Source organism: Carya illinoinensis, chromosome 14, assembly GCF_018687715.1.
Source record: "Carya illinoinensis cultivar Pawnee chromosome 14, C.illinoinensisPawnee_v1, whole genome shotgun sequence".
NCBI lineage: Eukaryota > Viridiplantae > Streptophyta > Magnoliopsida > Fagales > Juglandaceae > Carya > Carya illinoinensis.
Window position 1 is genome coordinate 9,871,282 of NC_056765.1, and position 122,367 is coordinate 9,993,648.

A 122,367-nucleotide genomic window follows, 5' to 3' on the forward strand; every position below is an offset into this window, starting at 1 on the left:
TTTGATGAAAGTGTTTTGAATCCTTTGTTGAAAAGGAGTTTTTGTAATAAATGTTCTTTGACTCATTTAATTAAGTAATATCCATTGTTGTTCAATACTCCAAAAGATAAATGTACACATTTTTTTAAGATATTCAAATCCATCCATCATTGATAGAAAAAAGAAGCACAAGACTTCCAAGATATTCAAGTCCATCCATCTAGGAAATTTATACATAAGAATATTCAAAGTCTTAACAAATACAAAGAGCTTCCACATACATATAGACTTTCCAAGTTCACTACGTCTATTACAATATTGATATTACTAACATTTTCCTTTAAACAGAAGCCAAGTGGATATAAGTAACCAAAAAATTAAAAACCATGACAATGAAATTGTTAGTACATAGGTAGCTTTCTGCAGTTGCCTCTTGCCGTCTCGGCCTTTATTTCTAGTCGATGATTCAAGATTTGGATATCCATTGTTGCTTGGATATTGTCAGCTTTAGCTTTTAATCTATTGTTTGAGTGCAATAATCATTTGATAGCCTTTGGCATAGGATGGAATTTTAGGGTCATACTAGCAGAAATATCTACAAAGCCTACAAAAATAAATCCTCACACAAATAGTTTTGGCATCCAAAAAATTGCCGCCTCTCATTTTCCTCCATATGCACAGTTCTTTAACAAGCTTTAGAGCATTTTCACCGGATTATGCATTTTCAAAATATATTGTACTTTTTGACTATTAGATATAAAATACACTTGCAATGGATTATCTATTAACAAAATTTATAACTTTTAGCTACAGTATCGGTAAAGAAAATATCAAATTTGGTCTACACTATACCAAGAGCAAATCTTATTTTATTATTTTTTATAACACTCTCTCTCTTCTCTCTATCTACATCCACAACTTTTCATAAGTTTCTTTAAATTAAATAACAAAATGTGATAAAATAAAATAAACTAATAATTAATAATTAAAATATGATAAAATAAATTAAATTCATAATTAAAAAAATTAAATATTTTTTTAAATTATTAATTACTCATTACTATATAATAAATAAATGGATATCTAATATAGAAATTTGATCTGAATAGCTAAAGTTAAATTTATCTTATATTATTTTATTCTTATATAATAAAAAGATAGCTATTCCAATGTGAAGACTTGTATAAATGGAATAGCCAAAATCTAAATTCATCTTACATTCATCAAAATTTTCATTTACATATGCATAATCCATTAGCAATGCTCTCAGTTTCACAATAGCAAATTGGGTATTCAAATATTGACTTTCCTGAACTTGAGCTATTGTCACTAAATAACTCTCACATTGTTGTTCATATACAAAGAGAACATTTAATGTAGTTGTCGTAGCACTTCTCAAAAAAATTATTAACATAATTCACAATTTAGTGGGCTGCTCAATATTGTTTACATTTTAACTATTGTTTTTTAACCTTCGGGGAACATGCTCAGATTCCGATCAGAGGATATATCATATGTTGCACAAAATATCCCAAGTCATGATGAATTGGTGAGGGGTTTTTAATTAAACCATGGTAACTCTGAGGTGAATGAAATTTCTGTTTTATTTTATATTTTCCTAACTTCCTTCTCAACCAAGTCACTGCCCTTTTATAGTAACTTAGCAGTGTTCTGAGATCAATGACCTGGAAAGTTTCAAGGCACATAACTCTTGATAGTATTCACCCATCACTTGAAAATTTGAAATATTCCATTTTCATGGCGTTAACAATGGATTCTGTTTGTTTATGTTGACTTTTACAATAAAAATTAGGGGCTCCAGCTTTGCATATTGCACTACAAATGAAGCATGTCACATACCAGACAAGAAAAAGGAACAGTATTCTTTCAGCAGATAGACGGGAAATTTATTGGTTGACCAAAATAGATTTGTACAAGTAAGAAAGACATGCTTCACCACTAAGTTGAATAGTTTCTAGAATTCCCCAGCTTTTTACTTCATGATAATCTGAACCTAGCTGCATTCTTTACAAAAGTTTAAATTATTTGTTTCAATCACTTTTTGCACGCGCGCACACACACACATGCAGCTGATCCTCGTCGGTGGTGGCATCATATCATATGGCTGGCAGGCATGTCTTTGGGTTGAATTGTCTGCAGCAATTGAGATGCAGCACCATGGTATAAAATAAAATGCTATATGAGAATGTGCGACTAAAGTACTGAGAACAACAAGAAGTTTTTGGTGTATTTAGCTGTTAAATCTTCTCACCTAATAATAAAACAAGAAGACCCTAATGAAGCAACTGGTTGGTCTCTGATTTTCTCGTTCGTAGAATTACTCTCTACTGATTTAGACAAAGACTTTAATGAATAATTGAATATTGAAATCTGTTGTCCATAGAGTAACCCTCTGCATGATATTTACTAATCCCAATCAAGCAACCAAATCAAAGAAAGGTTAGTATGCACCAACAAGGTTGATGATCATAACAGAATGTGGTGGGACGACCAAAGAAATACATATGTTAAAGGGACAAATACAAAGAAAATAAAATAAAGGAAACTTTCCATAACTGGGCCTAATTGTTTCCAATACTATTGCAGATTAAACAACATAGTTTTATTAAAATCTACAAAGTTTCCACCACTTGAAAAAATGAAATATTAGGCAGAACTGGTTGAAAAATGCTTGTCTTTTTGGCTATTATAGTTATTTGTTTGATACTTCTTTAGATCCACAAAGTTTTGAATTGGCAAAATCAATATCCCTACATTCAAAAAAAAGTTATCACGCATCTTCACTTTATCCAGCAAACAAAAGAAAAGGGGTCCTATTCGAAACTAAAATCAGTACTCCAAGAGAAATGCTTATGCACGTATCACCAACCGAGACAAGGCAAAAATAGAATTACCAAAAGGGGCAAAGGGCCACCGGTGGTGGTTTTACCACAAAAATGTCCTCTTTTTCAAGTCCAGACAGCCAACGAAACCACCATGAAAATGCTAGCAAATGAAACCATCAAGAACATATGAAGAATAAACAAATAATGAAGAAAAGAATGTCACGATATGGTATTTCAGGGTGGGTAGAAGCTCTGCTGCCGCGAGAATGTTACTTATGGAAGCTCTGTGCTGCGAGATGGTTCTCGTGGAGGAGGGAGTCAATGTTGGCGACGAAAGCCACTCGTGGAGGAAGGAGTGGCGTTCAGCAACAGGATGGCCATTTTCTTTTGTTTTTTTTTTTTCAATTTTTGTTTATAATAATATTATGTGACATGACATGACAGTTAGGGAAAAAAAATGTAACGGCATAATAGCACAACTTTTTCAAAAATAATAAGCAGCGCTTGTATAAATCATGATTGTATCTAATATTATTCAATTAAAATTATTTTTAACGAAGTGAAACAATTTCATTTGTTGGTTATGAAATGAATTATAAAATAAGTGTAAAAGAGTTGTTATTTGGGGTTTGCTACACATCTTCAACCACACACCACCCATGTTTTAATTAATTAATTATTTATTTATTATTTTGTTTCTACTAAACTAATTTAATTTTTCTGATTATCATCCATATACTACACATTTGGTAAGAAAAAAAATAAAATAAAAGAATTAAAAAAAAAAACTATATGAGGTGTATGGTATATGAATGATAAGTAAAACTTTTCTTATTATTTTTAGGTCGATGTTGTAAAAGAGTCCGATATGATTATACTTAAAACCTATCTCGTTTGGTTACACAAGTAAGATGAAATGAGATATTTTATTGAAAGTTGAATAAAAATTTGTTATAATATAATTTTTTAATATTAGTTTTGTTTTAAAATTTGAAAAAGTTAAATTATTTATTATATTCTGTATATAAATTTAAAAAAATTATAATAATTATATGAGATAATTTGGTTTTATTTAACTAAACCAGGCCTAACTCTTTTACAAATATTTTACAACTCCATTTCACATAAAAATAATATATATCCTGTCATAAGATATTTAGTTGATATATAGCAATGCGCATATTTTTCTAATGACCAAAAAATTATAATATCATGATAAACCTAATTAGATAAGTAGCGAAGAGTGGACAGTGACAAAACTGTATAATATTTTTAAAAAGTTCATACAAGTAGATAATATGAAAAATGCTTCTTGCACACGCCGAAGGGGACACGCCGCGTACCCGTTCCTCCACGTGTATAAATAAACGCTGCGTTTCATATACATCAAAATCACTGAGGCTTTGCTGTTCCTTTCCTTCCCTTCATTGAACACTCTGCTTCTCCCTTCATATATCCACAAAAATAGAGTTGCTTCTCTCTTCAACTACCCACAAAAATAGGTTCGTCTTCTCATCTTCTTCTCGACTTCGTCTTCTCACAGACAAATTATCTACAAATAAGTCAACACTTCGGACAAAAGTGACAAGAAAAAATGTTAACGAAAAGACCATTCTCTGCAAAAGTGACGTTGAAAACCCAACAACTCACAAACTCTGAATATTCTCAAAATTAAACCACATTCAAGAGGATTATCAGAGTAAAATGACACAAAGTAGCAAATAAACTTCTTTCTATACCATAGATGTCAAATTCTTACCGGAGAAACTAAAACGTGCAAACATTTGTAGAGTGAGACAAAAAAACCTTTGAAATCATTTGCAGGCATTCAAAATATGCAAACATTCACAACCACGGAAAAATTACTCAATAAGAAATTATAGGTTTCTTTGTTCTCACTTGATTCGCACACGAGTTGATGAAAACTTTTGGTCTTTCAAGGTTCTAAATGACGGGAAATTTAGAAAGACTCGATATCCATGACGGGAAATTTAGAAAAACTCGATATCCAAATATCATTAGAATCTGAAAATTTTCTCATCAGCCAAGCGCAACTACTGCAAAGGCCATGGGGGAAAACAGAGCTGCTTCTCCCTTCATCTCCCCACGATAGCAGACTGCAAGCTTTCTCTCTGTCTCTCTCAAACGACACTCTCTCTCAGACTGCCCGTGCTCTCTCTCTCCCCAAGACGGTACTCTCTCCTTTCTCTTCTTCAACTAGTTTATTTTTATTTTGTTATGTTTTTTTTTTTTAAATAAAGTCAGCCGGTTACTCCAAAGGTACCCAACGCCGGGTACCTGTAGCAAAACTCAGATAATATTAATCGTTGCTTTTAAGTGTACCGCTCTAAATAACTACTTATTAATTTATTTTTTAAAATTTTTTACTTAATGATTAAAGAATTAATTTTAATGTATTAATATATATATATATTTTAAAAATATTTAAATACGTTCAAAAATATGAAAAAAAAAAGAAAAAAAAATAAACAAGGACATTTGTATAAAGCGGCACATCCAGATATCATTGCTAGGCGGCAGACTAGCACTACTCATAAGCTTATGGCATCAAGAAGATTTGAATAATTATATTAATTTAAAATTTACATTTGTATAAATATATTATATGGAATATTGCATAAATTATTAACTTTAAAAAACAATTTTCTGCATTTCTAGCTATGCAATATTCATACCTTCTTTTTGTTTCCTATAGTTTATGATATCACACATGAAAATACATCATGAATATTAAAAATGAATAGACAAGATCAAAAAATTGATGTAAAAAAAAAAAAATCTATTTTTTTTACTTAAAACAATACAATCTATTTATTTTTTAACCGAATGTAACAATAAAATTGTACATAAATGCTAAAACCACAAACGGGAATCCCGACAATGGTATTATAAATATATATATATATATATATATATTTTTTATTTAGTGATTAAGATAATATTTTTTAATTATATTGTGAATTTTTTTATTTTTAAAAAATATTTAAAAGTTTTAAAAATATATATAGAAAAAAAAAATTACACTGTGGGAATCCCATGTGGGACTGTAGAGTTACTCAAAATTGTAACAAGACGTATGCTAAACTCCTTCGCGAACCATTCCTTGTTAAGATTCGTGGGTCAACAAGATAATTTGGGAATTAAGTTGATCAGTGGACTGGTTCTCAAACAATGGACTGGTTGGTGGGACTTCAACCACATGAAAATAATTAAGGTGAAGATTATGGTGGATGAAGATAAGGATTACGTCATCTCACTCATGGTATGTGATGATTAGTTAAGGAGCTCTCTCAAGGTGGATTCTATCATCTTCAACATTTTAGAGAAAATCTCATCACAATTGTCAACCAACCCTTCATGTGTCGTTTTATAACTGTGCCACTTTTTATCGCTCATAAATGGATAAACTCAACTGAGTTTAAATGTTAAGATGATTTTTAAATTGATATGTAAATAGTAATATTTTATAAATTTTGATAAGGATAGATCCTAATGCTTCATAAGCATTAAATTTTAATTCCGCTCTTGTATTGAAATATATTTGAATATAAATAGGTTAATATATGAGTTTGAATGTACAGAATCGGTTGAGATGAATTTAATTTTTTTATAAAAAATTAAAAAAATAATAAATCTTATTAATAATTAATAATTAATTTGACATATTGAGGCGATCTTAACATCCAAACATAACATCTATTTATCATAATAAGATCAGATATTTAAATATTATTGTTTATTCTCAGTTTTGTTGTTGTCAGTCACATTAACTCAAGTACATTTTAATTAATTTTCTATTGAACTAATAAAATCACTTAAATTATATCACATCGGATAGTAAAATTTGAGATGATAAAATTAAAGATGCATAGTAATTAACGTGATCTGAAATGAGATCTCAGATTATAAATCAGACATATAGTATAAAATGAAATCTGTGAGTTAATGTTTATCAAATCTCTTTATTAAAGTAATATTAGTCATAAAAAAAAAGTCGGAAAAGATAAAACCATTAGTAGTTATCTTCCCGGAGTCATCGATAAAAAGACAAACGAACGTACGTACCATAGTAGAAGACTTGGGGTCAATTTAATATTACATAAAGCCTAGCTAATATTCAACGACTACAACAGTACCATTCTATAGTTTCATGATCTCCACATTTATGCCATTTTCTCCAACTTCAACATATAATTAATCCCTGTGATTTTTATTGTTCTTGTGTTTTTCTTTCTGTGATTGAACCCTAAACAGAGAGGAGAGAATATCATGGCGAAAGACAGGAATATAGCTGTGGCCTTGGACTTCTCGAAAGGAAGCAAACTTGCTCTGAAATGGGCCATTGACAATCTGCTCGATAAAGGTGACACCCTCTATGTCATTAACGTCAAGCACTCTCAAGGCGACGAGTCTCGCAATCTACTTTGGTCCACCTCCGGTTCCCGTATGTAAAAGCTCTATATTGATCTTATTCAAGAGTTTGTAGGTTTCTTTTTTGCTAATTTTTTAGATGGGAATTTACTGATTCCAATTTTTCGATCTGGGTTTTCCTGGGATTTTGGATGCAGCTCTGATTCCACTGGAGGAGTTCCGTGAACAGCAGGGGATGCAGAAGTACGAGATAGAACTTGATCCTGAAGCTCTGGGCTTGCTCGACTCTATTTCTAGGGAAAAACAGGTGTGTGTTTTCTTTTACATTTTCGTGTTATTTAGGCTAGTTTATTCTGCTTTTTACACCCTTTTATTGGTATGTTTTGTAGGTGAAAGTGGTTGGCAAAAGTTTACTGGGGCGATGCCAGAGACAAACTCTGTGGGGCAGTTGCAGATCTAAAGCTTGACTGTCTGGTCTTGGGTAGCAGAGGCCTTGGTAGCATCCAGAGGTACTCAAGTCTTTCCTGTTTAAATAGATAGTTAAAAGGACGATGAATTGATACAGATATTACTACCAATAGTAATATATTATGATCTTTTGAACTGTTTGAATATAGGGTACTCTTGGGTAGTGTGACCAGTCATGTTGTGACGAATGCGAATTGCCCTGTTTCTGTCGTCAAGGATCCCTCTGCTCATGGCTTTTGACTTGATTCAGCAAATGTGGACTTTGCGAAGTGATTGTTTGGTTTTAAAAAATGGTGCCCTATTTCTGTTTTCTCATCTCAATAAAGGGTGGTTTGTGAGCAATTTCAGAAGTTCCTGAATGTTGAATGTTTTATGCCTGCTTTTCATACCTTTGTATCAGTTATTTGTACAGGGATTCGTTTCTTCCACTTTTGCTTGTGTTTTGGTCAGTTTCAATACTCGTAAATCATTCTGTAAGAAATACCGAAAGGAGAATTTATGCATATGTTGTGCCTAAATTTTAGTATCAAATCCAAAGATGATTGTCATTCTTCTAAATTTCAAGAGCATCAGATGCGTATAAACTCCATCATGGACTTCTGTTATCCCTTAAGGCATTTGAAATTACATGTTTGGTGGATTAATCTTTGTGTAGCCGCAATTTGAGGGTCCTTTGGTGAGAGCTTTCTCCTCGTTTATGTTAAATCACCCCATAAAATATTTAACTAAATAATAGTGAAGTGTAGAAGATCTCATGCCACCGGAGGCTGGACCGGGGGAGACAAGCTGTTGGTGTACTTGAAAGGGTGAATAGCCAGTCTTAGGTTCCGTTTAGATACTAAAAGTATCTCAAATGATCTATAAATAATAGCGAGTATAGTAATGAATAGTTTGTAAATAGTAATAAAACAATATAAAAATATTTGAAAATGGTTATATTCCCAGACCCTTAGTCGAACTGTGTATAAGATTGTTGCTCCACCATAATGTGAGCTTTGACAAAAGAGGGAAAAAAAATGTAATACCAATAAATGCCCCTAAGCACATTTTTTTCTTTTTCTTGATCCTTGTATTAACTTGCTTTAAACTACTTGGTGGAGAACATATTGAACTCTTGAAGATAATAATTCTCTTAACTTTCATGCAAATATGTCCTCATAATCGGAAGTACAATAAGATGGAAGCTTGATTTATTAACACACTATTGGTGAAGCTTCTCTATTAAGCATTGGTTTGAATAGTGAATTAAAATGAAAGTTGAATTAAAATATTATTATAATATTATTTTTATTTTAGAATTTAAATAGAATTGTTTTTTTTTATATTTTATTTGAAAGTTAAAAAAAATTGAATAATTAGATAAAATGAGATGATTTCTGAAAAGAAATGAGGCCTTAATGTTATCTGAAAGTTATACGGCTGCAAATGAGCTAAGCCTCACATCATGTATCTTTTATTCTCAACTTAGATTCTAAAATTGGGATAAGAATGCATCTTAATCTCAATACATATCCATAGCCATAATGGTAAAGTCAGTATTAACAATAAAATCAATAGTTTATGGATATTAGCCAACAAGTCGTTGTAGTATAGTGGTAAGTATTCCCGCCTGTCACGCGGGTGACCCGGGTTCGTTCCCCGGCAACGGCGTTTATTTTGTTAAATTCTCTAGAACGTTTTTGCCATGCGACCTTGCCGACTTCCACGACTACTCCCTCCTTCGGCGACTTCTTCTTCTCCAGTCTCATCGTCTTGGCCTCTCAACTTTTTAAGTCTCTAACAAGCCATCGAAGTCCAGAAAGCTGGCGGTGAACCTTGGGATTGGAGGCGAGGTGAGATGCTCCTGTCACCATGGAGCACCAGAACGCGGCCACTTTGCGTGTTGTTGGGATAAACGTCTCGATGATCGGGTCCCCACCATTCGGGTGCGTGTTCATGTCGATGAAGCTGGTGGATTTGGTTCAGATCATTCTGGGAGGTATTGGCCTGTGAGAGTTTGCGTACTTTTTCGCAGCAAGCGGGCCCTTCTTGATTCTCGTCCCTTTTGGCCTTATCATTTATGCTAGCTATCGATGGTTTTATAGATCTGAACTCCTGGAGCTCAGGGGTTGGATCATTCTCTGTTGGAAGAAATGATTTCTGGTAAGCAAGTGATGGCGCTAACAAGGGTGGCCAGCTTTACAGGGTCGTCCGCCATTGGACAGTTAGTAAGAAGTAATATTATTCTTTACCATGCCATGAAATATCTGCAATTCAAGCATTTATATTGACATATGGGGAACAATTAGAGGCCCCTTTCTCCTTCTACAATCACAATTACAGGTTTAAAAAGAGCATATATATAAACATTGTTCAACCACATTAGCTGCTCTTTTTGTTTTAAAGCTATTTCGGGTATTCTTTATATTGCAGATTATCTGCCATGCTTGGGACCATGTCTCCATGAATTCCTGCATAAAGAACAGAGAAATTACTAGACTAGTAAAGTTGAGAGACACTGTAACAAGTAGGGGTGCAAATTAGGATCTTTGAAAGTATAATAACTAGCAGAAAACAAGTCTCATTTGATAAATTGATTACTGGAAAGTTTTTTGAGATAGAAGTCACTCCAACCAATAAACCAGTTTGCTGGTTTTCATTGCCAGTAATCAAAATTTCCACCACAATATGCCATGGTGCCTTCAGTCCAAGGATATACTTTAAAACAGTAATAAATATCAATCTTGCTCCTGCTGTACATATTTATCCATTTATATACCTTGAGAACGGATGGAGAACTTTCTTGCCATGGAAGACAGCCCCTAATAGTAAAGTGAACCTACAGAATGAAGATCAGCTAAAGTTTGTTAGAACTTTAGTATAGTCTGCAACCATATGTAATCTCTGCTGATTCGCAGCCAAATTTTCATTAACAACATCAATACCTTGCCACCAGTTTCCTCGAGACGCACTGTTTGAGTTGTTTCCATTTGGATCATCTTCTCCCGAATTTTGGTTCAACTAATTCAATATGACTCATATGAGCACAATTAGTTTTACATATCATTTCATTTGACTAATGAAGCCAACAATGCAGTCAGCATAGAGGTATATCAATTTTCAAGTAATCAAGACTCACTTGAGGCTATGATCCAGAGGATTGGGTACTTGGAAACTGGGAATAGATGTCTTGTCCACCGTAATAAAGTGATGAACTTAGATGACATGGTTCCACTCTTTCTTGGAAAATTGAACTCCTGTCCTTGTTGGTTCTGGTACAGCGGGCACCCCCACTACTGATAGCTATATAGATTGAGAAAAATCAAAATTTTGAGGCCATATTTTCCATGCATATATACTTTTACACTAAGGTACCAAGGATTTTGTTACAAGCATATGATTTTAGGGAAGCATAACCTAGAACTAGAAGTTCATAAACTGTTAAAATGCATCCTTATTGTTGCTTGCTTAGTAAATGAAGGTTCTAAGAAGTTTAGCTCTTCTGAATATAGGATACCGGAATTGGTAAAATTTGCACAAGGGGAAAAACTGGAAGATTACAAATATCAAGTGACAAGTTTTAGCTTATCACCTCAGAGAGAGAAAGAAAGAGAGTAAAATGAGCTTGAATGGCATTCAACTAAGCAACAGTTGCTGTAAAAGAAAATTTTCCCTCTAACAATAAAGAAGTAACAGAAAAAGAAGCTGAATAAGCCCTGATCATGAACCTGGAGTTCCTTGTTTCATGTTCCATGCTTGATTTCCTGAAGGTTGTTTTTGCCAAGATCCCATTACCTCAGTGCCCAAGGAGTTCCTCCCAACCAGCTGAACTTGCACCAATAAAGAATTTAGATATTGGCCAACAGAACCCCATCATCAAGTTCATATGATTTTCCAGTGAGAAAAATGCTTGAATTCCAAGCTCAACTTCTCCATTTCATTTGATCCTTGCTCCATAAATCCTATTTTTTCTATTACACACCTAACTTAGCTTATCTTTTAATTTCAAAAACACAAAAAGTACAGAAACGGAGAGAAAATGAAATCCATGAACTATAGCATGGAAGAAGGAAATCTGTGTATATTTCAAAGACAATCATTTTTTTTTCCATGAAGTCTCTTGATTTTTTCAAAAGTTCCTCCACCAAACATTCAAAACATATTGGAACAAGCAGGGGATGTTTGGCCCAGAATTTTCTGGAGCACACACTTAACTAAATTAGACAGATTACCATTCTGTCCATGACTTCTCAATTAAAAAATGGATTTTTTTTCTTTTCCTTTACTTTAAGAACTGTCAGTTTGACAGGTGAGAAGCAAGTATTTTCCCCGCTTTTTTCCCAGTACTAGAACATCATATCTAGTTCAACAATTATAGCAACATGAATAGAAGCTTCAACCGTTAACGGAGGTGGAAAAATGGAGGCAAAAGTTCCTGATGAAGAGGATGGTGGTGACTCCTTGGCACCAAAAAGATCAGCAGTGATTGAGGAAGGTGAACTCTCCTGCTTCTTGTCCTCCATTTCCATTATCTCTAGACTTTCCTCTCCAATCCAACCAACAAAACCACCTCCAAAAACAAGCTAAGACTTGCAGAAAGCAGAAAACATAGTGAAAACAGTTCTCCTGAAAGATCACCGTAATGCTAGATGAACATGAATCTTTAAATAATTATTCAGTTGACCAATAAAATCAGTTAAAATGTATCGGTACAAAAATTACCATTGTTTGAAAATTTAAAATCAAAGAAATAATGGTTCAGTGGGCTCCATATCTAATCCAAGTGGGATGAGAATACGTTGACACGTGTCCCCAGCAGATAATTGCAGCCCCTTCCGTCTGCTCTTCTAGGAATCACAGAACTTACACGTCCATCGCTCCTCACTCGAACCTCTGTCCAATGGGCCTTTATTTGATGTGATTTTCCTGGATATTGGCTCCAAGGCTTTTAAAAGAATTGAAAGTGAAAGAAACCCCAAATGTTTCTGTCCCCACAAGAAGATAAACAAGATAAAGGTTGTATACCCACTGTATAAATTCTTGTCCGTATTCTCAAATCCCAAAATATCAAACAAGCCTGGGATCATAGTGCATGTCACAGGCAACCAACTCCGGGAAGTGTGACTGTCTGTCTTTCTGTCTGTGATGCCATGTAACCATCCATGAGCAAGGGGAATATACTCTCATATTTGTACAACACTAGTTCACCACTAATAATAAATTAATTATTCATAGATAATCATTTGAGATATAGCGAACGAAACCTAAGCAGTCTCGAAGAGTTCTTAAAAAGAATAATTTACTTAGTTTTTTATTTTAATATAATTCAAATGAATAATTTCATATTTTTTACCTAGTTTGAAATTTTGAATTCACTTCAGTTTAATTTTAAACTGAATTTATATTTAAACATTTAACTTTTAAATTATTAAATTCAGCTCAACTTAAAATTTCTTTACACGTATAACTCATAATCTTTTCAAACTCAACACTTTTTACAAGTAGGATCTATAATTTTTTTTAAATTTTTATAAATACATCTAAATTTATTTTAATATTCAAATATATTTTAAATATATCCTATAAAACTCACTTTAATATCTTAACTCACTACCATTCTTAAAAATCAGCTCAACGTACACGGACATCACATGTGGAGGGCATAGCACTTAGACTACGTAGGGCTGAGCAAAAATCCGAAAATCCGACTCCGGTCTCGACTCCGCTCCGACTCCGACAAGTCGGAGTCAGAGTCGGAGTTTTTTCTCGAGAAAAGTCGGAGTCGGAGTCGGAGTCGGAGTCCATCCGGATCCGACTCCGACTCCGCTCCGACTCCGACTCCGACTCCGACTCCGCTAGTGTACATGTTTTGTAAAAAATATGTGTTTTTCTATATAGTAATCATATAAATATAAATATAGTAACATCATTAGTTAAATCCAATAATATACTAGCAATTAGCACTAGTTATTAGTTATAAACTTATAGTAAATAAGTTAATAAATATTATTAATTTACTATATACTAATAGACTAATAGTATTAGACTATTAGTATATAGTAAATTACTAATATATATAATAGTATACTATTAGTTGTATATATTAAATTAATTTCTTTAAGTTATTATCTATTAGTAATTTAGTACTAGTGTAGTGTTATCACATATTATTAGTTACTAATTATTACATCTAGACTATCTAGTTATAAGTTATTAGACTATAGTAAATAAGTTAATAAATATTACTATATATTAAAGACTAATAGTATTAGTAGTAGTTTATTACTAATATAATATATATATATAATAGTATACTATTAGTTAATATATATTAAATTAATATCTTCTAAGTTATTATCTATTAGTACTAGTGTAACTAGTGTTATTACATATAATTAGTTACTAGTAAATATTTGTTATAGACCATTCACTATAGTAAATAAGTTAATAAATATTACTAATTTACTATTATACCATATACTAATTTACTATTATACCATATACTAACTTACTAATAGACTAATAGTATTAGACTATTAATATATAGTAAATTACTAATATAATTCAATAGTATACTATTGAGTTACATATATATTAAATATATATCTTTAAGTTATTATCTATTAGTACTCGTGTAACTAGTGTTATGGACATATTATTAGTTACTAGTTAGTAGTTATTACATCTAGACTATCTAGTTATTAGACTATAGTAAATAAGTTAATAAATATTACTAATTTACTATATATTAATAGACCAATAGTATTAGTATTAGTGCATTACTAATATATAATATATTTATTAGTATACTATTAGTTATATGTATATTAAATTAGTATCTTTAAGTTATTATCTATCAGTACTAGTGTAACTAGTGTTATTAGATATTATTAGTTACTTTTTTTTAAAGGGATATTATTAGTTACTAATTATTACATCTAGACTATCTAGTTATTAGACCATAGTAAATAAGTTAATAAATATTACTAATTTACTATATATTAATAGACTAATAGTATTAGTATTAGTATATTACTAATATATAATATATTTATTAGTATACATTTTTACTAACTTAAATATATTTTTACTAACTTATTAATTTATTTTTACTAAATTATTAATTTGTATTTGTAACTTTTTTTTTTCCAATTTTTTAAAAGTGAAAAGTGGAAAACCCTAATGGGTTAGGCTGAAACGGCGCTGTTTCAGCCTAACCCATTAGGGTTTTCCACTTTTCATTTCCCCCCCCCCCCCCCCCCCGGATTCCCTCCCCTCCCCCTTCAGTGTTTAGTGCCTTCACAGCTTCACTGAAAGTCTAAACGTCTGAGACTCTGAATCATTTTCTTCCTCAGTGCCTCACCACTCATCTGAACCCGTGCCGTGCCGTCGCCCCTCCGACCTCCGTCACTCCTCTGAAAGCCCATTCTTTGCAAAACCGAGGTGCCTCTCTCTCTCTTTCTCTCTCTATAATTTGTATATCTTAACTATTTTTGCATTATTTTTGTTCATTTTCTTGATAGTTGTGGATATTAGGTTTGTTTGTGTGCTGGAATCGTTGGATAGTTGTGGATTTTAGGATTGTTGTGTGCTATTTATGAAAGGCCATGGGTTTTCTTCATGAGAGATGGATGGGGGTCATGGGTTTAAGTGTACAAATGGTTTAGAATTTATTGAAGTATGGAATTTGTTGGAATTTGTTGTTAGGATCTACTATGAAATACACTAAATGTTGTTAGGATCAATCTCCTTCAGTAGCCCTTGATGATCTAAAATGCTATTACTTGTTTTTTCCCATTCCTCTAGTAAGCACTAAGCAGATTCGCAGAAGCTTTTAACCCAGTAAGCACTGAGTTCGCTCGAGCTCAGTGTCGAGCGAGGGTCGAGCGGCACACTCTGCCTGAATTCGCTCGAGCGAAGTGTCGAGCGAGGGTCGAGCGGCACACTCTGCCTGAATTCACTCGAGCTCAGTGTCGAGCGAGGGTCGAGCGGCACACTCTGCCTGAATTCGCTCGAGCGAGGGTCGAGTGACACACTCTGCCTGAATTCGCTCGAGCTCAGTGTCGAGCGAGAGTCGAGCGGCACACTCTGCCTGAATTCGCTCGAGCGAAGTGTCGAGCGAGGGTCGAGCGATGCAACCACATTTATAGATTCATAGGACATTTTTTCTCATTACTACTATATAAGTATATATGTATATCATATAAGTTACTTGAGTAATCTTTACATTAGTTCATGAATTTATTTTCTTTATGTTTATCTTATTTGTTGTGCTCTACAGTTCTAGTTATTAAATAATGGATATGGAAGGCACAAACACTCCTACATCCACAGGTGCATCTTGTCCTGGCATTCCAGCCCCAGAACAACCGAATGATATTCTCATTCCAATAGTTGATGAGTCTAGCGGACCAATAGGCTCTTCAGTAGGTACTCCTAGTGCCTTTCATTCTACCCCTCGCCCTCCACCTGGTAGTAGAAATATTAAGAATAGGTCTGAGGTATGGTCCCACTTTACAAGAGTGCCCGATTGTGATCCCGAAGAGCCTATAGCTACTTGTAATCATTGTCATAGGCAATGGAAATGCCATCCCAAAAGGCAAGGCACTTCGGCCATGAAAACACACATCCAACTTTGCCCCAAAAACCGTAAGAGTAAATTGGATAAGAGTCAAACATTCTTGATCTCGGAAGCAAGAAGTGAAGGAGGGGAAGGGGAGAAGACCTTAGGGATGGCCAAATATAATGAGAAAAAAATACGAGCTGCCCTTGCTAGGATGGTGATAGTGGATGAGCTACCATTTAGATGTGTTGAGGGAGAAGGGTTTCGGGAATTTGTTAAAGCCCTTGATCCAAGGTTTCCTATTCCTTCTCGATTTACCGTAATGCGTGACTGCATGAGGGTATTCTTGAGAGAGAAGGATAGCTTGAAGAAAATGTTTTTGACCACCAAACAAAGAGTATGCCTAACCACCGACACTTGGACTTCTATCCAAAATATTAATTACATGTGTGTGACCGCTCACTTCATTGATAATAATTGGAAGTTGCATAAGCGGATCATTTCATTTGTTCGGATTAGCGACCATAAGGGGGCAACGATTGGGAGGGAGTTGGAGGAGTGTATGCTTGATTGGGGCATTGACAAAATCCTCACAATTACAATGGATAATGCTACCTCTAACGACTCTGCTATTGATTGGTTGAGAACAAGGGAAATAGGAAGTGCGGATTGTATAGCAAATCACGAGTTTATTCACATGAGGTGTACGACACACATCTTAAACCTTATTATGAGTGAAAATTTGAAAGATGTTGATGACTCAATTGTAAGGGTCCGAAATCTGATTAAGTATGTGAAGTCTTCTCCCCAAAGACTTGCCACTTTCAAGTCTTGTGTTGATAGATCAAAAGTTCAATGCTCTAGTTTTTTGACTCTTGACATGCCTACTAGATGGAATTCGACTTTTCTTATGTTGAACGTGGCTGAGAAGTATCAAAAAGCCTTCCAACTTTTGCTTGATGAAGATCCCTACTCATGAGTTTATTTGTCTGAGGATGGACATGGGAGAAAGGGTCTAGGAGCTCCTGGGCCGGATGATTGGGAGACCATAAGAAACTTTTCGAAGTTTCTTCAAATATTTTATGGTGTTACATTGCGCATTTCTGGTACACTATATGTCACATCAAATAATTATGTCCAGGAGCTTATTGCCATTCATAAACACTTGAATAATTTTTGTGACAATAGTAATCGACGTTTGAGTTCAATGGCTTTCAGAATGAAGACAAAGTATAATAAATATTGGGGTGATCTTGAAAAAATAAATCGGTTGTTGTTTATTGCTGCTATTCTTGATCCGCGGTTCAAATTGGTTACTCAAGCATATTGGTTCAAGAAAACATTGGGTGAGGCGAAGGGTGAGGAATTTGTTGCACTCCTCAAGAGGGATATGGAATATTTGTATGAGGCATATGTAGAGTTTGGTGATGGGTGCGTAACTGGTGCTAACAAAACTCAAAGCGGTGAAGCTAGTGCATCAATGGGGAGTAGTAGTACAGTTACAGACTATGATCCCTTGGATTTTTTGAGGGAGTTCCATAAAGAGCATACAACATCTTTGATGGATTGTAAGTCAGAGTTAGAGCGGTATTTGTTGGAGAATATTGAGATTCCTACGGGGAGTTTCGATATTTTAATTTGGTGGAAAGTCAACTCTACCAAGTATCCAGTTCTTGCTCTAATGGCAAGAGATATCTTGGCCATTCCTATCACCACCGTTGCATCTGAGTCAGCATTTAGCACAGGAGGCCGTGTCCTGGATCCGTTTAAGAGCTCTTTGGCTCCTAGAACTGTAGAAGCTCTCGTGTGCTCGCAAAATTGGTTGAAGTCTACTCCCATATGCTTGAGTCAAAATTATTCTGAAGCCATTGATGATGCAGAGAGTTATAAGCTAGACTCAGGTAATGTATTTAGAGATTTTTTTTAAGTTGTTATATGAGTTGATTTTAACATTTTGTAATACTAATTTCCTATACTTTAACATCTTAATGCAGAATTAGCCAATTCTATGGCCAGCATACTCCGTGAAGAGGATTGACAATCTTGTTTCTGGTATCTTATTTCAATTTTGCTTTCTTTATTTTTATAAATTTATATGATATCTATTTCTTTACTAATTTTTTTTTTTTCAGGCACAAGTTGAAAAATTACATTTTTTGGACCTTTGGTTATGTATTTTTAATTTTAGGTTGTAATTTTGGACTTTTGGTTATGTATTTTTAATTTTAAGTTTTAATTTTGGTTATGTATTTTTTAATTAACATTTTGTAATTTTGGTTATGTAATTTTAATGTGTGTATTTAGTTTTAATTTAGTTTTTAATTTTGGTTGCACATTTGAATTTAGTTTTATTTTTTATAGTGATAGATTTTGAATTTAGTTTTATTTTCTAATGTGATGATTTTGGTTAGATAAATTAGAAATCTCAAATTATATTTTTTTAAAAAAATTGATATAGAAGCCCAAATCCGATTAGAGTTGCAAATTGTAAAATTGAAATGTTAATTGTGTTAAAGAAAAAAGTCTAAAAAAATGCCAAATAAAAAAGCCCAACTCCGACTCCGCTCCGGAGCGGAGTAGGGTGTAAGCGGAGTCGGAGTCGGAGGAGGCCAAATCCGACTCCGGTTCAATCGGTGCTCAGCCCTAAGACTACGTAGAAAAGGAAAAGAAAAATATTAAAACGTGGGCGGCAGGATTCGAACCTGCGCGGGCAAAGCCCACATGATTTCTAGTCATGCCCGATAACCACTCCGGCACGCCCACCACATGTCTAATATTTGGATGTATATAGTAGATATACCATTTTTTAATATTGTATCTAGTACTACTTTTCAAAATATTGCTATTTATCAACGAGAACAACTTCAATACTTTTTATTTTTTCTTTGTAAATTTTTCTTAACATCATTAAATACAATTAAGACCACACTATATGTTTTTCTTTATCTTTAATCTTTGGAATAAACAAAATTATCAGAAATTTATCAAGTCATGGTCCTACAAATAGAGAAAAATAAGATTCTTATCATACGAAATAGAACTTATTTTGTGAGGAAATAGTTTTTCCAGTTGTTAATCTTTGACCATATTCTATCCTTTAAATTTTTGAATGTATTATATTTCGACCTTCCATCCAAAGCAAGTAGTCTCAAGTATCTTTCATAGCTTCTAACCAAAAGCTTACAATCGAATTTCATGACTATATTTAAAGGCTATGATAAAAAAGTTACGATTTTAAAAAAAATGGATCTCACTAATTATGAAAACTGTAAATTCTGTTACTTAGTGTTGGTAAATGGGAAGTCAAGTGAAAAGATACTACCAGCTAGGTAAATTAGACAAAACGATCCCCTCTCTCCGTACCTTTTTATGTTATGTGTGGAGGGTTTGAACTCCTTAATCTAATAATATAAGAAGCACGGTATCACCAAAGGTGTGATAGTGACTCAAGGGGAGTCAAAAATTAACCATGTATTGTTTGCAGATGATTATGTAATCTTTTATTTATAGATGATTATGTAATCTTCTGCAAAGCAAATCAGATTAAATGGTCCAAGCTTTAGCTCATTCTAAAGGTTTATGAGAAGGCCCCAGATGAGGTTCTAAATAGATAAAAAAAAAACATCTATTTTCTTCTTCCACAATACCAAAGGCAGCACCAGAAATAAAAACTCATTTATTTTCATTATTGCCAACATAATAAATAGATTTTCTATGCTCCTATGTTTCAATGTGATCCTTTTCGTTGAAGAAGAAGTTAAAAGTATTTTCAAGAAAGTGATTGATTTCCAATGATTGATTGGAATATATTAAAAGTAGTTGTATTTTGAAAAATATATTATGATTATTATCTTGTTATATAAAAAGTACAATTCTTTTTATAATTATATTTTAAATTGAGGCTATTTCTTTAAAGTATTATTAATGTTATAAATTATTTTATAAAGATTCTCCTAATTTAAAATAGAGTTGTAAAAAAAATTGTTATATGTATATCATTTTCTTAAAAAAAATCCCTACAAATCTATTTAAGCATACTTTTTCAGCCGAAAATTCAATGGATAACATCCAATTTTATTTATTTATATGTTTTTGGTTTTAAATAAACATTAAGAGTTTTCTTAATTATGAGAAAATTAAGGTTGTTGAGATGTTTCCAATATTTGTCCAAACAACAAACTTTATAATATTTATTGAGTATTTTGCACAAATCACTTTATTTTTTATGTTTTAAGTTTTGAAATTAAAATTTAATACATCCAACTGTCAAAAGTGGGTACATTAGATGGAAGAATAGAATAAAATATGTGACCACCAAAGTAGTAGTCTAGTTATTACAAGCTGATATTTTATAATTTCAAGATTAAAAATTCGATTCAAGACATAAATTGAAATCACTTGTGATGGTAACGTTTAATCTTTAGGCCATGCGATTGGTTTAGATAAGTTGAAAATGTTGTGAGGCTCACTTTTGGAATAATAACTATGGTTGAAACTAGACATTTCGTAACAGAGAGAAACTTCTATAGTCATGCCCAACGTTTAATCTTTAGGCCATGCGATAAGTTTTAAACCAGCTAGATACGTTGAAAATGTTGTGAGGCTCATCCTTGAAACAGTAACTATGATTCAAACGGGACATTTTGTAACAGGGAATGACTCTATAGTCATGCCCAATGAAAATTGCTACGTTGGTTGTCCCCGTCTCCTTATTTGACTAAGATAACAAAGAATAAAATGTGTGGATCTTAGTGAAAAGTTGAAAACACCACCACTTAACATTAATAATACAGCCTTGTTCCAAAAAAAAAAATCATTAATAATACAACCAACATCTATTCTTTAAAATAAAAAATATATAATAATAATAATAAAAGAAAAGAACATCCACTGTTACACAACCCAACCAGGCCCCAGCCTGACTTGCACTGTCAATGGCCAACTCCCAGATTCGTCAGTTTTCCCACCTAACACGACGTCGTTTAACCCACCCAGCTTCCCTGCACTATATATACATCTGTCCGTTTCGCGGAATCCCTCCTATCGGTTTCTCCGTTCCCTCTGCTCTCACAAGACTACCCTGTAATTCCTGTTTAACTTGCTCTTACCCACACACGCACAGAGAGAGAGAGAGAGAGGAACTTCATTTCCCTAATTCGAAAAGCTCAGTCGGAGACTTAGACAATCACCTCGATCTCAATCTCTTAGTGGATCTATCTTTCTTCCGGTATGTCCCGCCGGATCTCTGTTTAGTTTATTTTGTGTCTATTTTGTGTATTTGTATGTGGATCTGAATTTTGGGCTTGGGGGTGTGGTTTTGGTGGTTCAGAGAGATCGGGGACGAGAAGAGGGGGCTATGGCGCATAGGGTGGACCACGAGTACGACTACCTTTTCAAGATCGTCTTGATCGGCGACTCCGGGGTCGGTAAGTCCAATATTCTTTCCAGATTCACGCGCAATGAGTTCTGCTTGGAGTCCAAGTCCACCATCGGCGTCGAGTTCGCCACCAGAACTCTCCAGGCAAGCCTTCACGGCCTATTTTTTATTCTCACGGACAATTGTGGCGCTTTTCGGCTCGATCTGTGATTTTTGGTCTTTAGTTTTAATTATTCGCTAATCATTTGCTAAAGCAGTAGGAGTGTGAAATTTTTTTCAGTGATATTATTCCGTTGCTCTTGGATTCTCGCTGTAATGATGCAGAAATTGTTATTGGATTATGAGAGTTTCAAGTTTCTGGGAAGCTTTAACAAAGTTTATTTTTAAAAGGTTAGGAATTTTATTAGCAACCTAGGTGTATGTGCGTCTGAAGCCTCGAAACTTGTTTGAGGCGGGGATCGGATGCATTTTAAACTCTAGTTTGTTTTTAGAGAGGAGATGAAATGAGATAAAGTGAGACTAAAGTTGAATAAAATATTATTAGAATATATTGTTTTAATATTATTTTTGTATTGAAATTTAAAAAAGTTGAATTGTTTATTTTATTTTTTATGGGAATTTGAAAATGTTATAAGGATTGAGATGAGATGAGAGTTTTCTGAAAGTGAACAAGCCAGCATATGTTTGGGTGGCAGTTGCCATGGATGAGACCCTACGCTTAAATGCTGGCTTGTGTAATTCAAGATTGGTTTCATATTCATAATTTAGAGGGTATTTATTTTCCTCACTTTTCTGTGCAATCTAATGCAGAAAAACACCGTCTTTTTAATAACATAGGAAGGCCGTTGTTTGAAATTTATGAGATCATCTTGCTGATGTGCACTAATAAGCTGTGTTAGCCCATGTCACCTGTTTTATAGACTTGTTTCGGAAGTTCCTTTGAAAGATTTTTTTATAAGTCAATAAAGTAGCTCCTATATACTAAGTAATAACCACGATTATGTAGATAATATCTTTGTGATTAGTTATTTGCTTAACGAGTTACACAGTTTCATTAATAACGGCCAAATAGGATGTTACATGTACTTTTCGGAATGTACAGGAGACTGCAATCCTCACATGCTCTCTTTCTTTCTCCCTTTTTTTGGGAGAAAAAAATTTCTTGTTAACAGTCTTAGCTCTTTTTTCATCATATCGTGTTGAGATGGGAATTTTCTTTGTTGATATCGATTGTTGTCTGATTTTTCTCTTTTTGGTGAAAAGTTCCTCCTAAATGCTTCAAGTGGTAAACTATTCTATAAAATGGTGTGAAATTGGTGAACAAGTATTGTCCATTATATAGGCTGTTGGTTGGTTAGAGACCCTGACCCAAGTATTGAACACTTCATGTATTGGCCAATTAAACGGCTGATTAATGGGCATCAGATGACTCCTATAAGAGGTTATTTTGACGGACGAGCTATCAATGAGATTATTAATATGCGTACAGAAAATTTTGGTGATCCAGAAGAAAGTTGAACCTTTTTAACGCATCATGGGTGGTAAAACTTGTACTGGAGAAATTCCATGGGTTTCACTACTGCTTGAAGTTTTCTTCTTGCAAATTAGATAATTAGATTGATATTACTCTATATTTTTGAATAGTCATTTTATCACTACTGCATGGCGCATTTTTCTGAATTGTTCAGTTCTGACATAACACTTGTTATCTATATTCTGAGATATAGGTGGAGGGAAAAACGGTTAAGGCACAGATATGGGATACGGCAGGTCAGGAGCGATACCGTGCTATCACCAGTGCTTACTATAGAGGAGCTGTCGGGGCACTGCTTGTCTATGACATAACTAAGAGGCAAACTTTTGACAATGTCCAAAGGTGGCTTCGGGAATTGAGGGACCATGCAGATTCTAATATTGTCATCATGATGGTGGGAAATAAGTCCGACTTGAGCCATCTTAGAGCTGTTACAGAGGATGATGGTCGGGCCTTGGCTGAAAAGGAAGGCCTCTCATTTCTCGAGACGTCAGCTTTGGAAGCGACAAACATCGAGAAGGCATTCCAGACCATTTTGACGGAGATCTACCAAATCATAAGCAAAAAAGCATTGGCAGCTCAGGAAGCTGCTGCCAGTACCATTGTTCCTGGAACCACCATCAATGTTTCTGATACATCAGGGAATGCAAACAAGAAAGCTTGCTGCTCTACTTAAGGTGGCATTTGAGGGAGGGAAAACATTTGCAAGCAGACAATGCTTCTTTTTTCATTTTTCATTTATAAATTTGCCCTTTTTTTTCTCTTTTTTTCTTTTTCTATTTTTGGATGAGAGAGAGACATGTAGAGTAAATTTTCACTTCATGTAGTAATGATAAGAGAGATTGTGAACGTTGTAAACAACAGAATGGTTAGTACGTTTGGAGGGTCTGCTTCCCTTTTGCTCTATTCTTATACATTGCCTTGAATTCGAAGTTCCATTGAAATTTGGTCTGTTGGTCGATCATGACTCATTCTCCCTTTATACTTTGCGTGCTTTGGTTATTTCCTAACTCTTTAAGTTGCAATAAAAGCTTGCCTCCTTTATGTCATATCCTTACAACACAAAGCCCATCTATCTTGCCTTTCCTTTAACCACCACTGGCCCTTGCCATTTGGGGTCAAAATATGTGGTATATTCATGAATTGATTTTATTTTCTTTCAGTTCATTGTATCCAGTGGCAGTATGTCTTAAAAAGTTTAGGGAGGTCACTATCTTCCAACTGTTTTTGTAGGCTCTAATTGCACTATGTGCAGTGTTTTTGTTTGTTGTTTCTTGTCTTGGTAACGGAATGGTGAGAGTGGACTTCCCTTTTCATGTACTCCATCCAAATTCAGAGTGCATAGTGTCACTAATGTGGTGTTTGATTGACAGTAAAGCAATCTCAACGATTTGGTTGTGTCAAACTATTAATCGATTCCTTTCCAATATCTCTAGTTGTGATGGGAATCCACGTTTCCTTTCACCTTGAAAACAATAATTGCCTTTAAAAAATAGCATTTTTATTTTTTATTCTTTTAATAAATAATCCATTCCCCAGCAGTTTTCTGATCGCTAAATTTAAAAATAAAAAGTTCTTATTAATAATGCCCTAATGATTCGATGAAGCATTAAATGGGACCCTTTCAGATTCAATTTCGTTGAAAATGGGAAATGTTGGTTGGTCCTCATGATTTTTTTTTCCCTTCCCGAAGTACTCATTTCTCACCTTTTTGACCTTTCCTCTCAAGTATTTGGAGTTGGATCAAAGCAATCCAACCAGCTCAGATTCTCAAACTCTCAATGATGGACCACAAAAGATGTCGAATTTAACTCTCAAAATTGTCTCAGAAATGTTTAGAGACTGCTGGTAGAATTGAGTTCTTAGACTCAAATCATAAAGAATGGCAACAATGGCATAACTGCAACTGAAGCAGCTGTCTAATCATTTCCAGTCTTACCTTGAGAACACATTTGAAAAATCTTCTACACAACACGCATCATACAAATTACAACTCAGCAACAGATATCATTTATTGTTTTTTGCAGTGAAAATAACCGAGGGGAATAGAGGAAAGCTTAAAAGTGGCCATTTACAAGACTGAGGTGCCTACTTTCTTATTTCCAAAAAATGAAATGTGAAAGGGCCAGATTTAACAAAAACTCTTACAACCAAACAAAAAAAAAAAAAAAAAACCCTACGTTGATTAAAGAACCCTCTCTCAAAATCTGTGTGCCAACTAGAAGATTCTTCTCCCTAACCACTACTTGTGAACTTTTTGATGTTGTTTCTTCTGGTTATCGTTATTGAAAAAAGTAGAGGCACAGGAAAATTTTCTTCTTACTTTCTTTGATGCTACCTTTTTGTTTGATTGAGACCATTTGTAGTACCTCTATATAAAATCTATATCTCAAGCATAGCATCTTTAAGAATTAGATGTGAAGAAAATGTTAGATTTCCTCGCATAGATCCTGTTTGGATATTGAGCTAAGTTGAGTTATTTATGAATAGTAATAAGTTGATATGGTATAATGAGTTTTATAGGACCCACCTAAGATGAGTTTATGTATTTAGATGTTAAGATGAGTTTAAATGGATATATGGGAAGTTGAAAAAGATTGTAGGCCCCCCAAGTGTAAAGAGGTGTTGAATTGAAAAAAAATTGTTGGTCTCAAATGTAAAGAGGTTTTGAGTTGAGTGATATTTAGTGATTTAATATTTAGGTGTTTCGATGTTAGACTCAACTTAAAATTAGATTGAATTGAATTGATCTCAGTATCTTTCAAGTTCAAATGGGCCCTAAATAAATATGTTTCCTTCTCTTTTTATATCTTCTAGTATAAACAAACCATATGCTTTCTATTTATCTCTCCATCATTTTCTTTCTATTCCATCTTAGATAAACTTCTAAACACAAGGGGTTAGGAATAAAATGCTGAGAGTGATGTCAAACACAGTGGCATAACATGCTAATCAGATTAAAAACTTGAAATATATATATCTTCATCAGCAGCATCTCAAAGTTCAATTATCATAAAAGAAGCAGATGGATGATGCCTGAACTAGATCAAAACAGATCCAATTGAACTACTTGCTACACATTATTGGAAAATTATAAACTGCTAACTTGGTCAACAATGGCCTTGCCTTTTTATTTCATAACTCTCTTCCTCATAACTTAAAGGGTAAGAACTGAAGAAAGTTAAACAAGAGAGAAGGAATGTTAAATGTATAAGTTGCTATTCAATTTGCACAGTTACATGATGTATTCTGTATGTTCTTTCACAGAAATCTCTGATCTTGCAAATCAATTCACTTGAGGAAACTAGAGGTTCAGCTGTTACATGGCAAGATAACACAATTTTCCCCGCAGTTATTGCCCAAACATGTAGGTCATGAACATCCTGAACTCCTTTGATACACTTGAGGCCATTTTCTAGCTTATCAATATCAATCTCAATTGGAGTCCTCTCCATCAGTATGCCGCATATATTTCTAAGCATAGACACAGTAGTACTTAAAGCAAGAACTGCAAATATAAGAGTACAGATCAGATCAACCACTAACCAATCTGGCTTTGCCCATATGATGGCTCCAGCAATCATCACCCCTACAGACTGAATCAGATCAGTCAAGACATGCAGGTAGGCCCCTTGGACATTTATGTTTAATATTTTGGACTTTTCTGGAGAATCTGACACCAAGTGAGTCTCCTCTTCGGTTGTTGCACATAGTTCCTCCTTTTCATGATCATGATTATGATCCACGTGTCCACAGGCATGATGAGTGTGGCTGTGGTCGTGATTGTGAGCAAGCCATGCAACCATCAGACAGTTAATGATAAATCCAAATGCTGCAACCGCAAACATAAGCATCCCATTCACCTTTGCGTTTTTGTGAAGAATTCTGTCAATGGCTTCATAAATTAAAATCCCAGAGATCAACCATATAAGCTGCACAGATAGTAGGGCACCCAAAACCTCAAGACGATTGTATCCAAAAGAATGGTGAGATGTTGCCGCCCAACCTGAAGCCCATACAGCTAAAAGAGAAATGGACAATCCGGCAACATCAGAGAGCAAGTGGGCTACATCTGTGATAACTGCCAGGCTGTTGGCTTTCACACCACCAAAAATCTCTACTATTATTACTAGTATATAAAAAATGATAAGTCCACATAGTTTTACCACGGACTTTGATCGTTGTTCTGACTCCAAAGTACTATTTTCTTGTCTGGAGAAAGCACAAAGATGTTTGCGAGGTAAATTCTGTGGCAGAGAGTGGACATCAATTTTTTCAGAAACTACTGGAATCTCAATTTCCACCAGGGAATTTGTTCTCAAGATGGGCGTTTCCTCTTGCTCCATCTGCTTCAAAAAAATCTGACTGGTTAATTTTGTGAAAGAAATACATTAAACCCAAACAAATAGAGTCAATAATTTCATTAATTAGCTTCACACACTAAAAATATGTCATACTTAAGGCTACCAACCAAATGACTTCAAACAGAATCTTAAAAATGAGGAAAGGAAAAGGACCGCTAGAGATCAGCCAGTGCTTTTGAACCATGGCTGAAAACAGAATATGTTAGGCAGCTTCTAATACATGACCAGATCCAATTGATGAAGTCAGCTAAGATCAGAGGCTTGGATATGGGCGCAGAAGAAATCATGATGACAGTTTATCAACTTGTGATAAGTTGAAGACCGGAATTTGGACCATATTACCTTTTTTTATCAAGTCCAGCACAGTCTATGTAGCCCTATTGTATGTCATGCAAGTGTCCCTGTCCCAAAATCTATCCTAGAACATCAAAAGATATTATTAAAATATAAGGGTTTCTTCAAGCTTTAATCATGCTAAAAGTTGACGTAACGCTATGGGATTGGGCAAACCACAATGCAGAGTTTTGTATTTCAAAATTTCTTTACATTCTGTCATGCATACTGAGATCCTTTTCGTTATTTGACTCTATCTTTGGTCATGTACCTTTGTGATATCATATGTCAATATGCATTTTCTCACCATGATGATGTGCACCCACGTTCAACTCCTCTGGTCCTTCTAGTGGAACCTAATGCAACCTAACCAATTTTATCTTCTCCATCTAATGACTTAGTCATTAATTCATATGAGAGATCAAAAACTAAAAATGACTTGCCAGATTCTGTACTGAAGTCTGCTATCACTAACATCTTACGAATGCCTACACTTCTCATTCATCTTCTTTAGCATCACTTGTCATGCTGATATTACTGTTCAAACTCCATTCATTTCGTGAGGCCCCCAACTTTTCATACCATTGTAAATACCTCACCTTGTAAGTTGTAACTGTACATGCAATTTCCAATTAAATTTGATGACTATGTAAAAGTCACAGAATACAAAGCATTCCTCCACTCTGTCCTACTACTCTTAATACTTATATGCATAATCTACACATTCCCATTTAAAAATAATTAATCCAAAGTATAAACATAATTAAATGAAGGCAAACAATCAAGAATCCCAAAAGCTATCCAGCAAATAACATTGAAAGCTACAAAATTAGCAAGACGAATTCATCAACTAAACCTTCAAACACAAAACTGATATTTATTCGGCGTTTTTTTTTTTTTTTTTTACAAGAATGATTTCTTCACCAACAGCATGAAAACTCAAAAAAGAGGGGCCACTTGACAATTCACAGATCAAACCACCAGTCCCCCAAAATTAGCTGACAAGGATCCGTAGAAGACTCCAATTTAATTGGGATTAAATCACTAAGCTTAGATGAGTTTAGACTGCAAGAGGAAAAGCACTAAGCACTACAACATCCCATTACCGAAATATAAAGAAATACGCACCATCATGGTCCACCATGAATCTTTTGACAAACCAATACAAACATGAATCCAAAAGTATGAAATACAACGAGAATTACCAAAAAAAGGCTTAAAATTTTGGATAATTTTAAGATCATAGCAAATAATTTCTATAAAAAAAAAAAAAAAGGATCAAAGAGGTGTGATAGATGTACCTGAGAAGCAGATGAGAAGTCAGAGAAGCCTGTAAGGGGGACTCGTTTAGGAATTCGATCTCATAGATAGGTTGAGGAATAAGAAGGGTTAAGGTCTATATGAAATGATCAACAGGGAAAGAATCAAACGCGATCAACGGTCTAAGAGCAGACATAGTCACATAGAAACACAGACCGACCCCCAGAGTAGACCGTGTGGAATGTTTCGTTTTCCGCATGATTTACGCCCAAGTCGTAAAGCCTACGTATCGTGCACTTGCAGGCGTAAATGTTGGAAAGCTACGTATCAATATATATCTATCGCTTCACGCTTTCCTCGCCTACCAAGTAAGAAATTCGAACTCAACGCAACGCAAAATTCTCCCTCGTTTCAACTCACCTCAGATTCGTACGTTGGGATTAACCTGTTGGGTTGCATTCAGATGGCTCGGGAACAGAAAAGGCGTAATCTGTGAGTTTGCTCGAGTCTCACATGACAGAGGCTGTTCGCTCAACAGCCAAATCTTGTTTGCGCAACAGCCAATGTTCATTAGTTGTTCCCTCGAAGCGCGCTCACCACGCCATTCAAGGTGAAAAAAAAAAAAAAAAAAGTTTTTCTGCGTATAAATAAAATCATCTACTAATTTATATATTAATATTGATTATTTTATAATTAAAATTTAAATTAATACTATTTTTAATAAAATTTATTTTTAAACTAATCACATTAGATTAGTACAAATATTAATGCACAATTATACTTAGAACTAGATTTTTCAAAAAAATAAAAAATAAACGATACTGTTTTCCAATTCAGAAATTCTATAGGCAACCGCGCTTTATCTCCACTGCGGCTTCGTTTCCTATGTAGCACTAAATGGAAACGGCACCATTTCTTTCTTCATATCTCTTAACCGGTCCTTCTTATTTTCGATTCGTCTTACCGTACTTCAACACAATTTCTTCATCTCAAAATCAAATAAGTACATATGTTCCTTCATCTTCCCCAAGCATAGAGATACCCACTTCGTCTTTCCCAAGATTCTTACTCTCCCTCCCTCAGTTTGATGTCCCACCGAAAACGAAGAAGCCCCCTCCCTCCTTCCTCTGCCAGAGAACCTTAGTCTTCTTCTTTGTATGACGATTTTGTGAAAAAATAATATCAAAAAGTTTCACAGAGATCTGATTTTTGGAAATTTTTCCATAACTAAACGATCCCAAATTTCTTTATTTGAAATATAGTGTTCGTGCAAAAAAAAAAAATTTGAAACCCTTGAAATGTTTAGATTGTTGCTTGGGTACGAATGAACCTAGGAGATGAAGGAATAAAGAAACAAAAAGTCTGTTTTTGCAATTTTGAGTTGCATTGTCAGAAACCAAAGAGTGTATTCGTGTGTATTTTTTTGAAACCAAAGAGTGGTTGTGGTCGTCGTTGTGGGTAAGGGAAGCGGCGTTGTCGTCGTTGTGGGTAGGACCGATTTATCATCAATTTTATGTGGAGCATCAATTTAAGAGTATCGTATACCACTATCCAAACTCAGCATTGTTCTCAAAGCTCCAAATCTTTTTTTTTTCCTTCTCTTTTTCTCTGTTCTATTGTTCAGTTCAATCTTTAGAGAGATTTTTAGGAGAGATAGAATAATATGCTCCAAGCTACACAAATACTAGGTTCTTGAGCATCTGGCTTAGTTTGGAAATCTTGTTGCAACCACGTTACATTCCACAGGCTAAACCCACAAAGCAGAGGTACAGAGTTAAATAAGTTTTGATCTCTCTCTCTAGTTTCGCTCCCTGGTTTCCCTCTACAACGTCCAACCCAAAGTAGCTCTTTTGATTCGATTTCCCTCCAACGTCCAATGGCAAGGAGAGACGCATCCAGCTTCTCCCTCTCTGGTTTCGAACTAACATCAGCTTTCATTTTTCATTGATATCCCTCTCTGCTTTTTGGTCTCCCTCCTTTCTTCCGCTTTTCATTGATCTCCCTCATTTCTTCCGCTTTTCATTGATCTCCCTCATTTCTTCCGCTTTTCTTTATTTCTTTATTCTTTTTATTTTTTTTATTTTTTTTAATGTTGCCACATCAGCCGCGAGGCTGCAATGGGGATATGGGACGGTTGTCCCTAGCAAACCTCTTTCCAATTAACGTTTCCAGCTCTATTATATATATATACATATAATATTTTAACCTCCTATACACATTTTTCAGCAGTTTAAAAGTGAACAAATAGAGGCAAAATATGAACGCATATTATGAGAGATAAAAAGTCCTAGAGAGTGAGTTGAAATTATGTGGTTATAATCTCCTTTGAATTAATAAAATTTATAGAGCTCTGTAGAAGTAGACACATTGTAGAACCATGTAAATTGTATATCGTGTGATTGGTTAATCATTGCTCTTTATTTGTTTGTCATTTTTATGCGTATTTTACAACAACTAGTATCAAAAATATAGGTGTCAAATCGTGTTAACGGGTCGTATTCGTGTCGTATCAAAATATGTATATTATACTATATAGGTCAACCCTAACCCGACCAGTTAAGATTATCATGTCAAAATCTCAAACCCTAACATGACTAATTAACATAATAGGTTATGTCTTATCAACTCGTTTTGACCCATTATCAAATATTACGAAATAGATTAACAAGACACAATACGACCTGTTTCAAATTATTTATGTAAATGGATTAAATAGGCCCGAAATTAACCAGTTTGACTTGATTAAATTTAGTAGAATTTTATATAAATGTTAAAATCATAATATCTATAAAAATTATACAACTAACTATAAGTCTAAAATTACAATCCAAATAATGAAAATATTGAAATTAAAATTTTAATAATTTTACTTTTAGGTATAAGGGTATAATTGTAATTTTAACTTTCTTAACATGTCATAACGGGTTGACCTGTTATCAACCCGTTAAGCAATCGTGTCTTAATGGGTCAACCAGTTTTGATCCGAACTCGTTAAGACTAAACCCTAACACGCTATTATCATGTTGTGTTAGTGTTGGGTTAACGAATCATGTAACAAATTGTCACCCCTAATTAAAAATCAAGGTTCGAGTTTGAAAAAGAACGATAGTTGGAGACAAACTGAAAGCACCTAAAATTGAGAAATTCGATGACACTGACTTTGGATATTGGAGGATGCAAATCAAGGACTATCTTAATGAGAAGAAACTTCATCTTCCACTATTGAGAAAAAAGCCAAAGAGCATGGACGATGCTTAATGGAATCTATTGGATCAACAAGTTCTGAAGGTTATTCGATTGACTCTATCCATAATGATGGTGCACAACATTATTGAGGAGAGAACCGCGACAGCTTTGTCAGGTATGTATGAAAAGTCGTTAGCAAATAACAAAATGCCTATGATGAAAAAGTTTTTTATATGAAAATGTTAGAAGGTATGTATGTGGCCCAAAACTTGAATGACTTTAATACGATCACAAATCAATTGTCTTATGTAGAGATTGAGTTTGATGAGGAGATCAGAGTGTTGATTATGTTGGCATCGCTACCAAATTGTTGGGAGGCCATGAGGATGGCGGTGAGTAGTTCAGCTGGTAAGATGAAACTAAAATACGATGATGTGCGTAACATGATCCTTAATGAAGAAGTACGCAAAAGAGACTCTGGTGAGCTTTCTAGTTCAGGACTGGTTCTGAACGTTGACAATCAGGGTAAAAGAAATGATAGATCAAGCTTCAAGAGTAAGAGCAATAACAAAACGAGATCTGAGAAACAAATCACTTGCTGGAGTTGACATCAAGAGAGATTGCCAGAATCAGGAAAGTGTTAAGAATGACATTGTGAATGCAGTGGCAGAAGAAATACAAAATGCATTAATCCTTGCAACACACAGTCCAATCGATAATTGAATGTTGGATTCAAGGGCTTTGTTCTATAGCACCTCACATTGAAAAGATCATATAAAACTATGTTACTGGTGATTTTGGAAAAATGTACACGATTGATGGAGAGCCACTGGATGTAGTGAGAGTAGGTGATGTGCGCATCACATTTCTAAACAAGGGTGTGTGGGTTTTATAACAAGTTAGACACGTTCCAGACCTGAGGAAGAACCCTATCTCTGTAGGACAATTTGATGACAACGATTATGCAATAGTATTTTCCAGAGGAGCATAGAAGATCACTAAGGCTGCACTGGTCTTGGTGCATGGTAAGAGCTAGCTCTTTGTATTTGACATCAGGGTCCAATGATGTGCATAAAAATATAAGAGTGCAAAAAGGCAAGCTTGGTCGCGCGAATCAGATGAGGAAGCAAAATTGAGTCATTTTTGTCATTCCTTATGTAAGCTTGGGGAAGTTGACTAAGGTTGCAAGGATCGGTTCAAAACCGGATACTCCTAGTGTAGTGGGAGTAGTGAGTTGCCCAATAGATGTGCGATTGAAAGCGATGCTCATGAGAGACTGAAGTCAGGCTTGACTTTAGTGCGTCTTCTGGCTTGAAGAAGGGAGCTGTGAGCTGCAAAAGTGATAAGGCTTGGTTGGAAACAGTGGCTAGAATGTGGAGAACCAGCCTCTAAGAAGAAGATTGTTGTGTTGCATTTAAAGCCAAGTTTGTGAGCAGAAAATGTGCAACCCGTGAGTTTGCTCGACATTCACTCAACCTAACGCTTGAACGAAGCTCAACTCGTGAGTTTGCTCGAGTCTCACATGACAATGAACTCGAGTAAGACACAAATCCTAATGTTTGCTCGAGCTATGCTCGACACACTACTCGAGCCAATATTTATTGATTATTCGCTCGACACGTCATTCGAGTTAATAACGTTTTTTTTTTTGCTAATTCTGGTTTAATCTCTTGTACACGTTTTTCAACAATTTCAGAGTGAACAAAGAGAGGTAAAGTGTGAGTGCATATTGTGAGAGAAAAAAAAGTCTAGAGATAGTGAGTTGAGAATGTGTGATTGTAATCTCTTCTAAATTAATAAAATTTCTACAACTTTATGGACATAGACACGTTGCCTAATCACATAAATTGTGTATCGTGTGCTTGTTTGATCATTGCTCTTTATTTATTTGTCATCATAGATGTGTGTTTTACAATATAACTCAGTTCTCCTGATATCGTGTTTCTTGTTAATTAATAAGAAAAAAAGATTTTATATTTTTTTTATTTTAAGAAACATTGAGAATTTCAACATCATTGTCTGACTGCTTATCGGTCCCTAGACCAAAAAAAAAAAAAAAAATCTTTGGATCTTACATAAATTATAATGGACGACCGGAGTACTAATATTAGAGACGTACACGAGAACAAAGGGCAAGGACAAAGAAGAAGGAAAACTTTTTAAGAAGAATACCAAAGTGCAACAAGCAGACGAGAACGAAAGACATTAACTATGTTTTATGGATGATGCTATGTGACCGAATTTTTCGATTTTATATTTCTAAAATCTCAAATTCTTTGAATCACAAATTGAACAATAAATTAAATTTTAAAAATTCAGGAAAATGTTGTCGATTGTTATTCAAGATAGTTTTTTCTTTCTTATATATACATATATGTGTGTGTGTGTAGGGTATTACATACTTTTCAATGAGCCGGTGTGACTCAACAAAACACATTTTACCATCATTTGACATTAAATTATTACAAAATTATTTATAAATGGTAGGCCAATTCTTCTTTTAATAAATGTAATTCGACGCAATAGATCTAAATGAAATTTAAAAAAAAAAAAAAAACTTGATAGGATGAGAAGAGTTCCTTTTTTTCTTTTTTTTTTTTTGAATAGCAAATCACATCTATTCATTAAAAAAGATATATAATTTTAACTTAAATAACAAGTCAATTATAAACATTAATAACTTCTCAATATACTAATGTAGTTGATATAGCCTAATCTAAACGGCTAATTTCTAAAGACTTAAGTTTAAAAAACAACATAACTGATAGAGTTATCAAATTTCTATACTCGACTAAGCACGATGAGAAGAGTTAGAATTTAGCGATTTAGTTTATATAGTGACATAAGCCAACCCATTCGATGTTGTATTGTTATCAATCAATCAAAAACTAACACGTCACCTCCCATTAATTTTCTAATGCGTGATTAATTGAGAAATCAAATTATAAAAAATGTGAATATTTACATAATGATTGTATAATATAATATATACAATATTATATTCACATAGTGATTATAAAAAATGTCTACTAAATATAATATATATAATTGTATAATGTACGAGCGTCATGCAATCGTTTTAAAAAAGAGTATGGTTTATTATTAAAAAATTAATTTTTTTCATATAAATTATATATTTATTTATTTTTTTCAAAATAATTATATAGTGTTTGCTCATTTACGACTATAACTATCGTGTCTCAAACAGTTCTTGGGCAATATAAGTAGATATTGATAGCTTTTTCAGGAAAACATATATGCTCGCGCTCTTCTTGAGGCTTGAGTCTTCAATTCAAAGAAAGATAAATGCATTAATTGGATTCTATATATTTATTATTGTTGGTCTAAGTTTATTTAGACAACAGTAAATATTTAAAATTAATTGTTAGTATATTTTTGCTAAATGGTTTCACACTTAGCAATTAAAACTACCGGAATTAAATGTTTTGTTAGCTTTCAATTATAAAAAACCTACACCTTCAACGTACAATCGTCTAAGGCTACATTTGGTTGTTACCGTGATCTCGAGTTTAACCCATCTCAAAACCAATCATTGATAAAATTTATTACTTTTTTAACTTCTTATAAAAAAAAAAAAAAAATTAAACTCATCTCAAATTATTTCATACATTTAAACACATATCTCAATATATTTATATTCAAACATATCATCTGAAATCAGCTCAGTATCCAAATATATCTTTAATCACGATAATTAAGATGGATGAAAGATATAAGAGATAGTACAATCTCAACCATGAAATGTTAATAAATGATGAAAAATATCAATTTTTGGTAGTTGAAGGGTATAATATGTTATCATTTTCCTACCATCTCATAATGTGTTTTTAAATAATTAAAAATTATTTATTATATTTTATTTATGGACTGATAATTCAATGTCACGTTAAGAAATTATGTTGAAAGAATGATGATAAATAAAATGATAAATAAAAATTTCAATATATAATATATTATGTTTGATGGTACTAAATATTATTGCCTTATTTTGAAATATATGAAAGTTTATAAAAATTGATGAATTTTATTTATTGTGAGTTGAGTTTATCTCTTCTTGTTTTTGATTGAACGTTTGAACTTATTAAAGGTAAATCATAACATTTGTGGCGTTCTTCTTTTATAATCCAGATTCTTGAGACAAGTTTTTCAACAGGTCTAAATTTTAATATAATTTAGGTTCTTGAAATGAGTTCTTTAACAAGTCTAGATTTTTCATCTATGGACTTGATTTTGACTTTCTTAAATGAGTTTTCAAATTGATTGTGGGTTCAATACATTCCAATTTTGCGGGTTCATATCAAGGTGACGTGCACATTATACTTCCAAACAAGGGTGGGTGGGCTTTATAGTAAGTCAGACACGTTCTAGATCTGAGGAAGAACCTTATCTCTGTAGGACAGCTTGATGACAACGGTTATGCAATAATATTTTCTGGAGGAGCATGGAAGATCACTAAGGGTGCACTGGTCTTGGCATGTGGTAAGAAATCTAACTCTTTGTATTTGACATCAGGGTCTAATGATGTGCAGAAAAATATAAAAGTGTAAAAAGGCAAGCTTGGTTGCCCGAATCAGATGAGGAAGCAATAGTGAGTCATTTTTGTCGTTCCTCATATAAGCTTGGAGAAGTTGGCTAAGGTTGTAAGGATCTATTCAAAACCGGATACTCCTAGTGCAGTGGGAGTTGTGAGTTACCCAATGGATGTGTTGACTGAAGGCAATGCTCATGAGTGACTGAAGTCAGGCTCAACTTTAGTGTATCTTCTGGCTTGAAGAATTGAGTTGTGAGCTGCAAAGGTGATAAGGCTTGGTTGGAAACAATGGCTAGCATGTGGAGAACCAGTCTCCAAGAAGGAGATTATTGGGTTGCATGTGAAGCCGAGTTTGAGTAGAAAATGTGCAATCTGTGAGTTCGCTCGACATTTACTCGACCTGATTCTTGAACAAAACTGAACTCGTGAGTTAGCTCGAGTCTTGCACGATAGTGGACTCGAGTAAGACACAAATCCTAGTGTTCACACGAGCTACACTCGATACACAACTCGAGTAAATGTTCATTGGTTATTCGCTCGACATGCCGCTCAAGTGAAAAACGTATTTATTAGCCAATTCCAAATTAATCTCTTGTACACGTTTTTCAGCAGTTTCAAAGTAAACAAAGAGACGCAAAGTGTGAGTGCATAGCGTGAGAGAAAAAGTTTAAAGAGAGTAAGTTGAGATTGTGTGATTGTAATCTCTTTTAAATTAATAAAATTTTTACAATTTTGTGACATAGACACATTGTCGAACCATGTAAATTATGTGTCTTGTGCTTGTTTGATGGTTGCTCTTTATTTATTTGTCATCATTAATATGTGTTTTACAACATAACCCAATTTTTCCAATATCGTGTTTCTGGCTAATTTAAAGGAAAAAAATGATTTTTTTTTATTTATTTTTAATTTTAAGAAACATTGAGAATTTCAACGTCATTGTGTGACTGCTTGTCGGTCCCAGGTCCCAACCCCACCTCCTTGGATCTTAAATAAATTATTATGGACGACCGAGCACTAATAATGTTAGAGACGTACACAAGAATAAAGAAGAAGAAAAACTTTATAAGAAGAATTTCAAAGTGCTACAAGCAGACGAGAACAAAAGACATTAACTATGTTTTATGGATGATGCTATGTGACCGAATTTTTCGATTTTTTATTTCTAAAATCCCAAAATTTTTTAATCACAAATTGAAAAATAATTTAAATTTTAAAAATTCATGAAAATGTTATCGATTTTTATTCAAAATAGCCTTTTCTTTCTTAGATTATATGTGTGGGGAGTATTATATACTATTCAATGAGTCGGTGTGACTCAACGAAACACAATTTAATAAGAGAAATGTTATACACCATTCATTTTACCATCATCCTAGCATTAAATTATTACAAAATTATTTTTCATTCAATTATTAAATGCGAAATATGATGATGGTAAGCAAATTCTTCTTTTGGTAAATGTAATTCGACCCATTACATCTAAATGAAATTGAAATAAAAAACTTAATAGAATGACTCATTTATATCTAATAAAAAACTAAATTCTGAATGAGAAGGGTTGAATTTAGTAATTTAGTTTATACATTAACATAAGTCAACCCATTCGATTGACTGATGTTGTATTGTTATCAATTAATCAAAAACTGACACGTGACTTCCCATTAATTTTCTAATGGGTGACTTCTCAAGAAATCCAATTATAAAAAATGTAAATATTTAAAAGAGTTATGTTATGTATAGTTATTTTTATGTTTTTTTTGTACAATTTATTAATATGATTGATCAAATTAATTATTTTATATTAAAAAAAGTGATACAGTCAATTACATTAATAAAATATATAAAAATTACATAAAAATGACTATATATAAAAAATTTTATATTGAAAATTAAATTTACGAAACTTACAAATTGAGACATCAAAATTGCAAAAGTTTATATAATGGCATAAGGCAACCCATTCGATTGAATGTTGTATTGTTATCAATCAATCAAAAGCTGACACGTCATCTCCCATTAATTTTCAAATGGATGATTGACTGAGAAATCAAATTATAAAAAATGTGAATATTGAAAGAGTTATGCTATGTATAGTTATTTTTACATATTTTTTTATATATTTTATTAATATAATTGATCAAATAAATTATTTTATATTTAAAAAAGTGATACAGCTAATCATATTAATAGAGTACATAAAAAAATATAAAAGAACTTAAAATTTTTGATTCTGAAAATCAAATGTGCAAAAGTTTCAAATTGAGGCATCAATTTACATAAGCGTAAATAGTCAAACACTACTATATGTTTTATAACTGCCGGAGTTAGGATTTTAATTCTGTTGGCAATACGTAGAAGGAGGTTACAGTTGGTCTCTTATTGGCATTTATTGGTTTGAATAGTGAGTTGGGTTCAACTCGAAAGTTGAAAGTTGAATAAAATATTATTATAATATTATTTTTAATATTATTATTATTTAAAAATTTTAAAAAGTTGAATTGTTTATTATATTTTATATTGAAAATTAAAAAGTTATAATAATTAAATGAGATGAATTGAGATAAGCTAAAGTTTCGTTTAAATATTAAGAGCATCAGATCAATTGTAAATTGGTTGTTTACCTGTTAGAAGGGTATCATTATCCTAACACCAAATTCAACCTATCCAACGTATATAAAGGCAATCTAAAATTGACTTTAGGGGAATGAATTTAGTGGGTGGCTGCAGTCATTCCATTGTCACGATTTTTTGTGCTATTTGAAGCATTATTTATGTTAGATATAGTCTTAAGCGTATAAATTATATATACTTTTTTTAAAAATAATAGAATTTATCATAAAAAAATTAGTTTCTTCATGTGGTTCATATTTTTTCAACTTTTTTAATTACACATCTTAAAACTATATATAACATTATTCATTTATGTTAACAAATTAATTATATAACATATTATAATAAGATAAAAGTATTACATCATTTATATTTGAGAAATAATATTTATAATTATAGAGTGCACAAGTACCGCATAATTTATTTTAAAAAAATAAGCAAATATGAAATCTATATGAAAAAATTAGTAATTGTTTTAATGAGTAATATTACATATAATCGTAAAATATGCAAACGTCATGCAATCGCTTTAAAAAAATGTAATTTATTATTAAAAAATTAAATTTTTTTTTTCATATAAATCACATATTTATTCACTTTTTTTTAAAATAGTTACGTAACACTCACTCACAACTGAAATTATTATCTCTCCTATAGTTTTTGGGCAGTATAAGTAGATGTTGATAGCTTTGTCAGGAAAACATGTATTCTTGCGGCCTTCTTCAAGCTTGAGTCTTCAATTCAAAGAAAGATAAACGCATTAATTGGATTCTGTAATATTTATTATTGTTGGTCTAAGTATATTTTTGCTAAATGGTTGCACACTTGGCAATTAAAACTGCCGAAATTAAACGTTTTGTTAGCTTTCAATTATAAAAAACTTACACCTTCAACGTACGATAGTTTAAGGTTATGTTTGGTTGTTAAAGTGATCTCGAGTTTAATCTATCTCAAAATTAATTATTGATAAAATTTATTATTTTTTTAATTTTTTATAAAAAAAAATTAAACTCATCTCAATCTATTTCATATATTTAAATACATATCTCAATATATTTACATTTAAACACATAATATAAAATCAGCTCAATATCCAAACATAGCCTTAATCACGACAATTAAGATGGATGAAAGATATAAGAGATAGTACAATCTCAACCATGAAATGTTAATAAATGATGAAAAATATCAATTTTTGGTAGTTAAAGGGTATAACATGTTATCATTTGCCTACCATCTCATAATGTGTTATTAAATAATTAAAAATTATTTTTTATATTTTATTTATGGAATGATAATTTAATGTCACGTTAACAAATTATGTTGAGAGAATGACAATAAATAAAATGATAAATAAAAATTTCAATATATAATATATTATGTTTGATGGTACTAAATATATTTGTCTCTGATTTGGAAAAGAAAAAAATGGTGTAAATTTCAGATTTGCACAATATATGTCACAGACGAATATATTATAATGTTACCAATAAAAATATTTTCCAAAAACAACTTTCTCAAGTAATTGATATCGGTCCTATAATGTTCAAGCTGGTGAGATTCAATGCTTTTATATTACTTAAAGAGAAATGTATGTGCTTCATACCAGAATTCACAAAATTCTCTATAAAAAGACAAGGGCAGTGTTTTGAATCTTTTGTGTTTTAATGATAGCAAAGTGAAAGAATGTTGTACGGAAGAGAAATGATATTTATAATTATAGAGTGTGTAGGTGCGACACAATACTTTAAAAAAAAAAAAAGTAAATACGAGACTTATAAAAAATTATTATTTTTTAAATAGTGGAATCTATTATTTTTTAAAATGATTACGTATCACTTGCACACTCAACGACAGTATGTATTAATACTCATAATAAATTATACTATTTATACAATGTTCATTGATTTTTATTTTGTGCAAAACATAGAATCACGATTCTTAAATAATATTGTAATGACTAGTTGTGGAATAAATTTTAAAATAATTGCATGAGTGTTATTATTAAAAGAGTAATGCTACGTATAATAGTAAAGTGTGTAATTGTCATACAGTCATTTTGAAAAAGTATGTAGTTCATTATTAAAAAATTAATTTCTTTTTATGTAAGTTTCGTTTTTATTTACTTTTTTAAAATCATTATATAAAACTTATATACTTATGGTTATAACTATCATTTTTCTTACTAACCAAATAAAAGGTTATAAATATTGCTAATTTCATGAGTATGACATTTAAACTTTTTTTATCCAAAAAAAAAAAAAGACTTACATTTGGATTTAGCAATATTAAAAAGAAAAAAAATGATTTATTCAAATTCCAATAAAACCAAATCTAGAAAAACCTTTTCAATCTATACGATTTTTTCCTTCAAAAATCATAAAAATATCAAGAAAATCTTAGGTCCAAACATCCTCATAAATATCAAAACGAAGTTGATCTTTTTAGAGAAAGTTGTTCTGACTTGGACTCAGAAATTTGAGTAACATTATACGCTGTATTACTATTTTATTTATATTTTATTATATATGATATGATATATTGATAATAAAAATATATATAATAAAGAATTATTTAATAATAATAAATATATTATATATTATTTAATGAGATATAAATAAGATGGCAATACGGTGAATAGAATTTTTTGAAAAATTTATAAGCGTTTCCGCCGCATTAAAATTGCAGTCGGCTGTCTTGATACTCATCCAGTCCTCTTGGTATTGGACCTGCTCCTCGGTGCGTCTTGTCCTGTATTTTCTTTCGGAAGACGCAGACATAAAGCCAAACCCTTGCTTCCTTCCCACCTCAATTTTTTTAAACTACCTTGTATTGCAATTTGCAGCACATTGCCACATAGTAAATAACTAAGCAAAAATGATAAAGCACTCATCTTTCTATTGCACATTAACTAAAAAAGTTCAATAAACCCAAAAAAATCAGCCACATTCCTCCACCTTCTCATCTTCCAAAGCACTCCCCCCACCCACCATACCATTTTAAAAAAGAGTCCGCTCCAAATAATAAATTCAAACAAATACAAAGAGGCCGAAAGAAGAACACAAGATCGGATATAAACACAGAGAGCTCTCTTCGTTCTCTTTAAAATCTTTAGAATTTGTGGGAGTTTGGGAACGATGGACCCTGCGGTGCTGGATGACATTATCAACAGGCTATTGGAGTATCGGCAGGTGCGGGCAGGGAAGCAGGTCCAGCTCATGGAGGCCGAGATCCGCCAGCTCTGCAGTGTTTCTAGGGAGATCTTCCTCCAGCAGCCCAATCTTCTGGAGCTCGAAGCCCCCATCAAGATCTGCGGTGCGTTCTCTTTTGGTCAATATTTGCTTTTGTCTCGATCTTGAAAAAGCCTGTGAAAAAAATGTTTCTTTTATTATGGTTTCGATGATTGGTTTTATTTATTTTATTTTTTGCGGGTTGGGTTTCTTGGGATTTGGATGATGTGGGTTTTGCCTGGATGGAGCAAAATGGGTTTTTTTTAATGGCTACCAATGTGGGTGTTTGAGTTTTGCATTATGAGTAACTTCAAAGAAAGTAAGAACTGGGGTTGAGGATTTTATTTTGAACTTAGGCTTCTGAGACATGTATGGTTTGAGATTGGTCTTGGATACAGAGACTCTTTTACATTTGTGCTCTAGGTTTTGATAGAATGAGATTGACGAAGGAGAGTTTTAAAGTTGAAGAAGAAAAATGGATGTCCTGGATGATCGTAAAGTTTAAAGCAAGCTGAAGGGGGTTCCTATAGTCTGTCCAATCTGCGCCTTCAAATTTTCTTAATATAGTAATCGATAGGTGCTTACAAGTCTAACATGCATTATATAATTTATGCACTGGTGGCTATGAGATCCTTTCGAAGAAGGGAGGAAACAAATTTTGTTCATGTTGTTGGAGAACTTAGAAAAATTATAATTGCAAACAAAACCATAGTCTTTCTTTTGCTATGTGTAGTTTGGAGCGGCTCTTGATTGGAGAGGTCGAGTTAAGATTGGGTTGTGACGACTGTGGAATTTTGTAAAGTTTAGAGAACATTTGCACACTTTGAAGTGTCAGTTGAAGCCTTTTCTTCTCACTTCTACATCAATTATTGGGAAAAGTGGTTTCTTTTTTCTTTTTCTTTTTTTTTGGGGGGGGGGGGGGGGGTGCTGAATGTTCAAAGATTGTAGGCTTCTTGCCAGCGTTGTCAGATGTGAAGGATTTTCAAGAGAAATGTATATAATGGAAACTGCAACAGAAGAAGAAAGGGTGAGTTAGATGAATGTGAAGATAGAGCTTATAGCATATTTATTGCTATGTAAGAGAATCTTCTATCATCCATGAGATGATTGTGGAAGAACCAGCTCTATGTTACTAGGATGTCTAGAGAAGCCTTCACATCTATGAGGTGAAGAAGAGAAAAATGAAGGGAGATTTTTTTTGAGGATGTTCTATGCAAAGTGTTATGATCTTGTTTGGAGGTGTAGATGCAGTTATCATAAGGGTTCTTTGGAATTATGACATATTTATCCACACATAAGTGATTAAACAATGGAAAATCTATAGTTTGGTTGAAATAATTACCTAGATCTCCAATACAGCATATTAAGGTCCAAATGAGTTTTACCTGATAAGAGAAGGTCCCATTTGAGTATTGCCCAAAAATGTACTTCCTCCTTTTAAAGAAAAATGCTGTAGAAGAAAGAAAAACACCATTTGCTATGCAGGGAAGTAATTCTCAATTAAAAAAAAAATTGCTTTTTGGTAGAAGCAAAAGTTACTTTTTTTTTTTTTAATTGATAAACAAAATTTTTTTGAGCATAAAGTAGATTTGTTCCGGGTATACGGGACATATAAAAGAGCATCACCTATGCATGCTAGTTTAGCGATGCAGTGGTTGTATAATAACAAAAGCTGAATAGAAACATGCCAAGTCTCAACCTTATCTTCTAGGGGATCACATTTAAACATAATTTTTCTTTTACAGTTTTTCCTACTACATTGAAAAATGTAAAAAATTTGGTTGGTTGTTAGATTTTTTAGTTGTATGCGATGAATCAAAAAGAGGCATCTGTTTATTAATAATTTTGTTTCCTCTATATTCAATAGAGACAGTCCTTTTTCCAAATTCTTGGAGGACTAATTGAAAAATCTAGTACTTACCAAAAAAAAAAAAAAAAGAATCTAATTGACAAAAACTGTTTGTGGTACCATACATGATGCCCTAATTCTTACCGTATAAAGTGAGAAAGGCATGTGGGTTAAGTCAAACATGGTTACTATGCTTGCTAGATCCTTGGTTATGATGAAATTAAGTCTCTAGACTCTCTACAAGCTTTTTTATTTTTATTTTTTTTAATAAGGGTTGTGCTTATTGCTGACATTTTGAGATAGAGAAGTGTGACCAAATAGGAAGACAAAAAAAAAAAAAAAATTAAAACATCGGTTAAATCTGGATTTTTTGTTATTGTTATTTAGCAAAAAATCGTGGCATAAATTTTAGAAGCTGGAAGTTTGGGAAATGGCGTTCATTACTTGAGAGAATATTCCTGGTAATAATGGCATGGTGAGTTGGTGACATAGACTTCATACTTGTTTTCTGCTAAAGGGCCTTATTTGAAAGTTGAGTAGCCAGGCTATGCTAACTTATTTTTCTTAAGAGAATTAACTTTAGGATTTGGAATGCTTATTAGTATTGTATCGTCAAGGACTTCATTTGGCAGATTTATTCTTCTGTAAATATTGATTTAACTTTATCACCCATATATAAAAGTTTGTTTGTCCAAAGGGCCCTGCCTTGGGGAGGTTCCCCGACATAAATATATATATATATAATTTTGTCTATTTTTTTCATGCCTAATAGATAATATTTTACCAAAAAAAAAAAAAAAAAGAACTTAGTGACTCTTTGATTGGAGTTACCTTTTGTTGTGTCTGTGACTGGAGTTTGGATTATTTACTTGCTTGTATTTTGTTTATCACCTTTGAAGTTGAGTAGTGCTAAGCTTTGTACCTACCCAAAAAAGTGGATACTAATCTCTGTTATTTATTTATGTTTTTTACCAGGTGACATTCATGGACAATATACTGATCTTTTGAGGCTTTTTGAGTATGGGGGTTTTCCTCCCAATGCCAATTATTTATTCCTTGGAGACTACGTAGACCGTGGCAAGCAGAGTTTGGAAACAATATGCCTTTTGCTTGCTTATAAAATCAAATATCCTGAGAACTTCTTTCTTTTGAGAGGGAATCATGAATGTGCTTCAATTAATCGGATATATGGATTTTATGATGAATGTAAACGCCGGTTCAATATAAGAATTTGGAAAACTTTTACTGATTGTTTTAATTGTCTTCCTGTGGCTGCGCTCATAGACGACAAAATATTGTGCATGCATGGGGGCCTTTCCCCTGATTTAACAAATTTAGATCAAATCAGGAACTTACCTCGTCCAGCTGATGTTCCGGACTCTGGTTTGCTTTGTGATTTACTTTGGTCAGATCCTGGTAGAGATGTCAAAGGCTGGGCAATGAACGATCGTGGAGTCTCTTACACTTTTGGTGCTGATAGCCTTTCAGAATTCTTAACGAAGAATGACATGGACCTTGTTTGTCGTGCCCATCAGGTGAGTGACATTATCTTTTTTGCCCTTTTTTTTTTCCTAACGCAAACAGCTTACGAGGATGCATCTTATTCCAGGTTGTTGAGGATGGATATGAATTCTTTGCTCACAGGCAGCTTGTTACAATATTCTCTGCTCCCAATTACTGTGGTGAATTCGATAATGCTGGTGCTATGATGAGTGTTGATGAAAGCTTAATGTGTTCTTTTCAAATCCTTAAGCCAGCAGATAAAAAGCGCAAGTTCATTTGAACAGAGCCAATGAGGACTGCAGTCTGACGCTCCTTAAGCTTGCTAATGTAAGTCTCTTCCTAATTCTTAAACTTTGTTGTTACCGAAATGTCTTTGTTTTCAATTTATGTTAGTATGAAAAGCTACAACTGTGATGCATTAGCTATGGGCTCGTGATACCTTGCTTGCAGAATGCCTCTCCAATCATTCAGGAAAGAACACTTTGAAGATGAAAGGCTGGCTTTGAAGCTCCTTCAAACTTCAGTTGAACATCTAGTATCATTTTGTGTTGGAGGTATGAATTACACGTTCAAAATGTCTTGAGAAGGAACTGAATGACTTCTCATTTAGGAGCCAATTGCCTTTTAGCGTGGTGGCAAAGGCAGAATTTTCGCTTTAATCAGTTGTCAAAGCTCTCACTGAAATTGTGGTGCGAGTAAATGAATTGGGTTTTGTAAATGACTGCCTGTGTAGACAGACTATGGTCACTGATGGAAAAATGTTTGATCTGCCAACATTTTCAGTTATCGAATAGTTGCACTTGCTTTCTTCTTCTCTTCCCTGTTTTTGACACGATTATGGTCTTTGAAGATTCAATGTTCATCCATTTATCATACAAGTGATATGCTTTTAGACATAATGCAGCATGCTCTGCACCATGAGTGCCTATGAACTGTTGCCAAACCTTCTATCATTGCATTAACCTGCACTAGACAGTGTAGACACCAGAATAAATCCGCGGTTATTGTGATTTCCGGTATGTGATGATGATACTAAATTCCAAAAACTGTTGTAATGTGTATGGGAGATGTGGGGTGGGACTTTCTTCACAACCTCTGCATTGAAACCCTAAACCCGAAACAGCTTGCTTTACACGTTCAACTGCTGGTGGTTGCCATTGAAAGTATCCCCGGCGACTTATTTGCCACCATAACCAGTTGCCTTGGGAGTGAAAATTGTTGGTTATCAAGCAACTGATGTTATAAGAACCTGTGACAGCCAATGTGCAATCACTCTCATATGGACTTGTATTAGGCCCTTCCACCACCACCACCACCACCACCACCTGGTCATTAAACCTTCATTCCCTCTCTATTGCCAAGATTTGATTTTCAATCAATCTTTAAATTCTTTTCTTTCAATAACATCTCGGGGATTGGCTAAGTGTCAAGGGCTCTAGTCTTAGAAGTATTTTCTTTCCAAATCTATGGTTCAAACTCTTTTATCTATAAATAATATCTCGGGTCATGTTCTATTAATAAAAATTTAATAATTCATCGAAGAGTATTGATACTGGCCATTTTAAATTTACTACCCAAATGATCATTTTGACGTGGCACCACCAAATAGTATCACGCGATTTCTTAACAAAAGATATAAAAACATATATTCAAATTAAAATGGCGCTTGAAAATACAAAAAGATGAAGACTGAAATTCTAGATTTTCTTTATTCTTTTTGTGTTTGTGTTTTTAATTTTTTTTAATAAACCACATGGCAACCCTTCAAAAGAGTCATCTAAAAAAAGAAGTTTTACATGACCAAATATCATTATTCTTTATCCCATTCATATGATATGGGTATGTTAGACGTGTACAGGGTTTAATTGAGTAAAAAAATATGTTGCGTATATACAATCTCTAAGAGCAATCTCATCGGAATATCCAAATATAAAATTAAAGCCGCTTTTTACCTATTAGACATCAAAACCGCCTGCATTGGATTATGCAATAGCAAGTTTTGTATCTTTTAACTATAGTAATTGGAAAGAAAATATCAAATTTGGTTGCAATTGTACAATCATCAAATTCTTATTTTATTAATTTATTATAACTCTCCCTCTCTCTTCTCTCGCATGGATATATCCCAATAGCTTTAATTCCGTCTGGTGCATTCTGCCCTACCCCAGACGTAGTAGCTTTAATTCATGAGCAAAATAAATTAAATAATTAAATAATTAAATATTTTTTAATTAAAATTAAATTCATGATAAAATTAAATAAATTAAAAATATCCAAATTAAATATTTTTTAGGTTAATATTATTTTATTACTATATAATGAATAAATAAATAATCCAATGTAGAGATTTGATGTGAATGAAATAGTCAAAGTTAAATTCATATCATATTATTTTATTATTATATAAGAAAAAAGAAGTTATTCAAATGTGGAGATTTATGTGAATAGAATAGTCAATATCCAAATTCATCTTATATTCATCAAAAGTATCCTTTACATATATATAATCCAATAACAATGCTCAAAGGTTACTCTATCATTAAACAAAATCCAATAAAACCATTTGTTGAAAAAAATAGATCTTTCATGTTTAAATGATCATCCCATGAGTATTCAAACTACTTCATTAAACATTTAAATAATATAAAAAATGAAATAACTTAGTAAATTTTACATATTGCAAAAATTTTGAGCCACGTCAGATCAGTTAGTAAGATTATAAATTTAACACTTATAATAAATCATATAGTAACTTATTTAGAAATTCTATTTAATAGTCTACACAACACACCTGCTTTTATTTTCTATCTTTTTATTTTTTTTCTCAGCAAATATATGCTATAATACTATTGAATGGAAGAATTTTAATTAATTTATGTGAACAAATAATAAATACAGATTCAGAAAATACTTTAGCTACAAATAAATTATACAAAAGTAATCTCACAAACTGATGTAGTTTAATGTGGTTTTTTAGATTGAAAAGTTACTTTTATTATAAAATAAATCTAACAAATCAGATAAACTACGTTAATTTGTAAAATTATTTGTTTGTATACCTCAATATTTTGTTATTGTAGGTGAAATCTTAGAGCATTGGCACAATGCTAGTCCAAAATTTAGACTTGTGACTATTTTCCTCTGCATCGGACTAGTTATAGAACAAAGGTTTAAGACTCTAACTACAATAAGTCTTAGTCCCTCACCATACCTAACGAGCTACTGTTGGCCTTGGATAAATATATTTTATTATGAAAATTTCTACAGATACAAAAATATTACGCAGAGTAAATCTATAAACTGATGTGGTTTCATGAAGTTCGTTAGATCTACTTTATAATAAAAGTAACATTACAATCTGACATACCACATCAAATTACATCAATTTATAGGTTTATTTTTGTATAATCACTTTGTGACTATAGTATTTTACTTTTATTATTTCATCAATCAACCGCTGTCTTTTTCCCTCGTTCTTTCTCTTTCTTCAAGCCGCAAGCAACCTCGCGCTCTTCTCTCCCTCGCTCTTCTTCAACCCGCAAGCTTCCTCATTCATCTCTATTCTTTCCGTCAGTTTTCTTCTTCCCCATCTTCTTCCAAGCCAACCGGTAAGTCTCTTCCAGATCTTCTTCTCTGTGCATTTAGCTCTGAGGTTCTACTCTCCATCTTCTCTCATTTTTTGATCCGATTCTGATGTACTCCCACTTCTCTTATTTTTCTCTTCAATAAGCGATTAAACGGAGTCGTGATGGTGGTTCTGCGACTCTTGCAGTGGCTTCTCTTAGAAAAACCTAGCAACACGACTGAGCTCTGCCAAATTCATCATTCCTCTCTTAGTACGTAGCTGCTCTTCCATTTTCCCTTCTCGGATATGCACATTAAAATTCAAACTAGTTAAGATGCTCTATATTTTCTTGCAAATTAGCACACATGATTTCTTGAGTTATAATTATTAATTTTAATTTAGATTATTGGAGATTTTTCAAATTAACGTTTATCGAGTTTAAGATTTTGCATGATATATCATGAGTTGATGGATTATATGATGGAATCAGCTGTAGAAATCTTAGGCCCCATTTCCAGATAAATTTAACTTTTTTTTTTTAATGTAGAATTTGGATTTGAGATCAATGGAAACGAGCTTGATGGTGTTATTTTTTCAACCTTAATTATATGCACGAAGCTTTGACGGCAATTTTCCCTATTGAACTTTTGTTATTGTTTTGCGAAACATAATACCCTTATGGAGTTTGGGAGGGTAGTGGAGGCAAAACAACATGTGCTTAGCTAGGTATTTACCAATTATTTTTTCCCCTTTCTTGTTTTGAAATGAGGAAAGCAATGAGTTTTAGGGACTAAAGTTTGTGGAGAAAACAGAATTGTTTTGGTCCACTTGTACTTCTTTACATTTTATATGATGTTACTCCATTTAATCTTGTTGAACCTAATGTTTCAAGTTTCATATAATTATATATCTAGACATGGATTTTGATATAACAAATGAATTCAAAGAATAAAGAAATCTCAAGTTTAAGTTGTCTACACAATGGAGTCAAGCACATCAAGGAACTAAACATGAGCAAGAAGGAAACAAGTTCACATTAAACCTCATAGAGTAATGTTGTAAATCTCTTAAAAATACAAAATTAGAATTAAGGCTCAAAATTAATATTTTATCATAAAGCATTAAAATACATTTTTTACATATGTATGAATATTTTGAAAATTAAATTTGAAAATTTTGAAAGATGATTGATTGTCATATTTCACATGTGCATGACATGATTAAATGTTTGAATTTTGAAAATATTAAAAATGATTGATTGTCATCTTTCACATGTGCATGCTTTATTTAAATATTTTCAAAAGTGATTGATACTTTTTTTGACTTATGCAAAAGGTAGATGATTTTGTTTGAAAATTTTGAAAATATTAAAAATGATTGATTGTCATCTTTTAAATGTGCATGCTTTATTTGAATATTTTCAAAAGTGATTGATGCTCTTTTTGACTTAGGCAAAAGGGATTTTTTTTGGAAAATTTGAAAAATAGAGTGTACTCCTTTTGTCATATGCGATGTAAAAAGATTAGGTTTGAAATTTTTAAAAAGTGAATGATATTGTCTTTGACATGTGAATCTTTTTAAATTTGAATATGAAGTCTCATATGCCTATAAATAAATTATTTGAGAGTTCTAAATTTACAACACCAACAGCATACAACATTCATTCAAAACTTTCATTCTCTATTCTCTAAGCATTGAATCTTAACCATTGTTCATTTTGAGAGATATATTTTGTGCTGTATTATTCTTATTTCACTCATTGAGGAGTATTCTTTGATAACCTACCCACTATCAGCTCTTGTATCAGTAAAATGGTGTATATAACCCTTGTGCGTGTAGAAAATGTTCTACACAGGGAATAGTTGAATAACCATGTGTAAGGTAATTGCAAGTGTAGAGGATGTTCTACACAGATCCTTTGTAGTGGTGTTGTTCAAATGTGTAATAGGTTTCTATCTCCACCTAAATAAGGTTAAATAGTGAATTTAGGGATCCTCAAAGGGTAGCTTGAGGCGAGAACGTAGGCAGTGGGGCCGAACCTCGTTAACATACTGAGTTTGCTTCTCTCTTACTCTTACTCTTTATATTTATTACTGCTTTATATTTTATTTATATTTTATATTGTGTATTTGATTCATTCCTCCACTTCAAGTACTCCATGTGCACTAGGCACAAAAACTAGTGAATTAATAGAATTATTTGGAGGTATTTTTAATGTTTTTTTTTTTTTGTTTCTGTAGTCTCTTTAAACGAAACTAGAAGTACATGGCAGCAAGCTAGACTTTTCATTCAATATTACAAATATCAAAAGCTAGACTTCATTCAACTAGAAGAACATAGCACCAATACAAACATGAATATTATTGGCTTCTTATTCAGAAACTCACATGCTCAATATTAGCTTTCTGCATAAGGTACATGGAGTATTTGTGATGCATGCAGGTTTACACATGGACATAGAGCGAATTGAATCGGTTCAATTACAGAGGGAGATCGACATAGAGAGTTAGTGATTAAGATCAAAGAAAATTTAGGAGACATAGGGTTTCTTGTTATTCCTGGTCGACTACTTTTGAGATATGGGTTGATTGTATAGGATGTCTATTCATGATCTTTTAGCAGTTTGAATGGAATCAAGGTTGATGAAGTGGAAGAAACTTAATATTAGAGGCCCTAAACTTATACATTAAAAATGTCTAGATCTAAACCGTTTAAATGCTAGTTAATAGCTGAAAGGAATCAGAATATGCAGGTGTTTAATGATGGGGAGTTCCTTGGGAAAGTCAAGGTTAGGTTGATCTCAAGTTGGCTCTTAGCTAGACATGAACGATTTTCTGTATACAGGTCTCCCCTTTTTGGCAAAAGATTGACTTGGCCTTGTGGGTATGTTGACATCAGTTAGTCTGACGTGATTTTGCTTATATTTGTTATGGTTACCTCAGCACAGAGATCAGGAACGACTGTCACTTTTGTAATAATAGAAGGAAGGGTCATAACAGTTGCATCTGTTGGTGATTCCCGTTGCATACTTCAACCTGCTTTTGAGTGGTATTTATATGGACTGTGTTGGTATTTTGTAGATTGTATTGGTAATTTGTATGGACTGTGTTGGTATTTTTGTAGACTGTGTTGGTATTTTTGTGGATTGTTTTGGTATTTATATGGACTGTATTGGTATTTATATGGATTGTGTTGGTATTTTTATAGATTGTGTTGGTATTTATATGGATTGTATTGTTAATATATATATATATTTTTATGGAGTGTTGTTAATATTTATTCGATACTACCTCGACTTTTGGAACTTTGAAAGGTAAAACATGGACTGCCAGAATTTTTTATTTATTCAACTAATTGCGAATATTGATAGAGTAGATACATAGGTGGGTTTAGGTGTTGAGCAGAGTTGTGAATAGTAATAAAAATTAGGTAAAAAGTAAAGAATAATATTAAAAATAGGCGAAAAGTAATAATAAAGTAATGAATAGTAGTATTACAAATTCTTCAAAAAAAAAAAAAAAATAGTTGTATGACAAAGGCAAATACAAAGCATGCAGGCCTAGAAAATATATAAAGTATATTTGTAAAATATATATATAAAAAAAATTTAATATTATTATATTATTATATTATTATTTTTAGGAAGAAGGCAAACGAGCTAATTTGAGCGAGGGCTCAGAATACAAGTAAGAAGTCAAAAGCCAACTCCCGCAACCTCTAAAGGTCGTTCAAGGACGGAGCAAGCGGAGAGGAAAGATGTTCTTCCACATAGTACTGGAGCGGAACATGCAGCTACACCCACGCCACTTCGGCCGTAATCTCCGCGAGAACCTCGTCTCCAAGCTCATGAAAGATGTCGAGGGCACGTGCAGGTCAGGTCCTCTTTAATTTTCGATTTTCCTTTCTTTTTTTTTCTCGGTTTGGTACCCTAGAAAACTGGGATTCTTTTAAAACGATAATCTTAGAAAAGTAAATAGGGATATTTGAAGGATCATTTTTCTTTTAAAAAAAATGTTAAGCCACGGAATTGAAAGTTCTCTGTTGCTCCGCTTGGTTGCGGGGAACACTCATTCAAATGAGAAGCCCTATTATTCGTTTCCTCCCTTTGGCTCCAAAAAAGCGTGTAGGAAAATCATTTGAAAGCTTTTGGTTTCATTAATTTTGTTTTGCAGATTCTTTTCTCCATTACCACTTTGTTTCGATAATGCTGTATTTGATTGCAGGGAAAGCAGATGAATATGAAAATATAAGGTTAACAAAAATATATAAATAATTTACCTGCATTAATATGGGTTCAGGGATGGACTCTGTTAATTGTTGGTTTATATGTAAATGGGTTTTGGAATTGGGTTTCCTTATGGGTAAGATCCCTTATATCAATTTCGTTTAAAGCAAAAGTTTTTTGTTTTAACAGTATCATTATACAGAATCAACCTATAATTTAAAGGAAAAAAAAAAAAAACAAATGATTTGTATAGTCTCTTCTCTATTTCCGAACAAATAGACTGGATTACACCACTGAAGATTATCTTCCCTTATGCAGCGGTCGACATGGGTTTGTGGTGGCAATAACCGGTATAGAGAATGTTGGGAAAGGGTTGATTCGTGATGGGACAGGGTTTGTGACATTTCCAGTGAAGTACCAATGTGTTGTATTCAGACCATTTAAGGGAGAGATTTTAGAAGCTGTTGTTACCATGGTGAACAAGGTGTGAATCTGCAAATATGGATTACTTTTATTTATAACTTGTAAAAGGATATATCTAACTAAGTAGAATTCGCGCAGATGGGATTTTTTGCCGAAGCTGGGCCTGTTCAAATTTTTGTTTCAAACCATGTAAGTGTTACTTACCGTTATATAACATTGCTGCCTGAAAACTAGCTTTCTTTACGTTATATCCCACTTCAAATTATCTCTTTTTTAGTATCTTGTTGTCTTGTTATAAGAAAAAAAAAAAAAAAAGGTATCTTGTTGTCTTGTTGTTTTGTAGGGAGGGTTGTTGATTACCTTTCTCTTTTGTTGTATAGTCTGTGGCTATAATGGTATTTTGTTTCCTATTTCTCCCTAAACTGGCTCAAGTTTCTCCTTCAACAATCTCTTTAGACAGCTTCTATAGACTTTACTCAGTTTTCATGATTTTCTTGGATTTTTTCTCCCTCTAGATGGTTACATTCCCTGTATTCATCTTTTGAACTTAGATTGTGCCTTTTAATGAAGTTTGATCATCAGCCCAGTGATAGATGCTGGTGTTGCATGTATAGATAGATATGTCTGTGAAGTTGCAAGACAATTAAGGTTTCTCATCTTGTATAAATTCTAGTTGTTGGTTCTCAAAGCTTCTTAGTGTGTTTTCATCATTCTTGTGGGTTCACTTAAATGCTTTAATCCGTGATTATATCTGCTTTGATTGTTGCGCAAATATTACTATTCCATTCTTTGTTTTAGTTGATACCGGATGATATGGAATTCCAATCTGGAGATATGCCAAATTATACAACTTCAGATGGATCAGTAAGTCTTGGTTTTGACTTATTTTCAGAAGGAAACTTGATTGTTAATTTTCTAGTGAAGAATTGTATTCTTGACATTGAAATCTTGTTCTTCTTGCAGGTCAAGATACAGAAGGATAGTGAAGTGCGCCTGAAAATAATTGGGACTCGAGTTGATGCTACAGAAATTGTATGCCCTGTTCTATCATGTTGTTACCATTTGAAGCCTCAACTTGCTGCTGTTTTTCTAAGCAGCCGTAAAATTCAGCTGAGTTGGTTAATTTACTCAGAACTTCTCTTTCAGGGGAAGGTAAAAAAAAAAAAAAAAAACACTTAAAACGCCATTGAACTCTAGCTCAAATAATATTTTCTCTGCTACTAAAATGGAGTAGAAGGTGAGATCATGGATTCAAGATGTACTGTTTAAAAACCAACAAGAAAAGATGATGCAAAAATGTAAAGCCATACAGTGGCATGGCTAACGATTCAGTCCTTTATCAATTCATTAGTAGCAGGTTATAAAATTCTTTAAAATAATATATTATGTTGTCCTGAAACTCCAGGCCCTTGTGTTTTCTGTCTTTGGATGAATTGTTGGTTTTTGGGGATAACGGTGTAATCCTGTATGACTGGGTTTCCTGGGGGTTTCTTGGGGATAAGAGTGTAATCTGGAGAATATGTAAATGCATTTTAACCGGTTAAACCCCAGAAAATTCCATCTTAATTTCAAATCATATAAGCTGGAATTCAAAATCTCCATTCGGTGTTGAGTCTTTATTATAGAACTTTGAAGTGGATAGAGTCAATGAAATCTTAGGAGTGCAAAGACGCTTTAGAGACATTGATAGATTTTAGTGACCTTTTTGAGATAATGAATCTGAAATCCAGCTTTAATTTTTACATGTTTTCTAATATATTTTCTCTTTCTACAGTTCTGCATTGGTACCATAAAAGATGATTTCTTGGGTGTGATAAATGATCCCGCAGCGGCATAGCGAAGTTGCTAATGACATTTTCGGCGTGGAGGATGCTTTTTCCACAACAGCTTGCAAATATAATTTTTCTTCATGCTAATACACTCCTAGGACGATGATATAAATATTTGAACTGATTACTCTATACTGGACCAATTATATGGTACCATCTTTCGTAATTTGTTTTATTTCATGCATTGTATCCCTTTTTGAGATGATTGTTGGGGCTCCATCTCTCCAGATGCGTTTATCTTTCGGTTAGTAATGAAATTATCTTGACTTGAAGAGAAGAACAAGGGAAAAGGCTTTATAATGTGTCCTTCTTTCTTTTAGTAATATGATATTTTAGAGCGGTAGATGTATTTAAATCTGAAAAAAATATATTCATCATATTGGATTTATGTGTTTAAAATTTTAAACTAATGCGTCAAATATTAAGCTATAAATGCTTGGATTCAAGATGATAATTATTGGTGGGGTAAATACTAAGTTCTCCTTTATTGAGTTCTCTGTTAAATTTCAGTATGTTTTTGTTTGAAACCGAACCGTGAGGTAAAAAAATTAAACCAGTGTGTCATGTAAAAAATAAAACCGGCTTCCGTTTAGAATTTCTTATTGAACAAATGCTGAATGGATTATTAAGTTATAGCCTCATCATAATCATAACTAGGCATTCTCGCCTTTAAACAAACAGAATGTGAAGTTGTCTGACGATATTGTTCCAAAGCGAACGACGAGTAATGATGTTCGCTTACCTAATATTGGGATCATTGTTATGCTATAAATTGATATGATTTTATATAATATATTATGTAATAAAAGTAATTTTATAATTAATGTATTGCATCGATTATGTCAATTTATATATTCAATTTTTGAAGTTAAAATATTTCTCTAAAGTTAAACCCCAACACTAAGCAATTGGCAAATTGTCGCAAAAACATTACTTGACAGTATAATAATACATTCTCTGAAAATCCGTACAAAAGTTTAAACAACACAGCTCACCTGACCAAATATATCGATATTTCTATGTAGAAGTTAGATGGGAGAGTAGGAAGGAGTATTTAAGGACCTTAAAAATGTAACCTCAGTCTGGAGCAGACGACATCGTAATTCTCATGTGAATGTGATGTGGGCGCTTCACTCTCCCCACAATCTCCAATCGTCTTCCACCTCCACTCCTTTCTACTTCCCCACTCGCACTTCTTCGAGACCACCAATCTGCTCCCTCACCTTAAACCCTTCAAACCCAAAGAATACGGGCACAAACTACAACCAGTTGATACAGTCTTTATGTAAACAAGGCAGTCTCAAGCAAGCCCTCCAAGTCCTCCCTCACGAGCCCAACCCGACGCAGCATACCTACGAGCTCTTAATCCTCTCTTGCTCCCTCCAAAACTCCCTCTCCGATGGCCTTGACGTTCACCGCCACCTCCTCGATGCTGGGTTTGATCAGGACCCTTTCCTGGCCACCAAACTCATCAATATGTATTCCGAATTGGACTCAATCGATGACGCACGGGAGGTGTTTGATAAAACTCGTAAAAGAACAATATATGTTTGGAATGCTCTCTTTAGAGCGCTTACGTTGGCAGGTTATGGCCAAGAGGTCTTAGGTTTGTATCGACGGATGAATCAGATTGGGATTCCATCTGATAGGTTCACGTATACGTATGTGCTCAAAGCTTGCGTTGCTTCGGAGTGTTTGATTTCGCTTCTCCATATGGGTAAGGAGATTCACGCTCATATTCTGCGACATGGGTATGAATCGCATGTTCATGTTATGACTACTTTGGTGGATATGTACGCCAGGTTTGGGTGTGTATCCTATGCTAGTTGTGTGTTTGATTCGATGCCTGTGAGAAATGTGGTCTCATGGAGTGCTATGATTGCGTGTTATGCGAAGAATGGGAGCCCCTTTGAAGCTTTCGAACTGTTCCGTGAAATGATTCTTGAGACCCACGATTCAGTTCCAAATTCAGTGACAATGGTCAGTGTGCTTCAAGCTTGTTCAGCTCTTGCCTCATTGGAGCAAGGGAAGTTGATCCATGGTTATATACTTAGAAGGGGACTTGACTCAATCCTGCCAGTAATTAGTGCCCTTGTGACGATGTATGCAAGATGTGGTAAGCTTGAATTGGGGCAACTTGTTTTTGATCGGATGGCAAAGAGGGATGTTGTTTCCTGGAATTCTTTGATTTCAAGTTATGGGATTCATGGATTTGGGAAGAAATCAATTCAAATTTTCCAAGAGATGATTCAACAAGGACTCTCACCGAGTCACATATCATTTGTTAGTGTTTTGGGAGCATGTAGTCATGCTGGGCTTGTTGAGGAGGGGAAGATGTTGTTTGAGTCTATGGTTAAAGAACATAGGATATATCCTAGTGTGGAGCATTATGCTTGTATGGTGGACCTTCTTGGCCGTGCCAATCAATTGGATGAAGCAGCCAAGATTATTGAAGATATGCGGATTGAACCTGGACCTAAGGTTTGGGGTTCTCTTCTTGGCTCATGTAGGATTCATTGCAATGTGGAGCTTGCAGAGAGAGCAAGCAGAAGACTGTTTGAGCTTGAGCCTATGAATGCTGGGAATTATGTGCTCCTAACTGATATTTATGCTGAAGCTAACATGTGGGGTGAGGTAAAAAGAGTGAAGAAGCTCTTAGAAGCTCGGGGACTACAAAAGCTCCCTGGTCGCAGTTGGATAGAAGTTAAGAGGAAGATCTACTCGTTTACGTCTGTTGAGGAGCTTAACCCACAGATTGAACAACTCCATGCTTTGTTGCTTAAATTGTCAAATGAGATGAAGGAGCAGGGCTACGTGCCACAAACTAAAGCTGTTCTTTATGATCTTGATGCAGAGGAGAAGGAACGAATTGTATTGGGCCATAGCGAAAAGCTTGCTGTTGCCTTTGGACTCATCAATGCAAGTAAAGGGGAAACAATTCGGATTACGAAAAACTTAAGGTTATGTGAAGACTGTCATTCGGTTACCAAGTTCATTTCCAAGTTTGCGAATAGAGAGATTCTGGTTCGAGATGTGAATCGTTTTCACCATTTTAAAGATGGGATTTGTTCATGTGGAGATTATTGGTAGTTAACTTCATTTATCACAATAATTGGAAAGTGAGCATTTTCGCCAAAATATTTGAGGCTCCTCAAATGTATACGGACAAAGTTTGTTGACGATACCAAAGTTTGTATTTGACAATTATTTTACAAGCATCTTTCATTAACACTTCTATTCTTTCCCTTTTCCTTGATTAACTAGTTTATATACACTCTTGAGTATGTGTTAGAAGGCAAAAATGATCACCCATCAATGGTGAAAGATCTTTTTGACTGGGGAATCTACATCCTGAGACCACACTCCAAAGGTTTGTTTGTTGAAAGATTAAGCAAAAATTAAAAAATGTCTGAGCCCGGGTTCGAACCGGGGACCTCTAGTGTGTGAGACTAGCGTGATAACCAACTACACCACCCAGACGGTCGCTCTTTATGTATTAAATATTATCTTAATAAGAAAGAGCCACAAATTTCTACTCTTCCTTCAAACCCACAAATACGTTGCTCGTCTTCTTTGGCGGTCTAGTTTGGTTGGGGAAGGAATTGCAGGGAAACACCGAGTCCTCTCCGATTGAGAAGGGAAATTCAATATCATTCTCTGCAATCTGTCGTCTTTAAAGCTGCCATGGACGCTCGGCACGCATCCCTCGGTCGAAGAACGGTGCTGATCATTCGCCCTTCTTCATCATGCTTGTCTTTCGCTTTTAGTTTCCCGAGTTTCGTATTCTTTTCATCTGCTAATTTATCCTCTATATATATATATATATGTTTGTGTGCGTGTGGTCGTGTGTACACAGTTGGAAGAGATTCGTCAGAAGAGAGCAGCCGAAAGATTGAGCAAAACTTCTTCGGGACCAGATCTGAGCAAAGCTTCTGTTCCCACTGGTCTCTTTCTCCCTCTCTCGCTCTCAATTATATGAAGGTTTTCGTAATGTATAACTTTTTTCTTCTAATCCACAGATATTGTTGGGATGAAAAAATCAGAGAGCGCAAATCGACTCATGGAGGTAGGAACCGAGTTCTCCGTTCTCTTTTTCTTTTAGGTTTCATCATAGGGTCTCTTCATCTTTTTTTTTTTTTCCCTAAATTTCCCTCTTTCTATTTTTTTTTTTTTTTACGACATTATTTTTCCAATTTGTAGAGAATTTTGGCATTGAAAAAATTTATCGGTTTTTAAGTCTTACCTTTTGTTTGGTTTTCCGAAGATGGGGGCTTTGACAATAGAAATTTTCTTACAAAGAATTGAATATTGACAGTTTATTTCATTTTGCCAATGATGGCACTTACTGCCGGCCACCATTATATGGCGTGAAAGTTGAGCTCGTAACTTATTGATAACTGTTAAAAAAAGGTTCTGTTCTTTCATTGCATGTTGTAGGCAATCAAATGCGGCAGTTTGAAACAATTTTTCCTAAAATGGTGTTGGACTGGACGCTATGGAGAAGTTTAAATTTGGCCATATTTTGAGTACCATTTTGTATCATTTTAAGTTAAATTTTTAATACATACTAATTATCGTTGCAGACCGACGTCAGTGGTTTGGTATCTCAGCTACAAGACCTACAGAAGAAGAACGTGGAATTAGAGGAAGAGAACAAGACGTTGACTTCAAGGGTAAGGCTATATATTGGATATGTGTGTGTGGCCATATATATATATATATATATATTTCTGTATGTAATGCACAGCTGCGAAGGATTTTGATAATGAATAATGATCTGATATGTTTCTGTTTAAGCTTCAAACAAGGGAAGCTGAGAATGACATGCTACAGAAGCGTGTGACTGATCTGGTAATTGAAGGCCTTCATTATTCTTTATTTATTTATTGCATAGAAGGGTGTGTTGGTTAACATCGCTGTGTGCATTTCCACTTGTGTTTGTCATTGGTGGACACATTATACTTTGTTGGAAAAAGCATAAAATTTACTCCATTTTTTTTTTATTTTTCAGTCCACCAATTCTTTTTAATTCCTTTGGTTTGGGAAGTCATGGGAATGATCCACAATAATAATTTCTAGACAAGAAACCTAATTAGAATTTGAAAAAATGATTAGCCACGTGGCTTTGCTTTCATATGGTGAGAATCTTTTTTGTCTTCCTTTTCTAGGTGTACTACATTGTCTTTGAGTTTTAGATCTGTGCACTTTTTCCCATACATACATCATACCACCTGAAGTTTTATGTCATGAAAAAAAGTTCTAGATGTTTTGGTTCAGTTTTTCAACGTGAACAAGCTTTTTTTTTTTTCTATTCTTCTTGGCTATAAATTGCAGGAACAAAACACTGTACCATCTCTGAGAAAAGCTCTAAAGGATGTGGCGATGGAGAAAGATGCAGCAGTTGTTGCGCGGGTAAATTCCATGCACAATATATGTTCTCATTTCATATTTTTGTATTCCTTTCATTCTTCACCTAAAAAGTATCATATGTTAGTGTAGGAGGACCTTTCTGCCCAGCTTCGCATGCTCAAGAAACGGTTAAAGGATGCAGAGGAAGAACAATATCGAGTATGCTATCAGTTTTTATGTATATATTGGCATTGTCATGTTTGTTTCTTGCTTTTACCATTTCTCTTTCAATAGGCTGAGGAAGATGCTTCAGCCTTGAGAGCAGAGCTGAACTCAATACAGCAACAAGCAATTAATCCACTTGGTGGAATCAGCTCTATTGGAAATTCCCCAGATATACAAACCTTAGAAAAGGAGTTAGCTAGCTTAAAAACTGAGTTCCAGGTTAGACCGTCAGAACTGTTTATTTTTATTATCTTATCTTTCTTTTTATGAGTTTCTAATGGTGGTTCAAAACTTATAGCAAGTCTCAATATTGAGGCAGCAAGAGCAACAACGATTAGCCGAGGAGCAAGCCCGAACTTTAGCTCTCTTAGTTGAAAAGCAGGAGATGGAAGAGAAATTGACAGCTTTATCTAGAAGGGCCTCGGGTACCATTCATGAAAATTTTTGAACAGTTTTCCATTGTTCAGTCATTTTTTTTATTTCTTATCATTGACCTGTTCGTGCAATGCAGAAGAAAGCTCAGAAAAAGCAGCTCAGAAGGAGCTTTCACTGGTAAGAGAATTTCTTTGCTTGATGATCTTATTTATGGTAGTTGTGCCCATAATGATATCGACATAGGAATTTTTGACCTACTTCGTTGAAAATGTTAATTGGTTATTTGCAAAGAAAATATCTCCACTGCTGATCTTTTGGCAAGATCATAGTCCCAATAACCTGTGTGTTTTGATCGTTATGACTGAGCTGATGTTTGGCAGCTTTAGCCTGTATGAAGCACAGTATAACATAACCACTGCATTTGAACTTAATCCCACTTTTCCTAGTAGTGTCTTGCTTAATTGATTTGCTGGTGATATTTGTATCTACTTATATAAAAAAAATTGTATCATTGATTTATGCATCTAACGGGGACAGTGAGTGTTTTGGAGCTTCTGTTGTTCCATACTTTACTGCTTTGTTTTATTTATTTTTTAATATTGCAGGAAGACAAGGAGAAACTTGAGAAGCAGCTGCATGATATGGCTGTAGTGGTTGAGAGATTGGAGAGTAGTAGACAGAAGCTTCTGGTCGAGGTTAGTCTTACCCCTTCTGTTTTCCTTCATTAAAACACATTTTCCATGTGATGGCCAAAATATTTCATTATGTTTTTGTCAGATTGATTCCCAATCTTCAGAGATAGAGCGGCTGTTTGAGGAAAATTCTAATCTCTCGAGTTCTTATCAAGAGGCAATGGGCATAGCAGTGCACTGGGAGAATCAGGTACTAACAAGTGAGGGTTCTACACAATTTGGTTTGTGGAATTAGGGACGTTCTGATTGATGAATCACGTTCTAATTTCATGTAGGCATATCTTATTGAAAGATCATGGAATTTTTTCCCTTTTAGCTACAATGCATTAGTTCATTGCCTTTTTTTATGGATTAGATTGAACTGTTTTTTTTTTTAATCAGTAAACAGGAATTTATAAAAATTGCGTAGATTGAACTGTTTGTAATCAGTGTATATATTGTACTTATAAAAAAAATTATGTGTTACACTGGAGGATTTGAGTCATGAACTTGCACTTGCTGTTTTTAGTGGACCAGAAAGTGAGGCTCATATATGAAATGCATGCAGAATGTAAAACACAACACGTGGAGCCTCTAATGGTTGTCCTTTGTCATTCTTAGATAATTATGATTTTTTTTTTCATCTTGGGCTGCAAAAGCATATGGGAATTTTCTTAGGACAACAAGTTCATTATGATTCATGTGAACGCAAGTACGTTTTGGATTATAATGTCTGTCAGTGCATATTTAAAATGCATTTTAGAGGATATATTTATTTTTTTGGCCAGCCTCACATAAATCTGTGACCTGGTGTGTTGAACATAAACCATAAAGTTTGGGGAACAATACACTTATGTTTCCATATCTGATTTGATGGTACACTCAAATTCTTTGTGGAGATCTGGAGTAATAAAATGATGGATTTGGATTATTCAGTTAATAAAACTACTCAGAAATGGGGAAGGAAAATTTTTTATTGAAATCTTTGTAGACCTTTGAATTCAATGTTATATGCAAGATGGCAAAAGGTTCATTTTAGATCAATTTGCACTAAAGAAATGTTAACTATGAAGGCTTTTAAGGACTGCATAATCAATCTAGTGTCCTTCGAGAATCTATCTGCAGAATGATCAGTATTTTGATTCTTGAGTTTGTGCAATGTTTCATACTCCTTTCATTCCTTACAGCGGCTGTTACATCTTATTTGTCCATTATCTTTGTGGTAATTAGTCAACCATTGAGCTTTTAGGTTTAAACTGTTGCTAACACTAAAAAGGTATTCATGCTTTCCTATTGATCATTGGTTCTTGTATTTGCTAAGTTTGTTTAATTTATCTTTTTTTAAACTCTTTAAGTTTAATTAATTATTTTGAGAGTGGACATAATTTCTGTTGGTAATTGCTGTAGCATCGATGGTTTTCTTTGTAAAAGTTATAACCTGTCCAACACGTGACTTTGCAGGTGAAAGACTGTCTCAAGCAAAATGAAGATCTCCGTGGAACTCTAGATAAGTTGAGAACAGAACAGACTAAGGGCTTGCCTGGATCTTATAAAGATGGGGTGAACGAGACTGGTCCAGCACCTACTACTACTGAAGTTCTCTCTCTCAAGGTTAGTGGTTGATTAAAGGATACTGGGTTGCTTAATCCTTTCTGAAATGTGGATGTGAGTTAAGGTAGAGCAAGTCCAATACTAAACTTCATGAGAAAGCATTAAAACTGATCTGAGAGGGATTCCTCTTTGATTTTTGCCTCTCTGAAAATTCTTGCATGATCAGGGCTCTTGTCCTGTAATAACTTTGCAGTCTATTTGAATCCATGTTCACAGGTCCAACTTGCACACGAACAGAGCAAAGCAGAAGCACTGTCGGCGGAGGTTATGCAGCTCTCAGCCCGACTTCAACAACTCTCGCAAGCTTATAATGGTCTTGCAAGCCTGTAAGATCCCCCCCCTCCCTCTCTGTTCATCCATTCATCTGTTGTGAATTACATACGCTCCCTTGTTTAAACCAAAAAATAAATAAATAATTGCAGCTATAAACCAGTACTCCGGAACATTGAAAGCAGTCTCATCAAAATGAAGCAAGATGGTTCTGTGACCGTGCGGTGACGGCCAGATAGTGAGCACTCATGTGGTGATTTTTTTCATGAGCTCATCAAACAAGAGCATCCATGTGTAAAGGGTTTTAAATTTGTGTTTGGCATTTTTCTTTTTTCCTTTAGAAACAAAAAATGAGAGATGGCATGGCTTTCCAGAGGGATATGCATACTTGTGAGAAATTTTGTATTACAAATTTGCAATTCATATTTTTTGAAAAAGAAAAAATGTATTGGTAGAAACCACGATTACTGGCAGAAACTAGTTGCCTCATACTCTGCAGTATTACAGAATTCGAGCCTGAAAATAGTTTGATTAATTGGACAAAATTTTTAGGGCAAGTTTGGACACAACGAGAATTGTTAAAATTCTTAAAACTCTTCATAATTTATTTCCAAACATTATTTAAATATAAAATACTTTTCAATTTCAAATTTATAACTTTTTCATCTAATCATTAATCAAATACAAATTAATATAATTTTTACAAATTTCAAAATAAAACACAAAAATCATTAAAATTTTTATAAATTTCAAAATAAAAATTATATTGAAAATTATATTCAAATAATTTTTTAAATATTACAATATTTTTATTCTAGTTTTTCCTTCTTTTCTACAACTCTATAAAATATTTTTATTCAAACCATTTTATTGTTATTCACGACGTTTTGAAACATGCCCATAATATTATCTTTTTTAAAACGGGTAAACATTTTCTATCTGGCTCTAAAGGCAATTGTCCTCTCTACCAAAGAAACCAAGATCCCTTCATCTCAACCCAGAAAGGGGTGGAGCTCTCCCTCCCTCCTCCCCCTGGCTTGTCCAGCAGCTCTTGTATGGTTTATTTTTTATAAGTTTTTTTTTCCCTCGTTTTTTGTTTATAATAAGGAGAAGTGTCAATCTACTGCCTTCTAACCCTCATTGACCATCACGTGCTTGACTGCGGGCTTCCTTAGCCACCGATTTATCTCTTGGTAGAAACAGAATGCCAATTGGAGTGAAGCGTGAGCCACTCCAATTGGCATTGGTCTCACGCGTGACTCGAAACTACGCATGGGTTTTACGCACTTTCGCATCAAGGGGGCCCCTTACCACCACGCAAAATTTCCAGGGCCAACGACCTCAAATCCTTCAGACCAAACCATTCTTCTCTCTCCTAGTGTGTCACGTGGCTTCCATGCGCCACTGCTGTCCCAAGCTGTCATTTGCTGGCAAATTGATGCATCTTCAATTTGCTATCTCCCTATGTTTTTGCTTTTCCTAACCAAGAATCATGGAAAAGATGTAATGAAAATCTTTGGCAACCAGTCCAGACCAACAAAATACAGTACACAACTCTTCACTGTGATTCCTAGTCGCAAGGTTACAGTTTGTTTTGGACTGCGCCAAAACCACTTCAAGCAGCTTCCTATTGTGGGAAATGGGTGGGGATCAAATCATTGACCCTATATCTCTTTTTTTTTTTTTTCTTTTTTCTTGTGTTATATTTGTTTGTTTGGGATGAATGTTGGGGTCTCTTACCCTGATGACTACTTTATCACTATTAATTTTATCTATAATATGCTTGCTTAGAAAAAAAAAAAAAAAAAAAAAAAAAAAGGGAAAAAAAAAAGAAACATGAAATTGTGAAGTTATTTAATGGATTAACACTTGTCAAATTGATTAGCCTCTAGGTTGTACTTGTACATCAGGTGGTACGAGGGTGGCTAGGTAGGGGGATCTGAGGCACAACTATTTCCAGTCAATCAGAAGAGAATGAGGTCTTGGTGGGGAATTAGAACAATCATTTGTTTAAAGACCAAATGATTTTTATGTCAGACAACTACAGCCTGTCTAATAGTGTTAAAAACATATGCACCTGCATCAACATGGTGTTCTCAGCAATGGGTGGCATCCATTTCTCTGAAAATCATTCCTCCTAATGCTGCTTTAGTAAGATTATACCCGAAATCTTTAGAGGATTTCAACTTTTTTAAGGAATCTCTAGCTTTATAAGCATTATTGATGAAGCTTCACAGCATTTTGGCTTAACCTAGGTTAATTACTGTAGTTTCAATCATTTAAGGCTGTGTTGCATCCTAAAAGCAATTTTCTTGCATAGCTGGCCTGGCTGGCATGTAGCCATCGGTTTCCTTAAAATACATGATGGAAACCAGGTAATGAAAAAGCTTTGTACTAATATGAGAACAGGAAGAACATAAAAAGAAAAAGTTTCATGAGTTATTCTTAAAAAAAAGTCCTTAATTTATGCTAACAATGCTTGTTAGCCAAGCAATCATGTAATAATTAATGTTTTGGGAACCTTTTGAAGTGTTTATTATTGAACAACAAAGCCATAAGAAAGAAGTGTAATTGAGTTTTTGCTGCAGATCCAGTGATGAAGAGCAAAACCATATGTTTCTGCATCCCAAGCCGCAAGCACAAAGAAACCAACCATGGAGACTCAGGTAGTAGTTCTCCACAACAGAAAGCTTCCCATGACAAGCCCCGCAAAGGCAGCAAAACCAGAGAACATGCTCCTATGGCTCCAGGTAGTCACGCCGATAATGCTGGTCCTGATTCTGTCATAGCTGTTCCTGCAATGGGTGCAGGTGGTGATGGTAGTGCTCACGGCGGTGGTGTGGTTGGCGCCGGGTGATGCTACCGATAGTTTGTAGCTGTTGCCCTTCTGCTTCATTATGACTGTTGAAAATATTTGTTGTTTTTGAAAGGAGGAGATGACATGTTGGTTTTCTTTAATTACTTTCACATTTTTTTCCCTTTTTTTTGTTGTCTTTTGTTTTATTTTTTGATTGGAAAGATTTGAGGGAGTGGACTCTCTGTGGTGGATTGTGTAAGCTAGTGAAGATAGATCAAGAACCATGATTTTGTTTGATGTGTGTAACATTGTGTAATAAGAGAGGATGTGAATCTGGATTTTCAGTTAATATATACGTTTTCCCTCTTCTGTATTCTGTTGCTTTCCTTCATATGGCAGTTCATTTTCTCTTTACCTTTTCTTCATCCTGTGAAATTGCATTGAGAATGAATTATTGTAAAGAAGTCACACATAGAAGTAATCTAGCCTTAGTGGTGTACTTAGATGCAAATCCTTTAGTCTTGGCCTTTACAAAAATCTTATGGCTCCCTTAATTGTGTGGGTTGAAAAATGTTTGTATAATTCACATGCAAATAAGCATATTGATATATGAGAAATGATTTATACAGTTTTAAAATATGTAAGTTTACGCACTCCATTTGAAAAAAAGCAGATAAATGTAGAACACACTTGGAAAAACCCAATTGTTAATGGTGGATCCCACTTTTATTTCATAGGGTGTACACTCTAAAACTATATTTAGCATTAATTTTCATGCACAGACACATAAGTGACGTAAGCAATAATCACAGAAAAATGATAATTGCATCGTGAGTGTGCAAGTGCCGCATAATCATTTTTTTTAAAAAAATGAATAAATATAAAATCCATATGAAAAAAAATTAATTTTTTAATAGTAGATCCCACTGTTTTTCAAAGCACCTACACACTCCATAATTATATGTAGAAACATCAAGTACAACAGTATAACTACCTTAATAGCCCCCTTTTTTTAAATTAAAATATTTCCTAAGTTTTTTCAGTCCCCCACCCCCCCCCCCCCCCAAAAAATTATAATTCCCCCACCCCCCCCCCCCCCAAAAAAAATATAATTCCCACGTGCTTTTCAAGATTTTCTAAAATTTCTACATACATAGAAATGTCTCTCTCTCTCATTTTTTCCCATAGTTCCAAAATTTTATATAATTTCTATATTATCTTTTTTCTATGATGTGGCCCTTCAAAAATATTAAACTACGACATTTGTGAGAAATAATATACTTAATTATCTCAAAACCTTATAATTATACAATATTACACTTCTTAATATGAAATTTAAAGTGAAATAAATAAAAGAAGAATCATCTAAGGTTGATGAACTATATAAAAAATAGTTGAGAAATTTTATCCTCCAAACTTCATTGAACAAAAAAAGAATTTATTTAAGGTCTCAATTATAGTACTATACGCTTAAAAGATCACTTGATAGCGTCTATAAAGAAACAAATTGTAAATATTTCATTACAAAAAATAATAATAGATGAATTTTATTCTCCGAAACACTATTGTTAGAAATCTGAAATATATGTTTTAAAATTTTATTTCTACATGCATATAGTAAATTATCGAAATTTAATTTCTATATATAGTTATATTTTCATCTTTTTTTATAACATTAAGATTAAGATTTGTTTTATATAAATGTATCACACAATAGGAAAATTGGACCGCTCAAAAAAATTTCTGATTTTGCCACTGATGAAGTATCAACTAAAGAGTTACCTGATTACCCAACAGTAAAGAAAGGAAAATAAAAGAGAGGAATAATTACAATAGATGTTGGGCCTAATCTTAAAGCCACATATAGCCCAATTTAAAGGAGGCCCATAAGTTCCAAAGCCACCAATAGGCCCATATTAATCCAGTAGAAAAGCCCTAGGCTCCCAGCCCCCTTAACCTGTCTCTGTCTCTTATTTTTTTTTGGAAATCGAAGCCATGGCTACGGCGCAGCAAACAAAGCTCCGATGGGGAGAGCTGGAGGAGGACGACGGAGAGGACCTGGACTTCCTACTTCCGCCGCGGCAGGTTATTGGTCCCGACGAGAACGGGATCAAGAAGGTCATAGAGTACAGGTTCAATGACGACGGCAACAAGGTCAAGATCACCACCACCACCCGCACGCGCAAGCTCGCTAATGCCCGCCTTAGTAAGCGTGCCGTCGAGCGCCGGTCCTGGCCCAAGTTTGGCGACGCCGTCCACGAGGACGTCGGCAGCCGGCTCACCATGGTCTCTACCGAGGAGATCCTCCTCGAGCGCCCTCGGGCTCCTGGTTCATCTCTCTCTCTCTCTCTCTCTCTCTCTCTCTCTCTCTCTCTCTCTCTCTCTCTCTCTCTCGTACAATCACAGGCATACAACCATGCGCGCAAGCTCTCTTTTGCAAGTGGTTTAATATGTTCTAGTCTGTCTCCATTACTTGATCTGGGGTTTGATAAACTGTTTTAGAGCTTATTGGAGAAGCGTGGTATTTTTCTGTGTGGGTAGACTTGGCCTTTTTTTTTTTTTTTTTTTTTTGGTGGCGATTAGGGTTTTGGGTATTGAGAATTCTAGCTCTCTCCGTTTATCCTAAGAGAAAATTGTTAGGAAATTGCTTGGATAGAGTTTGGTTTGACAGGTTAAAGTTTCTGGGAAAGGGATTGTTAATTTTTTTTTATAAGTAGAAGGCATTGTTAATTTGAAGTTTGTAATGCAAAATTATAATAGATGTTTTAGCTAGGTTTTGTTTCTTTTGGCGGACGATATAGGTCATTTTTGGGGCCGATTATTATTTTGACTGTTGATTCACATAGTCACATGTTAAATTTATACAACATCCGATGAGTGGAGCTGGGAAATCTAATCTATTTATTGGAAAACTATCTCCCAGAAATGAAATTAGAAACCGCAATTCCCCTACTAACGTCTTGTATGTTCAAAAAATCACAGGACAAGTGAAAGATTCATCTGCTTAATAACTCAAGTTTTCTATTGTGTTTGAGTGAATTCGTGTTTTCTTTTTGGGGTTAAGATGCCTCCTTTTTCATGGGTAGGTGTAGTCAATGGGATACAACTTTTAGCATGTAGGAATTCCAGTTTTACGTACTTCCAAAGCATGATTGCTGAAATCTGGTAGAGAGAAGTATTTCGTGAGTACTTAGGGTATGAATCGTATGATAGAACAGGGGTTTGAAAGTAAAGTAGCGATTCATAGAATTAGGGTATTAATGGGCCTATTTTAATGGGTATAAGAACTGTTGTTTAGAGTGCAAAACAGCCGGCAGTACAATGAAATTGTAGGAGAGTGTGTTAGAAAAGAATGAAGAGTAATAAAGATTTGCAATCTTGCCCTGTTACTTTAAAACTTGAATTTTAATTGATACCACTCTAATTCATTCTAGTGCCTAGTACTTCGTTGGCTAGTAAGGATCCTTCTAGATTAAGCAAAGTAATTGTCTGCTTTAAATGGTCGAGAATAAAAGTGAATTGATGTAAAAGAAAAAGAGAAGGGGCGGGTACTCAAGAACCTCACATTCTGGTGTTTTTGGGGTCTGAGGATTGGGTGAAAGGGGACATGTTTCCCATCCGCACTCACTTTTCTGTAGACTGTAGGACCCAAGAGTGGACTTAAAGTGGATTTCTCCTCATTAGTTGCTCCGAGTTTTTGCTTGTACCCCTTGATTAATAAAAGGCAAAAATAAGGGAAGGAAGCACAATGTTCGAACCATGGATTTCTTTTCTCTTTCTTCAGAATTTCGGAAGTGCCTAGCTTATCAAACTCCTTAATATTTCCTCCATGGTTGTCCTCACTTGGATATGGCTCACCTCCTCTCTTGTTCTTTAGAGTGTTCAACAACGGTGCCATTTTGCTGAGAGTTAAAAGGGTTAATGATTCTTCAAAGGGTTGTGCACAAAGTGTATGTAACAAATTTAATATTGATTTCACTAATTTTTGTCTTTTTTAACAAGTAAGAAGTATACCACTTACACCAAGTATCCCATATACAAATTTAATATTGATTTCACTAGTATACCACATACACCAAGTATTTTTTTGTATGCTAAATATACACTTCCAAATGCATAGACCACTTATTTTGGACACAAACATGAGGTGTATATGAATAATTATCTTATTGTCTCAAGCAACCCGCCATAGACAAGTTATTTTTTTAACCTCTGAATTTATTTCTATTGGTACCATATTACTCATGGCTTCATTAGTTTCAAATCTACTTATATGTTGTTTTTATTCAACCCAAGTATGTGGCTAAGGGCTTTGTCATGTCTATTGACAACTTGGAAACCTTTACAGGTAGCAAACCAGAAGAACCAAAGGCTGGAGGAGACTCATTGGCTCAACTTAGTAAAGGAGGTGCTGTCCTCATGGTCTGCAGGACTTGTGGTAAGAAAGGTGACCACTGGACCTCAAGGTGCCCATACAAGGATCTTGCCCCACAGGCTGAGGGATTTGTTGATAAACCTTCTGCTGTATCGGAAGCCACAAACGCTGCTTCTGGGGCAAGCAAGGGAGCATATGTTCCTCCAGGCATGAGAGCAGGGGCAGAGAGAACCGGATCTGATATGAGACGCCGGAATGATGAAAACTCTGTTCGGGTCACCAACCTCTCAGAGGACACCCGGGAACCCGATTTGCAGGAGCTCTTCCGGCCTTTTGGTGCTGTAAGCCGAGTTTATGTTGCCATTGATCAGAAGACTGGCATGAGCAGAGGATTTGGTTTTGTTAACTTTGTGAACAGAGAAGATGCTCAGAGAGCCATCAACAAACTCAATGGTTATGGTTATGACAATTTAATCCTAAGAGTTGAATGGGCCACACCAAGAGCAAACTAGATCACCAGCCCGAACATCCCCGGCCCCTCTCTCTCTCTCTCTCTCTCTCTCTCTCTCATCAGCTTTTGATGACAATTACCTAGATTTATAATGAGACTTTTGGCAGGTCATGATTCCTTTTTCAATCTCTTTTCAGATATTTTTATGTTTGCTTGTCAAAAGGAAGAAACATTTGTGCCTTTTGGTGTTTCAAATTCATGTACAAGGTAATTGATAAGTTATTCACTTGGTCGATGGTTGTGAGACTAGCCATCCAAGATGGTGTTAATTTTTACTCTTCATTCACTGTGTATTGAATGATGTGAAATCTTATAGGATGTCATGGAAGATGAGCATCCTATTTCAAGCCAAAAGAGGGAAACTTAGAGTTATTTCTAATTCAATACAATTATTTTATTTTTTAAACTTTTTTAATTTATTTTATTGTCATAAAATCGTGATTAACCTTTATATTCCAAGGAAATAATACACATAATCCTCTCAATTTACCATCCAATTTATGATCAACCTCTCAAACTTTGAATTTCACTATTTAAGTAGGAACTAGGAAATATCGATAATGATTCTTGCACTGTTTGATTTCCAAGGAAAAAAATAAAAGAAAAAATTCTTAAAACAACGAAAAAGGGGATGGAATTTCAATGGATTAGAGTACGATTAGGTTGCACGATTATAAATACCCAAAATGCATGTTTGGTAATTTATGATGTACATTAGGAACTAATTAATAAAATTACAAAATATAAATACCCAAAAGTTAAATTTAGATTCACATTTTTATGAGTAATACTAAATACAATTATAGGGTGTGCAAGTTACACGCACTCCTTTTGAAAAAGAGTAAGATCTACTATTCAAAAATTAATTTTTTTATTTATATAAATTTCATATTTAGGGCTGGTTTAGATACTTATACCCAAATTATCTCATTTCATATAACTATTACAATTTTCACACAAAATATAATAAATAATTCAATTTTTTCAATCTCAAAACAAAATTAATATTAAAAAATTATATAATAACAATATTTTATTTAAATTTTAATAAAATATCTCATCTCATCTTAACTTTGTAACCAAATGAAACCGGGTGTGCAAGCTCCGGTCACTCTCTTTTTTGAAGAGAGGTTTACTATTAAAAAATTAGTTTTTTTTTTTATATAAATTTCATAATTATCTACTTTTTTTTAAGGGAATGCGCGAGACTTATATATTTTAGAACTACAAATATCATTTTTCATTTTTTTTTATTAAAAAATGTCTTAAACATAAATTCTTGTTCACAAATGTCATGCTTCATCAAACTAGCAAGTCACTACTCATTGGCACATTGATTAGTGTCTGTATTAATAATAATGTTATACACTATACTACCATCTCATTTGCATCTTTATGATGTTGTACATTTAACACCATTTGATGATAAATAAGTATGTAATAAATAATCATTCAATAATGATAAACGTGCCATATTTTATTTATTTAGATGCAAATAGAATGATAATATCGTATATATAATTTTTTCTGTATTAATTTGAATTTCTTAATTTTCTTTACTAAAATAATAAAAATCGTACCTTTAAAAAACTTAATTTAAAAAAAAATAAAATTGTGATTCATGTAAAAATGAAAAAGAAAATGGAAATCAACTAATTATTTTCATTTTTTTTACTAATTCGGTCATGAAAAAATATTGTCAAATGCTAGCTATCATTTTCCTGCCACGCGTCAAAATACCACGTACCCAAAGGCCAAAAGCACGACAATCATTGCCAAATCCCTTTCAGCTTTAACCTTTAAGCTGGATGGCATCATCTTCGTCTGCCAACTTTAGAAGTGTACAATCTAAACATGTCATCTCCACACCTTTTCTGTCCTTTTGATTCTTTGAATACATTTAGAGAAATACTTTTTGCAATCAGTAAATACAATCAGCGTATAATTATGGAGAAAAAATAAATTAATACGAGATCTACATAAAAAAAAAAATTATTTTTTTAATTTTTTTTATTCATGTAGGTCTTCCTGAATATAAAAAAAAATTTATAATTTTTTTTATTTATTCCGTACAGCCGACTGCACGCCGACTGCATTTATCGACTATATCTAGCAAAGCGCATTTATATCTTTTTCTAAGCTGTAGATTACATTTGCATCAATTAAAGGTATTTTATATATAAAAAAAAAGGTTTATATAAATTACATAATTTTACTGATATATCTTCATAATTTTGATTGAAAATGATATATCTTTAAATATATAAATTTCGTGTAGTCATTTTATAAAAAAAATCTATTCTTTTTTAAGGGGATCCACATTTACCTACATTTTTATAAAAATTTTATCTATTTGAGACTTGTGCATGATAATGCATTCGGGAAAAAATTAAAATAATCTAAAATCTATATAAAAAAATTGTCTTTTAATAATAGACTCTACTTATGAGTTATGAGAAGTCAAGGTTTGCACACCGTATTTAGTATTACTCATAAATATTGATAAGATTGTGTTTAACTCAATAACTCTACTATAGTATTATATTAAATTATTATTTAAATTAAAAAATAAACTTAATTATTTAAATTATATAGTAAAAATTATAAATCACGACAATATAAAATGTTATTTCTATATTATTTTTAATGTTCTGTTTGGATAATGAAGTATTAAGAGAATATTCTACTACTATTTATTATTTTATTATTATTTTTTACTTACTTTTTATTAATATTGATAGAATTTTTGTGATCATGTCCCTAACCAAACGCAGCCTAATCTCACCTTTATAATTCAATTTCAGATAATAAAAAATTAGCATCTGAACTCAAAACTGGAGCATGTTCAAAAACACTTTTTTGGACTCGTCAGGTGGTCCAAGCAAGTGAGTAACTGAAGTGAGCAATGATTTGCACGAATTCGTATCCCTCTTTGCCACCACCGATTCCTGTTTTAAACACATATTCCAAAAGCGAAGGGGCCAGATTCCCTTGGACAGTCAGTCTCTTCTCGTGGCTTCCTCCTCCTGCCTTCGTCATATGCCTCCTCCTCACTGAACCATTCGCTCTCTCTCGATCTCTCTCTCTCTCTCTCTCTCTCTCTAGAATATTTGTCGCATTGCTCTTTGCAAAAGATCAAGTTTTTAGTCTCCAAGCTTGCAATGGCTTCCATCATCGAATATGGGTGGCTGGTACTGCATTTTATAACCTTTATGTGGCGATTTGGCCAACTTTTTCTGTTTTAACTTCAGTTGTATTTGATAATTCTTGCCCTAGATTTATTTTCTTTGATGGGTATTGTTAGTTTTGGACTCGTAGTGTATAATAATAATGCAGGTCAAATCATGGGTTTGTCTTGATTCCTTGTTTTAGTAGTGTTTTGGAAATCATAGTTTTAGCCTTGCAAGATTTGCATTCTGGGTTTTCTTTTGTCGCTTTTCTTTTGTTTTCTTGTTGTTTTGGTCAAAGATTGCGACATTGGGAGCGTGGTTTATTTGATAGTTATATGTATAATGTACCTATGTGGTCAAACGGCGTTTGTAATACAATGCCTTTATTTCGGAATCGTATACACGAAGTTATTTGGACATATAAATGTAGAATCTAGAAGCTTGCATCAAGGGTTTTAGGAGGTTGAGCTTTAGGGGCTGTTGTGATGCCACGACCGGTAGACTTTTAGCTGAGCTGCATCACCGACTCTGTTGTCCCTTTAGGATTTGAAGAAGTTTGTAACAGTTACTTATAAAAATAAAGAAAAGAAATTATAGCAGTTTATCTGAGCGGACATCATTTCATTTATCGTGATGTTTCTTTCTTCAAAGATAAATGCATGGGGAATGTTCAAAATGTTAGCCACGTTTACTATGGATGTTACACTTTTTTTTAATATGCCAAACGTGTTCATTTTAATTCTCAGGCCTATGAGGTCTTTGGTCCTTAGACGCAAGAATGTGGAATTGGTGGCATAGTACTTTATGGGCTTCAAGGATGTGGAATTATGTGCTTCTCCCTTTTTATTTTTAAATGAGTTTTTTATTATTATTTTGATAAGCTAGTTAGTGTTCATTTGAACCATTCATCTGTATGAATGCTCAAAATTTTTCTGGAATTTCGATTGTCAAAGGGAATTGAGTTGTGGAACGATGATTATTCAAGCTATGGACATTAAGTTCTGTTCTCTTCATGCGCTTGTAGTCTTATTTGATATGAGCTTTTAGTTTAAATCTCTACTATTTATTTTATTTTGGCGATGCAGTATCTGATCACACATTTCAGTGACTTTCAACTGGCGTGTCTTGGAAGTTTCTTTCTTCATGAAAGTGTTTTTTTCTTATCTGGACTTCCTTTCATATATCTTGAGAGGGCAGGTTGGTTGAGCAAATACAAAATTCAGGTTCGGCTCTTTTTCCTTGCCATTACTCTTGAAGAAGTTCAGTAATTTCATATTTTTTGAAGCTGAATTCTGAAATGGTGACTAACTTTATTCTTACCAGAGCATTAGAGATATTTGGCAGAAAAGAACATTAGTAAAAGATTCCAGTGCACAATTAATGCATGTACCAATAACTTGCTGCCACGTTGGGCAGTGTTCATTTTCTGCAATAGAATTGTGTTATTGTTCTTCTTATTCTATGAAGGTAGCTACGAAAGTTAAATGTTTGCCTTTCTCATAAAATGATACTCTTATGGAGGTTCTTCTGACAGTGTATTGTTTTCGAGTACTTATAAAAAAGTATTGTTTTCGAGTCATGAACGTTGCTTTTATCTATTCTACGGTGTTCTTCTTAATACTAACCAGTTAAGGACCAAACATAGTATGCATGATAAAATGCTTCCTTTCTTTCTTTTTCACCATGTTTTTAGTCTTATCAAGAGTTCACCAGTGTCTTCAAGCTGCTAAGGATTTCTATTTGCAACCCTTATCATAGGGAATAACCTCTCTTATTGAAAATCATCTTTTGTCAGTTTTTGGTACTTCCAACGTATATTGATGTTTATATGTTTGATTTACTGGACTGTGCTTTTTGCATAAGATGTATTTTGGTTTCTATAGTATTAGAACTCATTTAGATATATTCATATATATATATATATATCTCAAGTATGTAATTGTAATTTGTTTGTTTTACTTGACTGGGCTTTTTTCATAGAAGTATATATGTTTGTTAGCGTTAGCATTACAAACATCATTACTATATAGATAGTGGCTTTAAGGAAAAATTTCCCATGTTGTCCTCTGCTATTGAATACCCAAACTTTTCTATTGCAATTTTTATTGCTGCCACTAACTGGTACATGGTAAAGATATTACGATCTATGTCAATTTCTATTGCTGCTATTGCAATAGCTCAATTTCTTTCTCTGTCTCGTTGAATTTATGTCAATTAGGGTTATTATTTGTTTATTTCTATTCAGACAAAGAATAACAGTCCAGCAGCTCAGGAGAAATGCATTACTCGTCTGCTGCTTTATCATTTTGGTGTCAATCTTCCAGTGATGGTCATCTCATATCCCGTCTTCAAACACATGGGCATGCAAAGTAGTCTTCCATTGCCGTCCTGGTATTTTCAGGTTCTTTATATACTAAAGCTTTGTTCCTGAGATATATGCACTGATATATAATATATGTATGGCCTTCATCAATTTTTTCCTTTGACAGTAACATTTCCATCTTGTCTAAAGTACAGCCAGTAAAATCCCTGCTTTTGGTTCTGCAGGAATGTAGTTTTAACACAGATAATATTTTACTTCATCCTTGAGGATTTTGTGTTCTACTGGGGACACCGGGTTCTGCATACAAAATGGTTGTACAAACATGTTCACAGTGTTCATCATGAGTAAGTGCAAGCTATAAGTGCTTTATCAAGTGTTTCGGTCGATAACAATCTTTTTAATTTTCTTTTAATACTTTCTTACTTATAAAAAAAAAATCTTTTTTGTTAGGTGCTTATTGGTTGCTCTTTTGGGCTTATTAACTTGTACAGATATGCTACACCTTTTGGATTGACTTCTGAATATGCTCACCCTGCTGAGATACTGTTCCTTGGCTTTGCAACCATTATTGGTCCTGCTATCACTGGACCCCATTTGATGACTTTGTGGTTATGGATGGTACTGAGAGTCTTGGAGACAGTTGAGGCACATTGTGGGTACCATTTTCCATGGAGCCTCTCAAACTTCTTGCCTTGGTATGGGGGGTAAGTGTGTAGGTTTTCCCTCTTGGTGGTTTTGTAGCATCTGACTAATTCCCATAATTACCTTTGGAACAATGCTAGGGGGCACGCCCAGCATTACGTACATGTTGGGCATGCAACCCAGTGCATTTCAAATTTTTTTTTTTTTTTTCATTTTCTTTTAAACATTTTTTAACATCCTTAACAATTAAGAAAAAAAGACAACTTCACTAATAGTCACTTCTTTAACCATTAACGAAAAAAATTAAAATACCCGAGCGGTAACTTTGAGGGGCCCAAGTATATTTTGCTTATATTTTATCCTGAAATGTTTGATCCATTATTTTCCAGGGCCGATTTTCATGACTATCACCACCGTTTGCTTTATACCAAGTCTGGCAACTACTCATCAACTTTTACTTACATGGACCGGTAAGTCTTATTTATTTTCCCCACTGCTTAAAGCATTGGCACATTTGTATTGTTTGGTTAGACCACTGTCTGTTGTCTCCAGCCAAGGTTGTGAGAGCATCCTGCATTGGTTAAGCATGATGAAGGGATCTCACATTGGTTAAGAATGAGTGGATCTTGCAGCTTAGAATGATTCCAATGGACTCCAATTGTAACATTAACTAGTCTTCTATTTATAAAAACCCATTATTAGCCCTTTGAGATGTGGTTGGACTTCCCTTGGGTTGCTACAAATGGTATCAAAGTCAATCCCCAGTTAGAAGTGTGAGACTTGAGCTATGCTACCTACAACAAAATGGCAAGGTGTTCTCATGCTTAGGTGTTGCACTTATATATGTTCCGTGTACTTAGGCTATGCCTATTTGTATCATCAATATAATCCTTGTTTTAATATCCTTAAAAAAATTGCTTGGCGAGAACCTTGGATTGAGCATAAGAGGGTGTTAAATGTGTATTGCATGGGAGGGAGAAGTTCTTGCAGTCTATAATGATTCCAAAGGGATTCAGTTATAACATTAACTAGTCCTTTTGGAGTATAAGCCCTATGAATTGATCTTTGCTTGATTTAGAATACCTGGACCTTCTTTGTTTTCATGATTAAGTTTCTTGTAAAATATAAGACCAAAAAGGGATTTGGCAAGGTGTTATTCTCTGTGCCTGGGAAATGCTACTAATGCACAGTGACTCAACATCCTTGCACAAAACTGTATTTACCAAAGTACACACGCACGTGGTGGTCCAAGGTCTCTTGTCGAAAAGGGTTGTGTAAGGGTAGGGAAGGCCTAAATTATGTTTACTTTCATTGTTTGCATGTATGCACGGAAATACATGTGAACATTGTTGTCCAAGACGTTCTGTCTTGGATTATTTTGTTACAAATACTAGGATTATCTCTGATAAGTCAATCATATATGGTTTTACCTACTTACCACATCTTGGATTAACCATGTTAAATTTTCTGTTGAATCGCACACAATTTTCATAGTGCTGGATAGCATTTGGTAAGAATCAGGTATTAAATATGTTCTCTCCATGCTTCAGTTGGTGATCCCAAGCCTCTTTGGTAAAGAACGCCTTTTATGTTCATTGCCTTCCCATAATCTGATGCTTATTATAAGATGAGTACCGATGCACCAAATGTTGCTTCCTCGTTGTTCGTAGTCATTTCTCTTTGATGTGGACAAAGACTATCAATGTATCATGGAAAAGGTGTCTGCATAAACGTAGAGAGAACTGGGTACAAGGGTGACGGTGATGGGTCTTTATCTATTGTCATTTTTTTCTCCTGGTTTATTGTCATTTCCATTTTCCTCTGCAAAGCAACTTGGTTTCAGACTGTAAGTAAGGGGCAGATTGGACATGGCCTAGTAGACTCTTACATGCTGTTCCTGTTGGGTTTTGGTGCCCAATGCTTATTTTGTTCATTCATGGTAATGAACACCTAGAGTAGAGCGTTTAAGTATACTGACCATATGCGATACCTCTTCTGTATGATTTCTCAGGGTATTTGGAACTGATAAAGGTTACAGAAAGTTAAAGGCTCTAAAGAATGATGGAATCGAAGATGGAAGCAAGCAAAAGTGACAAATAGTTTTTTTAATAGCCGGGCATCAAGATGTTGCTTCCTCATTTAAAGGCCATCTTAGAGGTCTTGTTTTGTCACTGCCTCATCTCATGTGAAACCACCTTTTTGTGTTAGATTGCTTTTTGTTTACAGCGTGACAGTATGTGGAATCAGTGGAAAGCGTACTCTGCAGAAATCTTTCTGTTTTGTCCTGCTAAATCAAGATAGATATCCATTTTTTTCTATTGGGTAGCTAATTTCATATTAGTTACTCTTAGTTATGCTAGATACAGTCATAGATTGTGCAAGCGCCACATACTCTTTTAAAAAAAGAATAAGGTTTACTATTGAAAAATTAATTTTTCATGTAGATCTCATATTTACTCATTTTTTCATAAAGTGTGCAGTATTTACACGTTCTATAATTATAAATATCATTTCTCAAAATGTGAATGCTCGGTGGTCATTTTCTTTCAGTCGGTGGTGGTGCCAAAGCTGGTTATATAGAACTTCACATTACCTACTGGTTCAGAACTTTAGGACATAATACATGCAATTCTTAAAGAGATTATTTCCAAAATCATTGAAATGTTACAGATATTTTCATTTCATAATTTCTCTCTTGTTGAATCACTAATTGTGGAGCTTCTTTTTTTTCTCTTGTTGGGGTGGTTTTGATTTTCTCTCAATCTCTGTTGATAGGATTTACGAATCTGTCAAAGAATTAGATCCCTTTTGGCATCCAACATGACTTGGTAATTGCCGGGACATGTAAAAAGTTTTGATTTGACGTTAATGGCTGTCCCTTTATTCTTTTTTCTGGATGGTGTTTGATCAAACTAGTTTGCTTTTTCTTTTTCTTCCCCCAGCTATGGCCGGAGCCACACAGGATTGTACTTTTTTCTCTTTGGGTCCGTGTGTTCTAAGCATCCCTGCTTTTTTATTTCATCTCTCTTTGGCCCATTCCCTGGATTTGTTGATATGACTATGATGATATGTTCCCTCCTCTGATTGTTCCCCCATTGCAATAGTATCTCATAGCTATTTGCTTTTTTTAGTTAATACAGTTAAAAAAGACTTTAAACCTCATTGGTAAATAATAATAAAATAATTTAAATTAAAATTTTTATAAAATTTTAAAAAATAGAGAGAAAAAATGAGTAAAACAAGGTTAGAATATAACATTTTAGATTCGGTTCGATATTAGAAAATAATGAAATCATTACAATTTTTTAAAATATTCATACAAAATATAATAAATAATTTAAAATTTTTTTAAACTTTTACAAATTTCAAAATAAATATAATATTTTATTTTAAAATTTAAAACTTTTATCTCAAAATCCTCTACTGCCAAACCAAACCTATTATTTTTGTTTTAAAATTTATAAAAATTAAAATTATATTTTTATATTTTGTTTAGAAATTTAAAAAAATTATAATAATAAAATAAATAAGTTAAAAAATTAATATTAAAAAATATTTATATTTAAATGATATTTTATAGAATGAGATGGCTTCAAAAGTTTGTAAAAGTAAACTAAGCCTTAAAACTATTAAAGTTTATCCACATATTGGAAACAATAATTTAATATACATACCTGTTACGGTGTTTAAATTTTATACACTCTTTGAAAAATAAAGTCTATAATTAATCAAAAATATATATATATTTTTTTATGTAAATTTCATATTTTACACATTAAAGCTAAAAATATATTCATATAATTCTTATTTCCATGCTGTTTTCTTCCACCTATAAAATTGTAACCGATCACAATTTTCAACGCTAAGGTTACATTTTTCAGAATTCTATAGGTATCGGTCTTTAAAAATAATAGGGAAGAAAATTGTAGGATTACAACTTTCAAAGCTACATTTTTCTGAATTCATAGGGTATCAGTCCTTTATAAATAATAGGGAAGATGAAAAGCTGTTAGGAAAATTTCTATAACAAAGCATCCAATTCCCAAAGTCCATATTGCTTGCTTAACTTTTACTTAACTTAATATGATGATTATAATATAGTATTTAAAATTTTCCTATTTATAGATTCGTACATCTCTTAAAAATATAAAAAATATATATTTTATAGATGTTCATCAAATTCACTTGATATTGTGTTCCGACACGTGTCCACTTTCTCTGCCACTTCCACTCCACCACCCTAAATAATAAATATACAAATTAAAAAAAAACAACCATAAATGCCCTAAGCCAACCCCTAATGCCAAAAAAATCTTTTTAAAAGAATCTTAAGACAACCCGTTGACAACTCATGGCATATCGCTACGTGTCCCTTCTCCTGAGGTCCACCACCACGACACTCACGTTGTCTGCACTGTGCCTGGCCAAGGCCAGCTTCGTCAGCAACGTCGACGCTTCCGAGCACACCTTGTCGGAATTTTCGAACCCGGAAACTTCAGCCGGTGAACACGGTGGCGCCTGAGACTTCCCTCTCAGGCACATACTCGCCACCCCACACGCCATTTCGTTGGACACCACGTCCCACAGACCATCGCTCGCCAGGATCAGACATTCGTCCTCCGCCGTCCGATCCGTGATCGTCACCTCCGGGTCGCAGCTCACGTAAGGCTTCAGGTAGTTATCACCTGCAGTAACATACACGTTTAACAAAGTGAGACTATAAGCATATATGTCCATATTATACCGTGCACCGTTGGCTGAGGAGCGATATAATAGATTATTCTTCTCTCGGCGCTTACCAATAGCTCTTGACATGGCGAGAACTCCGAGAACCCGTGGGCCGTCCCAGTAAATAACCCGACCACCCGCAGCCTCGATCCGATTCAGCTCATCTGGACGGTCCGGCTGTTATCACGCATCACCAGAAACAAATTATTCTTAGCTTGCAATTCAATGGCACTCCAAAAACTTTTTTTTTTTTTTATTCTTAAATACGTTTAACGAGCTACAACAATCAGAACCCTCAGATCAGGTGATCCGACAGTTGACTACAAAGGGCACGCGTGAAATCCGCATTTATCACGTTACTCATTCATGAGAATCGGCTTAAGCCGCATAAGTTCCGTTTGGTTACCGAGAGACTAAATAAGAACTGGGAATGGTATGTTTTTCATAGTCGTCTCCGACTAGAAAATACCAGATCTAATCAAATGGAAGCTTAACAATATTAATCTTCGGATTTCTGTTTTGAAACTACCTCACCGCACAGTGACCATACAATTCCAATTCCATTTTATTAACAATTGTGAGTCTTTCCGAAGAATAATTAGAGTCACCACTAGCTATCGTTTGTTTCTGTTAATGGACTGAGTTTGCGTGAGAGAATTTACGTCCGGATTGAAAAACCGAAAAAATGAAACTTGAGGAAGCGGATCGAAGCTAACCTTGTGATCAGATGAGAGAGGAACAGGCTTGCCGTTGCGGCAAAGCACGGCTCTGGAGTCACCGCAGTTGGCGACGACGATCTTCTCAGGCGTCACGATGGCAACAACCGCAGTAGATCCCACCGCATCGCAATCGGGCGACTGAAGCTCGCACTTGCACTTGGCTCCCAAAACGCTATCGTTCCACCCAATCGCCTCCTTGTCCATTCGCCTGAAGCTTTGCTCCATGGCGGTCTTCCACTCCGTTGATGAACCTTCCTTACTCTCCAACTCCTCCTTCACCAGCTCATGCAACCGCTCTCTACACTTTGTCGCCACCTAAAGAAAAGAAGAAAGCAATTATATTTCGAATAAAAATCGAAGATAAATGTCTTGTTCTTGTTTTTTTCCCCCTCTAAAAATATCATAAAGTGAGGTAATTCATACATGAGAGCAACCATGGCCGTCGTAAACACCATAATAATGCAACTCAGTGGAGGTTTCAAGGTCACGGCGACAGAAGGAAGGGTGGATCGCCACTGCGTCCTCCATCTCTCTCCGCCTTCCACACACTGATGCAACGCCGAACTTCGGGTACTCCCCGCAAACTTCTGGAACCACAGGGGCTGACGGAGAGGTACAGACCGTCGACATAGAAAAATTGGAAGACTGACTCGGAATTAAGACCTCTTTGGTCTTGGATCTTCCGTTTTCTACCACGGACAACGGTTTTTCCTCCTCCAATGCGGAGTTCTCCACAGCGTTCTCGCACTCCCGAGAAAGCGACGGCTTATAGACCCCTAGCTTCTGACGCTTCTGCGCACGCTCCGTCACCGGTGACGCCACACTCGACACAAATTTGAACCGTCTGATCTCCATTCTCCTCCGCCTGGCTGTTCGAGAGTTCTTTTCGCACGGGGTCGATGTGCTGCTCTCACTCGCCAGTTCACAGCAGATCTCTGTCATTCTCAACGAAATTACCTTCAACCACCAACTAGAGAACCAACAAATACTCGGAGAGAGACTCAAAACCCTCTAATTCGAACCACGAATCCCGGTCTATCTAAGCTTGATGGTTGCAAAAATCTTGAAATCACCGCAACAATGGAATGAGAATGAACGCGTGCGAGCGCTCCAACGAGGAACCCTTTTTTTTTTTTTAATTTTATTTTATTGGTAGTAACTAACGAGGAAGCTTTTAAAGCACTTCCATGGCCTCTCTCTTTTTGGGTATCCATGGCCTTTTAATTTTACGTAGGGGTTTGGTCGCCAAAGGACAGCTGCCGGTCACTCTCCCGGGCAGCCCGGACACGTACTGTTGTGCGTACGTGACGAAGTGCTCTTACGCCTAATAAACGAACTGATATTGACCGTTGATCTTCGTTCTCTCTCTCCTCTCCACCGTTAATACCAGAGGCGTGTACCAACTGCGTCGGGTGCAAAGATACGTGGTCCAATAGGAGCTAAACACCTTCGTTAGGTGAACTCCCTTTCCCGACACGCATATTGTACCAAGGCTAGGCTTGTCATTTTACCTGACAAAACCTTTTATAATTTTCATTAAAAACAAAAAAAGAAGATATAATAAGATCTTTAATTGTATTAAATATTATATATAAACGGTATGGTGTCTAGATGTCTGCCACGTGTATCCCTTGTAGAGTAAGAGATTTTTTCAAAAATTCTAAATTTATTCCTTGGGCTCGCGTGGTCCAATGAAAACGTTCTACGTATCAGTTTTGATGTTGACATGTGGGCCAGAATGTCCCCATCGTTGACGGTAAATAGAATATCTGAGGGACCGTTCCCTAAACCATGGACACGTGTCGTAATCGTGGACTTCTGAATTGAAACTACCATTCCGATTGTATTCAGTGAGGAAATGTCGAGATTACCCTACAACCTTACACGTAGACAAAAAAGCAAGAAAGGAAGAGAGCACAATCAACATAAGATTCGGTAAACACGCGGCGACAAGGGAGTGGACAACGTGTAGATGGACAGACGGGACGGTACGTTTCAGTAGGGGCCCACGGATGCATAACTAAAGCTAGAGAAGGAGCTCCACGTGGAAGATCTGGCTGGCAAGCAATTGTAGTAATCTGGGCATTGAAATTGACAGGAGACGCATAAGATAATTAGTGCCACGTGACGAACAATACCCGGCATCACTCTTAATCCTTCGTCCAACCTTTGTCCATCGCTTTGAACTAACCAGGGTTACTTTTTTATTTGATCTGGTTTGATACGGTTAGATTTTTTATATTTTTTTAAAAATAAAATATTTTATAAATAATAAATAAAATTATCGTCTTAAATTGTGTTTAGACGGTACTGATTCTAAACAAATAAATTTTGTGCAAGATTTTTTTTTATTTTTTTAAAGTGAGTCTTTTCAATAAAAATTAATTTTTTATATATTTTTAAAATAGAGTAATACTACATACAATCTAAGAGTTATGCAATCATTTTTAAAAAAATAAGATCTATTATTAAAAAATTAATTTTTTTATACAAATTTTTTATTTATTATTATTTTTAAATAATTACGCGGTATTAAACACTCACAACCTTAAGTATTAATTTTTTTGTATAAATTATTTTTAAATTAAACATTAATTTCTCAAATCAAATTGTACTAAAATACACAATAAAAAAATGTACTAAAATAAAATAAATCTCAAAACTGTTGGGACCGATTAATTAATTTATTTAGCATGTTTTATATATATTTATTAAAAGATAAGTATCATATTCACACAAATGTCTTATAAAAATAAAATGATAGATTGATATAACTTTATTTGACATATTAGATTTATTTTATAAATAAAATTATAAAACTTACGTATCATGTCAAAAATGTCAATTTGTATATTTATTATTATAAAAATAATATAAAAATCTACTATTTATCTTCGTTAAAATGTCGGAAAAAAATATTTAATTTGAGTTATTTTAATTTCAAGTTTGTATAAGCACATATCTCCATCATTTAAATGGTTCAAATGATATCATGAAATAAATTTGTTTATTTCGTTAACATAAAAATTTTAAAAAATTAATTGAAAAAATTTAAGTTACATTTAAATGTTAAGTTGAACTGAGTTGAGTTAAATTCTTTATAAATAATAATCAGATTAGATGATTGAATGAATTTTATGAGATCTATTTTAAATAAATTTAAATTTATTTAAATATTAAGATAAATTTATATATATTTATAAAAATTTAAAAAAAAATTATGAGTTTTATATATAAAGAAGTGTTGAATTAAAAAATGTTACAATTTTTATGTATAAAGAGAGTTTAAATTAAAATAAATTTTTAATAATTTAAAAATTATGTATTTATATATTAAACTTAATTTAAAATTAAACTAAATTGAAATATGATAAGCGGTTTGAACTTTGAAAAGGTAATGTAGGAGGAGATAGGCATGGCGGTTTGGGGGAGGGGGTTGGCTGCAGCAGTGACTCGTGTTATCGCCATCATGGGCGCACACTCGTGGTGGTTTTGGGGTCGGTGCGTGCAGCAGAAGGAGGTTTGCGTGACGAGACTGGGGAAGGTGGGGGCGGCGTGGTTTTCAGAGCCGGAAACGCATTACAACGCTGTGACGATATACCGACAACGACATTAATATGCACTGCAGCTTCGGCAAAGGGAGAAAGAGAAAAGCTGCATCCATGCAGCCGCAAAACCACGTGTTCCCAATTGATTGATTCGGTTTCGGTATTACGGCAAAACCACGTATGCACGTAGTATTCTTTTTTGTATTTTTAAACGTAGGACAACTTGGATTTTTATGCAGTTGCTGCGTCATTGGGCAGCAATATATATTTAAAATCATTTTTTTAATTATTAAATAAAAAATATTTAAGGAAGGTAGCTCTTTACTAGTTACAGATGGGGTATGCGAGCGCTGGTATTCTTTTAAAAGAAATACGAGTAAATATAAATTCCATTAATGTTATGAATTGTGTAAATGGCATATAATTTTTTTAAAAAAATATAAAGTTTATTATTAAAAAATTAATTTTTTTATATAAATTTTAAAGAAATAATATTTACAGTCGTGAAATGAGTAAACGTCAAGCAATCTCTTTAACAAAATAAATCAATATGATATCTATATGATAAAAAATTAATTTTTTAATAATAAATTTTATTCTTTATTTAAAAAATATACGATACTTACACAACTTATAACTATATCAAACATTAAAATACTGGTAGACACATAAATGCTATCACGAAGAGTCTTAAAATTTCTATTCATTCAAAAGGATAGAAACCATCCACTCATTTTACTCTTATCTATTATGATAATGTATCATTATCTATTAATCTATGAATTTTTCTTTTTCTAAAAAGGTATCAAACTTTTTTGCCCCCGAGAAAAAAAGTCAAAAAAAACAACCTAAAATTAAACAATTACACAATCAAAATCAAAATCAAAACATGGAACATAACCCTAGTTGACATCAAAACAAAATACAGTTCAAAATGTGCCATAGGAAACTAAAGTTTTGTGCTATGTCCATTCTTTTTTATATTTAGATTCCTATAATTTGAATAAATTAGAATTAGGATCCTTCATTAATTTCTCTATTCATTAACGTTAATTTAATCACAAGTTGTCAGCCGTTGGTTTTGATTTTTTAAAAATAGGTCAAGTTTCCTTTAAAATAAAAAATTTAACTTAAATTGGATTTTTTCTTTAAAAAAAAAAAAAAACAACTTCGAAAAGCTTAGCTTTTAGAACTTGCAATAATATTAATTGGCCATTATAGTAGATTTTTTTCTTAATTATATTGACTAATTAAGGCTAACAAAATATAGTTTATACTTTATATTGACTAATTATATAAGAAGTGCCAAAACTGTAAAGAAATCTTAAAAAAGTAAATTCATATATCTAAAAATAAATAAATAAATTTATAAATTAACATAGTTTTATATGATACGTTAAATCTATTTTATAATAATAATTATTTTACAATCTAATGTACCATACTGAATTACGACAATTTGTTAAATTTCTTTATAGTTAAACCACGTCAATCTGTAAATTTATAAAATAAACAGCTAGTTCATCAATTCTAATTTACTTTATATATGAATGAATTGATTCGAGTTTCTTGTTGAATTAATTTTATGTATAGTAATAATTTATTTATTTTTCCATCGAGCTGAAAGTTGTTTGTCGATTGTTACTAACTATTTGATTTAGACCAAATAAATTATTTATTTTATAATTATCTGTTATTTATTTTTTACTTTTTAAGTAGTGATCATAAAAACAAGGTTTTATATTTTTGTAAATATTTTATTATAAATAAATCAATTATTATTTTTAAAGTATATGTGCAAACCGTACCCCTATTAGTAATACCATTTCTTTTCATCTTCTAAATATTTAAGATGAGAAATGATATTTGAAATCGGAGAATATGTAAATGTCATGTAATTATTTTGAAAAAGAATAGAATTCACTATTAAAATTTTACTTTTTTATTTTTCTATTTGAATCTTATATTTAATCATTTTTTCAAAAAAATTATATGACACTTTTTTTTTATAAATACATAACACTTACGTACTGTAAATATTATTTCTATTTGAGATATATTATATATCAGCTATTATTCACCCCACCGTACCCCACACCTTGATGTCACTTTTTTCTTTTTGTTTAATGTCATACTTATTATTATCAAACCCATCTCTCTCTCTCTTCAATCTCTTTCTCTCCTCAAGCTCTCTCCCATCAAACTCCATCTCTCTTTGACCTCTCTTCTCAAGCTCTCTCTCTCTCTCTTTAACCTTTCTCTCTCCTCAAACTTTCTCTCCTTGACCTTTCTCCAGGCCGGCTTAATGGTAAGGTTAGTTAGTCCATTGCCTAAGGCCCCCATCTTATGTAAGACCTTTAAAATAGAAAATGAAGTGTTTTTTTCTTAATTTAAAAAAAAATAAAAACCATTTTATTATATAAAATTTTAAATAAATTTAATATTTTTCAATATGTGCAATGTCCCATAATACTAAATTTAATAGTTAATATAATGAATTATTTATATTTTAAATAATTTTTTAAGATTTTGCTAAATTGAGGTAATAAATTTGCATTAATACCTCATTTTAAGTTGTAGTATTCAATATAAATTTAAAAATATTATTTTATTTAAAATCTTTAAATAAAGTTTTTAAATAAAATCTCATTTTATTGAAAATTTTAAAAATATTTTATATAATAATTTATTACTTTATTCTATTATAATTACGAATGACTAACTTAAATTTTACATTAAACCTCAATTTAGATCGAGCTTTTCTCTCCCTCAAAATTATTATACTTTTTGTATCTCTCCTCCCTCCTTCCTCTTCTTCCTCTTTAAATTTCTGTACTACACATACTCTTTTTGTGAATGATTAGGTTTAACTGCCACATAAAATATAGTGTAAAATAAATTAAAGAATTAATGAAAAGAATAAGAATTTTACTATATACAAATAAAGTCACGTACTAATCTGCATATCAATATTAATTCTTTTATATTTAAAATTTAAATTAGTATTATTTTTAATAAAATTTACTTTTTAACTAATTACAATAAATTAATACATATATTAATATACAATTATACTTACAATTAAATTTTTTCAAAAAATAATTCTCGCCAACAACACTATTGAAAGTTAGAACAAAAGACCTCGCAACTCTACTTTTTGGTGAAATGAACACCGTAGATTAAAGCGAGACCGTCTTTGATAGAGTCAAGACTCAATACCGATCGTTGCTGACAGATAATGTTTTTGATAAGAGGAGAGAGATGGCAGTGTGAAGGCAGGAGAAATTGATTGCAATTTCCAAGCTGTCCAACGTCATTACAGTTACAACTTACAACTGACATTTATCATGATTTTAGACGGGTCAGTCAATAGTATCGATGTTCATATAAAAATGGAAAACACTAAAATCACCGCTGGTAGCTTCCATTGAAGGTTAATGTTGACCTAATTTTTTTTTTAATTTTTTCTTTTCTTTAATGATTAAGAATTTTTTTTAATATTATTATAATTTTTTTATATTTTTTTAAAATGTTTAAAACTATTAAAAAATGATTTGAAAAAAAAAACAAAAAAATTTTTTGTCCAACGGTGGCGGGAGCCACCCACCAACTGTGCCTGTAGCACCATCCTATAAAAATATATTGGACTTTTGGGGATCAACCCAATACTTTTTTTAATATTTTATAGCACATCAAAAAAAGACACCCCTTAATTAAAAAATAAATAAATAAATTCCTACACATAATCAATCGATAAATGCATATATATATATATATATATTTAATATCTTTAAATACTTATTTTATAAAAAATACATAAATTCAATAATATTTACAATAAAAAAAAAAGACATCCCTTTCCATCACAATAAAGAAAAAAAAAATCTCAACTAGGACATATCTTTTCAATAAAATATAGAAAATGATAAATTCATATTTCTTTGTAACTATTTTGTAATTTTATTATAAATAGATTTAATTATGTGAAATTGAAATTATTTTTAATAAAGTAATATAACTATATTAGCCAATTGTAAAATAGCTATAAAATAATTATAATTGTATTATTATCCATAAAAAATAGTGAAGCTAAAATATTGACTCAACCTCGAATTCTTTGGATAGATTGAGGAAATGATCTTGACCACAAAATAAAGGAATTTTTGTGCAAGACCATGAAAGATTTGCGAGACTGCGATAAAGAGCTATAATGGATATGATCGACTATAGTTGATTGTATTAATATGAGTTCTTCTACTCATTAAGAAAAAAATAAAAAATAAAAATAAATATGTGATGTAGGAATGATGAGTAAAATTATTCAATATCAGATATAACTTTCTACACTCATACTCTAGACCGGGATCAAATCAACAATCGATATCCATTGTCTACTTTGATAAAAGAGAGAAGTTACCATTTTCTCAAAGAAAAGAGGAAAAAAAATAAGAGTAATCCAAGATACAATTTGAGAGTATATAAGTTATGCACATTCTCTTTAAAAAGATAATTTATACTATTAAAAGATATTTTTTTTTTTAAAAATATGAATATCAGTTTTATCCAATTTTTTTAAAAAAATAATTATGTAACTTGCATATTTATAAATTATAAATATCATTTAGACTCTGTTTGGATGTTGAGTTGAATTAAAATGAGTTAAGTTTTGTTAAGATAGTGGAATGAGTTTTGTAAGACTCACTTAAGATGAGTCTAGATGTATTTAGATGTCCAAATGAGTTCAGATGTATTTATAAAAAGTTGAAAAATGTTATAGGTTTCTTGTGTAAAGAGATGTTGAGTTGAAAAAATTATGGATCTAACGTGTAAATAAATTTTTAATTAAAATAAGTTAAGTGATTTGAGAGTTGAGTATTTAGATATTAAATTTAATTTAAAATTAAATTTAACTGAATTTATCTCAATTTAATCTAAATTTTAAACGGAGCTATTATTATAATAAAAAAACCCGCTGAATTGAGTGACGTAAGAATTCTAATTTGGTTGGCGTAGTACAGCCACGTCAAGCCAAGTCCGCGGTCAACATGGCGCCGGGGGTTTCCTTTTGTGAACGGTTTTCTCCCCTCTAATCAGCCTTGAGTGCTGGAGTCAGGGAAGGCTGGCTGGAGACTCATCTTAAGGAAATGATTCGATCATTTCTTCGTCTTCAATCCTAAATTATTGTTGTCTTTTCGATCAATGTCTTCTGAAATAAATGTCCACTTTCAACGTGTCTGAAGATATGAAGGTTTCGTAATGTGTAGACAAAATATGGCCTACGCCCAATACGATAAATCCCAATGTGACAAGAAATTGTGTTCAGGTCTTCCTTTTCTCTTCATTAATTGGTTTATATACTCTGAAGTCCGAATGCTGACTCTGATTTTTTTCAAGACTTTTTTAGCCTTTTAAGTAATTTTATGTTATTCTATTTCTATTTTTATCAAATTAAAAATAGAAACCACATATTTAAAGTTTAAGGCTGTGTTTGTATGTTAAGCTAAATTGAAATAAATTGAATTTTTTATAAATATTAATAAATTGAGGTAGTAAAGTGATTTTTGTAAAATCTATCTAAGATGAGTTTAAATGTGTTTAGATGGTAATATAAGTTTATATTTATTTATGAAAAATTAAAAAAAATTGTGAATCCCGCGTGTAAAAATGTATTAAATTAAAAAATATTGTGAGTCTCATGTGACTCAATTTAAAATTAGACTAAACTGAATAAATATCAGTGTGCTTAAACAACCAAACGGACCTAAGATTAGAGTACATGATTTATTCGTTCAAATGCCATCAGCATTGTTGCCCCCTTCTATCAAGGTAAGGTGCCATTGTCGCTCTTGATTTCTACCGCAGCCTCCACCACTGCCATCGATTAATGAGTTTTCCAATACGAGGCTTTATAGACATGGTCCTATTATCCTCGATCAATGTTGTAAGTGAGTTAAGGTACTGTTTGAATTCAGAAAATATCTCATTTTATAATTACAAATTTTTTAAATTTTTACACAAAATATAATAAATAATTCAATTTTTTTAAATTTTAAAATAATAATATTAAAAAATAATATTTTAAAAATATTTTATACAACTTTTAACTTTTATGTAAAATCATCTCATCTCATCTCACTATTCAAAAAGTCTCTTAAAGCAAGTTACAACCTAAACATGTACATTGAAAAACCGTTCAATCTCCCAATCATGCAAGCATGCGGTAAGCTGGTTTTCATTCTTTAAGCATGTGTGCTTGTGCATTTTCCATTTCATATTGGACATTTAAGCACTCTTGAGATTATTTACATGCACAAACATCCATATAAAGGCTTGTAAACAATCAATGAAAACTAATCCTAACCAACCACAAAATTGCACCGGCAAGCAATGATTAGTGAAACATAGGGGTGTAAAAGGTTTGATTCAGTTTTAGACAAATTTAAGACCAAATCGGTAGGTATTGATTTTGCATTTTCTAAAACCGATTACACATCAGTTATGCTCTTAAACCGGTATTCTGGTTATCGATTTCCAGTCCGATTCAGTCCGTTTTCCAATTTTAGAAGTTAGTTGTTCCTTAAAAAAAAAAAAAAAATCCTGTATCATCATGGTGAAATGATTGAAGATGACCTCGACGTGAAAACACTATGCTTCTATTTTTTTTTTTTAATACCAAGCCCAAATAACCCAATATACTAATAGACTTCCAAAGCAACACAGTTTAGTAAAACTTTGTACCCTTCTGCATCTCAATCAAATCATACAGTTTAATGAACTTCAAAATCTCTGAGAGTTTCATGAGGCTAATTCAATAACGTAGCATGAACCAAAGAAAACAAACATTAGCAGCTTATAATCCTAACAAAACCCACTTCACTTTGCTACCAATACGGACTTTCTACAAGAAACCTAGTGACAAAAAGTCAAATTAAAACATTACTACGGCAGATTTCTCAATGAGCTAAAACGTAGTTAATAAATAGAAGATCTTGTTAATAAGAGAATTGAAAAAAAAAAAACCAATATCCAATACAAAAAAAAGTTGAAATTCAAATGTCTAACACAAGCAAAGTAAAATAAAAATTTAGCGTCTCGACTCCACATAAATATAAGGAACAATTGCAACTTCCAATTAAACTAAACTTAAGAAATAAATATTAAACAGAGAGGGTATCTACGTAATCCCTCAACATGCAATCCATAATCTCTCAACATGTAATCCATAATCAACAGAAACCAGTATAAGATAAATTAGACCTTGCGTTTAGGGGAGGTGCTGCGTAACAAGGGAGGAGCTGCAGATAGAGAAGAACGACGAGCATTTGAGAGTGAGAGAGGGCTGCAGCCTGCGTATAGGAGGGGAAGCGTGGGAGGGGAGGCAGCAGAGATTGAGAATCTGAGAGAGGGGAGGGGCTCCGTGGGAGGGGAGGGGAGGCAATAGAAATTGAATCTAAGAGAGGAGAGGGGCGGGGTACATGTTTTTAGTTTTACCTTAAAGTCTGAAAGTAAATGCACTAAAACGAGGCCCTTTTTTGAGTATATAATTATAAATTATAATCTAGTGATTATAAAAAAGTATATATTAGACTATTAGTATTTGTTAATTGTTATTGTCAATTTAGTTTATTATAACTATATTATTGATAGACTATAGTGATAGTCTTAGTATAGTAATTTAGTATTAATATTACTATATCATTATTTAGTATTAGATTATAATATCATTGTAGGCTATTAGTATTAATTGTAGTAATTATAACAAGTATATATTATTATTTGTTAATTGTTATAGTGAGTTTAGTTTATTATAACTATATTATTGATAGATTGTAGTAATAGTAATATAGTATTACTATATCATTATTTTATATGTGATTATTTAGTATAGTGATTTATATACTAATATATACATAGCCTTAAAGTATATTTCTAATAGTAATATAGTATTAGACTATTAATATTATTATAAATATTAGTATTAATTATAATGATTAGAATAACTATATATTAGTATTTGTTAATTATTATAGTGAGTTTAATTTATTATAGCTAAATTTTTGATAGACTATATTGATCGTATTTCGTATTAGGTCATAAAATGTAAATTGTAATTAATATAAATTATATACTAATATATATTAGTATTATTAATCTACTAATATCTTATATACTTCTCAAAAACACTATTGAGAATTTATTAGGCCATCAAAATTTAGTAATAATATTTGAGTGATTTTCTTTATTTTTTGGTTGTTACTTCTTATGATAAAATGTTATTAATATATATTTTATATTTAAAGCATATCATCAATTAAATTTTCATGTTTAAGATTAAACTTTTATTTTATAAATATAATAAAATTATCTTATTTATAATTATAATTTATATTATTATATATTATATATAAAAATTATATATAATAGAAAACATATTATAAATTTATATATAATATTTTAAAAAAATTAAAATATATATTAAATAGAACCGGTCCGATTCGGACAAAAAATGTCAGGAATCGAAACCGGACCCGTTCCGGCTAGTTTTTCATTTATGGAAACCGGTTCCGGACCGGACCGATTTTCCGGATTTGTTTTATACCCCTAGACTGAAACATTAGATGAAAACATGACCAAGAAATAAAATACTTATTCATACTAGTCCACATTAGTTTCCAAATTGTACATCCAAGACATATTTTTCTTCAAATCGTTTCCTGATTAGGAGATATTTTAATGAAACAATGGTAAAGGTTGACAGTAATACAATCAGACCATGAACTATTTGAAGGGTTAAAAAAAGGAGGGTAAAAATTACTTTGAGTAATAGGAAGAGTGATAATTGGGAAAAAAAAATTGTTTCCTTGTGGTACTTCAAAAGAGATGCAAGAGTGCAGGGGAATGCCAAGGCTAGGTAAATAACTAGTGGAGACTAGACTTGCTGGGGTCAATTAAGGCCTAGTTTGTTTTCACAAAACTTTCATCTCATCTCATCTTAATCATTACAACATTTTTAAATCCTCATACAAAATAAAATCCCAATACAACTTTTTCAAATCCCAATACAAAAATAATATATTCTAATAATATTTTATTTAACTTATCTCAACTCATCTCATCTCATCTCATCTCATCTCTGAGAACATAAATCAACATAATGGTTAAGTTGGCTCTTCTAGCCATGTCTTGGGTAGAAACCATTGACAGACATCCCTCCATCAACACAAATAATCTGGCCAGTGATATAGGATGATGCAGGTAAGCAAAGGAATGCCACAAGAGACGAAACCTCCTTTGGATCTCCAAGACGCCCAAGAGGAGTTCGAGAATACACCTCTTCTAGGAATTCTTTGTTGCTAAGTACCTGGAACAAAGGAAAATCAAGATCAACTTCAACTTTTCATGTTGACTTAGGTTTCAGCCTTTTTACATTCCATGCATTAGTAAGTGCAAGTCCTAGCATTTTAGACTGCAAATTTTTTAGGGATCTGGTTTTGCACATGATGAATAGGAAGGAGGCTGCTTTTGAACAACAATTCTAAAATTTTGCTTTCAGCGTATCAATTTCAGTGGCATTATGATACATATCACACTTTCATTCCACTTTTATCATATTGTGCCGATGTGGCATTGACCATCAACTATTATATAAACTCTTATTTTTCCAAATAACAAATACGAGGGTTAATAGATAATGCAGCATCAATACAGTATGATAGGAGTGGGATAATTGTGTAGTCTATATCATTTTCCATTTCAGTTCGGTAGCCAAATTAAAAAAAAAAAAAAAAAAAATCAAATCTATAAACCAATCAATAAAAAAATGCTCCTTTTCAATTGAATTTACTTTCATTAACATGGTAGTTAGTGTTGGTGTGGGTTGTATTTGCGTAACTTTCTTGGAAAGAAGAAGGTAGCAGCAAGAAGCTGCTATGATTTCACACATGATTATTGGTCAGAAAGCAGTCTGCAAGGGCTCAATCAAACTAATAATCACATCAGCAATGCAAAAGGTGAAGTACCTGCTCCACCATTGAGGTTCTGATGTACCAAGGCGCCACAGCATTACTTCTTATATTATCTTTCGCCCACTCACAAGCCAGACTTTTAGTGAGTTGATTGATTGCTCCTAGGAATCACATAAAAATAAAAAGAAAAAAAGAGCTTTTGATAAACTCCTCGAGTTCAAAGTTTATAGGAAGATGCGATAATGGTTTCAGGTAAATTACCTTTTGTTGCACCCTGAACAGACATAGACTTCAGTGAGAGAAAACCCGTTACAGAGGACGTGAATACAATGCTACCAAATCCCGATGCTTTCAAAGGTTGATAAGCAAGTTGGGATATATGGAAAACAGACTCGAAGTTGGTCGACATGAGAGTAGAGAATTCCTCAGCTGTGAAATCCACCATTGGTTTCCTTATGTTTGTCCCAACATTATTTATCTACGGATCAAAATGTGGTGGCTTTCGAGTTCAGTGAACAGGAAATGAAGTTCGAAATGATACGCTTCCGATTATAACATGTTAAATCACAAAAATGGGAACTCAAACAGAACAGAACATACACGCTCGCACGCATGTTTGTGTGTGCATAAGATGAGGAAATCCAGGAGCTTACTTACGAGGATGTTGAGCTTCCCATCAAACACGGAAGACACAGTCCCCACGAGCTCCTCTCTCTGAACTCGAACTGACACATCACAGACTGACCCAGTTACCCCAAAACCCAAATTATCCCATTCCCTCAAGCACACATCCAGCTCACTTGAATTCCTACAACACGTATGCACTGTCGCCCCAAGGCCCGCCAGTTCCTCCACAATCGCATGCCTAAAAATACCAAAAAATTCCCAATTTTCACGAGCCAAGGAGAAAAGAATGCAAAAAAATAGAGTCCAGAATTTATAAGTAAACGTACCCCATTCCGCGAGTGCCGCCGGTAACGAGGGCGGTCATCCCGCTGAGCGACCATCTGGGATTGTCAGTGGGGCCACTGTTTCTACTTGAAAGTAATCTGGGTTGTCGGCTTCGGATGGGTCTTACGCGGGTGGGTTGTGATATTCGGAGCTTGGAATGAAGGGATGACTGTGGAATTGTTAGGTTTGAGAATAATGAAGAAGAGGAAGAAGAAGACGGTGACGGAGTAGGGGGAGTTGGAATAAGGGTTTGAGACATTGCAGCCGCCCAGCAAGCAAGCAGTGCTGGGAGTTTGAGGTTCACGGTCGGACAGGGATTTCAGTAAGTTGCGGACCTTGCGGTTTCGAAATACAGTTTGTCATCGTTTATGGGTTAAATTGAAAGTTAAATAAAATATTATTATTATTATAAAATTTAAAAAAATTAAATTATTTATTATATTTTATATAAAATTTAATAAGATTATAATAATAAAAAAAATAAAATATTTTTATTATTTGCCATTTGTCCGACGTCTTAAAATATTAGGTTAATGTATCTAAAAGAAGACATATTAGTAATGAATCATTGATAGTGAAATATTGATAGACAATACAAGTTAAATTGATGTCGATGGAGTTTGTACAAAATCATGTAATTTCTTAAAGAATATTTTTTTAACATATATGGAGGGTGTAGCTATGTGTTACAGACTTAGAATTTCTTCACATGTTTTGTATAGTCTTAAGAGGTTTTGTCCCCACAAAACTCTTAAATAAACCTTCTAAATGACTCAAGATAAAAGAAAATAAATCTAGAGTGAGAAAGTAAAGAGAAAAACTCTAGAGAATTTATTTGCTATTATTGCTTGGTGCCTTATATAAATAAGGACTCTTTCTATTTATAGAAATATCTTGGTACAAAAAATGGTTAGAATTGTGATACTTGTCATCAATTTAAAGAAAAGAACATTCTAGATCATTATTCTAGAATTATCTATAAGATTTCTCTTAAGAGGTTTTATACTATTTTAGAGTATTCCATATAACTTTATAACATTTTACAAGTTTTAAGAATAATCTATAAAAAATTAGAAAACTCTAAAAAGTTATAGAATTCTCTAAAAAAATATGAGCGGTGACATATGGGTGTTCTCTCTCTTTACAAATCACAATAACAAAAGAGGCAGAGAAGTCGTAGACAATATATCATCTAATCTTCATAATCGATGATGCTACGTATACATATTTATAATATAGTTGACACGTCTACCCGCTAATCAATCCAAAATTAATATGTCATCATGAGCATGAAAAATACCGACGAAGAAGCCGGTTGAATTCATCATTATCATAAAGACTATATATATATATATATATATTGAATGAGAAGTATTTTTGTAAAATAAAAAATATCCTTATTGTTAAACATGATTGTACGTCGAGTAATATTAGATATAAGTTTTAAATAGATAAATTTCATATAAATTATTTGTAAACAAGTAAATCACATTAATAAATAATATATTTTTTACGATTTTATATAGTGGGATCTACTTTTTTACAAAAACTTATATGAGATTTGTCTATTTAAAACTTATATACAACATTACTCATATATATATATATATATATATTTTTTTTTAAATGCTGGTGGAAACATTTTCACACACACACACTATATATATATATATATATTATACACACACATACGTATAATGGTACGTAATTTAGTTTATAAATTAGCTATTGGGATGAAATGCATGTTAACTATATGTAGGTACGATCTCTTGAGCTCCAAATGGCAGACGTGTAGATGATCAGCAAGATCAGGATATAGATGGTGCATATGTACATTGCCTTGTTGGCACGTACACTCAGTTTTAGATGAGCAGGACATCCTCTGTCAAGGAGTGTCGACTCTTAATAAAAATATTATACCTGGGTTTTGGCTTTCATTACATGGTTCTTAGGAATTGTACTGGCCAGAGTTGGCAAACATATACAAATATTAAGTTTATATATATATATATGTATGAGAAAACTTTAATTATTCATATTAATTGCATTGATATGGTTGATTTTTAGCTATAAGTAATATTTAAATCGTGTAAACTAAAAATATCTCCTCTAATAAATTCCTAAATAGAAGTCAACAAGTGTTTTTGAGAAAATTTTAACTTGTAATTAATGACTAGACTTGATTGAAACTCGATTCATTGGACGCGTATTATTTTTTTTATTATGAATATATACGAAACACGCATTTCATATCCATCGACAAGAATTGAACCCAAGAACTACAAGAAAAACTACTCATTTTTGTCAAAAATAGTCATTTTGATTGTAAAATAATGGTCACAAAAATCCATTTTTTTATAGTGAAGCTAGCTAATTTATTTGTCACTTATAACATATATGCTAGTTGTATTAAGTTTTAAATCCTTAAAGACATTTGAAGAATCCTAGGAATGATTTGTTCCTGTCTACATATATGCAAATGCAAGCAATTAATAACGTTGGAACATAGTTGTGTAAAAGATTATGAAAAAAATCAAGAGTTGTGTGTTTATCATTTTTCCTTAAAATTTAAAGACAATTCTAAATTTCCTCTTACAATAATATAGATATTTTTGTAGTAATTAACATTGCTTAGTTGTAATTAATTCAATCCATAATTGACAAGTACTATAAAATAAGAAAATGCTGAAAAGAAATCGATCATCTCTTCATAGTAGTTTTTATTCAATATATAAGAACATACTTAAACATAATTTATAAGTACTTGATGACCAAATTAATGTGCATGGATATTGGGTTATAATATATATATTATACACATCCAGGAAGTTTACAGATGATCTCACAAATCTAGCTAGAAGCAGGCCAGCCTTCTGCCCCCTCCTGAACACAATAATTTCTCTCTCTCTCTCTCTCTCTGATCTGATATCTCTGAATCCTTGGAAATGGAGTCTGATCCTGATCAGAAGCCATTAACCCCAGAAAACAATATGGAGCAGCTGCAGGTGGTGACCTCAGAACATGAGAATAATCATGATGACCATGGGGCATCATCAACCCAATTAACCAGGTCCTATGACTGCAACTTCTGCAAAAGAGGCTTCTCAAATGCACAAGCCTTAGGCGGCCACATGAACATCCACCGCAAGGAAAAGGCCGCAAAGCTCAAGCAGCATGAGCAGTACCGATTCGTCAATCACGAAAGTAATAAGCAACCACATTCTTCGAACAATATACCATTAATAAGGCCGCCGGGGATGATGATGATCACTGACAGTACTACTACTACTACTTACTTATATAACTCTCCACTACCTAGGAATAATAATTCTTCATGGCCATTAATGGAAGCCAAGCCTGGAGAAGAAAGAAGTAGCACGCGGATCAAGTGGCCTTGGATTCCTAGTCAACATGATGATCATAAGGCTATTAGGGATGAATCAACCCATGTTGGTGATGATCATGATCATGATCAAGTCGGCCAGCAACTTCCAGTACCATTTTTCCAAACAGCATCATCAGAAGACAAAGATCAAAAGCCAGACAATCAATTTCATGGGAAAACTGAGCAGGATTTTTCATCACTAGCTCATGATCTGATCAACTCGACAGGTTCGGAGATAGACCTTGAGCTTAGACTGGGACATGAATCTAATCAGGACCCATCAACAGCACCTGGTACCAGAAAGTTTTTCTGAAATTTGGACATAAATATCATGCTATTATTCCCACCCTCTTATAATTTTTTTTTTTTGAGTAATTATTATATTTTTGTATCCTGCTACTACCGTAGAACGAATTTCCCTTTTATATCATCATGTATTGGTGGTGCATGGTGTTTTCTCTTTTATTTTCCTCATTTTAAACGTGTTGAGATATGTTATCTTTCATATACAGTTCCAATATTTACTGCATTTGGAAGTGACTAATTGTTTGTAATCAAATGTTCATCATGATCTAGGAATTAATTAATTTGATCCGTGTTCTGACCTTTTCAAATTTATCTGAAGGTTTCCTGCCGATCGAACTGTTCGCAGTAGTACTAGATCAGAGAAAGAACACAAAACATCTGATAAATAAAGTACTAATTTTGATACTAATTCATGAATACGTGCTAATATATATATCATCGATGGAGTACTACTGAAACCTAGTCTCTGCAGTGAATTTCAAAGCAATTTAAGAGATGTAGGTGAGAAAGCAATGAGGTGGCCTGTATATATAATTCCAGTCTGGAACATGCCATGCACTGAAAGTAATTAGCATTTTCATATACCGAAGTAAACATGAATCGAGGAGGTTTCCTACGTACGGTTCTCCTACCTATATAATTATATGATTAATACAGATATCATATATGTATATATATATATATATATATAGTTACGTACGAGGAAACTTTTTTTACCTCCATGTACTCCGCCATGGCTAGGTTTGTATCTTCATGTGTTCGATCTTGCATGAACATGATTATCATGAAGATCATGGTAATTAAGATAGCTCATTAATGATTGAGTACTGAAAGTTTCTAATTCTGAGCTGCTGATCTCTTAATTTTATACTTAATTTGTGATACAAAATATGATCCATTAATACTCCAGTACAGTCGAGCGAGCATCTATATATATGTGGGCTATTCATATATATAAGAACTACACTACATATAGATTGTATCGGAAAAGAAGAATTTTGAGGAAATTAATTTGGAGACAAGGGCCGGTTATCTGATATGTAAGTAATATGTGTGTGTGCACTCGCTCGAATTTGCACGAGTCATGAGTACTACTGCGCGCTTGCTTTCAACAAAATTTACATGAGCTTGTACATGCATATTGGCCTGTTTGCATGTTCTCATGTGGGATTGATCTAGAGGATTTTCTTTGTTTTACCAGAAACTTTTAACTGATGTTAATTTGATCAAAACGTACAATTAGCCAGTGATGATCTGATATTGATTTGTAAATATATGTTTGCATGAAGCTTAAGTCATAACTGCTTTCAACATTGGATCTAGTTTATATGCATGCACGACCTTGTACACGTTAGCTAGCTAGCGCTAAAGCTTTAAGCTAGTGCCATTGCTGCCATGCATAACTATTGATATTTCCTGTTAGCTCGCATGCTTCATGCTTGATTGGTGGGGATACTATAAAAAAATTACTTATTTACGACTAGTTAATTCTAACAAAATGATTATTTTTAATTAAAATTGATTGTAAATAATTTTTTTATTGTAATAAATTAATTACAAAAATCCACTTTTTTTGTAATGGGATTATACAGGAGTACGTACTTTGTTTTAGGACCTGGCCTAGACAAGCTCAACACGAATATCATGTTGTGATAACTACAAGATGAAGCTCCTGCAAGACTTCCCTCAAATAGTACGTACTTGCACTTCAAGTTTCTTTTTTCTTTTTCGGTGAAAGATTGATTTATTAGTCACGATCATGATCATGATCATACAGGATGATGATCAGTACTTATTATGAATCCAATTAATATATATGGATAAACGGGTACTGAAACATCGGTACTTCATGAACTTCATTTCCGTAAGATCACAGCCACTTTGCTAGGACAGTCGATCGATAGAACGAGTAGTACATTATGGATGAGATCATGCTAGCTACATGATCTTCGCGCCAGTACTTCTATCACTCATCATTCTGAACATAGCATGAGTCGTTGGAAGAATTTAATGCATGTAAGTACGTGCATTTCTTATAATTAAGTTTAGGCCGACGTATATACATATTGTGATCATTATTATATATAACAGAATTAATTCAACTAACCGAGATTATTGAAGCACTCGACCGGCCACTCTGATGCTAATATTCCAACAGAACGCATTAGCAAGCACAACGAGCCTACGGCTAGTCTAACAAACTTCAGCATAGCTGTCAAGAGTAATATAGTGCCATCTGTCATACTCTAGAATCTTCTTTTATAACCAATTGAACAATTGTACACCGTCTTGTATTGTATTTTCTTCAATGTATTTCATTACAGTCATAGTGAACATTTATACACTTTTGGAAAGACAAGTAATCAGATTATAGATTGATCAGACGGTATACAATTGTTTAGTTGGTTATAAGAGAAGATTCTAGAGTATGACAAATGGCACTACATTGCTCTTGACAACTGTGCTGAAGTTTGTTAGACTAGCTGTAGGCTCCTTGTGCTTGCTAATGCGTTTTGTTGGAATATTAGCATCAAAGTGATTGAGTGCTTCAATAGCCCCCCGCGAGTCAAGCGGCACCGGGGAGATGGTGAGGTTGGATCATAGTAAGGTGAAGTGCACAGTGGAGAGTGGCTTTGTAAAGATGTCCGCAATTTGATCTTTGCTCGAAACCAAGGAAACTTTGAGTGTTTTTGCAGCAACGCTTTCTCTAACAAAAATGGTAGTCAAGTTCAACATGTTTGGTCCGAGAATGAAGAACTGGATTCATGGAGAGGTAAGTGGCATCAAAGTTGTCACACCAAAGTGTTGGCGGATCAGCCCAAAAAATGCCAAGTTCTCCAAGAAGAGATTACAGCCAAAGAAATTCGCAAGTGGTGTTGGCCATAGACTTGTATTCAGCTTTAGTGGACGAACGGGCAATCGTTGGTTATATCTTAGAACCCTAGGATACCAAGTGAGAGCCAAAGTAGACGCAGAAGCCCCCCGTGGACTTGCGATCGTCAGGGCATCCGGCCTAATTTGCATCAGATAAGGCAGTAAGAGTAAGAGCAGAAGAAACAGAAAAATATAAACCAAAGTGAGATGTAAGATGTAAGTAACGAAGAATACGTTTTACTGCCTACCAATGTGGGATCCTAGGACTATGCATATACTGGCAGACCTTATTAACAGCATATGAGAGATTAGGATGGGTGAAAGAGAGGTACTGCAAGCTTCCGACAATACTACGATACAGTTGAGGATCCTCAAATGAGGAACTATCTAAAGCATGTTTGTGCGTTTGAGTAAATCAATAATATACTTGGTTTGAGACAAAAACATACCAGTAGAATTTCTAGAAACTTCAATGCCTAAGAAATAGTGCAGCGGCCCTAATTCTTTGACTGGAAATGTAACACGCAGAGAGACAATTAATTGAGAGATAAGAGCTTGACTAGAGCCAATGACAATAATGTCATCAATGTAAATTAACATGTAAATGGAATCAGTGGAATTACAGAATATAAACAGAGAGGGATCAGAAATGGATGCAACGAAACCAAGAGACAGTAATTTGGAACTCAATTTAGAAAACCAAGCCTTAGGAGTTTGTTTAAGGCCATAGATAGACTTACGTAGCTTGCAGACATGTGAGGAAAGATCTGGATTTGCAAACCCTGGCGGCTGATGCATGTAGACATCCTCCTCCAGATCTCCATAAAGGAAGGCATTCTGAACATCCAACTGGTTCAAAGGCCAAGATGATGAAACTGCAATGGACAAGAGAAGCCGAATGGTAATAGGCTTAATAATTGGGCTGTATGTTTCTGTGAAATCTACTCCGGCTTGCTGATGAAACCCCTTCGCAACTAGACGCGCCTTATGGTGTTCAAGGGTCCCATTGGCACGCCTTTTAGTTTTCAGAACCCATTTACACCCGAGGACATTGAAGGAGGAGGAAGGTGGAACTAAATCCCATGTATGTGTTGAGATAAGAGCATCAAAGTCAGAGGACATGTCAGCACGCCACTCTGGGTATTTTGATGTCTCAGTGAAACAGGAAGGCTCTTCGGGTATGGTCGATGAAGACGAGGTGGTGAGATGGAGGGATGGATTGGAAGTCGGCTTGAGCTAGGGCCAAGGTACGGTTCCATCCGTGTGAAGAAGAGGTCGGTGTATGTGATTTCGGGACCTAGTAATTATAGGGTGACATGGTTGTATGGAAGAAAAGGTGGGAGGTGGTGCAGATGAAATGGGAGAGGTTGACCTAGATGAAGATGACACCTTAATGTGAGAAGGAGAAGATGGGCTTTGAGAAGTAAAGTGATCTGCTTTGGGCCAAATAATTAGGAGTGGATCAAGATGATTCAGATGGAGAATGGGATGAGGAAGTAGAGTCCGAGTGCTCAAAGTGTTGCAAAATATGAGTATTTGAGGGAGTGGGGAGATCTGGGGACATAAAGCTCAGAATGGGAACGGGATTCATACATATTGGGCTTGAAGAGGAAGAATGTGAGTCCATGAGTGCTTTATTTGCAAATGGGAAGATATCTTCGTGAAACCGAACATCATGAGATGTATAAACTCGGCCCGTGGGGGGATGAAGATATAAGTACCCTTTGTGATTTGGGTTGTAGCCTATAAAAACACAAGATTTAGATCTGAAATTTATTTTGTGACGATTAAAAGGACGCAAGTTACGCCAACATTGACATCCAAAAATCGAAAAAATTGATAATCAGGATCCTGAAGGAAAAGAAGTTGATAAGGTGATTTATTTTGAAGGATCGGAGTGGGCATACGATTAATCAAAAAAACCGTCGTGGAAAAGGCTTCGGCCCAATATTTTTGAGGGAGCGATGCATGGGCCACAAGGGAAAGCCCAGTTCCACAATGTGTCTATGTCGACGTTCTACAGTGCTGTTTTGGGCATGAGAATATGGACATGTCACATGATGTAAAATGCCATGTAATTGAAAAAATTTATTTAACGGTCTAAACTTACCGCCCCAATCAGTTTGTACAGAAACGATATTGGAGGAAAAGAAATTGCGGACAAAATTAAGAAAAGCAACAAAAATTTGAGAAACATTAGATTTGGATTGTAAAGGAAACAACCAGATATATTTCGAATAATCATCAACTATAGAGAGATAGAATCGAGAACCATTAGTTGATAATTCAGGAGATGGTCCTCATATATCTAAAAACAAAAGATAAAATGGTCTGGGGGATCAGGTAGAGGTGGGCGGATGAGGAAGGGAATGAGATTTAGCTAAGGGACAAGCTGAACAATTTGTTAACGGGCTAGAACTACTAACTGGAAGATGAAATTGCTTAATAGTAAAATTGGTGATTCGTGGACTTGGATGGCCCAAACGAGCATGCCAGTTGGGTGAAAAAGTTCTTTCTCCGAGTGTGGCTTGAGGAGAAATCGGGAGTGATGAAGTGGGGACACCAGTTGGCAGCTCGTACAAGCCATTCCTAACATGGCCCGGGAGAAGTGGAGCCTGGGTGTGCAAATCATTCACAAGAAAAAAATGAGAGTGAAATTCAAAGAAGACTGAGTTATCAAGGCAGAATTGTCGGACTAAAAGTAAATTTTTAGTAATTAAAGGCACATGGAGAAGTTTATGAAGTAAGAAATTGCCAGATGAAGAAGCAAGATGAGTGGAACCAACGTTGTGGATGGGAAGGGAACTATCGTCACCAAGGCTGACTTGGTCGGAACCATTGTATGCTTCAGCGTCCAGGTTTAGATTGGCAAGTTCTGAGGTAAAATGATTCGTTGCTACTGTATCTGGAAACCAGATGTTGGAGGAGGAAGCCATAGATGGGGCTGAGATGAAATTGGCAGCAATGGTCTGAGGGGGAGAGGTCTGAAAGGAGTGATTGAACCGATGGTAGCAGTTGAGCGCAGAGTGTCCTGGGCACTAGCAAACTTGACACACAGGTCCATTTCGACGCAGGAACTGAGGGGGACTACTGCCACGATATCCTCTAAGGCCACGTCCCCTACCTCGAGAGAAGTTTCCTTTGCCACGTCCACCAGAGGTACTGGTATTTGTGTTCCGAACCATGGAATTAGCTGTAATAGAAGTGCTTGAAAGAAGAGAATTAGTTTGATATGTAATGCGCGACTCATGATTCAGTAGATAGCTAAAAAGTTGAGGAGTAGATAAAGGATCAGGACGTGTGGTGAGGGACGTGACTAATGATTCATAGTCACTGTCGAGACCAGCCAATAGATACGTAACAAATTCAGAGCTGGAGAGAGGGTGGCTTGCAGCACCTAAGGTGGATGCAAGAACTGTGGCTTTATTGAAGTAAGAGGTAATTGATTCCGATCCCTTTTTAAGTGTAGCTAACTGAAATTGAGTTTGCATAATGTGAGTAGATGACTGGGCAGAGAACATAGTTTCTAGAGTATGCCAGACCTCATGTGAGGTACCACAGTTTAGAACTTGGGCAAGAATGGTATCGGAAAGAGAGGCATTAATGGTGGAATTGATCAATTGATCCTTCAAAACCCAGGCATGATGATCCGGATTAGGCAAGTAATTAATCATGGGAGGGGGGGACGCATGAGAACCATCAACAAAACCAAAAAGACGGTGACCTTTGAGGAACGGCACAATTTGTGCCTTCCATAGTAAGTAATTTTCATGATTGAGTTTTTGAGTGATGAAATGAGAGGAAGCGGTGATGATAGTGGGACTGATAGCAGGTGGTGGGGAGAAGGGAGTAAAGTTGGAGTTAGCTAGAGTAACAATCGGGTTTTGAATTTTTGGAGGAACGACTGGGTTTTTGGTTTCTGGAGTAATGATGGGAGTTTCAGGACTGGACATTGTTGTAAAAAAGAAGAAGAAAAGGACGTTAGTCCGTGATGGCTCTAGATACCATATTAGAACAAAGATGGCACAAGAGTCATTTGAGAAAAGGCCTTCAAGAAGGCAGAGTATTGTATTTTCTTCAATGTATTTCATTATAGTCACAGTGAACATTTATACACTTTTGGAAAGACAAGTAATCAGATTATAGATTGATCAGACGGTGTACAATTGTTTAGTTGGTTATAAGATAAGATTATAGAGTATGACAGATGGCACTACATTGTTCTTGACAGCTGTGCTGAAGTTTGTTAGACTAGTTGTAGGCTCCTTGTGCTTGCTAATGCGTTCTGTTGGAATATTAGCATAAGAGTGATCGAGTGCTTCAATAGAGATTAATGGAAGATTTGTAAACCTGGCTTGATTAACTGGAATATTATTAATGTAGGTGCATGTCAAGTAATTCCTTGTTTAAAGGATGAACAACATGAAGTCGAAAGTGAATTTTAAGCCTAGTTTGGAAAGTGAAACCATTTCAACTAGAGACTGATGACCATAGCAGAGGGTCACTCATGCTAAAGACCGATGGCCGGCCATGGTCGCAAGTCACTCAAGTTAGATCAGATCAACAATCATAGTCGCATGAGCTGGTCTCTCGAGCCAGATTTATGTACTTACCATATACATATGGTACGGAGAGATAGATCGATCAGGACATGCGGCTAGCTAGCTTATTGTCTTTGAGTGATATTAAGCACCGTGGATGAACCTAATCCACATCCACCTTCTGTCGTCTTTTATTAGTAAAAGGGTTATTTAATATTAATAAAATATATTTTTTGGGGTGATCGTACAAGAGTTTAATGCCCAATTTATCGCTTGGCTAGTGGTGGAGAAAGAGTACCTCTCAAATTAGGAAAATGATTTCTATAGTCTTTTCATCTTGTAGGGTTTGACACCTTGGGTATCAATGCGATTGCAATTACATTGACCTCCCTCCGCAAGCAAGCAAGGAAAGCATCATTCCCAACAATATTACCTAACCTTTCTAACGAATAAAGCATTATATCTATCTGGGCTTGGTTCCTTGTTATCCTTCATAGGGAAGAGAACATCCTTTATTTACCCTCAGTAATCCTTCTGATCAATAGACCATTAATCCAGTTAGGGGTGGTCTTCGAGGTGGTGCCTTTCTAAGCACCTCCGGATTGATAGGCCTGTTGGATAACACTTTACTAAGTAGTTTTTGAAAAATTCTACTGTTTATTTCTTGACTTTAGTAGGATTTCTTTATTCTTGTCCCATCTTCTTTGCACACTGACATGATCTTAATTTTGCTTTGGAGATTCTTCAAAAGGAGGAGCCCCTGCTTATATAACATTTCGTTTAGGTAGTCCTGGGGATACTCTACCATCACCATTAAATAGGGAAACATAGTAGATGCCTGATCCCAATCCTTTTAAGGTGGAGAATTAATCAAATGATCGAGGGGAAGAACTCCCTCTTTGTTGTGAAACGATGATATAGCTAGCCTGTTGGTGGTGGGGATCACTCATTCCATTGCTTAGCCGGAATCATTTGTACAGTTTTTCCCTTCCCAAACCACCCCGCAAACAGACTCTAGTTGCAGTTGCATGCCAAATGTCGTACCCACAACCGTCACTGACAGACCTAACAAAAGCCGCCCTTGCCGGCCTTAGGTATCTCTCTCTGTCCACATTCGAGTTGCCATAACTTATACCTCATCGCCGGACTGTGTATGAGAGAAATTAAGCTTGCTCAAATGGTCGGTTAGGCATGGTAGGTGGGGGTATACACCATATAGTTGAGTTTGTAACTAGATTTTGGTTATGTTGGCTGAAGTTATATATATATTTTTTATCGTTTTGCAAACACTGGTTGTAATTTTTATGCTAGGAAAAACATTTGATAAGGCTTTCCCTTACGGGGACAAAGTCGGCCATTTAGAGTGGCAGACTCACGTTGTACTAGGGGGGTATGGCACCCTCAAAACTTTTTGAAATTATAAAATATCACAAAAATTTTTGAAATTATAAAATATCCCCTAAATTTTATACATAATTCTATAAACATATAAAAAATGGTCAATTCTAAAATGGTCAATATATTATATTACATCACATTACATTTTAACTTATATAATTTTATTTTATGTTTCTAGGACTGAATTATAATATATCGTAAATATAAAAAAATATATGAATATTACAAATTTATTAGTAGAAAGAAAATATTTTAAAAAAATAAAAAATATTATTTAAATGATATGAATAAAAAATAGATAAATTAATATATAGTATATTATAAAAATTAGTACGTAAAATAAATAAAAAATTTAATAATATATTTTAAAAGATAAAATAAATAAATCATTATGATTGCTCTAATATTGGTTTCTTGATTCTCTCACTAATATAATTAATTTCATTAAAGGTTGGGTTTTCAAATTTTCCGAAGATTTTGGTGGACCTGCCTCCCCCTCTCTTGACTATCTTTTTGTCTGCCCCAACAAAACAAATCAAACGTTGTACACGCAGCTTACGGAAGCTGCAGATCTCGCCACGTGGAACACAAGCCTATAATCGGATGCAAACCTATTTATATTCCGACCTTTATTCTGTTTCTCGTCCGTCTCTATCTCTCTCTCTCTCTCTCTGCCTTGCTCGCTCGCACACTCAGTCACGTACCCCAAACCCTAGACCCCTTCTTCATCAACGTACCCTAGAATTTCCATGAATCATTCGGATCTTTGTTCCTGAGATTTCTCTCTACTTATTTCCCCGAGAAAAATAACCGATTGGGTAATTCGGGGAAGAAATTGGGAGGTAGTCCGAGCTAGGAAGATTCGGAAATGTCGGCTTCGTCAACGAGCGCAGTCTACATCCAGGTCATCGAGGATGTCATCAATAAGTTCCGGGATGAGTTCGTTAACGACGGTGGCCCCGGCGAGGACGTTCTCAAGGAGCTTCAAGGAGTAATTGATTATTTCTTTTCTAAACTCTATTGATTCATAATTATTTATTTGACTCATTTTACGTTGCTATTAAGGTGTTCCTCATAGGGATCTTGTAATAAATATATGAAATGCGTAGTTATTCATTTTGAAGAGAGCGGGACGGGGGTTTAGTAAATTGTTATTTGGGTTCGATTTGTTCATGTCTAGGGTTTTGAGATTTTTCGTGTTTTTAGGGTTAAATAGTGTTTCTGGGATGCTATTTTGAGCTTTCGTGTCGATACTTGAGCTGGGTTTAGCTGATGTTGTTTATCTATCGCGAGATTTATAGACTTGGGAGGCAAAAATGATTCAAGCCGGTGTAGTAATCGGCCCTATAGACAGGACCGATGCATCTAGACCGACACCTGGGGGCCCCATCACTCCCGTTCACGATCTTAATGTGCCCTACGAAGGAACTGATGAGTATGAAACTCCCACTGCTGAGATGCTCTTTCCTCCAGTGAGTTTATGCTTTCTTTTTACTCACTGAAACGATCTCTATCAAGATTTTAAATCTTGAAAAAATTAATGAGTTCAATAAGTGGAAAAATTGATTTGTGATTTTATTGTATTTTCTTGAAATGTAGACGCCATTACAGACTCCCATTCAAACACCTTTACCGGGAACTGCAGAAAACTCTACGTATAACATTCCTACTGGACCTAGTGACTATCCCACTCCTGGAAGTGATGCTGGTGGTGGTGGCGGAAGCAACAATAATGAGACGAAAGCTGGTAGACCTAGCCCCTTCATGGTAAGCACTACATCATTTGCACCATTAGGTTTGGTAGTTTCTATGGTGAGAGCTATAATGCCTAATATTCAACCCGTAGTTGAGGTTATTATAGTTGATTTTGTCTATAAACTGGAGTTAAGAGTCATGTGGAAATAAAAAAATTTTCCTTAACTGTTTCATGAGTGGCTGATGCATGCTCTATAGATTATAGTTCTCTGGTGGATTCAAGAGGTAGTCTATTAAAATCTTCTTTATACTTGTTGCAGCAACCTCCGTCTCCTTGGATGAGCCAAAGGCCCCCACTTGATGTTAACATTGGTATGATGTGAAATAAGCACATAGGTGTTTGTCTACAGTTTTTTAATAATTAATGTTGTACTTGTGTAGCTTACGTGGAAGGGCGGGAGGAGGTGGATAGAGGAACCTCTCATCAACCCCTGACACAGGTAATCCCTGTTGTTCATATTTTCAAAGAGTCTCTGTTTTCAGTTGAAGAAAAACCCTAATTAGAGAGACTTGGATGACCAAGGTGTATACACCTCCTTTTTGACTGTATTCTTAGAATATATATATATTTTTTATAAGTAAGAGGAGATATTATTAATCCATGTAAAGTATTCTTAGAATATATTGATATGTATATTTTTGTCTTGGTTAGTAGTACCATACTTTGTTAGTTTTTCTTAATGCTTGAGAAAAATCTAGGATTTTTTCACGATGTCTTCTGGAAAGCGAAAACGTGAGGATTTGGCTTCGAAATATCATGCTGGTGGATTCATACCTCAGCAAGATGGAGCTGGGGATGCCACATCTGAGGTGCTTGAGATTGAGGTTTGTCTTCCTCCGTTTTTGTTGGATAAATAAGATGTTGTATATATTTACTCTTTTGGAGGAACTTGGGTTAAATTAAGTTTTTTTTTTTATAAGTAATATGATATTTCATTGATAAGAGGATTGCATTCATTATCGATGCCGGCATAAGGTTAAATTAAGTTATTTAAATGATTCATTTCTCAGAATTCACTTTTGTCTGAGTTTGGATACAAATTTAATTAAAAAAGCTTGGGTGGAATCTTCCCAGTACTGGTAGATAGGCTTAAGATGGTGTCTTTTGGGTTCTGTTGTAGCTTTGTATTAAAATTCATTCATTTGGTTGGAAGTACTTTAGAATGCTTCGAGTTGACTAAGAATCCTTAGAAAGGGTTATACCTAGGGCATATGATGTAATATTAATTTCAATATATTATTCCAGATGTACCTATAAAAAAAATTTCTTTTACCTATCAAAATATATTGAGTCCAGATGTCAGATCAATGAAGTTAAGTGCTTTCCAGAGCAGGATGCTCTAGTTGAAATGGTTTGGAATTCTAGTGACCTTGCTGACGAGGTGTTAGATGAGGTGGAGTAATAACCACTGAGAAAGTTAGGTGAAATGTCAAAAATAGAATTGGTGGTGGTGTTGTGGAAGTTATTTGATGGAATTTCTCAGGGAAAAGGATCCGTTGTGTATGAATGGAAAGAGATAAAGCTATCACCTGTTTTGTTGTGATTTTCACAATGTTGTATATAGTTACATGTTACATGTTCAGTGGGATGACTTTCCTACTGACTGAATTCTGCTGAATCAAAGACTGCCGTGCGAAGCATGTTTGAAATATCCTTGCAGAATGAGGCGCAAAGTAATTTTAGTTTTCCTAGAAGGCTATATTAGGTTGTCTTTTAACAGTCAGTTTGGCATTGGCTTGTTTAGTTGGCACTAGAAATAATCCAGGACTTTTTGTCTTTCTCCCTAGTGCTCACACTGGTTCAAAGTTGATCTTATCTTCAAATATTTGGCTAATGAATTGGGTTTCGTGATGTTCTCTTTTGTGAAAGTTATACAGATCAAATCAAGTGTTAACATTTTGCAAGTTATCCTTTCTGTGGTTCTATCTGACTGGCTAAATTTGGAGTGCCATCCTAATCAATAAAGTATGGACATTTATTGTTGCAAGATATAACTTTCAGTAGTTTTATTAGTATGAATTTGAGTTTAGTTGATAAACAGCAAAATCCTTCTGTAATGGCATCACCTTCTACAATCTTAGAATTCATATTCCTGTGTATGGCATGCTCTCTTATCGACTTGATGCAGTTTTGGACTTGAGTTATTGGTAAAATTTCAGGTAAGTGGAGGGAGCACTTCTCTGGGTGGACATGGCATAGTCACCACTGCAAATAAAGAGCTCTTAGCGCGTGTCACAAGTTCATGCTCAAAGATTCCTCAACTTGATGGTCCAATTCCTGAGCCTTATGATGATGTTCTTTCTACTCCAAATGTAAGTATAGTATGTTAATTTTTAAGACAAGTTTTCCAACAAATAGTCTGTTTAAAGCTATTTTTAAAAATCATCCATTTTCCTTTTGCCTCTTCGGAAGGAGATTACTGGCTGATCACAATCATCTGGTCTCTTCGTTTTATTGTGTGTGGGGGTTGTGTGTCTGTTTGATTTGTGGAAGTAACATTTGTAGTTGCAATTACTGGTCCAGATCCTGATGCTGTTTGTTGGGAAATGGGAAGGAGAATATAAAATCTAGCTCAAATGACACTTCCTCCCTCTATAAGTGTGATGGAGAGTAAGGTCGTGGGTTCAAAACCCACTGGATTCATTTGGTACTTATCAACTGAAAAAAATTGTTTTTCCTTTGTCTGTCTTTTTGAACAACAAAAGCAGTGTATGGCTAAAAAGTGCCATAATATTGGAGTGCTTATAAAAGAAGTTTTTTTCTTCATCAGATTGCAGGGAGTATTCATGGATCTTGATCATTTATGATAAAAATCCTATTGATTTATGAATCCCTAAAATGCTTACTTTGAGGTTTTTCCAGCTGAACAATTCTTAATTGATTTTCCTGAAGTTGGGATAAGTGAATAGTAGAGCTGTAGGTAGCCTGGAACTGACAGACTGATTGAATGATTTGGTTCATCAAAATATCCAGCGTGCTACTTGCCAACAAAAAAATCTTGGGTGCTTGATCTCGTTTTCAAATGCATGCATGGATAATTTTGCCAACATGCTTTTTACCATTATTGAATATGACTGGAGGGTTTCTTTCTATACACTTCATATTTTAAAATTTTTTGATTTCTCACTGACTCTTGCTTTCTGCCCCCTCCCTCTCATCCTTCAGATCTACAATTATCAAGGAGGTTTCAATGAAGACTACAACATGGCGAACACACCAGCTCCCACTGGTAAACCTTGTGCCTTATCAGTTAAATATCATGGCTAAGATTGAAATGGTTAAAACTGGTGTGGCTTATGTTTGTTTCTCTCTAATGTTGGAGTTGCCTGTTATGTGTATATTACAGATCTTCCAGTAGGTACTCCTGCTGTGGTTGCTCAAAATGATGCTGGAGATGAAGATGATGATGAACCGCCATTGAATGAAAATGACGATGATGATTTGGATGAGATGGACAATGTAGAAGAGCAAAACACGCATCATTTGGTTTTGGCTCAGTTTGATAAGGTAATTTACTTTGTGGGTGTTTGTGCACACTTGTGTGAATAGCACTTTCTGTTAAGATCTGATGGTCAAGATTGTGCAACGTTGCCTATTATTTTCTGCCATCTTAATGGTCAGAGTTGGATGGATGGTGCTATTTTCTAGGTTTTAATAGTTTGAGGTTGCTATGTGTCAGTTTTGGTTGTGAAGTACAATGTGTAAAAAACATTTGGTCGTTTAGGGGTGAAAAGTGTATTTAACCCCTATATATAATTTTACTAGTACGTATCGTTTCATCATTAAATACATGATATGGTTGGGTGGGTAGGTGACTCGTACCAAGAGCAGGTGGAAATGCTCGCTGAAAGATGGCATTATGCACATAAACAATAAGGACATTCTCTTTACCAAGGTCAGTTTCCCTCTATTGATGGATGGGATTCTATATTGCTCTCTCTTGACATCCTGTACAGGACCACAAGCTCAAAGTTTTCATAGAAATTCTTCCAATCTTCTGCAGGCAACAGGAGAATTTGAATTCTGATTTTGTTGGGAGGTTATCTATTTTACCATTTTCTGGCAGTTGCTTTGAGGAGCAAATCCAGAGGCAGCAAATGGGTGTTTAGTAATTTTTCTTCGATTATTAATTAATATTATTGAAAGCACGAGGAAAGAGAGATTGTTGATACTTTCTTACTTAGACTCGGATGAGGTGGATATTGGCCTGTTGTACATAAAGCGAATGAGCTTTTTCGGCCTTTAAATGGATGATGATGGTTGCTTTGAGGCAGTTTGCAAAAGTTACCATTTCTCTAAGGGAATATGTGTCCATTAGCTCTGTAGACTTGGGGGACATTTTGGTTAATTTGCCAATTCAAGTCTGTTTATTTTCATTTTAGTTGCGGCTTAATTAGTTAGGTTGTGAAACAAATATGAATTACTAATTCTTTGTTTTTCTTTATTGAAGATAATAGGTTACTATCTTACCTTTCAGAACCCCACCTTCCCCTTATAAACTTCGAAGAGGTAGATTCTCTTGGCCTTCTTATTTCTTTGCATTGTTAAAGAGCAGTACAAGTATCAGTGTCAATGGCAATACCATACAAGATGCACTGTACCGTCCTCTTATGTTTTACGTTAATCTGGATGTAGTTTTGCCATTCATTTTTGGGGATGGAATATTGCAATTCTTTACTGGATGCACTGTACCTGATTTTAATGTAGAAAAATTATATTCTCAGGTCCGTCTGAATAGCACACCTAGTATAGTGTTTACATGGCATAATAAAGATAAATTTTAAAATTTTAGTCTTATAAATTATATCTTACTATTGAAGTACTATGGATTATGTGTTCTATATTACCTACCGGCTTGAATTATTTAGTGTGGCAATACTTTGAGGATTGTGTTAACTACGTGCATGCCCGATACCGCTCTTTTATTTTAAGGAAAATGCCATGAGAGTGGCTTCCGATAATCCTTGCCGATTGTTTTTGTTTTACTTAATGATTGAAAAAGGGTTTTTTAATAATTTTGTGAATTTTATTCCTTTTTAAAAATGTTTTAAGGGTTTTAAAAGAGTATGAAAAAAAAAAAAAGGTTTTTACCTTATCGTGAGCATCTGAAGATTATGGTCTCCCAATTTGTTATACAAAAACTTATATGTAAAAAAAAAAAAAAAAAAAAAAAAAAAAAAAAATTGTTATACAAACTTTAAGCCCTGAAGTGATATATATATATATATATATATATATATTATATCAAATGGGTCAAAAAAACATTTATACTTGTTTGTATAAATATTTTAAATAGTATTAATCAAGTAATAAATATTGTAAGATGATTCATTCGATATGTTTATCTCTCTTCCACTTGAGATTCTTAAGTTCACGCCACAAATTGAGAAAATATTTTTATAATATTTGATATGTTAAAACTAGGTTAAATTGATTTAAGAGGTTAATGTTTAATATATTATCCAATCTCAAATCGACATTCCATGGTGCTTATTCTAGATCAACACGAGCAAAAGAAAACCAAAAAAAGAACGTGTTGGTGAATCTGTCAACATATCGAGATTGAGAAAATCAAACCCTACTTAGCCAAAACAAAAAGAAAAGAGAAGAGAAGAGAAGAGGAGAGAAAGAGAGATATAATCAAACACATTAGTTGGAAACCACCTCTCATCTTTCTTGCAGGAATCAACAATGACAACCATCCATTGCCGTCATCTTCAAGAAAAACATGCAGGCAGATGTTGGGGGAGGAAAATGGATCCCTATTTAAAACAGAGCTTTCGATATATATAATCACTGTACATGATCAACGAGTAGGCATTTTGATTGAAAACTAGTACACAGGGCGGCAGGATCAGCGAGCGCTGGCGCAGCCGGATGTTGCCACCCACCCGGTGACAAGACTTCACTTTTCTCCTCCTCACCATTGTCCTTTTGATCATCACTCCCACTCTCCCCTGATCGTTTCTCTACTGTCTCCGGCAGTGGTTGTGGGGAAAGAACGAGCGGTGACAGAAACGGAATTGCCTTGGGAGTTTCGCCGGAGACAGCATATGGGTCGACGGCGGGGGCAACCTTGTCAAGCTGAAGAGATGCCGGTGCGTGCTTCTGTAGCCTTGTCGGGGGCTTCCCTCCCTTTGGTTTTGCTTCTTTCTGACAGACATTTCTGTTTTCTTCCATTTTCCGAATCTCGAAACGATGTTTGAGGTTTCTTTTCTCACACCACAGATCACAAACTCAGTCACTGATCATATGAGCAAGTTTTTTTTTTAATATATATTGGATTAATGATGATTTTCAAGGTGGGAGTGAAAATAAATATGACTTTTTCTTAGGCAAAGCGGAAACTAAGGGGGCAGTTACGAAGGGTTAAAACTCAGGAAAAAAGGATAATGAATTTTGAATGGCAGTTAACAGTAACGGTCATCTTCTCATTCTTACACATGCTCTTCCTTTTCTGGATGGTCAAGAGTTTCTGTAGGCGTTTGCTGCTTTAACTTCCGCAATGTGAGACACGACGTTTTGTTCGGACTTTTCCCCCTTTCAGGGAAGAAAGAAAGTGGGGAAAGTGTGCATTAATCCTTAGGAGCAATATATGTATCCATTTATATAAAAGATATTGACAATCGTGAGTTATTTAAAAATAAATAAATAAATATGAGATCTACATTAAAAAAAATAATTTTTTAATAATTAATCTTATTTTTTTTTAAATTGACTGTACAATATTTGTACACTTCATAACTATATGTAACATTACTCATATATATATATTCTTAAAAATAACTTATGTTATTTATTTAGAAAATGTGGGTTTTCCCCATCATGTATATTATTAATACAGACATATACGAGCCACTTGTAATGCAAAGTCAGTTTGCATAGAAAATATTGTGGTAAAGTAGGATTTAGTAAGTATTTGTTAGGGACTCAAAATGGGCACATTTTCCATTTAGACTGCACAAAACTAATCACTTATTTATAGATAATGATAAGGATACAACTTTAAGACAATTAACAAACACCATATAATTTTATAACAATAAGTTTATAGATAATGATACATTTACAACTCTTTTATAACTCATTTTAAACCTACCAAAATAATTGTAACACTTCATTAAAAAATAATTTCAATTTTGCGAATATATGTTTCATTTTAAGTAGAATAGTAAAATAGTTGTAGACTAATTATAAAATTATCGTTTTTCTTAACTTATGGCGGTGCAACGCAAGCGGGTTTGCGTAATGGTTGTAGATAAGAAATTATTTGTGCAAACTCCAAATAGACAAGTTATGCTCAAGTTTTTTATAAAAAAAAAATGACCCCGCATTGAAAAATGCTCAAGTTTTTTACAAAAATGCTCAAGTCGTGTAAGTATTTTTTATAAAGAGCTTATACAAAATTTTTCTATTTGAAACTTGCACCTAACATTACTAGCCGTAGATACCCGCTCATTAATTCTTAACTTTTATACAGTACTATGGCATGCAGTCCCCGATCACGTGAGAAAAGTGTTATGAGATATTATTCTGTTTTGGATAAGGAGTAGGGTCGATCAATACAATATATGGCTCTTGAGATCTTAGGGGATTTATAAGTTTCTTATTATATTATCTCTTCCAGCTTAATATTGAATATTATTGTTTTGCTTGATATTTCTTGCTGTTATTTACTCTGATTTCATCGTTTTTATCCTTCTCATGGCCCATTTTTCTTTTGTTTAAAGTACGAATTCTGTTATATATAATTATTTTTACGTATTTTTTTTTATATATTTTACATATATAATTGGTCAAAATAGTTATTTTATATTAAAAAGAAAGTGACGCAGCCAATCATATTAATAGAGTGCATAAAGAGGATGCAAAAATAACTGTCCGTTGGATTGATTTTGAATTTCTTGCTCAACTATAATTAGAGTTGTAATCGAATCGAATCGAATCGAGTCTTTAATTTTCAAGCTGTTTATATTTGCGGTCTATTCATTTATTTTTGAATAAATTGAAATTTGTTTTTAGACATGAATTTGATCAATTTTTATGATTTTCTTAAATAAAATGAATTTCATTCAGAATAGTATGATTAATAATTAGTTAACTAATTATGCTAAGATTGTAAAAATTTAAACGACGTTTATGGCAATAAACAACATGATTTCAACTGATCTCATCTTTAAATATTTAAAATTGTTAATTGCAAATTCGGTATGTGTTTTTAAATTTTTGCAATTCAAGGTATCATTTTCGTCTTTTATAAAATTGATACATTTTCCAATCTTTCGATAAAGAATTAATAGGAGGCTATTTGTTAGGTTTTGATTGGTTGACATGTGCTATCAATATCTACCGTTAGCCAATCGAAGAGTAACACGTATACCACGTGGCAATCATCCAGTTAATTTTCTAATAGGAAATTGACGGAGATAGTAATTATAAATTTCTTGAAATTTAGGTATAAATTTTATGAGTAATATTATATAAAGTCGTAAAGTGTGCAAGTATCGTGTAATTAACATTATTTAAATTTAACAATTGTAAATATTTTTAAATTTAGGTATAAATTTAATAAAAGTTGATAATTGGAATCTCGAAGTTGCAAAACTTTGAAAATCCAAAAATTGATTTTGTAATTAACATTATTTAAATAAAAATTTTATATATATTTACTTTTGTATATTTTTTTGTACACTTTACTGATATAATTAATTGTGTATTAAAAAAATGATCCAATCAATCATATCAATAAAATATACAGAAAATACATAAAAGTAATTGTACGTAACATTATTCTTATTTAAAATGTTTGCATTGTAAAGTTAATAGCATAACTATAAAAATAACACCTTTAAAAAACACTATAAAAATAATAAATATAAAGTTACATGAGTATATAAAAATTTATAAGAGCAAAATGGAGTTTATACAACCTTGGCTTGTTTCATTAATAAATCTAATCTTTTTTCTTCAAATTTGGTTGCTTTGTATGATCTATCGAATTACTTTTAAGAGTGTAGTAGCCGTACAAGGTGGTTAGATGAATTGGCGTTAAATGAGTCAAATTTGAATCAAGTATGCATACAAATCGAGTTGAGTTTATACAAATTTAATTGAATTTATATAAATCTGATTGTAAACTTAGTTCGTTATATGAAAAGCAAACTTGATCAATATTTTAAAAACTGAGTTTACATCCCAAGATACACTGTTAGATCCCGTTTGAATGTTAATATAAGTTGAGTTTTTTATGAATAGTAGTGAGTTGAGAGGGTGAAGTGAGTTTTATGTGGTTTACCTAAAATATGTATTTAGATGTTAATATGAGTTTAAATGTATTTATGGGAAGTTGATCCTGCGTATAAAGATGTATTGAATTGAAAAATATTGTGAGTCTTATATGTAAAGAAGTTTTGAGTTGATGTGAATTTACTAATTTGAGAGTTAAGAATTTGAATGTTAAACTCAAATTAAAAATAGACTGAATCAATTCAGTTCAATTTAAGTTCCAAACATGACCTTAGTGTGCAATATTATGTTATTTCGATTTTCTAGTTTCATTATTCCATTTTTAATAAGAGTAGTGATATATCTACGTGTGCTTACAATTTACTTACCTCAAATAGAGAGTTGTTATGAAAAATTAAAATTTTCAAACAGAAAATCCTTTATTCCTTGCTTGTAAATATATATAAGTAGTGCTACAAGAATTTATAATTTTACGTATAAAACTCTGTTAGTTTTATTTTGAAATTTAAGTTTTAAATTTTCAATTCATAACTCTCAGCATATAAAAAATTGATATTTGGA

At 33.8% G+C, this 122,367-nt stretch overlaps 14 protein-coding genes, 1 long non-coding RNA gene and 3 other non-coding genes across 26 annotated transcripts; 11 read left to right on the top strand and 7 right to left on the bottom strand.

The window, feature by feature from the left end:
* Positions 1–6,943: 6,943 nt before the first annotated feature.
* LOC122293397 (universal stress protein PHOS32-like) lies at positions 6,944–8,243 on the top strand. Its single transcript, XM_043101961.1, has 4 exons — positions 6,944–7,290; positions 7,415–7,530; positions 7,614–7,726; positions 7,835–8,243. The coding sequence occupies exons 1-4, from the start codon at positions 7,116–7,118 to the stop codon at positions 7,923–7,925; spliced, it is 495 nt and encodes a 164-aa protein (XP_042957895.1). The 5' UTR covers positions 6,944–7,115; the 3' UTR covers positions 7,926–8,243.
* A 1,020-nt stretch (positions 8,244–9,263) lies between these two features.
* TRNAD-GUC lies at positions 9,264–9,335 on the top strand. Its single transcript has one exon. It is a non-coding gene; the product is annotated as a tRNA-Asp (tRNA).
* Positions 9,336–9,928: 593 nt separating this feature from the next.
* On the bottom strand, positions 9,929–12,571 carry LOC122293439. 4 transcript variants are annotated; one of them, XR_006237281.1, is made up of 6 exons: positions 12,065–12,378; positions 11,393–11,489; positions 10,804–10,967; positions 10,610–10,685; positions 10,444–10,503; positions 9,929–10,135 (listed from the first exon to the last, which is right to left on the bottom strand). It is a non-coding gene; the product is annotated as an uncharacterized LOC122293439 (long non-coding RNA). The 4 variants fall into 4 exon arrangements; XR_006237280.1 differs by adding an exon at positions 12,387–12,571 and having other exon boundaries at positions 10,804–12,247; XR_006237279.1 differs by having other exon boundaries at positions 11,393–12,378.
* Positions 12,572–18,908: 6,337 nt separating this feature from the next.
* TRNAS-AGA lies at positions 18,909–18,990 on the bottom strand. Its single transcript has one exon. It is a non-coding gene; the product is annotated as a tRNA-Ser (tRNA).
* A 2,262-nt stretch (positions 18,991–21,252) lies between these two features.
* LOC122294524 (ras-related protein Rab11C) lies at positions 21,253–24,082 on the top strand. Its single transcript, XM_043103322.1, has 3 exons — positions 21,253–21,454; positions 21,557–21,748; positions 23,332–24,082. The coding sequence occupies exons 2-3, from the start codon at positions 21,584–21,586 to the stop codon at positions 23,812–23,814; spliced, it is 648 nt and encodes a 215-aa protein (XP_042959256.1). The 5' UTR covers positions 21,253–21,454; positions 21,557–21,583; the 3' UTR covers positions 23,815–24,082.
* A 2,162-nt stretch (positions 24,083–26,244) lies between these two features.
* Positions 26,245–29,687, bottom strand: LOC122295079 (metal tolerance protein B). Of its 2 annotated transcripts, none has more exons than XM_043104112.1 (2): positions 29,137–29,687; positions 26,245–27,487 (listed from the first exon to the last, which is right to left on the bottom strand). In XM_043104112.1, exon 2 carries the CDS (start codon positions 27,482–27,484, stop codon positions 26,357–26,359), a length of 1,128 nt encoding a protein of 375 aa, XP_042960046.1. In that variant the 5' UTR covers positions 27,485–27,487; positions 29,137–29,687; the 3' UTR covers positions 26,245–26,356. The 2 variants fall into 2 exon arrangements, with proteins under 2 accessions (XP_042960046.1, XP_042960045.1); XM_043104111.1 differs by having other exon boundaries at positions 26,245–27,484; positions 29,137–29,685.
* A 12,473-nt stretch (positions 29,688–42,160) lies between these two features.
* LOC122294364 (serine/threonine-protein phosphatase PP1) lies at positions 42,161–46,842 on the top strand. Of its 2 annotated transcripts, none has more exons than XM_043103039.1 (4): positions 42,161–42,761; positions 45,501–46,060; positions 46,135–46,355; positions 46,451–46,842. In XM_043103039.1, exons 1-3 carry the CDS (start codon positions 42,584–42,586, stop codon positions 46,306–46,308), a joined length of 912 nt encoding a protein of 303 aa, XP_042958973.1. In that variant the 5' UTR covers positions 42,161–42,583; the 3' UTR covers positions 46,309–46,355; positions 46,451–46,842. The 2 variants fall into 2 exon arrangements, with proteins under 2 accessions (XP_042958973.1, XP_042958972.1); XM_043103038.1 differs by having other exon boundaries at positions 42,163–42,761; positions 46,479–46,842.
* Positions 46,843–53,248: 6,406 nt separating this feature from the next.
* LOC122294365 (DNA-directed RNA polymerase II subunit RPB7) lies at positions 53,249–56,347 on the top strand. Its single transcript, XM_043103040.1, has 6 exons — positions 53,249–53,465; positions 54,137–54,302; positions 54,380–54,430; positions 55,040–55,105; positions 55,205–55,273; positions 56,016–56,347. Exons 1-6 carry the CDS (start codon positions 53,350–53,352, stop codon positions 56,076–56,078), a joined length of 531 nt encoding a protein of 176 aa, XP_042958974.1. The 5' UTR covers positions 53,249–53,349; the 3' UTR covers positions 56,079–56,347.
* A 747-nt stretch (positions 56,348–57,094) lies between these two features.
* On the top strand, positions 57,095–59,301 carry LOC122294379 (pentatricopeptide repeat-containing protein At3g46790, chloroplastic). Its single transcript, XM_043103072.1, has one exon. The coding sequence runs from the start codon at positions 57,190–57,192 to the stop codon at positions 59,158–59,160; it is 1,971 nt and encodes a 656-aa protein (XP_042959006.1). The 5' UTR covers positions 57,095–57,189; the 3' UTR covers positions 59,161–59,301.
* Positions 59,302–59,476: 175 nt separating this feature from the next.
* TRNAV-CAC lies at positions 59,477–59,550 on the bottom strand. The gene has a single exon. It is a non-coding gene; the product is annotated as a tRNA-Val (tRNA).
* A 74-nt stretch (positions 59,551–59,624) lies between these two features.
* On the top strand, positions 59,625–65,048 carry LOC122294380 (paramyosin). Its single transcript, XM_043103073.1, has 15 exons — positions 59,625–59,790; positions 59,927–60,014; positions 60,090–60,136; positions 60,654–60,743; positions 60,868–60,921; positions 61,405–61,482; positions 61,570–61,638; positions 61,714–61,863; positions 61,943–62,069; positions 62,156–62,196; positions 62,625–62,714; positions 62,797–62,901; positions 64,152–64,301; positions 64,518–64,627; positions 64,724–65,048. The coding sequence occupies exons 1-15, from the start codon at positions 59,755–59,757 to the stop codon at positions 64,797–64,799; spliced, it is 1,311 nt and encodes a 436-aa protein (XP_042959007.1). The 5' UTR covers positions 59,625–59,754; the 3' UTR covers positions 64,800–65,048.
* A 4,269-nt stretch (positions 65,049–69,317) lies between these two features.
* LOC122295089 (eukaryotic translation initiation factor 3 subunit G-A-like) lies at positions 69,318–72,536 on the top strand. Its single transcript, XM_043104134.1, has 2 exons — positions 69,318–69,697; positions 71,717–72,536. The coding sequence occupies exons 1-2, from the start codon at positions 69,364–69,366 to the stop codon at positions 72,253–72,255; spliced, it is 873 nt and encodes a 290-aa protein (XP_042960068.1). The 5' UTR covers positions 69,318–69,363; the 3' UTR covers positions 72,256–72,536.
* Positions 72,537–75,100: 2,564 nt separating this feature from the next.
* On the top strand, positions 75,101–80,748 carry LOC122295090 (methylsterol monooxygenase 2-2-like). 3 transcript variants are annotated; one of them, XM_043104135.1, is made up of 8 exons: positions 75,109–75,445; positions 76,510–76,647; positions 76,748–76,891; positions 77,670–77,815; positions 77,972–78,091; positions 78,239–78,451; positions 78,779–78,859; positions 80,401–80,748. In XM_043104135.1, exons 1-8 carry the CDS (start codon positions 75,416–75,418, stop codon positions 80,480–80,482), a joined length of 954 nt encoding a protein of 317 aa, XP_042960069.1. In that variant the 5' UTR covers positions 75,109–75,415; the 3' UTR covers positions 80,483–80,748. The 3 variants fall into 3 exon arrangements, with proteins under 3 accessions (XP_042960070.1, XP_042960069.1, XP_042960071.1); XM_043104136.1 differs by lacking the exon at positions 78,779–78,859 and having other exon boundaries at positions 75,101–75,445; XM_043104137.1 differs by lacking the exon at positions 76,748–76,891 and having other exon boundaries at positions 75,120–75,445.
* A 1,786-nt stretch (positions 80,749–82,534) lies between these two features.
* LOC122295091 (probable protein phosphatase 2C 24) lies at positions 82,535–85,040 on the bottom strand. Its single transcript, XM_043104138.1, has 4 exons — positions 84,260–85,040; positions 83,834–84,151; positions 83,189–83,294; positions 82,535–83,074 (listed from the first exon to the last, which is right to left on the bottom strand). The coding sequence occupies exons 1-4, from the start codon at positions 84,776–84,778 to the stop codon at positions 82,752–82,754; spliced, it is 1,266 nt and encodes a 421-aa protein (XP_042960072.1). The 5' UTR covers positions 84,779–85,040; the 3' UTR covers positions 82,535–82,751.
* An 11,279-nt stretch (positions 85,041–96,319) lies between these two features.
* Positions 96,320–98,659, bottom strand: LOC122295092 (tropinone reductase homolog At5g06060-like). Its single transcript, XM_043104139.1, has 5 exons — positions 98,303–98,659; positions 98,007–98,214; positions 97,611–97,827; positions 97,404–97,510; positions 96,320–96,745 (listed from the first exon to the last, which is right to left on the bottom strand). The coding sequence occupies exons 1-5, from the start codon at positions 98,557–98,559 to the stop codon at positions 96,557–96,559; spliced, it is 978 nt and encodes a 325-aa protein (XP_042960073.1). The 5' UTR covers positions 98,560–98,659; the 3' UTR covers positions 96,320–96,556.
* Positions 98,660–101,245: 2,586 nt separating this feature from the next.
* LOC122293549 (zinc finger protein 10-like) lies at positions 101,246–101,998 on the top strand. Its single transcript, XM_043102106.1, has one exon. The coding sequence runs from the start codon at positions 101,246–101,248 to the stop codon at positions 101,996–101,998; it is 753 nt and encodes a 250-aa protein (XP_042958040.1).
* Positions 101,999–111,439: 9,441 nt separating this feature from the next.
* LOC122295093 (transcription initiation factor IIA large subunit) lies at positions 111,440–117,287 on the top strand. Of its 2 annotated transcripts, XM_043104140.1 has the most exons (11): positions 111,441–111,795; positions 112,106–112,276; positions 112,404–112,571; positions 112,820–112,871; positions 112,941–112,999; positions 113,259–113,384; positions 114,720–114,872; positions 115,726–115,789; positions 115,907–116,067; positions 116,372–116,455; positions 116,564–116,941. In XM_043104140.1, exons 1-11 carry the CDS (start codon positions 111,673–111,675, stop codon positions 116,585–116,587), a joined length of 1,185 nt encoding a protein of 394 aa, XP_042960074.1. In that variant the 5' UTR covers positions 111,441–111,672; the 3' UTR covers positions 116,588–116,941. The 2 variants fall into 2 exon arrangements, with proteins under 2 accessions (XP_042960075.1, XP_042960074.1); XM_043104141.1 differs by lacking the exons at positions 116,372–116,455; positions 116,564–116,941 and adding an exon at positions 117,011–117,287 and having other exon boundaries at positions 111,440–111,795.
* Positions 117,288–118,353: 1,066 nt separating this feature from the next.
* Positions 118,354–118,740, bottom strand: LOC122293550. The gene has a single exon (XM_043102107.1). It carries the CDS (start codon positions 118,738–118,740, stop codon positions 118,354–118,356), a length of 387 nt encoding a protein of 128 aa, XP_042958041.1.
* Between the last annotated feature and the right edge of the window lie 3,627 nt (positions 118,741–122,367).

Coding starts and splice junctions, on each gene's coding strand:
- LOC122293397 (XM_043101961.1), top strand. CDS start 7,116: ATGGCGAAAGACAGGAATATAGCTGTGGCCTTGGACTTCTCGAAAGGA. Junction 7,291..7,414: donor TTGGTCCACCTCCGGTTCCC/GTATGTAAAAGC, acceptor TTTTGGATGCAG/CTCTGATTCCACTGGAGGAG. Junction 7,531..7,613: donor CTAGGGAAAAACAGGTGTGT/GTTTTCTTTTAC, acceptor TGTAGGTGAAAG/TGGTTGGCAAAAGTTTACTG.
- LOC122294524 (XM_043103322.1), top strand. CDS start 21,584: ATGGCGCATAGGGTGGACCACGAGTACGACTACCTTTTCAAGATCGTC. Junction 21,749..23,331: donor TCGCCACCAGAACTCTCCAG/GCAAGCCTTCAC, acceptor TCTGAGATATAG/GTGGAGGGAAAAACGGTTAA.
- LOC122295079 (XM_043104112.1), bottom strand. CDS start 27,484: ATGGAGCAAGAGGAAACGCCCATCTTGAGAACAAATTCCCTGGTGGAA.
- LOC122294364 (XM_043103039.1), top strand. CDS start 42,584: ATGGACCCTGCGGTGCTGGATGACATTATCAACAGGCTATTGGAGTAT. Junction 42,762..45,500: donor AGCCCCCATCAAGATCTGCG/GTGCGTTCTCTT, acceptor GTTTTTTACCAG/GTGACATTCATGGACAATAT. Junction 46,061..46,134: donor TTGTTTGTCGTGCCCATCAG/GTGAGTGACATT, acceptor ATCTTATTCCAG/GTTGTTGAGGATGGATATGA.
- LOC122294365 (XM_043103040.1), top strand. CDS start 53,350: ATGTTCTTCCACATAGTACTGGAGCGGAACATGCAGCTACACCCACGC. Junction 54,303..54,379: donor TTGTTACCATGGTGAACAAG/GTGTGAATCTGC, acceptor GAATTCGCGCAG/ATGGGATTTTTTGCCGAAGC. Junction 55,106..55,204: donor ATACAACTTCAGATGGATCA/GTAAGTCTTGGT, acceptor TTCTTCTTGCAG/GTCAAGATACAGAAGGATAG.
- LOC122294379 (XM_043103072.1), top strand. CDS start 57,190: ATGTGGGCGCTTCACTCTCCCCACAATCTCCAATCGTCTTCCACCTCC.
- LOC122294380 (XM_043103073.1), top strand. CDS start 59,755: ATGGACGCTCGGCACGCATCCCTCGGTCGAAGAACG. Junction 60,744..60,867: donor ACAAGACGTTGACTTCAAGG/GTAAGGCTATAT, acceptor TTTCTGTTTAAG/CTTCAAACAAGGGAAGCTGA. Junction 61,483..61,569: donor ATGCAGCAGTTGTTGCGCGG/GTAAATTCCATG, acceptor ATGTTAGTGTAG/GAGGACCTTTCTGCCCAGCT.
- LOC122295089 (XM_043104134.1), top strand. CDS start 69,364: ATGGCTACGGCGCAGCAAACAAAGCTCCGATGGGGAGAGCTGGAGGAG. Junction 69,698..71,716: donor CGAGCGCCCTCGGGCTCCTG/GTTCATCTCTCT, acceptor AAACCTTTACAG/GTAGCAAACCAGAAGAACCA.
- LOC122295090 (XM_043104135.1), top strand. CDS start 75,416: ATGGCTTCCATCATCGAATATGGGTGGCTG. Junction 78,452..78,778: donor TTCTTGCCTTGGTATGGGGG/GTAAGTGTGTAG, acceptor ATTATTTTCCAG/GGCCGATTTTCATGACTATC. Junction 78,860..80,400: donor ACTTTTACTTACATGGACCG/GTAAGTCTTATT, acceptor ATGATTTCTCAG/GGTATTTGGAACTGATAAAG.
- LOC122295091 (XM_043104138.1), bottom strand. CDS start 84,778: ATGACAGAGATCTGCTGTGAACTGGCGAGTGAGAGCAGCACATCGACC. Junction 84,152..84,259: donor ACGGCCATGGTTGCTCTCAT/GTATGAATTACC, acceptor TCTTTTCTTTAG/GTGGCGACAAAGTGTAGAGA. Junction 83,295..83,833: donor CTCTCTCATCTGATCACAAG/GTTAGCTTCGAT, acceptor GCGTGATAACAG/CCGGACCGTCCAGATGAGCT.
- LOC122295092 (XM_043104139.1), bottom strand. CDS start 98,559: ATGTCTCAAACCCTTATTCCAACTCCCCCTACTCCGTCACCGTCTTCT. Junction 97,511..97,610: donor TGTTCAGGGTGCAACAAAAG/GTAATTTACCTG, acceptor TGTGATTCCTAG/GAGCAATCAATCAACTCACT. Junction 96,746..97,403: donor GAACCTCAATGGTGGAGCAG/GTACTTCACCTT, acceptor CCTTTGTTCCAG/GTACTTAGCAACAAAGAATT.
- LOC122293549 (XM_043102106.1), top strand. CDS start 101,246: ATGGAGTCTGATCCTGATCAGAAGCCATTAACCCCAGAAAACAATATG.
- LOC122295093 (XM_043104140.1), top strand. CDS start 111,673: ATGTCGGCTTCGTCAACGAGCGCAGTCTACATCCAGGTCATCGAGGAT. Junction 112,277..112,403: donor CTGAGATGCTCTTTCCTCCA/GTGAGTTTATGC, acceptor CTTGAAATGTAG/ACGCCATTACAGACTCCCAT. Junction 116,068..116,371: donor TTTTGGCTCAGTTTGATAAG/GTAATTTACTTT, acceptor TTGGGTGGGTAG/GTGACTCGTACCAAGAGCAG.
- LOC122293550 (XM_043102107.1), bottom strand. CDS start 118,740: ATGGAAGAAAACAGAAATGTCTGTCAGAAAGAAGCAAAACCAAAGGGA.